The 121896-nt window shown below is 48.2% G+C and overlaps 3 protein-coding genes and 1 pseudogene across 6 annotated transcripts; 2 read left to right on the plus strand and 2 right to left on the minus strand.

The window, feature by feature from the left end:
• Window positions 1-2124: 2124 nt before the first annotated feature.
• Window positions 2125-3530, plus strand: LOC115322623 (annotated as a pseudogene).
• A 14457-nt stretch (window positions 3531-17987) lies between these two features.
• Window positions 17988-23343, plus strand: LOC8030718 (probable nuclear transport factor 2). Its single transcript, XM_042287154.1, has 5 exons — window positions 17988-18264; window positions 18582-18653; window positions 18856-18954; window positions 21908-22297; window positions 22455-23343. Exons 1-4 carry the CDS (start codon window positions 18151-18153, stop codon window positions 22019-22021), a joined length of 399 nt encoding a protein of 132 aa, XP_042143088.1. The 5' UTR covers window positions 17988-18150; the 3' UTR covers window positions 22022-22297; window positions 22455-23343.
• Window positions 23344-25949: 2606 nt separating this feature from the next.
• LOC8030720 (proteasome subunit alpha type-7) lies at window positions 25950-32594 on the minus strand. Its single transcript, XM_029970092.4, has 6 exons — window positions 32365-32594; window positions 31993-32119; window positions 31802-31926; window positions 29013-29135; window positions 26263-26439; window positions 25950-26112 (listed from the first exon to the last, which is right to left on the minus strand). The coding sequence occupies exons 1-6, from the start codon at window positions 32467-32469 to the stop codon at window positions 26023-26025; spliced, it is 747 nt and encodes a 248-aa protein (XP_029825952.1). The 5' UTR covers window positions 32470-32594; the 3' UTR covers window positions 25950-26022.
• Window positions 32595-52429: 19835 nt separating this feature from the next.
• Window positions 52430-121413, minus strand: LOC8053303 (ubiquitin-conjugating enzyme E2Q-like protein 1). 4 transcript variants are annotated; one of them, XR_006076764.1, is made up of 7 exons: window positions 121146-121413; window positions 102550-102597; window positions 66330-66737; window positions 62468-62799; window positions 55637-55864; window positions 54734-54950; window positions 52430-54233 (listed from the first exon to the last, which is right to left on the minus strand). XR_006076764.1 is itself a non-coding variant. In XM_040499589.2 (6 exons), the coding sequence occupies exons 3-6, from the start codon at window positions 66499-66501 to the stop codon at window positions 54801-54803; spliced, it is 882 nt and encodes a 293-aa protein (XP_040355523.1). In that variant the 5' UTR covers window positions 66502-66737; window positions 102550-102597; window positions 121146-121393; the 3' UTR covers window positions 52430-54800. The 4 variants fall into 4 exon arrangements, 2 of the variants coding, with proteins under 2 accessions (XP_040355523.1, XP_029825935.1); XR_003917044.4 differs by lacking the exon at window positions 102550-102597 and having other exon boundaries at window positions 121146-121388; XM_040499589.2 differs by having other exon boundaries at window positions 52430-54950; window positions 121146-121393.
• Between the last annotated feature and the right edge of the window lie 483 nt (window positions 121414-121896).

Consider the following 121896-nt stretch of genomic DNA (forward strand, 5'->3'; position numbering starts at 1 on the left):
AAGTAAAAAATCTTGGCGTCCAGAAAAGATCTTGATGTAGAGCTGTAGGTTAGAATATATCTGTATATGTTTTCATCTAGATGTTGTTTTCTATACGTCTGATCACTATTGACAAGAAGGCAATGTATAAAAAAAATGTTTTGAAATGGCTTAAAATTGTTTTAGTTGAAGAAAAAAAAAGTTCTCAAATGCACCAAGCGGCTCCGGCGAATCTTCCCCGCGACATCGACCTGTTTCATGCAAGAGGTTTTAATTTGGAATGCTATCAAGCTGCAACTTCAGTTTTCCGAGACCCCGTGCATGCCGACTGAAGGCATCGTTACCTTCACAGAGCCGTCCGAGAATGATGACTCGGCAATATCAAACCAACAAATGTAGAAAGAACACTGTCACACTGAAACCAAAACTGACTGGCCAGAACTAAAGCCCCCTGATGTGAAAATACGGTGAGAGTGCAGGCGAGCTGGTGGTAGCTAATCATGTCGTATTACACCTGAGACTGCGGTGGAAGAAATCGGAAGAACTTTCAGTAGAAGGAACAGACATAGAGAACGTCTTGAGACGTTCTCTATGTCTGTTCCTTCTACTGAAAGTTGAGACGTTCTCTATGTCTGTTCCTTCTACTGAAAGTTCTTCCGATTTCTTCCACCGCAGTCTCAGGTGCAATACGACATGATTAGCCCCCTGATGTGTTTGTCCTACAAATGGCGACAAATTCGCCAACGCGCGGATCCTCGCGATACATTTACAGCGTGGGATGGGACGCCTTTTTGGAAAGTCGTCGGGACGCAGTCACAGGACCACCTGCGTGCCCCTCGCCCTTACCTCGCCCCAGATGCCTCTTCAGAGGCAAAATCTGCAGCCTCTTTGCAAGCGTTCCTTGTCCGATTGGTGGCCGTCGCAGTTGTGTATGCGTGAAACGGCATAAGTTTGTTCGAAGCTATAATGGCTGTGTTCGACCCAAAGTGTTAATAAGGAATTCTTCACCAAGAGAGTATCGACGTAGAAACAATTCCGAGGGTGACCAGACGTCCCGTTTTGGCCGGGACAGTCCCGTTTTTGAGGTCCGCTTCTGCCGTCCCGTCTTTTTGTCCCAATAAAAAAAAAAAAAAATCATGTCCTGTTTTCGCAGACGCGAGTTGAAGCAAACCGAAACTATGCCTAATCGCAAATGGCTATACGCACGACGCTAAACTTGGTGGGTCTCGTATGAAACGAATGGTTACAAACAACATCAGTTTCCAATAAAGAAAAAAAGAAAGGTAGCGTAGCCAGCGTAGCTTAGTGGAAAGGTGTTTGCTTGATACGCAGCGGACCCAGGTTCGATCCACAAAAAGTGGTTTCTTTTTTTTTTTTTTTTTTTTTTTTGTCTAACCTTTTTTTTTTTTTTTTGTCGTGCATTTGGCGATATTTGCATTTCTTTTTCACAATTAAAACTAAATAAAGAAAAAGAACTAATGTTGTTGACGACACTTTGTTGAACTAAACGGTATGAGACTCCCTTTCCGGCGGCTTGGGTTAGCGTGGGTTGCCAGCTGGACGACGCGAAGCGGAGTGTACTGTGGGGCCAAGTGACCAGCCGCATACTGTCACTGAGAAGCGGCGTGAACGCAGCGGGGATATTTACCCAGAGAGTAAAATTTAGTGCAATATGGTGACGTTGTGAAATAACAAGTTTTTTCATTAAACATTTCCTCCCAAACTTGACCTTTAGTTAGTACAATCCCCCTCCTCCTCCCCCCTCGCTGGGATGTCCCGTTTTCTACCTTGAGGAATGTGGTCACCCTACTTAAAAAAGCACTGACACATCAAAATCTTTTTTTTTTTTTTTTTGTTTTGTTTTTGTTATCCGAAACGATTGAAAACGATGCCGGGACATTACCCTCAAAATTCGAAACTTGGGAATTCAATATTTGTAAAGTGAAAAAAAAAAAAAAAAAACAATTTCCAAATGCCCAATTTGAAGTTCGCGCGATCCGCGCCAGTGCAGTGACGTCAAATTTTGCGGTCTCCTGCGAGTCGACTTTCTTTCGGACCTCCGCTCCACGCTACGAAGCAAAGCGCCGACCTTTGCTACCGCGATCCGAAGCGAGGAGGAGTTGAGGAGCGAGATAGAAGGGCGCCGGCGCGGGAAAAAAAACGGTTAAAAAAACTCGTGACTGCAGTGCTAGTATCCAAAATAGCCTATGCGGCGAGATTCTACCGGCTCACGAAAAGCCATCTTTCCAGATTTAAAAGCATGCTCAACGGAGCAAGAAAAACCATCCTTGGGCTCCCACGCCACACTTCGGCAGAGGAAGTAAGCAAGTGTATCTTCCTCCCAGAACTCACAGACCTCATGAACCAACAGAAGGAGGCTCAACTCTCCCGTCTACAGCATACAACCGAGGGAAGAAAAATTGCTAAGTACGTGGGAATCGAGATACGAGAAGACGCCCCCATATCACCGAGCAAAGCACCGTGGGAACTCATTGACGTAACTCACGGGTGCAAACCTCTCCCAAGAAACATGGACGCTGCGCGGCAGAAGAAAAGACGAGAACACTACGCTCGCATGCACAAGAAGGAGCTGGCTAAGCTTGTTGGGGACGAAAAAAACATGATCGCCTATGTGGACGCCAGCATCTCCTCTATGGGTTGGGCAACAGCAGCCACATACATCCAAGGGAAAGCGACCTGGACAGAGACCCAAGGTAATCCTCGAGGCCACCACACGCCGGGCTTCGCCGAACGAGAGGCGGTGTTGCAAGCCATCCGAGGGGCAGTACCCCGTCTACAAGACGAACAGCAGCTAATCGTCTATACCGACTCGCAAGACACTATCGGAGAACTCAAGAAATACAGGTCCTCTTCTAGCCCCACCATTGACGCTATCTTCGCCTTCGCGATCTCGCTATACAGATCCAAGAAAATTCAAATTAATGTCAGGTGGACTCCCGGGCACGAAGGCATTTCGGGCAACGAGCTAGCCCATGAGACTGCACAGCAGGCGATGAGGAATCTCACGCAACCGTCCCTGTTGTCTCAGTCCTCTACGGCAGGCTCAACACCACAGCAACAAGACACTGAGCTTCCCCCATACGATCCAAGGGAGGAACTCAGGTTAGCCCAGAAGACACGAAAACATATTCTGGCAAGATCATGGACCCCAGAGCAACATCCTCTCCCTAGGGAAGAATTCAAGAGAAAAGAATCCGTGATCCTCCGCCGCATACGCACAGGAGGAGCAGTCACACCCCAGGTTCAGATACCAAATAGACCTGGCAAGACTTAAGAAACAACAACCCTGCGCTGTCTCTCCCGACCCCAGATGCCAGCGGTGTCAAGCCGAGGAATCCATTCCCAGACTCTGGGAATGTGAGGCCCTCTCCACCCTCAGAACAATCATCTTCAGTAAGATGGCGAATGATGAAAGACCTTCAAAACTGCAGGACTGGACGCACCCAGCGGGCGACACGTCACGCAAGACCAGGATCCTCAGATCTCTCTTCGAGTATATTTCTGAGGGAGACCTGGGAAACTCCATCTAAAACCTTTAACTTAGGAGACGATGCCAAGCCTTAAGGCCACCGCGTCATGAAAACTTAGAGTCTCCGGAGATCTTTTTTTTTTTTTCTTTAAATAAACGTATTCACCACCACCATTCCCCGACTCATCGATCATCCTCTGCTCGAGCTCCGCCAAGTTTTCCAAGCGAGGATACAAATCCATTATTAAATTGGTATTTCAAAAAGAGCATGTTTTACGATTGCCGTTATTAAATGTTATAGAAATGTTGCCTTCAAAGCTTGTAAATTTCCAGATTTTTGACGTCACCAATCAAAAGAAGCAAGGGGGTGAGCAGCGGGGGAGAAGAGCACAAAAAAAAAAAATAAAAAAGCGCGCGCGCGCGAAATTTTTTTTTTTTTTTTTTGCGTGTTTATGACTATACTTTGTTTCACCTTATGTTGTACCGCAGAGAAGGCTAGAAGCATGAGCTCATAGCGTTGGGAGCTGCTCTTAACACACGAGAGCTTGTGCCGCCGAGATGTGCCCTAGAGCAAGGAGCTCGCGCTTGTAGCCTTTCCTCCGGTACATCATAAGGTGAAACAGAGCATACAACTTGCATCGTTTTAAACAATAAAAAAATACGACCTTTGGGGTGTCAGTGCCCCTTTAAGACATCGCAAGAGGCTTAAAAACCGGTCTCGTCTCTCTCGGTCGTACTCGGTTGCAAGAGTGTGAACGGGCCTTAGGAGCTGCGCTCTAAAAAAAGCGTCAGCAGTGTCTAGGGAACGCCAACATATATCGTAAAAGGAGGCATTCCCTTTATCCCAGGGGTGGACGCAGGTATTTCTTGAGGGGGGGGGGGGGGGGGGGGGAGTTCAGGTGTTGGTCAGCGTATCATGTTTAAGGCCCCCCCCCCCCTTTCCCGTTTCCACTTCCTAAATGTGTACACATGCAGAATTCAAGAGGGGGGTCAGGAAATCCGGACCCCCCCCCCCCCCCTCTAAATCCGCCCTGCTTTATCCCTACGCCCGCCCTAAAAGAACGTGATAGTATACGCAGGAGCGATTTTATGGCCACAAGTCTGACATTGTAAATAAGGAAAATACACCAGTTGCTAAGCACTTCAACTCTGACGTATACCATGACGTCAGTGCGCATCTAAAAATTACCATCGTGGAAAGCAATTTTAAAAATGATATAACACGTAAAAATAAAGTCATATTACATATCGAAATTTAGTTCGTTGGCTCCACCTGGGCATGAACATCTCAAAGGGAAACCTCCATAGGTTGTTGTAGTCTTCTGGTTGGTTCAGGCAAACTCCGATCGCGTCGCGTAATGCCACAAAAAGAAAGAAGGGAAAAGAAAGGGAGAGAAGAAAAAAGAAAAAAAAGGTTTTTTTTTTAACGGGCCGAACTTCCTCGAACTAAACGCTTCCACCAGGGCGCTATCGGTCTGCAGGCTGCTCGACACGGCGTGTCCAGTTATGCCCGAGCCCTATTAGAGCGACAAACAAACAAACGACAGCGACAAGCCTCAAACCAGAGTTTTTCGCGATTTGATAGGCTTTTTAGAATAAAGGAGGCTGCTCAAACACGAGCATCATGCACGCGAGGGTATCTTTGGCAGACTTGCAATCACTCTGGACGTAAATCCATTTGAAGTCCGGGGGGAAGGGGGGAGGGGAGGGGGAGGGAAGGGTGGGGGCCAAACAGTTTGCAGTTGCAGCCATCTTAAAAATGGATTCTCATATAAAAAATGTAACGCAAAAAAAAAAGCCCCTTTTTTATGTAGCAGTATTGAACTTCATGGTTTCGAGTGTCGGGGATGTACTTATCATAAAAAGGTTATTTGGGAGTTTTGTTTTTGTACGACTAAAAGCCCGTTCACATATTTGCAACCGAGTACGTCATCGCAAGAGGCTTAAAAGCCGGTCTTGTCTCTCTCGGTCGTACTCTGAGCATATTTAAAAATACGCGTTGATGGTAGATAAGTATACCTGAGGACTAAATAGAACTCTCGCAATGCGAACAGTGTAGTGTTTGAAAAGCGGAGCGTCTGATGTGTCCTTGGTAGATGAGAAATTGAGCCAGCGCAGTACAGCCATACAAGGCAGGCATTGAGGCCGCCGGGTTTTGGCTGCGCGTGCGCCGAAGTGTTATCAAAGGTAGAAAGCTGGCGGCCAATACTGAGAAACCACCACATCGAGCTGCGGTGGAAGGGAGAAAAAAAAAAAAACCTCATTCAAGGGCCGTAAAAGAGCGCGCCTGTTTGCTCTAGTAGGCCCCGGGAACGGGGCTCCCGGGTCGCGGTAATTAGGGAGTTTTCGTACACTATTTTTCCACCTCCTCTACGCTCTCCTGAACGAAGGCGCCACTACTGCGCATGCGCGAGACGCTGGCTTTGCCTGCAGAGTCCCGGATCTTGTAGCGGGTTGTGGAGAACGTTGCGGGACAGCGGAAGCGATCTACAAAAACTCCGTATTACAATATGTGCAAACAATTCACACAAAAAAAAAAAAAAAAAAAAAAAAAACTGTTATGAGTGGTGGTGATTACCCTCTGAAGAGGTTCGGGGCTGGGGGCGTTCGCTTTTAGACCATGCAGTTCCGCTAAACCAAATTCGCACCAAGTCGTCGACACAACCCACTGGCGGACCATAACACAGTCTCAGGCTCTCAGCACGCCACACACAGGAATAGGGGCGTCAGAGATCGCCCAGTCACTGCCGGCTTTGGCATTTCCTTTACACGTAAGATCTCGCGCACATGATCGAGAGCTCGCTACCTACTCCCCCCTTTTATTATGTCATAGCTGACCGATATGGGCCAATAAAATAACGAATATTATGAACGTTTGTTCATAGCGGACATTGATCACGGCAGTCCATCTATTGGGAAGAAGAAAATCTGTGTTTATTCGGGAAACTCTTGACCCAGTCGTCATGAGCAACCTCCGGCTTTAAAAATCCAGCTTGTCAAATGATCCTCCCTCAACTGATCTCTTACATATATGCCAGCTTTTTTTTTTTTTTTTTTTTAAATAACGATGGATGTTTCCGGGTAAAACTAAATTTGATCAGGTGAATGCCAGCTTCAGACAGGCGGAGAGCACGCTAAAACTGATATTTATTGAACGGTGGAATAGAGCAAACACACCAAACATTACCTATCGAGAGCTAAGTTATATTTTTTACGTTCGGTTGATGATAGTGGAAACTATGCGGGATGAGGGGATAGATAAATAGCAAAGTCCAGAAAAATAAACGACCAAAATTTTACTGGTACCAAAAACAGATAGAGCCTGGATTTATTGTCAGTAGGTAGGCGTTGCCGCGTTGATCAGTGTTGTCCCCGGGAATCAATTGTAATCGGAGTTCTGTATATCAGGAGTTTGTTTTAAGGGGATCGGTATTTCGTGGTGTACTTTTCTTTTGATAAATCGTGTTTTTTTTTTTTTTTTACTTTTTGTGTGTGTGTTTGTGTCATTGTAAGTTCGTATGAACTTACAATAGTTCGTAGTTCGAGTGAATTTCTTAGCTTTTTTTCAATCTGGGGCTTCTACACTCGTACTCTCATTTTGCAGCTGTCTGCCTTTTATATTTTCTGAATTTCGAACAGAAAGACTGCTTATAAAGGAAACTAAAATATGAATGAGAGAGTACGCGCAAAATAGGTCGATGGGTCGCCTGCACTGTACCTTATTTTATTCCAAGTCTCGAGACACTGCGGACGAACTTTCCTGCCCTAAGTACTTCTTGGGCTGTAGTCGAGTTGGGCCAAGCCTGCCTCCTGGTGTTTTTTCACAGATTTTTCATTGGCACTCTAGAGTAGTTTTGCAGTTCTTATTGGTGTATATCGCAAAATGTGATCAATAAAAAAAAAAAAAAAAAGGACTTGTGGTTCTCTCGTCAGCGGCAAACCGCTGATTCCGAAACGTTTGTGCCTGGTTCACGATTTGCGAGAGCTTTGCGTCCGGGGGCATGCGTCTGTGTAATCAAGAGCCGTCATACTCTTTTAACGGTGGGCTTTTTTACACAGGCGACTGCAACTGCGACCAAAATTTTGTTTAAAAACCTATAAGTAGGTTGTAAAAATGTCGCGGTGGTTAGAATTCGTGTCTGTTAAACGGATACCGTATATAAATGCAGGGCTTATTTTTGGACATTATACTATACTTCCGTAAACTACAAAAAAAAAAACGTTTATTTTATTTTTTTTAATTTTTTTATTCGAGGATTAGGAATAAAGAAGGGGGCGACACACAGGGGTACCGAGGCCTGACTGTGTGTTGTTCCCTTTTTGTCCTCATTCTAAAATAATGAAAGTTCCCCAGCGTGCCTGTCACAAAGTAGGGGTCAAAAAAGAAAAAGAAAAAAAAAAAAGAAAGAAAGCTATTAACCGACTTTGAGGTTAAACGAAAAAATACTTTAAAAGTACTGAAGAGCTAGGTTGTACTGGTGATTAACAATCAAGTCACGCTAGGTGAGAAAAAAAAAACGCAAAGGGGCGAGGACACGAGGGATAACAAACAAACAAAAATAAATTTGATACTGGAGTAAACGCACGGCAACCCCAACACCAACAGAAACACACTCCGAGCGCGAAGTTACGGATTTCATGCGAGCGCAGAGATTAACGCACGCGAGACTCGACACCCATAAAACAAAAACCAAAAGAAAAAAAAAAAAAAAAAGAAACCAAGGAAAGCAAACGATTGAGCGCGAACGCCATTGCATAGCCTCCTCTATGGCCATTGCTACACCACACGGGATCCCCCACGCCCACCCCCCCCCCCCTCGCCCCCCCCCCCCCCTAAAACCCAACAGCGAAAGAAATTAGCACTGCTCTGAAAAGTTGAAAAGTTCCCCATTTCGCACTACAGTGCCAGAGGCTGAAACCGAACGGCCAAAGAAACGAGTCGTAACTTGCCGATAGAGTCCGAATCTCAACGCTGCCAGAAGCCCGGAGTCGTCGGCTTGAGAAGGGGGTCGTCTCGATGTTCAAACTGTTCGTCCGACGCTCGCAGAGGAGTCGTCTCCACACAACACACTCGCGCTCCCACCAGCACACGCAGAAACGAAGCAAATTCGACAGGCAAAACAGAAAGTTCAAAAGGAAAAAAAGCTATCCCAAGACTCACGTACAGCGAGAAAACACGTCGCTTGCAGCCAGCGACCCGGCCCGCTCTGGGCTCCATCTTTATTACAAAATCCTCTTATAATTTCTCTTCCACTGACAACATGCCGACCCCGGCTTTCGGGTCAGCCATCTTCCCAGAATATATATATATATATACCCGGTGTCGACCCAAGTGGCAACACCTATTACATTTTCCAACAACCAAACACAAGTGCGGATTCATTTCCCCGTACGAGTCCAGAAACAACAATTATCGCCAATACACAGAAAACGACTACTACAGACGGCCGACTAAGCAAAACAGCCGCCTCCAAGAAGCGCACCAGCCAGTGGAAACATCTCCGATTCGGGAACAAAAGAGAAAAACGAGGATAGCTCGGTGATACCCAGTATCCCGGCGGCGCCTTCACGCGCCATGTCGTATATTCGCGAGTCTGCAAACCCACCCCTCCGTCTGCGAGCTCGGCGTCACAAAACTGTGCCCAAATTTGAAACCAAATCCGTCGCCCCTCCGCCGCCAACACAACCAACCCCGCAAACGAGCAAACCCGTTGGGAACCAAGAAAGGAAAACGTCGGGAAGAAAGAAAATCATCAAAAAATAAAAAAAATGAAGAAACGCCTGAATTTGTGGCAGTGCCTTTATCTTCTCTAATTCTTATTATGAGAAAGTTCTGTCGACAACTGGGTGAAGTCATTCGTCGACGAGGAGGATAGGCTTGAGTCCCTCCTTGCTTTTCCCGCGTATGTGTTATGCTTCTTCTCCGACCTTTCGATACTACAAGGGGAGGGGGACGCCGGTGTAATTTTCAAGGGGGGGCACTTGCGCACGGTGTGCCCTAGCTTCATATAGTGACACTAGAGGGCCCCCTCGTCTAACACGGGCAGAGCCGTATTACGGCTCTGACACGGGGCAGAGCCGTATATGGGGAGAGTTTGGCCAGACTATGATCTCGCCGCCGTAACGCTCTCCTCCCAAGTGAGCCAATCAGCACGCGGCGTAGAGCGAGAGGCATGAGCGCATGCGCGTGAACTCCCGGCTGCTCCCACATGAGTGGGGAGGGCCGCCATCTTCGATCATTCTCCCGGCGGAATGCGTGGAATCGGCATCTAAATCTCGATTATTGCCTTTTATATCGCTGGCTCTGGCAAGAAAATGACATTCAGTTATTCCTCGGTGGGTTAAAAAGCTAACAAATAAAGATTTTTCGGCGTATGGCCATAAACTTTTATTCAGGCGAAAAAGAAGTCGGCCCGTAGCAGACGACGCGTAGCCTCAGCAGTGCTCTTCTCCGACCAGTCTCCGACAGCGCTGCTCAAATATGGCGGTCGTCCCCTCTCCGCTCCCTTCTTTCTCTCTCGCTCCTTCGGCGCTCTCCTCCCTTTCATTTTCTTTTCTCCTCTCCGGCGCTTTCGTCGCCACACGGCCACACCCACTGGCCAAACTCTCCCAATATACGGCTCTGACACGGGGCAGAGCCGTATATGGGGAGAGTTTGGTCAGTCTATGATCTCGCCGCCGAAACGCTCTCCTCCCGAGTGAGCCAATCAGCACGCGGCGCAAAGCGAGAGGCATGAGCGCATGCGCGTGAACTCCCGGCTGCTCCCAGCTGAGTGGGGAGGGCCGCCATCTTCGATCATTCTCCCGGCGGAATGCGTGGGATCGGCATCTAGATGTCGATTATTGCCTTTTATATCGATGGCTCTGGCAAGAAAATGACATTCTGTTATTCCTCGGTGGGTTAAAAAGCTAATAAATGAAGATTTTTCGGCGTATGGTCACAAACTTTTATTCAGGCGAAAAAGAAGTCGGCCCGTAGCAGACGACGCGTAGCCTCAGCAGTGCTCTTCTCCGACCAGTCTCCGACAGCGTTGCTCAAAAATGGCGGTTGTCTCCTCTCTGCTCCCTTCTTTCTCTCTCGCTCCTTCGGCGCTCTCCTCCCTTTCATTTACTTTTCTCCTCTCCGGCGCCTTCGTCGCCACACCCACTGGCCAAACTCTCCCAATATACGGCTCTGAAACGGGGGAGGGGGGGGGGGGGGGGAATCTGGACCCACCTGAAACTCTCCCCCCCCCCCCCCCCCCCCCCGGATTTACGCCGCTGCTTACTTCACGAGCACCGAATGACTAAACGCCTGCCAAAGGTACCAACGAGGAGAGACCTCGTGCTTTATGCTTTTTATTAACTCACAGTTTTGCCAGTGACATCTTTAGATCTGATTTGTTTATAAGACTACGTTTGGCACTGACCGGATGTGATAACAAGAATTAAAATGACACCGCACCGCCAACGTGCTGGCATTTTGAATGGAACAAGAGAGCAACTACACTGTCGTTCCCGTTCCTCAATTCACGCAGAAATTAACCAAACTCAACATGTCTCTAAAAAAAAAAAAAAAGTTAATTTGACAATTGTTGCTTGCCTGACGATTTTTATTACAACATTCTGAACAAATACTTGTATTTTAATGGTGATATTTTTTGAAGGCGAGAACCCCGAGCTTGTAGCCTTATCTTTGGCAGTTGCTGCTGCTGATCGAAGAGTTTCGCGTAGCCGAGATGCATATCCTTCAATAGGATATATTTATTCAGACTGAAGATTCTGCATTTCTGGTGATATTTATAGCAGCATTATTAGAAAATACTTGCATTTTAGTGTCGAAGCTATCCGCATTCAAAAGTAAAGCAGAATAGTATCACGCATGAGAGCACGTTTTCAGAAAACTTGGTTTTCGGCAGGAATGAATGGACAGCATGGTATACCATTATTTATGGTTCGCGCATATGTAGCCCTCGAGTGACGGGAACGGCCGGAGGCTCTTGCATCCGCGGGATACTTGCGGGCCGTGTTTGAGACGGGAACCGGCCCACTCGTCACAATCTCACTCGTCATGCAGGAAAACTGGTCACACCGGCCATGTCGTACGAGGTCCTTTCGTCACAGGAACACTCGTCAAGGAGGGCGATTCGTCACAGGTACACTGGTTGCAAGGTTGACTCCGTATCAAAGAGAATGCGTTTGACTTTGTTTTACAGAAATGGACTAGGGCCCAGTGTCCCCGTGTAACAAACGTTTCTTTGCTGTCTTTTTTTTTTTCTTAGGGAAAGGGTCCAGTAGAACGGAGCGTGGGGCTCCGTTTTACTGTGTATGTCAGGATCAGGTCTAGGAGAACTCGTCACAAGCCCGGTCGTCACAGGCCAGCTGGTCATAGGTGAACTCGTCAAGGAGGCCAACTCATCACAGGGCATCTTATTGTACGAGGAATTGTCGTCACGCCGGAATAATCGACACAAGGAACACTCGTGTCACGGCGTGGAGTTCGACTGTAGAACTACGAATTTACTTCTGTTTCTTCCTATTAACTATTTAAAGCACCGTATTGGCAGTTGTGATAAAAACATGGCGCTGAAATTAAAATAAATAAAACTAGATGCCACGACTCGGTTTAGAAAGAACAAATGACAAATGCGATTTTATTGAGCTTGCACGGACCATTACAGCATGGAACTCAAGCCCGGATAGGGGTTTAAATAGCGAGTCTATTTATTTACAATTACCCTCGGGGCCCCCAGGTGTATTACAGGGGAAAGGCGGGGTGGGGGGGAGACGGTTTTCGTAGACCGTTTTTCCACCTCCGTGCACGATAAAGAATGCTCACAGCAACGCTAAAAATATCGTCGGGGAGTGTACGGTTATCGGAGAGCTAAAAAAACGATCCACTAAAACTTCCTAATATCGATACCCACCCTCGCTGCCCTTTCAACTCATATGATTGCTGGCATGGGTAAATATAAATTTTATCCACATTTCGTTGGCCATCTGTCACGTGCCTGTGACGATTATTACGGGTGGAAGAAGAAAAGAAGCGGAAGGGAACGAGCGCGTTCCAGAGAACGGCGAGCGCGAGCAGAGAACGGCGAGCACGAGAAGAGAACGGCGGGCGCGAGAGGAGAAGCGGCAGTGAAAGCCAGGGTCGGGCCGCGACGCACGGCGACGACCAGAGCTCGGAAGGAGGACCAGCCGCTACGGACGGCGACGCCTGCTACGAGCAACTCCAGGCGGAGCACGAGACACCGGCTTCCGCATCATCACAGCAAGCGGCGACGCTCCGCAAGGCACCGGGGAAAGACTTGAACTTGAGGCAAGGACTGTAGCGGGAACGGGCTATGAGTGTATTGACGTGACTTTATCTGCCTTCAGTGTTTTGCTTTTCTTATTGCTAATTCTTTGCCTATTGTTTTGCTTCTGACACGTTCCTATCTTCCTTCTTGTAAATATACAATTTCAGTGTTTGATCCACTCATGGGTGTCGTTTCTCTCTTTTCCCGATTGACGATGACAATTTGGCGAGCCTGCCAGGATTCCATTAATCCACTAGCCTGATCTCGTTGGTCCGGAGGAGAGAGTTCGCGACCATGACTGGGTCCGGGGTTGTAGAGATTGATAAATTGATGGCGGCTGGGAGGGAACTAGGATACACTGGAGAGGAGCTGAAGGTCTGGGTTGAGAGGGAGAAAAATATTCAAAGAGAGGAAAGGCTGCAGGCACGGGAGGCGGCAAGAGAAGAGCGCGCGGCGCAAGAACGCGCATGTCAAGCGGAATGTGTCCGACTGGATAAGGAGCGGGAAGTTCTACAACTCAGAATCGCGGCCCAGGAAAGAGGAAATCGCGAAGCGCGAGGGGAAAGAGGAGAAGGCGGTTCGACTGGACCAAGTCATAGCGCCAGTCCACACAAACTGATACCGCAGTATAATGAGAGACGCGACGACCTCGACGCGTATTTGCAGAGGTTTGAGCGTACGGCCACAGGCCTCGGATGGCCACAAGACAAGTGGGCAACCACTTTAAGTCTTTGTCTCACAGGAGAAGCCCTGACGGTGGTCGGTCGCATGACCCCTGCGGATGCGATGGATTATACAAAGATGAAACTGGCGCTGCTTCAAAGATTCCGGTATACAAAAGAAGGTTATCGCGAAAGATTTCGTGAGGCGAAGCCCGGAGATGGGGAAACAAGAAAACAGTTTGCAGCCAGGTTGACGGGGTATTTCGATAGGTGGATCGAAGTGGCAGGAGTCGAGAAGACTTTCGAGGCGCTCCGGGACAGAATGCTAATGGAGCAGTTCATGACGACTTGCGCTAGTAAGTTGATGGTCTTTCTCAAAGAAAGAGTCTGCTTGACCCTAGATGATTTGGCTGAAAAAGCCGACGTCTTTCTGGAAGCACAGACTCAGCCGAGCGCTTTAAAAGCGAAGGTAGAGGGACAAGACCCGAAAACCAGTGCAAGTACAGTCCCTAAAGCACTCAGAGAGGACACACGGAGGATCCTCCGATGCTTTTTATGCAATAAGGTAGGACACAAAGCCGAGAACTGCAATGGTCGCAATCAACAATACAAACCATCGACATGTTGGCACTGCGCGGCCGGATGGGACACAAGGCCGACAAATGCACTATGAGGGCTGGCGATAAACCACAAGCTTCTTGCCTGTGGACAGCCTCCGACGAAACGGCAGGCGAACCAGATGAGGCCTACCTTACGTTAAAGAACGGCGACAAAATACCAGTGGTTAACGCAGCTGTAGGGAGGCCACCCAAGTTTCTGGTGGAGAATATGCCTGTGGTCGAAGGCCGCATTGGCGAGAGAAAAGTTACGGTGCTTCGGGACACCGGCTGCAATACAGTAGTCGTAAGAAAGAACTTAGTGCCCGTTGGGTGCTACACTGGAAACTGTAGTCCTGTATATTTACTGGACCGAACAACTTACCTGAGGCGGAAATTGTGATCAACACACCCTTTCTGGCAGGAAAAGTCGTGGCGAAGTGCATTGACGATCCCCTATACGACTTAGTGCTTGGCAACGTTCCACAAGTGAGAGATCCCAACGATCCGAACCCATATTGGGATTCCGATCAACAACGAAGTGACGAGATGAAGACACCTACTGCCAGGGAGTTGGCCACCAGCTGGACATGAGAGCCGAGGTACCAGAGAGGAAGGACCGCAAAGAGGCCTCTCCGTACGACTCGGAAAACACGGACTTGGGAGTGATAACTCCGCCTTCAAGTACCGCGGGAGTGGGAGAGTCGAGGAAGAATAAGAGCGGGAACAAATCGGAACCTCCACTGAATGTGCCACAGGTACCGATTCTCGAAACGACAGTCGAGAAGCTTTCGACAGAACAAAGGAACGATGCGTCCTTAAGGAAATGTTTCGACGAGGTCGGAAAGGTGGTAAAGAAACACAAGTGTCGTACGAAGTATGAAATGGTGATAAAGAACAACCTGCTTTTTCGGAACTGTATATTTTCCACCGGGAGGAGTATAGAGCAGCTGGCTCTCCCAGCAAGATTTCGACCAACTGTTATGGCAATGGCACACGATGGTATCATGTCAGGCCACCGAGGCATGAAGAACACGCTCGCGTTAACGGCTGAAGAGTTCTTTTGGCCGGGCATGCAGAGTGACATCAAGAGGTACGTGCGTTCCTGCGATGTATGCAAGCGCACGGTGCCAAAAGGCAGAGTAGGCAAAGCGCCTCTAGGGACAATGCCGGCCATCGAGACACCATTCAAGAGAGTGTCGATCGGCATCATCGGGCCGATCAACCCAACGGCGAGTTCGGGCAACCGAAGAGCCTGTGCGGATAAGGCGACATGCGTTGCCATTTTCCGTCCAAGAGACAGTCGAAAAGGAGATTTCGGAAATGCTCCGACTGGGCGTTATTGAACGGTGCATGTCACCGTATAGTGCGCCGGTTGTAACTGTTAAAAAGAAAGACGGTTCTAACAGGCTTTGCGTTGATTGCAGGAAGTTAAACGACGTGCTTAAGGATGACGCAGAGCCGATTCCAAGGGCGGACGTCACCTTCGCTAAGGTGGGCCGTAAGAAATTTTTCTCTAAGCTGGATCTAGCGAAGGGATACTGGCAGATCCCGATGGAGGATTTGGCCAAGGAGAAGACAGCGTTCTCGTCGAGTAGCGGACTTTACCATTTTAGTTTCATGCCTTTCGGGCTCAAGACTGCCTCTGCTACCTTCACCAGACTGATGAGAAAGTTGCTTCATGGAATTCCGGAGGCTCATCATTACATCGATGACATTCTCATCGCCTCGGATACGTGGACGCAACACATAAGAACGTTGCAGACAGTTTTTGATCGGTTGCAAGAAGCTAACATCACGGCTCGGCCGAAGAAATGCGAGATCGCATTTACAAAGACGACCTTCCTCGGTCATGAGTTGGGCGGAGGACGAGTCGCACCCCAAACGGAGATCCTTGGAAGGATACAAGACGCGCCAAGGCCGGTGACAAAACGTCAAGTGAAGTCGTTTCTCGGGCTGACCGGCTATTACCGCGATTTCGTTCCAAACTACGCGGATCTTGCTACACCACTGCTGGAGCTCACGAAGAGAGGAGAACGAAATCAAGTTGAATGGGGGTCAGCACAGGAGGAGTCGTTCGAGAGACTGAAGGACTGCTTATCGAGACCACCTATCCTGTTGGCGCCAGATCCCGACAAGGAATTCGTTTTGAGGATGGATGCATCTGATGCATGCCTGGGCGCAGTATTGCTCCAGGAAAGTGAAGGACTGCTGCATCCAGTGGGATATGCAAGCAGAACACTGGGAAAATCGGAGAAGAATTACGCCACCGTAGAGAAAGAGTGTCTGGCGATTGTTTGGGCCGTGGAGCGATTTAGGTTGTTCTTATATGGCAGAAAATTTCGCATACAAACGGATCACCGAGCTTTGGAGTTTTTGAACAAAGCGAAGCACTCCAACAGTCGCATAATGCGATGGAGTTTGTCATTGCAGGAACAGGACTTTCACATCGAATACATTAAGGGGAAAGACAATGTTGGAGCAGACTTCTTAAGTCGTCTAGAGAGCTAAGCCGTCGGGGGATATTTGTTCGTAAAGGCAGGACACAGGGTTAATGAGACCCATTAGGATTTTTTTTTTTTTCGTTTTTGTTGAATTAGGTATGGACAAGATTGTGTTGCCCAGGTGATTTGTACGGGCAATTAGGGACGCGAGAGTGTAACCACGGTTCGTTTTCGTGATTTGGGCGATACTAATTTTTGGGATGTGGAAACGGCATACGTGCGTGAGTGCTAAGGACCAAGTGTGGTGGTATTTGTGAATGTGCCGCGGTCACTACAGCAAGCCATCGAGGAGGTCGCCTTCGTGAAGAAACTTCATGTCGTGAAGTTCTCGAAGTGAGGGGGGTGTGTCACGTGCCTGTGACGATTATTACGGGTGGAAGAAGAAAAGAAGCGGAAGGGAACGAGCGCGTTCCAGAGAACGGCGAGCGCGAGCAGAGAACGGCGAGCACGAGAAGAGAACGGCGGGCGCGAGAGGAGAAGCGGCAGTGAAAGCCAGGGTCGGGCCGCGACGCACGGCGACGACCAGAGCTCGGAGGGAGGACCAGCCGCTACGGACGGCGACGCCTGCTACGAGCAACTCCAGGGGGAGCACGAGACACCGGTTTCCGCATCATCACAGCAAGCGGCGACGCTCCGCAAGGCACCGGGGAAAGACTTGTACTTGAGGCAAGGACTGTAGCGGGAACGGGCTATGAGTGTATTGACGTGACTTTATCTGCCTTCAGTGTTTTGCTTTTCTTATTGCTAATTCTTTGCCTATTGTTTTGCTTCTGACACGTTCCTATCTTCCTTCTTGTAAATATATAATTCCAGTGTTTGATCCACTCATGGGCGTCGTTTCTCTCTTTTCCCGATTGACGATGACACCATCATATCCTGTGAGTTTAGCACACAATAATTTGTGCGCGCTGTACGAAAACAGAGATCCACTAAGATGCAAGCGCCTTGGACACATTTAACTTTTCCATCGTTCCCCATTTGAGGCAGGTTTGAGCGTGATAGGCTGGCTACGCTGCTCTCAGATTCTTCAACGCTAGCGAAAACGCGATTTCACTGCATGCAGGATGGCCATCCGGTGGCCGCACTCGCGGAGTGGGTTGATGCGCTATAATTTCGGTTTTGGTTCAAAGGCGCCTTCGATTCGCTGTGGCGGCTGTGGCGTTTTGTGCGACCGACGGGAAACCCCAGCAACCCTAGCCACCCTAGCGACGGGTAGAGCCAGGTAAAGCCAACGGTAAATCGGCGAGTAGGTTGGGTTGGGTAGGGTTGGGTAGGTTTTCGAGTGGAGCAACGTGAGCCTTTGGGGCGTGAGGGTCGTGATGGTCGTGATCTTGGAACTTTGCGTGACATTTGTAATATATTTGACATGCCCAATGTGGTATTAACGTAGCTTTAAAAGTTTAAAACATATTTAGCGTATATCGGAGTAATGCTTTCTTTTTTTGTTTTCTCTAGTGCAGCAGATATTTTTAAGCATGACTGTTCCGCCAGCCATGAGGTAGCAACGTAGCAACACCAGCAACACTGTGGGGGAGCGAGTGGGCTTCTCAACCTCTGCTAAGCCTAGTGGGCAGCGGTTATTTATTTCTGAGTTCTGTGGACCACTGGTCTCAGGCCTTTAGTAGAAATAACCAAAAGATGGCAATGTCGTTAAACCCGCAGTATGATACAATTGGGAAGACGTTCATACAACAGTACTACGCCATGTTCGACGATCCGAATTTGAGACAAAACCTCCTGACGTTCTACAATGTAAGCTATTCCGTTTTGTTGTTTTTTTTTAGTCTTACGAGCTCTAATTTTAAAAATAAGTGAGTAAATACCAGTAGTAATGTTAAGCGTCTTATATGCACGGGAAGGAGTTGGTACCACCAACCTAAAATTCGTTGAGTTACGGTATTTTGTATCACGTGAACGTCGGCACGTTGTTGCGGCGATATTCCCGGTTTCACGAACAACCAACTTCTTGGCACCATTACGGAATTCCAACATTTGGTTTACGCCCGAAGCTGGCATAGTGGGCTAGTGTTCTCATATTTTGACTCTTAACTTCGCATTGTCCGTTTCAGGAAGAGAAGTCTTTGATGACGTTTGAGGGGGAGCAAATATTTGGCCGTACGAAAATCATGGAAAAAATTCAGGTAAGTCGACACGTGCGATTTGAATTAATGCACTTTTTTAGCCGCAATGTATGCTGATGTGACTGACAGTGCAAGCAAAGTACAAATGGCGGGCTTCATTTAGTGTTTTCGATCTACACAGTAAAGACGTTTTAACACCTCAACTGTCACGTGTTCTTGTGATAATACCGGTTCATTAATGTTGACAATATTTCTTTCAAAGGGTCTTCGGTTTCAGAAGATCTGCCACCACTGTACTGTCATTGACAGTCAGCCAATGTTTGATGGTGGTATCCTAATATCGGTCTTAGGCCAACTGAAGGTAAGATTTTATGATGCATTCATTGTGTGGTCAAGAGAAGTGCATTTTTCCATTCTAGACCTTTCAGTAGTAATGTGAACCTGAACCTTGTGAATGTCTGAAAAATACTAATGCATCCCCGTGTTATTTTTCTTGCAACTTCTTTGGCGTATCTGGTATACACCAATTGATAATGCAGTCTGTTCTGTTTGATGTGCTTGTATCTATGGTATGGAGGCTGTGCACGAGTGCTGGGCTTTTGAACAATGTTTCTGACCTTTAGAATGTGGTATTTACCTTCATGTCCTATCGGGTAGGAAGGGAATGCGAACAGCGGTGCACGTGGCAACTAGGAACTGATAAAACTGCCGAGTGCAGAGAGCGGCTATGAGGGTGTGCACATCAGAGTAGGCACTCACGCCTGCATTCCCCTTTCCACCCTGCAGTTTGCTTAGTTCCTAGTTGTTTCTAGTTAGTGCAGCATGTATCATAAGTCTCGCGCTATGCTGTTCGCCTTTCATTCGTACCCGATGGTACAACTGCATAGTTTAAAAGGAGCGCAAGTGTTGAGTCGAAAGGTTCGCAGTGCTGACTCGTGCCTACTTTCAAGAGCATTGTTTGCGAGTGTAGTTTGCATGCTTGCTTTTCGATACAAGCTTGTAATCTAGCGTTTCTATCGACACTACATGAACAGTAGATTGCTGGCTTAACCATGGCATTTGGTTTTATATTGTCAAGGCACCATTGCTTGTATCTCAGTTGCAAACCTTTGTTGCTTATATTGAGTGATCCCAAGCAGCTGATGGAGGACTCCCATTTGGTATACTACAATTCTCTGGTAATGCGCGGGCTGTCTGTGAAAATTGACTGTTCCCATAAGGTTGTGACTACATACAGCCCCAAGATCTATGAGGGAACAAGTGGGCACATGTCTTTTGGTACAGGTAGAGCAGTCTAATGAGCACTGTGCACAATGTCACATGTGTGGCGATGGCTCTTCAAAAACCGGGGACTCTACTAACTTAAGCAGGCGTGTTGTTGTTTTGTTCTTTTTGCGCCTGCTGCCGATAATGCGGGGTGCCTACTGTGATGAAGGTGCGCATGCGTGAAACCACTGCTCTACTGCCTGCTGCACGTGTCGAGCAGGGGAAATTTGGTAGCGTTTTAATTACAGTCTGCATTCATAAATCCAACCAGTCATAAAATTTGTCCACTAATCTTTGGTTATATGATAGCTCAGTAACTCGAGCAAGATGGTTTCTTGAATAACTATACTTTTTTTTTCTATTAAAACAAAAGACGAGTGTTTAACGGCACTAAAACGCTATCAGATTCCCATTGATCGCCCTGTGGAGCATGGCAAGGGCACAAAAGTTGTGTGTGCATTTTTATTGTGGTAGGCAGCCCGCGCTGTCTGTAGCAAGCATAGTAAATGAAGCACAAATGCAAGCCAGGAGTGCCTCCGATTTTTGAAGAGCCAGCGCTGCACACATGACATTGCACACAGCCCTCGCCAGACTGCTCTGGTATTGAAACGGGCTCGCTTCTTCCCTCTTATAAATTTTATGACTGTACAATGTTTTTGTGCTTGCATTCTTCCTTTGGTGTGCACTAGGAAGACAACACTGGCACTATTGTATCGAAAGTTTACAATCATAATTATTGTTCCCTCTGCGGTGCTAGTATATTCTCTAGAAAATGTGTAGGTTCATTGCGTTGCTCTTGCCTGTTAGAAGTGCAGACAAAAACATGAGGTAGTCAGAAGCTGGTGAGAATGTGAAAAGGAACCTCCTAGAAGCCTCGGAGTAGCAGCCTCCGTTTTTCCAAGAGGCATAGATGCCTGTTTTGCCAGCAGCCATAACTGCAATTGTGCATAACTGCGGCTCTGCACGGTTACACAGCATTCCAAACTGCAGTTAGTATAGACTGAATTTGGCCATTTCAGTTTGGGCTCGCTCATAGTTCAAGATGATGGCGATTGCAGCATCACCGCCGACTGCCAGTGCCATTTCAGAGTGCGGAGGGATACATTCAGAAAGAATCGTAGCGGCAAATATTGTGGGAAGGGGCATGTTTAGAGGTCGTATACCGCTATGTGACCTCTGCAGGACGTGAAGAAGGCTTGTGCCCTACGAGTGCTGTCATTGATTATGTTGATGGCAATGCAGCTTCCCTGTTTCTATTACTTGCATTTATTGTATACATTTCAATAATCATTTTTTTTTTATGCATTGGAGAGGCTGCATGAATGCTGTTCCTAGGTTTTTTTTTTTTTTTTTTATTAACTTAAAACAACTTTAGAGCTTGAGAAGTATCGCAAGTGCTCTTAAAAAGTGCATATGATGTTCAAAACAGTGTTCATACCATACATTCTTAAATTTTAAATTTTTCATGCATTCATGAGTATGCATGCCAGCTTGTGCTACTTGGCTCTTTTTTGGGAGCTTGTGTAATATGGCTTTACCTATATTGTTTTCTAAGCTCGCTGCATGGAGAGAATGTTCAAAGCATGGGGCGTACACCTTTTGAATGTGCTTCCTCTATACTTGTAGTTTCGAAGCTTGCACTTGCAGCTTTCGCTGGTTGGGGAGAGAGGTGAATGGAATAAATGAATGTATTCGTTGCTGTCAAAGACAACACAATCCCGGCTTCTACCTGTACTGTACATTCCCGCCTTCAGGAAAGGCATCAAGTGTGCAATGGAGGCGGTCCGTAACCTGACCGCATTCTGCGGAATGCGTTGTACACAAGCTTCATTCTGCCACCAGTGGATATTGTGTGTGTGTAGATATATATATACGTCACTCCTCTGATAACTTGGTGTAGCCCAGCTCCATTGAGCTGTGTGCATCAGAAATGCCCAACAGTCTGCATTTACTCTTCTTTCTACTAGGAGAGTATGAACATGTAAGCACCACTGGTGTGCCTTGGTTGAGTGCAGCAACGGTGATGCCCGTTTCTTTGTCCCGAACAGACTGACGACGACCCGGCACACACATTCCTCCAAGTGTTTGTGCTGAAGCCCATGGGGGAGACGTTTTATGTGGAGCACGACATCTTCCGGCTAGCCTTGCACCACACGGCGTGAAGATGGGAGCAGCAGCGGCCTGAAAGATGTTAAAAACGAAATTGCTGTTCTGCCTGTATCGTGGTTCTTAGTAGCTGCCGCAGGTTCTTTGATAACGACCCAGGAGACAACCCCACTCTGTTTGCTTTTTTAAGATGCGATTGTATGCATGGTTTGTAATAAATGTACATTTTGCTCCTTTTCACTAAACGTCCACAGAAAACACAATCCACTGCCACCAATCCACAGTTAAGGAGCTCGATGTACCGACCTCTTGTCTGCCTTGATTTGGACTAAAGGCCCGTTCACACTCTTGCAACCGAGTGCGACCGAGAGAGACCAAACCGGTTTTTAAGCCTCTTGCGATCTCTTAGGACCAGCTCCGCTCAGTGCATCCGGTCCCAAGAAGTCTTTCTCGGTCGTACTCGGTTGCAAGAGTGTGAACGCGCCTTAATGTTATACTTACTAATGCTGCAGTTGTGTAGCTTCCTAGCACAAAAATAAACAGTGTCATTATGCCCCTGAAGCCTTCACACAGGTTACAATCTGCATCAAGGTTTGGGGAAATTGACAGTTTCCTTTGTCCTTACTTGATGTTTCGACAGTGGTGGCTATACTATATCAAGGTGTTGACCTAAGATCTAGTTTCAAAATAAATATTTTGTGCAGAAAAGTTGTTACTGCACAAAATAGTTCCAGGTGCAGCTGATCCATAATTAAGGTTGGATATTTTGGTCTTAATTTTTTGTTAAATGGAGGAGGGGTATTTTTTCTATGAGCACAGGAAAATATGTATTGACTTCTGTGTATGGAAGTTTGTCATCTGAAAATATTATGGATTAATCCACTTGATGCTGGCTCTTAGTGTTGACCCTTGAAGGACTGCCTGTGTAAGATTGTTTTGGGGTTAGCTAAACGAGGAAATGCTTTATTGAGAGACTGGGCAAGAGAATTACTTGGCATTTTAACTGCATGTAAACTTTGCCAGTGTGAATGGTATGAATATCCATAGTAGTGCAGAGAGAGAGTTGCTCCTAAGTATTCATACTATGGAGCACTTTTCAAGAAGTTTCATATGCCTTCTTAGTTTTTTTTTAGGAAAAGATTGGTTTCCTATTGAAATGTGGTCCGTTCTAGGCTGTGACTGTTAGAATTGCAAGTATTGCTTTTGTTTGACTTTTTTTAGTGACAGTGCCCAGTTTTGGCACTAGTGTTCAGTCATACTGAATAGGTATGTCGCATAGTGCATGCCATATTGTGAAATTCGCGGAGACTTGGATTTTTCTGAAATTGTCTCTAACCCTTAACCTGTTTTGCATAAATTGTTGAAATATTTCTGGTCACCGAGTATTTTTAAATGCAAATGTCCGATGCATCACAAGGGCTCAATCCCTAGCTGAAGGTACCTCAGATGTGTGTGTGACATGTCTGCACAACATTGCCAATTCGCAGACTTTTTAAACTTATGCCTGTGTGTGCTCATGAACTCGCAGCTCACTTCCCACAATTTGAGAGCCATGCTGACCAGTTTAATGAATAACTGGAAAGGGTTACTAAAATGCAGTCAAACTTCATGTAAGATAGTTTGAGTGCTGCCAGTTGAAGGGTTTGTATTGACAATAGCCCTCAGAAATGATTTCAATAGGAATTGTGAAGCATTCAGGATCTGTGCTAAAGCTTGGGTTGATTTATGTAGAGCTGAAGGAGTGGACAGTGATGTTAAAATCTAGTTAATCAAAGTTCTATCCAGCCGGCGAAAGCTCTTTATACATGGGCTTGCAGCTGTAACGGAAGATTCTGCTCTATTGGTGTGGCTGGAGCATGTTGCACCACCCGGTTTTGCTTTGGTGCATCCAAGGCTGTAATTGCGGGCAACTTTCTGTGGCTATGCAGTCAAAGCTATGGGTGGACAAGCGTTTGTGCAACTTGAGTGCACTCTTCACTACTACATGCCACAGAAAGTTGTCCGCGAGTAGGGGTGCTTGCACTGCCAGGATGAACTCTAAATCAAGGCACGAGGGCCTTTGTTTTCTGCCACTGCAAGGAGAAAAATATGCGCTCATGGCTTCATTAGAATTACTAGCAAAGTATACACCACTCGACAAGCGAGGCTATTGAGTAGCTATCGAGTTAACTTTTCTAAGCTAGCTCATCTCTTTACGATGCTTTACAATTGACGCTTGAACACGTATGCTCCAGGATTGGACGAGTGCCTTGCCTCACTTGAAACTCCTACCACATGCCTCTTTTTCCCCATTCCTTCAGTCTCACCACGGGGCTGTGCCAGTTTTGCTGGACATTTCAACATACCAACACACTCTCTGTGTTCGATTTACCTGCATGAGCTGCACTCGGAGCGTGCGGTCATATTCAATTTCAAGTGCAGCCTATCTCGAAATGACCGGAGGTACACTGCCCAGCACTTTTCTGGACTGTGTTACACTTTTCTTCACTGGTGCAGGCTGGTCCAGGTAAATTGAACGAGCCTACTTTTGACAAACAAGTCCATATTTGCCCATACCAGGTGTTGGCACTGCACGTATGCAGGAACCAATCTGTGTCAAGTGATCTGTGCTTTGTGGTTAAGCATGTGATGACAGGAAGCATTCACCAGGTTCCTTTCACACCGTCAAAAGTACTGTTCATGGCAGACCATAAGCAGAGACCTACACATTGTTTACAAGCATATCTGCGTCAAGTGATACGTCTGCACGTGCGCCACGTAAAGCCCCTACATGTTTCAAAAGTAGCGCAAGGTGCGTCTATGCACGAGGCACGTGCTGCTCTTGGGAAGATCACGGCGGCACAGCGCAGCACTGAGCTAGATTTCAGACATTGTGTTCCCAGAAGTGGCGCGCGGCACGTGTCTCAGGCATTTCAACAACAATGAATAGCACCACTTTTCCCAGGATAGAGGGGCTTTAGCCCCGCAGAAACAGCAGCACTACTGCAGCTGTGCCACGTCAGAGCTACGAGTTGCTGTATAGGCATAGGCACATTTCTCTGCCTTGCATTGCTGGCATCTCATTTGCATTTTTAAAATCTCCATATGACAACTTGAAATGTAACAACTGAAGGTGAATTGTCTTCAGTACTCCAAAGCATATGTGTTCTTGTATGGCCGTGGCGACATAAGGACCCTCAGCGAGTGTATAGCCAAATGCGCCTTTCATGTTGTAAAACCTCGCCTTTGGTTCGGAAAAATACTGTAGAGTCATTGAAGCTAGATCTCCTGCCCTTGGCAGAGCATCTCCCTAGGTTAGAAATGTTTTTGGTTTAAAAATTTGATGCTTCATGGGAGAGGTTTTGCGGCAATGTGTAATATTTTGAAAGCTTGTTGTTGTCTACAGCTATGCGTGCAATAGAACTGCACGCTGTGAAGGCCAGTATCGTAAATGCAACAAATAATTTTTTTTTTTTTTTCATTAAATGCACAGTTGATATTTATTGGCTATAATGCAGTCGAATTTCGTTATACTCGAGGGGACCGAAGAATTGTTTGAATAAAGTTGCAATTGCCAGGAGTTCCCCCCCCCATAGAGACACATAAGATGGGACCTGCATGTTAGTTTGAATTATCCACAAGTATGAATTAAGAGAGTTTGAATTAACGAGATTCGACTAGTCTGCTTGTGCCGAGCTCACTGAATTGCTCACCAATGTTTTCATTCGTGGCAGACATCATCTAGGAGCTCATTCCAAGTTTGCACTGTAAAGAATAAGTTCTTAACTATGGAATTCAATGCATACCACTTACAGTCGCAGTGGTCCAACATTGTGAACTGGCTTCTGTTCTATAAACAGCAAAGTCTGCATAGCTAACATCAACACTTCAATAGACCATTGAAGAGTGGGTTTGGCGAGCACATGCTGCATTCATCCATTTCTAGTTGCACGTTTCTTGCACCCTTTCCTTTCGGAGTAGAGGAATTCCATAAGTTGTGTAAGATATATGCAAAGGACCGAAGTCATTTTATTATCGGAAGATTAAGGTTACAATTGCCACCAGTATAGGATGCAGCTCATTTCTTCTGTTTCTTCTTCTCGGCCTCATCTTCCTTCTCCTTTTCAATCTCCTCCACATACTTCTCGATTTCCCGGGTTTCTAGCATCTGGAAGAGTAGAAGAACTTGAAAGGAGCCCCTTCCCAATAGCAGTAACTGGTTGTGAGCAGCACAAGGTCTGCATAAAACCAAGGCAGCACCGATAGTCTGGCCCCAGGGTTGGACATGCAAGAGCAGTTTGCTTTTGGTGCAACTTGCCTTGAGTGGCTTTCCCCGCTCCATGATAGCCACTTCAAGGTTGTGACCCTGAATGACTTCAAGCAGGGCACGTATCGCCAGTTTTACGGCACCTTCGTCAGGCTGCATCTTGTCAACAGCATAATTTTTTTCCAGGTATTCCCGCACGGTCTTGGCACTGCGTCCCGTAGCATTTGCCTGGTTTCGGAGAGAAAGATCACGTCATTGAGTCAATTTGCAGTTTTCATCGGGGTTATGTTGGAAAATTTCTCTGATGCCACTAATGTTCCACCCTTCTTAACAGAAACGTCAGATGGAAGTTCAGTCATCAACACAGAAGTTTTGCGAAATTTCAAGCAGTTCAGCCTGCCCATTGCAGCGTGCTTGTAAAGTGCACCTTCGTGGCCACTGCTTAATGTGCATGGATGGCAGCAATAGTAGCTGGGCAATACTTTTTTTGCAAAGACTGCAGTCTGTCGCTAGCTGATGTACAAACCACTGCTGCAAAGGATCACAAGCTGCACAACTGAGATGCTGTAGTAAAAACTAAAGTAGGATCAATCACCTGGTCGTTTTTGGAAGTGCAGCATGCCATAGGTGTTTCTTGCTTGATGTGATCACATTCAGTGAGACAATGCGAAGACCAAAGAGGATATACCTCAATTAAACATTAGGGACACAAATTCATGCCAACTGTGCCAGCTTTGTGTCGTGCTGGCCCTTTCTAATCCTCGGGATTTCAAGATGATAATGTGTGCAGGTGAGTTGGTCAATGTTTATCAAATCTTGGTGGTGGCACAGCAGCAGAGGTAGATGCAACAGATATACGTTCTCCTATAGTTTGCACCGCCCACGGCCCCTCTATCTCCATCCCGCTCTTGCAGGAGCGGCATGCTGATTCTTGTGAACAAGAGCGCTCATGAGGGGGAGAAGTTCTTCCGTCTGCTGCGACGGATAGTGAGGGTGGAAACCATGAAACCCATAGATACGGTGAAAGCATTGAAAACGGCTAAGGTCAAGCTGCTGTTAGCTCTTCACAGCGTTTTGTGCTCATGTAAGTAGCCCGATTTCTCGGTCGTTTCATAGTTATTTTAACAGTGGCTGGGTTTTCGTGGGAATTAAAGGGCACGCAGTGTCTAAATATTGCAGCGGCCATGTTGCAGATTAGTCTTGAAAACCTTCGGGATGCCTGGTTGCAAAACATTTCACGGCAAGGCACCGACGAAGGGAGCCAGTTCATTCGGTGGGACGAAGTTGTCCAAATAATAGAAAGCTAATAACGATTGTAGTTGTAATTTTCAAGCATACAAATACATTATGCTCGTCTGTGCTCTGTCTTTATTGTTTATAATAACCTCTGCTTTGTGCTCACTTCAATTACAGTCTCTTGGTACGGGGAAACAGCACTGCTGCTCAGATTCATGTCTATGAATCGCAGAAAAGGGTTATTCGTTTTGAACTTGTTATGCAATCCGGTATGACAGCCACAGCCCTGTTATTTGAAACATTAGGTATTGTTCATGGAACAAGTTTTTATGATTAAATTTTACCTAGCATACAAAAAAACTGAACAATCCAGATAGTAATTTGCTTCCACTTTCTTCTTCGCAATTAAAAAGGGACTTTGTATGCCATTCTCTATCTTGATGTCTGGACGGTACCGCGCTCGAGGAAAAACTATGCTAAGATCAGATGACCTTCCCTAAGGTTTTAAGTTATTTTTTATAACTGGAGACCGAGGGGCCGTGCCGAGAATCAATATTTGAAGTGAAACAGGACCACCAAGAACATTCAGCTTTGAGTCGCGCCACCGCCACCGCCCCGCCCCGCCCCGCCCCGCCCCGCCCCGCCCCGCCCCGCCCCGCCCCGCCGTCCTCTCCCCCGCAGTCCTCAGGTAGTGGCTGTCACACTACCCCCCGAACACGGACCATAAATTCAAGCTTCCGGTTTGCACCCTCCAGAGAGATTAAAGACGTAGCAACAAGAGTGTTCCCTATGCCCCACACTTCAAATGGTGAATGCAGCCAAACTAGAGGCACTCTTGTCCCTCCACAATTTTTATAGGTGCTCGTGTGAGTGGCCTAGTTTATTTGTTGTTCTTTAGTACCATTTCAACAGTCTAGGTTTTCATGTAACTTGTGAGGTACACACTGCTTAAAAACTGTAGTAGGCCGTGCTGAAAAGTGAATGCAGCAAGAAACCTTGATCGGGAATACCACATGCTGCTGTCCAAAGAAAGCTTTGAGGTGCCTGGTTACGGAACATCTCATGGCAAGAAAGTGACAAAGGGGGCAGCAAAGATGCAGGGCTATTGTGTGCTCACTTCAGTTAAAAGACTACTATAAGTTAGAAACAAAGGCAAAAGTGCTGTGGCCAACAGCTATACCGACACAATTTCCCTCATACCCATCTTCCATGCACCCAGCGTGTGGAACACTTGGTCTTATGCTAATTAAGCCTGCGTTAACTATTGCCTTCACCAGACGGAATCGGTATGCTGCTCCTGCAGGAGCGGGAGAGGATTGAGCGACTGTGCCACTGCAGCTGGCCAGAGGAGAGAAACACAAGCAACATGCTGGGATGCCAGCAGACTGCTACTTCCATTCACCGGAATTTCTAAAACCATCTGCCAGGACTGCAAGAACGCGTAGCATTACACGGCTGCCAAGACACATTTTCTTGTCACTTTGGGGACTCTCCAATGCATGGGAGGTGTAAGGCATAGGTAAAAAGCCATAGACAAAGCAGCACAAGTGGTTTTTGACCCTTACCTTCCATTCATGGTATACACCTGATGGATCTGTCTGGAACAACCTTGGGGTTCCATCAAAGTCGAATCCTGCTATGAGGGCAGATATGCCGAAAGGCCGTCGACCATTGCTTTGCGTGTACCTCTGAAAAAAATGGTAATTGGATATAAATAGGATTTTGTGTTTTCGGAGTTTATTTTTTGCTGAAACTTTGGGGTTTGTTGGAATTAACATTTGTTATACTTGTTAGTGAGCGCGTTGGTAATGATATAAGTTTAGAAAGAGTTATATACGTAAAGACAGGGGACGGGACAACACATCTTTGTTGTGTGTCGTCCCGTCCCGTCTTTACGTATATAACTCTTTCTAAACTTATAAATTTTTGTTAGATTCCCAATTCTCTGAAATTCAGAGTATAATTGTACCGTGTCTCCAATTTTTCAAAATTCAAAAATCCCACGACAAATATTGCAAAGTGCTGCCTCAATACTTTGAAATAAGTAAACTCCTGGACATCGTCACTGGGGAGCATGGAAACTTCAGGTTCCACTCTATATTATTCTATAGGTTCATAGCTTTTACTGTTCTAAAACCACTATCCCTCCTTCCTCTAAGAAGCACAAAGAGTATGGTCCAAACAGGAAACATAAACAATGGTGAATTATCCTGAAATTGGGGTAGAAGAGAAACATCAAAACGCAGAAGAGACAGAAAATAGACAGGAAGACATCTCAAAATTATCTGTCCCTTCTACGTTTTGATGTTTCTCTTGTAACCCAGCCTCCGGTTAATTCAACATGGTTAATATATATCAGCTCGCCTGCAACCATACCATATTTTCTCTCAACAATGGCTTTAATCGTAAACCAGAGGTACCATTGACGAGCTAAACGGTAAACACCCTTTTTTTCTCAGTAGTTCCGAAATTTCAAGGGAAACTGGAGCGGCCTCTTCTCAGGACCACTGTCACTCTGCTTCTATGAAATTTGTTTGAATAACACCGTATCGTGCATTTTATTTTACTGTTGAAACTTCCAAATTCAGTTTTCCACATACCGTATTTAATCGAGTAATAGCCGCAATGATTATGAAGAACACCTGAGGGTTTGCTTTTCCGCGGAGCACGCGAATTGCCGATCACCGCAATCGACAGCATGATTCCAGCGGTTTATGGGACAGAGATAACGTCTTGGTGCGAAGATACCATCTGTGAAGATTGCATTTGTATGGAAAATCATGTTCTCAATCTAGTTATTCGCTATGTAATTTATGCGCAACGCGATGATTGGGTATATATGTTTTGCGGGAAAGCAGACGCAGTGGCCTTGTTCATAAGTAGTGCGGCTATTACTTGAGTAAATACGGTAAATACTAAATTAACAAAATTTTACCAGCAACTGTTTTTCAGATTTATCCGAAAACACGAAACGCTAGCTATAAACGACCATCCAGATTAATTCGCTAAGCAAGGCTTCTTTTTCAACACAATCATATATTCTCCTGAATAGGAAAGCATTTACCGAGTTTGTTTCAATATCGGTTTCCCACTATAGTGCCTTGAAGGGGCCCTGCAATCATATTTAAGCGTCTACCTTTTTTATTTTGGTTTCCACGTCTCTTGGGGTTCGGGCAAGCCAGCAGGCATGGAGAGAGTAACTAAATATCAGTGCGTCATATTTTAACCGGATGACGCGAAAACCTCCTCCACCTACGGGGACAACCCGCGGTACCGAAAGCGCGCAAAATGTGACGTCTTTGGTCCTGAACTTACTACTGGTCAGAGCCGCTAAAAGCTTCTTTTCAGTCGAAATACAAAATATAAGTGGCGCAAACCGTTTCAGTTATTTATAAAAGTGGTTTTTGTTCACTACTTTAGATCAGAAAAGAAACAAATGTAGTTTAGAAAGTATGGAAACAAGAAATGACCCGTCGACATACCCGCCACCAAGTGGTGGAAAAAGCGGCGCATACTAGAAAGGTGTAGTGGGATCAGGCACGAACGAGCGGCGAGCGTAGAAAGGTCCCGGATGTACGCGGCGGCGCTGCGGTAGTATGGACTGGAGAATCAGACCGGTTCCAAGCGTTCCCAAGGCCTTCGGCGAGCAGCTTTGGCTTGCGGTTTAGCCTTTTGGCGGTATGGCAGCGCGAAGTGACTCCCGTTCTGAACTGATCTTTATCCCGTGTTTGCTGTCGTTTGTGGCCAATGAAGTGTCATGCCGAATTACAGTACGATCCACCTATACAATAATGAGAAAACGCGAAAATGCAATCGTTATAACCGATTATCATTGTACCTGGACTTGTCGTTTCTAGTCTAGAAACTCTATAAACTGATCGTTATAAGTAGTATATATAAGTGGTATCGTTATAAGTGGATTGCACTGTAGTGTTTAATCGCGCAGCAAATGCAATGCAAACCGCCCTGGCTGCCCGCTTCATAGAGCCTAGCCAGAACATGCTTTCGTGGTGCCCTCTCGAGCCGTCCACACAGAGTGCGGCAGCCGTGACCGCTCGCTGAGCTCACTACCTCTCCTCTAGTTCATGGCCACTCAAGCAACCAAGGACGTCATGAAGGAGGTTATTTTTTGCTTGTTTTTGTCATTTTAATTTGCCCGTAACTTTTAAAATAAAGCGAAATTCGAGAAAAGTTTCATTAAGTTGTTCAGTCCAAATTAAAAACCAGTAAAAAATTCCTTGCAGGGCCCCTTTAATACAATTAATATAGTTTACAACAGCGGGAAAATAGTTATGAAAGACCTTCGCTAAATCAGGGAAGCATATGAACAGTTCAGCCGATGGCTGCAGCTCACCTGTTTCAGCTGAGCAATGTAACGAGTGATGTACTCCAGCGTAACGGGGTCTTCCACCGTCAGTTTGTGGCTCTGACACTCCACTCTGGCTCTGTCAATGAGTATTCTTGCATCGGCAGTAAGGCCTGAGAGAAGAAGAAATCGGCGTGAACTTGGCAAACAAAGATGTACCTAGTGATCAGAAAACTCACCGGCGAATGCCATCACTACGTGGTCATCCAAGAGACATATCTTCCGGACCGTCCGTTCCTCTTGGAGCTTGGCCACGGACTTCTTTTCCACGGCTAGGACAACAATGTTTGCTCCCTTTATGCCCACCTGAAAGAATAATCGACAGTCTTACTTTACTACAGCACCCGACTTGAGCATCAGGAAAAGACGGGCTCCGCCGGTATGAGTTGCACTTTAAGGCTTCTGAAAGGGGAAGCAGGCGCTAAGCGACCAAACAGCTACTGACACTATATGAACACTTAACAACGCAATATATCTAAAAGTTGTTGCCTGTAACTTTTAAGATACACAGACGTTATGCGGATACAGGACAAGAAAGGCGCGATACTTACTGCCGTTGATCCTTTCTTTACCGCTTCCTGAGCGTATTCAACTTGGAAAAGATGTCCATCGGGAGAAAACACAGTGATTGCCCGATCGTAACGTGCAGTGCCCATGATTTAAACTTGACTGTCTATAAAATCACGCTTGATGCCGAGAAAGAATGACAACACAATTTTAGCAGCAGGCCAGATGCAACACACGATGTCAGGCCTAGCCCATACTGTAACTTGTTTCATCTCTTATGGGGGCGCTAGTTGCAGAACAGGTGACGCTGCAATCTAGAGACTGAAGACCATTTTGCACTGCATTTTCGGTTTATGAATATCGGTAGTTGTTACACTTTGATTATAAACCAACGTTGTTATAAACGAACATTTTTGGGCTCCGAACATAGAGTTATTACAATAAACGCTAGAGGCTCAGCTGGCGCTAGTGTCTACGGGACTTCCGGTTGCAAATTGAAGCAGACAGCATGCAGCCTACATTTCGAGCCTCTTGTCTCTTCGCCGGAAAATAACATAAATACCTTTTGTCATTTCGGTTGTACCGGATAGTATGTACCTTTATTGGCATTGTGAAAGTGTAATTGCTTTAGTTACAACATTTTTCTTTGTCACTGAACGATGTTAAACTTCGCTCCATTTCAGGCCCAAACCTCTGTTTCAAGGAAGGTATGTGAAAGCGAGCAACGATTCTAAGCAAACTAACGATCGAAAGGAATGTAGCGTGTGTTCAAGGTTTGCTAGCATCTCAGTGGTGCTTATATATTGCTAATATGCCCGTCCTGTCATTGGACGAAAATGACTCAGTCGTGCATCTTTACGATCGGTTAAAGAAACATTCGAACGCAAACAATAAAGCTTTGATTGCTTTGATTAAAATTTCAGAATCAAAAGATTTTCGGTTGTTCTTCCAAACCCACTATAATTTGTATTTTTACTTGGACCACCTTAGGGTGAAATAAACGGCTGTTTAGGCGTCAAAACGCACTTTTTTGCAACTTCAGGATTGTTGTTTACTGCGACATAATTAATTGAGCGGTTTTACACATTTTTTTTTATAGATTATATACCTGCAGGGCAGCCGGTAAAAAGTTATATTAAGTTCCGGTAGCAATTATATATTTTTAATAAAAAATGTTAAATTTTTTTTTAATTTTTTAAGTTTTTTTTTTTAATATTTAATTTAAACAAAACTTTACAAGCCCAACCACATTGCAAGTCGAAAGCCGTGCAAATTTAAGAAGAAATATTGTTTGGTTTTTCACTAAAATGCTGATTTTGATCAATTATTGAGTGATGCCTAGTTTCACGCTGCTTTTAAAAGTAAAAACCGCGCTCACATCATCAAAAAAAGTTTTCGGCAAAAATATTTCAGGGCATGGCTAGAGACATTGCGGCAATGGGCCATGATTTTTTTTTTTTTTAATCGGAAGGGGTTGAGCGCAACGTCTGGGACGTTTGACATGGAATGACCCCTCTGCGGAGACGATCGCGCGCGAGGGCCGAGCCGAACTTCGTACCGCAGCGGCCGGATGCAGCCGAGGAGATCAACAGCCGGGAAAGTCAAGACGGACAGAACGAAAGCTGGAATGAAAGCGAGCGGAGTACGAGACAGTGACCCTTCTTTTTGGAACGAGTGTGTGTAGTTCAAAATAAAAGTGTCGGGTTTTGCTCAAGACGGATCGATATCTCTGAACGCCAAGAAGCAGCGGTTCCCACGGGAACAGAGGTTTGGGTCTGGAATATAGCGAAGTTGAAAATCGTTCCATGATTAAGAAAAAAATAAATAAATAAAAACGTTGCAACTAAAGCAACTACACTTCTGCAATGTTAATAAAGGTGGATACTATTCGGTACGACCCAAATGCCAAAAATTACCTAATTAATTTTTTTTTCGGCGAAGAGACAAAATGCACGCGCGTTTTCCGATAGAAATGCACAAGAGCACCGCAAAATTATACTGGTTGCTATCTGCTTCAATTTGCACCCCAAAAGTCGCATAGACACCAGCGCCAGTTGAACCTGTAGCGTACATTATATTAACTCTATAAGCATAATTTTTTTCTTTTATTCCTCAAACTCGTGGAGCAAATTCTGAATGTTTGCTAAGATAGCCTGTCGCCGAACTGTGCTCACGTATACCTTTACCTGCCTTTATGTTTGGAACTGTCTCAGTCAACCTTGCCGCGCGCTCAGTGGCGGGGGAAGAGTTCGCTGTGCGCCGAAACTACCATACGAAACTTGTGTAGAAGGGGATCAAGTCTTCAATATAAGTACTTGCCCTTGTAAGTCCTCATGAACATTAGGATCTTTTGTCCAGAAAAACAGAAATTGATAATTTTGAAAAGAAACTGTAGAGCCGTGAAAAAAAAACAAAAAAACTGCGTGTTTAAAAGTTCAATTACTACTTCATAGAACTTTATGACTGTCATCTAAAATATTCCTGGGGAACATTGTGAATTTTGTCGTTGTTTACTTGTTGGACATCCGCGAGACGGTGATGTCCAAGAAAGTTGGGAATGCGCTAAGTTTCCTGTCTTCTGGGTCGCTTCCTTTTCACCTTCCCCTCCCTTTCCCTTGCTTACTGCCCTGTCATCTTTCTTCACTCAGGCCACTACTGCAACTGTTGCCTTTGTCGCAGGTTGTTCATAAATGTGTATGCAGCCGGATGGAAAGATTTTTTATTCTTTTTGCTTTCCGTTAAATTTTATAACATCACCAGAGCGCTTTAATTCGTCCTGATACAATAGAAGCTAAACAAAAGGGAGGGACGAGGACAGTGGTGTGCAGGCTTTCAGTTCCCAACATTTATTTCGTGCCAGCGGAACCCAGCAGACCTCTTTTGGGAAGGGGAAGCGGAGAGATCCCCCAACGTATTCAGAGGGATGACGCCTTGTAGTCAAGCAACATGGAACCTTTTCTACTCAAGTTTTACATGGAATGCATGCTGCCATAAATTGTAGATCCTCGAGAACCCCGAGGCGTGCCACTAAGAGAACCCAGTTACATCCTTGATGCCAGGAAGAGACGAGACGAAAACCAGGCTAATAAAATCAAGAGGAATTGAAAGAGCAGTAACAAGAAAGCGGCCCCATAGTTTACAGTGTGAAATATCGAGACTGGGACTGTATTTCCGATGCCCTCGGTCCTCGCGAAAAAGGCGAGTACGAACCATGAGTTTATGACCTGTGGCTGGAGACAAGGCTGCGCGGGCAGGAAAAAACGCGGGGCGGTGAGTCCTTCGTTTATTTATGCGAAAGCATTCACTGTCTCATAGAGTCAACTGACGTCATCAGTTTGAAGCGCGAAAACGGTTCCTAGTTTCCGCCGCGATCCCAATAGGAGCGATTCGCCTTCGGTTCCATTGGCTGGTGCGCGTTGTTGGGGCTCCCATTGGCCGCTGCGCCATGGCCTCCGAGATCCCGAAGCGCGCGTGTGCTAGTGTATACGCAGTAGAAGACAAGGGGAGCGGACTAGCAGACGACAAAGGGAGCGGACGAGCGGCTTGCATGCTTTCGCATTCACAACTCATAAGAAATGCTTAAGTGTGCCTCGAGCTTTTTTTTTCCTCACACACTCCGGTTACCTAACAAAACGGCGCAGGGAGATGCACGCTGTATCGTAGGTTGAGGGAGTCTGAAGCCCCTGGTAAACAACAGTTCCCTGCCTTCTGGGTTAAAACCCAGCACATAGTCTTGCAGAAGGGCTGGTTGCTTGATGCTGCAACCGCATCTAGTCCTTCAATCTGAGCTTGTTGGGCCGTCCACGGTGTTTTCCGTGGTGGTTCTTTCGTCTCCGTGTTTTCCGATTTTAAGGTTCGTTGGCGGTCTCGGCGTTCGGGTACCTTATGAAGGAAGGTGTTTCCTCTTCCATGTCCGGAGCTCGTCTGTTTCTTGTCGACGGTGGATGTGGTCCAAGTTGTTGACGCTGAAGTCTTCCGTCATTCGGGCATGGCGGGAATGATTGAACCCATCGGCTTCACGATTACCGCTGGCAGACAGGCCGGACTTTCGCTGAAATTACTCACGTAGTCGAGTTGTCTGATCGAATACTCTGCCACTGCTCCCTATCTGGGTATCCCTCGATCTTCGCTCGTAGGCCATAGCGTCATGAGATCGAGGGGTGAGGCCCTTCGTCCGCCGAACATTGCTTCGGCGGGTGTTTTCTTCGTGGAAGATGAGACGTCGTATGGTGCCGGAACAAGAACCTGGCGATTCTTCACTGAACTGCTTCTTCCGTAAGCTTCAAGAAGAAAGTTTTCTCCGTTTCCCACACTACCTGATCTGCTTGCCCGTTTGTTTGGGGGATCGGCACACCAGCGCGGAGCACGTGGAGCGAAAGCTCGCGCTGCAGAACCCCAGGATTCTGGGTTCAATATCTACCCCTGTCCCTTTCGATCTGGATGAGCATCGTACTGGTGTGCCGTCGTGTAACACTACTTACTGCGTGATGCACGTTAAAAACCCCAGGCTAGCGGTTGTACTGCACTGGTTAACTTTCTCATCTACGTCTAGAAGACTTGTCGCCCGTTGAGGCCGACCAAGTTCTAGGTTGTATTGTCACGAATGACAATTGACGAGGCCAATGATAACTGAAGAAACTAAACGTTTAAGGCCACGGTCCCACTGAATGTGGCAGTTTAGGTACTTTTCGGCAGGTCATTACTCATCTCCTTTTGAATACTCTTTTGTGGGATTGATGTCATTCGAAAGGCAAGGCAATCCTCTTTCATTTGATATTATGTATGTGTTGGTTTTTACTGTTCATGCGCGTTTGTAGCGTTGCGAATATGATGGCGCGGACCCTCACTTGCTCCGCTAGTTCATGTTTTATGAACGATCCATTAAAGATAACACGATTCCAATATATCAGTTTTGTTAAGATGATGTCGGAGCAGAATGTAACGATACACTTTTTCGGTATTTGCACTACTTTGTTTTTTTCATCCCTCCAAATATTGCCCTAAAATTGTCATTTTTCAGCACAAATAAGTTTTTAATGACAAGCGCTAGGGCAATAAAATTAGCAACAGATGTAGTTCTTATAATTGGTAATATGCAGAAAAAAAATTAATGTTGTGTAAAATTTTTTTGTTTAGATATTTTATATCAAACGTAGCACTTTTTTGTGCTCCGAGTCATGGTACTTCAAATGCCTCTGAGCAAATAATTAAACTATGATAAAATATTTTATAACATTTAGAGCTACAATGGTTGCCCAAGAGGTGGACGATGGCTTTTTTTTTCATTTTCAAAGTCATAACACTCCAGGAGCCCTTCAAACTTATCTGTTTTTGACGCATATCTTTTTTGGACATCAGACAGATTTATTGGCATCTAATAACATTTATTGTTTGAAATAGATATACATTACGATGTATTAAATTTTCACAATGATCTTCCTTTGGTTTCTTAATAGGTGTAGAGCTTAGCTAATTTTAAAAACAATTAAAAACTGTTTGGGTGTTTTGTTGCGCTACCTGGCGGATGGCAGACAAACTGCTGATTTCTAGTGTTCAAAAAATTTCCGAGGGCGGCGTTGGCGTCTGTATCATCATCAATCTCCGTGTCTTTTTACCCTCACATTTAAAAAATATATTGAAAGATTTACTATCGATAACTGAATGGTTTAAGTACTGTGTCAGGCTAATAAATATAAGACAATTGCACAAGCGTAGCGTGATATAATGTGTTCATTATTCGATATGATTGAAATAAATAAACACTGAAGACGAAGAGGAAAAGAATACACCCGAGTTCAATTTATGCCTAGAGTCACTAAATGCGCTTTAAAGTATCGGCACTCTGTTCCCCAACGGGCGCCGCCATTTTGGGTCTTGGTCAGAGCAAACGCAACTGCCGATCATCATGATCCAAAAGTACGACTTCCTCAGCATTAGGTGCGGTGATAGGAAGCTGATGCAATATTGCAATGCTCTGTCGCGGGTTGTTTAAACATTTGTGAGGGACGGAAAAGCGTTTCCTGTGATTTTAGATAAAGCTTCATATAACTGGCAACCATGATCTTAAGCCACAATATGGCCAAGTCTCGTTACTCTGAACCGTAGCTAATTTACTGGCACAAGCGGAAACAATGAAGAAGAGGCAGGTGTCAAAAGGTAGTGGCTTGTGGAATCCACGGGGCTTACGTCATGGCCCCTCCAGGTATTACAAGCCTCTTAAACAAGAGCATGAATAGTGTCATTAAATAAGCTGGGCTTCAGAGTAGCGACACTTGGCCTTATTGTGGCTTAAAATCAGGGTAAATTATTTAAAGCTTTATCTGAAATCACGAGAAACGCTTTTCCGTCCTCCACTTTAAACAGTTTGCGACGAAGCAAAGCAACACTACATGAGCTTCCTAACACCGAATCTAATGCTGAGGATGTCGCATTTTTGAATCATGACGATCGGCAGTTGCGCCTGCTCTGCACAAGCACCAAAATGGCGGCGTTCACAACACTGTCGGGGAAGAGAGTGCCGATACTCTAAGCGCAGCTCATTAATTGGCTCTAGTTTCCGCGAATCTCCTTTTCCCTGACTGAAACTGAAAATAAATATGAATAATACACCATTATTATATCTTATATAGTTATAACCAAATACACATTATGAGAGGAGGAAGTGGGCAGGTAGGAGAAACGCGGGTTTTATGTGCGACCGTTCTAACCGTCTCAAAAGAGAGAACGCACGACCTTGCGCTGGTTTAAAAAAAAAGGCATCCAAAGAAAAGAGGCGGCACGTTGTGTTCTTTGTTATTATGCGTCTAATTGCAAATTGTTGTGTGTATGTTTATACAGCCGGAAGTTAGTCTGCCTTAGTGGGCGTCTGGTGTCTCAGCTGTAAATGAGCAATTTAGCCAGTGCGGTACAACCGCGAACCTGGGGTCTTTGACGTGCTCCACGCAGTAGTGATACACGACCGCACGCCGGTACGATGCTCATCCAGACCGAAACGGGCAGGGGCGGGGTGGGTTACGCAGCGCGAGCTTTCGCTCAAAGTGCTCCGAGCTGGAGTGCGCTAGACCACGCACTCTCGGCCACCGACCCCCCCCCCCCCCCCCCCCCCCCCCCCCCCCCTTTGTGCATCTAATTTATATACAGGTATAAGTATTTGAAGATCGACGATGGACGTCGATCGTTTCGAGGTAATGTTACGTAATAACATTATATAAATAATAAACTTGTTGAAGGACTGAACGACTAAATTTTTCAATTCTTGGATTGTAATATGGCGGTAGCCTATTGTACTTACTGTTGATGAAGAGCAATATGAGGTGACGAGGTAATGATTAAATTATGAGGCTCTATAAGGACGACGACATTAGTGGGTGTCGAACCACAACGTACAGTGCCAGACTTGTTTCAAGTATCGTGTACCCAAAGACCTTCTTCACCCGCAACACTATAGGGTAGAATCAATGAGGATGCTGCTTTACAACTGTATACGTGGAACAGGAAAACTGGAGAAGTGCGGCTTATTCGTTACTATGAGGGACAGATTTCTAGCAGCATTCCCTGATTGACTACTTGGAACAAATGGCCTCGTTGACGTAAAGTGTCCCCGTTCTAAAAGATTCTTGAAGCATACTTAAACCGCAAAGGAGTATGAGGCGAAAAATAAGAAAAAGGAGCCTGGTGTGAAAGGTCCAAATCACCACCATTGCTTCTACTATCAAATCCAAGGGCAGTTACACAATACACGAAGAGAGTTTTGTGATTTAGTTATATTTCCACTGAAGGGCATTGCTATCCAACGTGTTCAGAGAAATGACACCTCCTGGTCAACCAACATAGAACCTTTTCTACTCAAGTTTTACATGGAAGGCCCGACTTCCGCTGAAATTCCTCACGGAGACGAGTTGTCCGACCGAATAAACTGCCATTACTCCCGATCTGGACATCTCTCGATCATCATGAGATCGAGGGGTGTGGCACTTCGTCCGCCGAATATTGCTTCGGCGGGTTTTTTTTCCGTGTAAGATGAGACCGTCGCGTGCTGCCGGAACAAGAGCCTGGGCCCGTTAGGGCCCGTTTGCTCGAAGCGCTAATCGCGGCTAAAGTTAGCCGCAGTATACGTACGAGAAAGATTTTGAAATCACGTGACCGGCTCGGTAGGGATGCGGGGAAACATGGCGGTGCACCGGTGAGTGAGCGCCGCTCGCTTTGGAACTAATATGTCGTGGTAGCTGCAGTAGCGGGCGCGTTAGTCAGCAACAAATGGTGCAGGAGGCTTTCGCATTGCATTACCTCACTCAAACCGCAAAACATGAGCAATGACCTCGCCGCATTTTTAGATAGCCTTTCGATTCTGGCTATTCCTAAGCCTAAATGAACGCGATAATTGTCGGCATGACAACGTCTTTGGAAAGTGGATTGCCTTGACTCAATCGGCCGGGTATTGATAGCACACAAAAGTAGTCAGCGTCCCAATAAATCTTTTTCTAAATTTCCCAAGCACCGAGGTGCATGCTACGATTGTAGTTATACTTGTTGCACGTGCTGGCGTCTGCAGTAGTAGTTGTTCTAAAGCAAAATAGCCTAAAACAAATTTTGCATTGCACGCGCGTTGGTCAAAGCCTTATTATGATCGGCCAGCGCGCGCGGACCGTAGAATTACACTTCCAGCGTTTTCCTCGATGCGCGAAGCAGTTTACTTGTCGTCCGCTTCCACTGGTGTCTTGGAAGATTGAGTCTACTGAGCGTGGATTCCTGCAGAGGAAATTTTCATTGATAGGATATTGCCGCGCGCAGGGGTCACGGACTTGTAGAAAGTTCTCGTTCACTCTTGCTGCGGACATAACTATCGTTCATCCCTGCTTTTGTTGTTCTAGAAAGTGCTTGTTCATTCTCGCCCCGAGCGCGCTACGCTCAAACCTTCTCCGCCGAATCTTCGAGATACTGACTCACTCTAGATAAAAGGCCGCCCGCGACCTTGTCGAGTCAGTCTCGCCCCAGCGCTCGATTCTGCTGACACGCCGACTTCGACGCCCGCGACGCTCTGCTTTCTTCTGTTTCCTTCTTTATTTTTGGCACAAGTTCGCCACATTAAACGTTTATTTATTTCTGTTTATTTCTTGTTTATTGGTCACGACTCACCACCCGTGACATTCTGGTGGAGGTGCTGGGTACCGCATGCCCGTGCAGCGTTCCCCTCCCAGGACCCGCAGTGCAAGCCCGACTCCAAGCTCGCTGAGAAGACCACTCAGCGCGGAACCTGAAACTCGGACCAGCCGCCGCACCAAGGGAAAGGATCCGGAGTACGGTTTGCTCCTGGATAAACCCAAGCCGAAGAAGACGACGATGGACAACCAGTCGCAGGCCCCCGCCGCTCCTGCCGTCGTCTACCTACCCGTCGCTCCTCGGACACCGGCTCCGTTCCACGGCGAACTCCACGAAGACGTTGAAGATTGGATCGACCAATTCGAACGCGTCGCCCGCCACAATAGCTGGACCAACGAGCAACGGCTGCGAAACGTGTATTTCTCGCTCGAGGGGACTGCCAGAAGCTGGTACGAAAATCACGAGTCTTCATTGACATCCTGGGACATTTTCAAGAGCCAGCTGAAGGCGACATTTGTCAACCAGCACCGCCGAGAGAGAGCCGAAGACTTACTGCGTACCAGGACTCAAGGCCCCAACGAGAGCATCACCGGCTTCGTGGAGGATGTTCTCCGCCTAAGCGCCCGCGCCGATCCTCAGGCTACCGAGGAGAAGAAGCTGTACCACCTGATGAGGGGTGTGAAAAGCGAGATTTTCGGCGGTCTCATCCGGAATCCCCCAACAACAGTCGACGAGTTCATCACGGAGGCGACAAATATGGAACGGGCCTTGCTAGCCCTCGCCAGACACTACCAACGACACCCTGGCGTAACTACTCTAGCGACATCTGGATCCGACCTGGGCACCACCCTCCCCGACATCCGTGACCTTATCCGTGAAGCCGTCCGGGAGGAGTTGAAGAAGTTGCTACCTGCTGCCACAAGCCTGGATACGCCCTCAGTCGCCGAGATTGTCCGGGAAGAACTTCAGCAGGCGCTGCAGCCAGAAGTTCTCGCCAGCGCCGCTCCTGAACCACCGAAGCTGAGCTACGCCGCAGCTACCCGACGATTACCGCCCCCTGCTCACCCGTATACGGCGCCACCTCGACGTGAACCTCTAGCGCCGCAGTACTCACGACGCCATGAAGATCGGGTGTACGTCCGCCCAGAACAAGCTGCTCCACGAAAGACCGACGTGTGGAGGACGGCCGATCGACGCCCGTTGTGCTACCACTGCGGGGAGGCCGACCATATCTACCGTCGTTGTCCCTACCGGCAAATGGGCCTGCGTGGGTTCCACCCGAACGACCCACGCCCGAGGTACGGCGAACGCCCTCACGACATCGAGGAGTATACCTCCGACGTTCCCCCTCGCCAGTGTCGTCTCTCCGCCGTGAAGCCCGCTCCCCATCGCCACGACGTTCAGCCTCCCCAGCGCCACGATCCCGCCGAGAGAGCCTGTCTCCCCTGCGTCGTCGGGAAAACTGAGTGCGGCAACGCCTGGAGGTGACGTTGCCGAAAACGACGGAAGCAAACAGCCTCCAAGAACGCCGGAGCGCTCCCACTCTCTCGACGCCCCGCATTGCACCGACGCGCCTGCAACGGTGTCCAACAACCTAAACGTTGTTATCGATGGCCAAAACGCATCGGCACTCGTTGACACCGGGGCAGACTACTCAGTATTGAGTGGGAGGCTCTCTCGCCACCTTCGAAAAGTCACTACGCCGTGGGATGGACCGCAGATACGAACCGCCGGAGGACACCTCATCACGCCTGTCGGAAGGTGCACCGCTCGCGTCGAAATTCACGGCGAGACGTGTCCTGTGAAATTCGTCATTCTACAAGACTGTTCCAGAGACGTCATTCTCGGCATGGACTTTTTGTGTGAATACGGCGCCGTCATCGACCTTGGAGAAAACAGATTGACGCTGCGGACACCTGTTCCGCCTTCAGAGAAACTCCAAACTGCGTCAGCCGCCGTCCGAGTCGCTGCCGACCACGTGAATCTGCCGCCGCGATCAAGTGTTGTCGTACCTGTCGTGACCGATGCAGCTACCCGTAGCGAAGTTCTTCTGGAAGGCAACCTCCAGTTGCTCCTGGGAAGAGGAATAGGCGTCGCACGAGGAGTAGCTGAACTTCAGGATGGCCGCACTGTGGTCCTCGTGACGAACTTCCGGAATGAAACGCAACACCTCACGAAAGGTGCAGCCGTTGGCCACGTCGAGGATCTCCGAAACTCCGCCGAAATCGCCGCCATTACTGATGAATCCTCGCCACCTCAGCAAGACGGTACGTCGCCAGCGCAACTCGACATCGACCCTAAGCTTCCGGACCCAAAACGACGGCAGCTGATTAACCTCCTCGCCGAATACCGTGACTGCTTTGCGACGTCGTCGAAGGTACGCCAAACAGCCGTTGCGAAGCACCGCATCATTACCGAGGACGACGCGCGCCCTGTGCATCGATCACCGTACAGAGTCTCCGTTAAAGAAAGGGAGGTGATCCAGGAGCAAGTTCAAGAGATGCTGAACGACGACATAATCCAGCCATCAAGCAGTCCGTGGGCCTCTCCAGTCGTACTGGTTAAGAAGAAGGACGGAACGCTTCGGTTCTGCGTGGACTACCGGCAGCTGAACGCGGTGACGAAGAAAGACGTCTACCCACTCCCCCGAATCGACGACACGTTAGACCGGCTGCGCCACTCTCGATACTTCTCATCGATGGACCTGAAGAGCGGCTACTGGCAGATCGAAGTCGACGAACGGGACCGAGAGAAGACAGCTTTCGTCACGCCGGATGGGCTGTACGAGTTCAAGGTAATGCCCTTCGGACTATGTACGGCGCCAGCAACTTTCCAGCGTGTTATGGACACCGTACTGGCAGGACTGAAGTGGCAGAGCTGTCTGGTCTACCTCGATGACGTCGTGGTGTTTTCCAGCGACTTCGACGAGCACTTGCGACTCCGAGCTGTTCTTCAAGCCATACGGACCGCTGGACTCACCCTCAAGCCGTCAAAGTGTCGGTTCGCCTATGACGAACTGAAGTTTCTAGGTCACGTGGTTAGCAACGAAGGCGTGCGCCCAGACCCTGAGAAGACTCGCGCCGTCGCGTCATTTCCAGTGCCGACAGACAAAAAGGCCGTGCGAAGATTCCTTGGGCTTTGCGCCTACTATCGTCGCTTCGTTCGGGATTTCGCACGGATTTCCGCACCGCTCACAAACCTCACGAAGGACGCCGAGAGGTTCGAATGGGCCGAGGAACAGCAGCAGGCATTCGACGAGCTGAAGCGACGACTCCAGACGCCTCCGGTTCTTGGACATTTCGATCAGGATGCGGACACCGAGATTCACACTGACGCAAGTAACGCAGGACTTGGCGCGGTACTAGTTCAAGTACAAGAAGGCACCGAACGAGTCATCGCCTACGCAAGTCGGACACTGTCCAAGGCAGAGAGAAATTACTCCACGACTGAGAAAGAATGCCTTGCGGTCGTCTGGGCAATCACGAAGTTTCGTCCGTCGTACTTGTACGGAAGCCCGTTCCGCGTAGTCACGGACCACCACTCGCTCTGCTGGCTTGCGAACCTCAAGGACCCGTCAGGACGCCTCGCTCGATGGAGCCTCCGGCTACAAGAGTTCAACATGACTGTGGTTTACAAGTCAGGACACAAGCACAGCGACGCTGACTGCCTGTCCAGGGCCCCTGTCGAAACACCTTCCGGCAGCAGCGACGACGATGATGATGACGAGTGCTTTCTAGGGGCAGTGAACACCGATGACATGGCACGACGTCAACGAGACGATCCGGAGCTGCGAGCCTTAAAGGGGCACTCAAGTGAATTCTGAGATCGTCTATTTATTGTCATAACTCAATCTGCGGGCTCTAAGTATCCTAGAAATCCCAAAATCACATTCAAGGGCGGCCGATTTCCCTATTAAAAATCCAATCAAAGATCGCTGTTCTGCGCCTAGGCGCACGCCGTCAGGGGCGCTGTCGGACGGGAAGGCAGCAGGGAAGGGCGTGCGCCATCCAATCACGAATGACGGCTTCCCGGCGGATTGATCCTTCGAACCGGCGGAGTGATCTTCCGAATGTGCGCGTATTTGATGGATTCTCGTTGGGACTCATTTTGTTTACTTCGGGTCTCGCGTCGTGCGGAGATGGACCTGCCAAATCTAAAACCGTTGGAGGTGGAAATTCTTCGGCGGACGGCAGATATCAGCTCAATCTCCTACGACGCCACTCCTACGCGCGACGCCGATGCCCCGAACGCGACGGACTCGGACGACAGTTCGCGATGCTCAATGTCGACACCGGAGGAAGACGACGAAACCGACGACGCAACCCAGCGGCTTGGGAACACCAACTGGTAGGTGATGAGCTGTTTATTATGCCTCTCATATGTATAGCTGATGCTGGTCTTCTGTTTTAAGGTGCCAATGCAGTTGCTGCGTGCCGATGGAAACCGTCGCAGAGTGTGTCTGCTGCCGTGACTACCCGGCCGCCGTTCGCAAGCAGCAGGGCCGGCAGAGCTGCGTGACAAGCCACCCGGATTTCGAGGGGCTGTGCCTCGATCCGGGTGTGCTACAGCTGGCCTGTAGCACACCCGGGAGTGATGTGCGTGGGCGCATCACTCCCGCGTAACAAGGCGAGGAGAAAACGTAGTTCGCTCTTTTTCAAACAATAATAGCTGTATTACGTCACCTACAGCCAAAGATTTGACGTTGTTGTCAAAATATAATGTGCATGTGCCTAAAAAGAGCAACAATAATAACTTTAGCAATCTTTTCGCAGTTCGCTATTTCTATTGGTCGAATTCTATGGAGGTGGTGGAGACACGGGATGGACCCCGCAAGAGGATATAGTGCCTGTGTATTTCTATTGCTGTGAGTTTACTAGGGCGCCTTGCCATTTAGAACTGGTCATTTTTATTGACTGAAGCCCAACAAACAATATGCTTCCAAAAACAAGCTTCTCCAAAAAGCACTTGAGTGCCCCTTTAATCGAGCACCTGGAAGGGCGCGGCGGTACCGTACCCCGTGTTTTCTCACGAACCGTGCCGACCTTCACCATTCGACAAGGTGTACTCTACAAAGAGAACTTCGGGAACAACAACTCGCCGTGGCTGCTGGTAATACCGACCGACCTTCGAGGGGAGATCTTTCAAGCATGTCACGACGACCCGACGTCCGGACACCTTGGATACAGCCGGACACTGGCCCGTATTCGTGAAAAGTATTACTGGCCCAAGCTCCCCAAGACCGTCCACCTGTACACACGATCATGCCACGAGTGCCAGCGACGCAAGAAACCTCCGACGAGGCCGGCCGGACTCCTGCAGCCTATTTCTCCTCCAACTGCACCCTTCCAGCAGATCGGAATGGATCTACTTGGTCCTTTTCCGCCTTCGACGTCGGGGAACCGCTGGATCATCGTCGCCACAGATTATATCACGCGGTACGCCGAAACGAAAGCTCTTCCTTCGGGGACTGCTGTGGAAGTTGCCAAGTTTTTCATTGAGTCCATCGTCCTCCGGCACGGCGCTCCAGAGGTTCTGATTACAGATCGCGGATCATCGTTCATGGCACAACTGACCCAAGAAATCTTCCGACTCAGTCACACCAGCCATCGTCGTACAACTGCGTACCACCCGCAGACCAACGGGCTGACGGAGCGACTCAACAAGACAATCGCCGATATGATCTCTATGTATGTCGACGTAGAGCACAAGACGTGGGACGAGGTGCTGCCCTACGTCACGTTCGCCTACAATACGGCGGTTCAAGAGACCACTGGATTCACCCCTTTCCAGCTGGTACATGGTCGGAAGGTAACGACCATGCTGGACGCCCCATGAGCCATCTCACAACGAGAGCGACGACGCCCAGGTGGTTGCTCAACGCGCCGAAGAAGTTCGCCAGCTCGCCCGACTCCTGATTCAAAACCAGCAACGCGTCGACGCCGGCCGCTACAACCTTCGTCGCAGGGACGTCCACTTCCAGCCCGGAGATAGGGTGTGGGTATGGACGCCCATCCGTCGCCGCGGCCTCAGTGAGAAATTGCTGAAACGATACTTTGGACCCTACAAAGTGCTTCGTCGCCTCGGTGATCTTAAGTCTTAACTACGAAGTCCTCCCCGACGGAACGCGCCCATCTGCAAGACGTCAGCCGCGACCCGAGGTGGTGCACGTCGTCCGGCTGAAGCCGTATTACGAACGTAACTTTCCACTCTCGTCGACGGGTGAACTGTGAACTGCGGCTCGCGATTCTGCTGCCTTTTTGTTTTGGATTTGTTTTTGTTTGTTGTTTTTCGTTTTGTGCTGCATCGGGACGATGCACTTTTTAAAGGGGGGGATAATGCCGCGCGCAGGGGTCACGGACTTGTAGAAAGTTCTCGTTCACTCTTGCTGCGGACATAACTATCGTTCATCCCTGTTTTTGTTGTTCTAGAAAGTGCTTGTTCATTCTCGCCCCGAGCGCGCTACGCTCAAACCTTCTCCGCCGAATCTTCGAGATACTGACTCACTCTAGATAAAAGGCCGCCCGCGACCTTGTCGAGTCAGTCTCGCCCCAGCGCTCGATTCTGCTGACACGCCGACTTCGACGCCCGCGACGCTCTGCTTTCTTCTGTTTCCTTCTTTATTTTTGGCACAAGTTCGCCACATTAAACGTTTATTTATTTCTGTTTATTTCTTGTTTATTGGTCACGACTCACCACCCGTGACAATATTGACACGTCAATCAACATTTGGTTCCTTCTTGGTAAGATTTATTGCGAAAGCCCGTTACAACCGCCGAACCGCATATTTTCGCATGCATCCGTTTGCTGGGCCACGCTACTTGAGCTAGCTGAGCACAGCTGGCAGCGGCGCGACCAAGGCCACGAGGGGAACGTGATGGTGCTCGAGCATCCCACTGTGAACCAATGTTTCGGCCACCCCACGGGTGCGTGTCGCCACCTATTGGTTGAACTAACGCCTTGTTCAAGATGGCTGCCGTGGGACCGCAGCCTTAATGGGGCGAACTTGTGCCCAAAACAAAAACGGAACAAAAGAAAACAGCAGAGCGTCACGGGCGTCGATGTCGGCGAAACCGCAGGGAGCGCTGGGGCGAGACTTATCGACTTTGGCTCGCCACGCGAAGCCCCTTATGTACACGCGTGGGCTTCTGGAATGGTCGGCGTAGAAGGTTCGACGCGTAGAACATTCTAACCTTAGAATTAGCCCAACACAATTCTCGAATTTACCAGAACATCACATTAGAGACAACAAAAATGCGTACTCGCGGCCAGGAATCGAACGCTGGCTTCCTGCGTGGAAGGAGAGCGCGATAACCGTAGGCCAGGAGCGCTCTGCCTGCTCGGTGAGCTGCGCTCGCGGCAGTATAAACATACACACAACCCAATTTTTTTTGCCCGTTAGTTTCAGGATGGCATGGTGCACTAGTGTGTGTGTGCCTTTTCTTTTTTTTTTTTTGTCGTCGAAATTTGTTTATTTTGCTCGAAACAGGATTCGGCGCGTTATCAGAGAAAAGTATACTTTCGGTAGACCAAAAGTAGTGAAAAGAGAGCGTAGAACGTCAATGACGTGTTTGGACGTCGTGGCATGCATAGCCTAAACTTCCAACCACTTAGAGTACGCATCGACCATGACTCCGCAGATGCGCACAAGTTTCGCCACCCACCGACTGAACAGTGGATTGTTTTCAGTTATTGTTCATGATGGCGCTCGACTAGAGGAAGACTTCGAGTCTTTCCGCAAAGTTAGCCCAGCTGTCAACACTTGTCGAAAGCGGAAAGTGTTCGAAACGTCCACAATGTCGGTAGCGACGTGCTGTGCTTGACACTGGACGCTTACCATTCGCCGAGACGAAACTTGCTTGTTCGTCCGCCACGAGTCGTCCGATATCAGGTCATCACCGCAACTCCATCTCCCAACAAAACAGGTCGTCATTGTCCGTATGTCCATAGTTAGCAATCATGCGAACTTATAAATTCCCGAAGGCTTATCGCTTGCCGTCGCTAAACGCCGCTCGTTCATAGCGTCTTCATTGCAAATAAATGTCTTCCTATTTATTCCGATGCTTTTCATCATATTCCTCCTAAGCTGTACTTGCACCGTTATGTCTGTCGGTACTACCGAATATATTGTAACGGCGTTTGTTTTGTGGGAACTATAATGTAAACCCCTTTACAACATCCTCCGGATTCTGTGAAACACAATATTTCATGACGTCACTTTTCAGTCGTCATTATAATGGTGAGGTAAGTACCGTAAATCGCGAAGCATTTTACTAGACGTCCGCTTCCACTGGTGTCTTGGAAGATTGAGTCTACTGAGCGTGCATTCCTGCAGAATTTTTCATTAACAGGCTATTGACACGTCAATTAACAATCGATTCCTTCTTGGTAAGATTTATTGCGATAGCACGTGGCAACCGCCGAACCGCATGTCCCTATAGACCTTTCCAATGTTTACAAAAACACAGTCCATCGCGCCATCTTCACAGCCCGGCACGTGCATGTTCGTCGCTTCGGAAAGCGAGCAGTGCACGTGCCATACGCACAAACCCTCAAGATGGCACCGGCCACGCGCTCTTTCTTGGAAAGGTTTGCTGGGCCACGCTACTGAGCCAGCTGAGCACAGCTGGCAGCGGCGCGAGCAAGGCCACGATGGGAACGCGATTGTGCTCGAGCCATTTCGCCGTGTACCAATATTTCGGCCACACCACTAGAGTGCCTTCATACACACGCGCGCTTTTGCTTGAGTGGTGACATCTCGGCCATTTTTCCGCCCACTCGTTTTTTTATGCATTTTGAAGTGCGCGCTATCTGGTGTCATTTTGCTCGAGCGCGTAGCGTTGGCTAATGCACAGACGCCATTTTACCGCCCAAGTCACGCACCGAGTGCGCGAGAGCGTCACGCGCTGGCACATTCAGGGCGACAATGGATGGCTTCACCCTGAGACAGACAGACATGTAGGCACATTACACACCACGGGTGCATGTTGCCTGCGGCGTAGACTCTCCATTTTCTCGGGGGGGGGGGGGGGGGGGGGGGGGGGGGGGGAGGGGTGCTTTTCCACGCAAGCGGAAAAGCACCCCCTCCTTCCCCCGGAAGTACGGCTGGGATTCCATTTCCCATGTATTTTGTCAACAAAGGCAACGTGGGAATTATTTTGTTTGCATGCCACTGCAAGAAACTCGTTACATGGCACGCAAACAGCGTCTCGGTAAGGATCATGGCCCGGGCCCAAGGGGGGGGGGGGGGGTGCTCTTCCCCCCCCCCCTGAATCTTACCAGGGGGGGTACGAGCCCCGATGCCCTCCGTAGTCTACGCCTATGCATGTCGCCATATATTGGTTGAACTAACGCCTTGGCAAGATTGCCGCCGTGGGACCGCAGCCTTAATTCGTTATGTTTTTTTTATGTGCTTCACCTTCTTTAGCATCTATTAAAAGAAGCAAAAAGGCGGGAGAAAATATGTGCAAGAGTTTCTCGCAAGCACTGCGATTGCATTTTTGGCAGTCTTCGGTTTGTTACTTGTAAATATTCTTGAAGGTTTGAACCCTTCCATTAACAGAACTATTTTGGCCCAAAAGTTGCTCAATATCAGCTTAAATACTACTTTCATGTGGTCTATTCAGTTTTATGCAAGGAATTAGTGCAATGTTCAAGCTCTATTAAATCGTACTGTATTCATTTAGCAGTTTCAAATTCTAGTTAATTTCATATGACAAGAGTTGTATACTGTTCAATTTCCATTCAAAGTATGACCTTCATTTAGCAACTTCCAAATCCTAGTGAATTTCGTGCAGTAAGTGTACAGGTGTTCTTTTTAGAACAATTTTCATTATTTCAAGTATCCAGAGCAATTTTATTCTCATCGTTTTCTTTTACACTGTTATGTTTATTAATTTTCTAATTTATTGCAAATATTTGAGTCGTCTCGTCCATTTGCTAACCACTTTTGGATTTAAATAAAATGTTGAGAAGACAGGTTTTGTCAAATGTATAAAGCGTGTTTTACACATCTGTGCAATGGGGGCATTGACTGGATATACCTGAACATATTTTTTTAACATTTTGTCCTTGAAGTAATTACACATTCGCTATCCCAAACTGTCGAAATATAAGGAACCCCAACTTCCTCGAAACATTGAAGACAAACGAAATATTTGCAGTTTTGTCTGCCTTCTACCTTTGGCATCCCATGCTTTTTAGGCTTGCTAAACCCATTCTCTGGTTATGCCTCTTGCACTGCTCATGCTGTTTCGGGGGCCACGATTTTCAGTGTCCAGTGGTCATAATGAGTAGTGGAAGGCACGGTGCCTGGAATCCGTCTTTGACTGGTGTGTCTGGCATTCTATACTGCATAGAAAGTGGCCCCGAAGTGGTTACAAAGTATGTCGCAGGAGCTGGCATGTCATGCTGTCGTAAACCTGGTGATTGGTCCCAAGCCTTTCAGCAAAGAAGATGAAACACAGGTCTCGCTTTCGTCACAGCGTCCCAACTCCCCGCCGCTAATTCTTCCGAGGGCTGTCAAGATGATAACGACCACAACCAGAAAAGGTGTCTGCTTTCTCCAGCTCCAGCACTGTGCTACCTCCGGAACCGCGGCAGGCTACAGCATGACACAACTGACGAGAAGAGACCTGCACACCAGTCTGAGACATGTTTCAATAATGGCCTATTGGTGTATTGGTACATTCTAATCGACCAATACACCAACAAGCCTCTACACGACCAATACACCAGTAGTCCACTATTGGGCCAATACACCAAGAGGACCCTAATGGACAAATAGGACCCACCTATCGGTTCCGATGGGATTCTATTGGTCTATCTATAGGTTTACTGGACCACAATTTTATAGAGATAGAATCCTCTATTAGAACTTTTGTTAGAATGGCGTCGGTGGGATGTGAAACGAAGTATAGCTTTAATCGTGACCGGACGACAGAAACGTGATGACAGCCGCAAGACTCGATCTCGCGGCGTGGAGGCCGGTGGCCTTCGGTGACAACAGGCCTCTTAAGTAACGAATAATCTTTATTATCCGAACATTCGAGAGACACACGGACGCACATTAATGAACACCGCAAGTGCGCGGCACACGCAACTCGTCTTTTATGTATGTACAGAGCAGGGATTCATTCGATGAAAGATCATTTCGCGAAACAATCGTCTGTATTCACAAAAGGACGGCATTGGCCGCGAACGCGCAGCAAAGGGCCACGTGCTCGCCTTCCCGAACGGGGAATGCCAGGCGGGGATTCGGTCGGGAGGGGAGGAACACAGTGGCACGACAAGCTTGTCATTTCAACGGGGTGGGTGTCTCTTTCGCTTCGCTGGCGTGAGCAGTAGTGATTCGTCAACCACAGACGCGGGCGGCGCCCAAGTTCAGATGGGATAAAATTCGTTTGCCCGCACGAACTTGAGAGAGGAGTGGAGGAAAGAAACAAGAGGCATTCGCGTCGGAAAACAGCCGAGGCTCGAATACTTGGCGTTGAGCAAACGTGGATCATTCTGTACCGTCATTCTCATGTAGTATACATTACTGGACGTTACTGTAAAGATCTAGGCAGGAAAAGGTCCGTGGGATAGCTGCCTCAAACGGAGCTAACGACGGGAGCATGACACTTCTACAATGCCTCAGTAAGTTTTTATTTTTTAAAGAAGTGTTATGGGCAGGTTTAGAATCGCTGCAGAATAATTACACGTGGTACGATATGGAGAGGGAAAAGGAGCAGGACTTGGCGGCGGATTCGCAATATATCACTAACTGCGTGACCGCAAATGTGAAGAGAAATGAGTCGCGGTAAATTTTGCCGCATCCTCTTTACGGTCCCGAGTCACCGTGATATAAAAAAACTTCAAGAAAAAAAAAAAAAACGCGGGTTATGTCGGTATACTTAAAGCGAAAAATTCCGGTTACAGTTGTGAATGGAGATGAGCGAAGCATGCTGTAAGCCGCGGTTGCTTCCCCTCAAACGGTAACGTCCGTGATCAGCTCGTGACCACGAAACTCGTTCCCGAAAGTTCGACCTCCTTGTCGTCTCGCCAAAAAGAAAAAAAGAAAATATTTACACGTGTCATATTTTAGAAAGAGCCTTCGGGAGATTCAACGAACATACTCGCCATACTCACATGGCGAGTATGGCGAGCTCATAAAATGTGGAGTTGACGTGATGCATTAACCTGTATTATACTAACGCATTAAGTTCTAACAATTTTTCTTTTTCTAAATTTGTTATTAACTAGAAACTGCCGTGAAAACACGCATTACCGTTTACGAAATACCGACAAATAAAATTCAGCAGTAAAGCAACAGCCGACCACCTGGCGGTAATGTACGTGATCCCCTCTTTCGTCTTCGCGGTAATGCGTAGATCGACTTGCCGCTTGGTTCCCGCGTAAATACGTAACACAACAATCGGAATCACGTCCTTTCAGAAATATCCTCAAACCCCGCGTAGAATTCCCGAATCCTGTCTGGACATTTTAGAAGCAGACTTAACAAGAAACAATCGACACACTATCCTTCGTGAAACCGTGGAGGTTTTTTTTTTTTTTTTCTTTCCTTCCGAGACGCACATACATACAGACCCGCAAACATGAAGCCGCGTTGTCAAAGAGAAAAATAGCACCTAGAGCAAAGTCACCGCCAAGGAAGACGCAACGCGCTTGAGGGGGACACACCGCGACGATGTTGCTCGGTGAATGATGGGGCTTGAGTCGCAATGAATGAGTCATACACGATCACGTAAATGCAAGAAAAACAGAAGCAGCTTGCTGGAAATGTCCTGACTAGCACCCATTAATCCTCACTGTTCACCTGGAAAGACAAGACGAGGAGGGAACAAATTTAGAGGAGATCAGACATCGCCTCGCGTACCAAGCATGCATCACTGCACAGTCGGCCCAAATGAGAGATAGGAACACGTTATAACAGCAACACACAAGTGGCTGCGAGTTTTGGTCACGAAATGAGGAAGTAACTGCTGCTCGATGGTTCATTAAGTCTAGGCTTTAAAGTAACCCCAACTAAAGGATTCATCGAAAATTGGGAAGAAGAAAAAACCGGTTCGTTCTAGTTTTGTACTGTTCACAATACTGTAAACGGTGACTGTCTTGTTACTTAAAATCGAATCTACACAGCGAAGTGGAGAGCACATAAGGAGGTATTCCGTCGTGATGATGACGTCATAATAATGATAACAAGAACAAAACACAAACGCCCGTATAGCATTTAGAAAGGAAGTTAACAAAGAATGTTCAGAGAGCAGTGTGAAGCGTGAGGTGTCGGGGCGATGGCACGAAGAGAATCGGGCCCACCGTCGGCCAGCGTCCAGCGCAGTTCCTCGTATGGCAACCGCCCACCGGCACGCTCGTGCGGGAGAGCCTAGCCGTCGGCCAGGGGAGGCGTCACCCAGCCGTACTTGTCGTGAGTCTTGACCAGGCTCCGGAAAGAGGACTCGGCCAACTTCCGGTTGAACTGCTTCCCTGGCTTTGTGGCGATGCGAGCCTGGCCCTTAGAAAGCGACGCAGCCACCTGCGGGCAGACGACCGACAACTGTGCTGTTGCTCTCCCTGTAGATCTCCCGGCATACCTCTGGCGTTGACAAAACCACTATCGTAACTATCGATTCGTACAATAAGACGATCTGATTTCCCCCCACTCAAGTTCTATCAGGTAGTCAGGCGTTTTTGTTTCCTACAAAAAAAAAAGAAAAATGCCGGGCTACACTTACACATTAGTCAAGTCGGTTTTTGAGTGTATCTAGAAACCCCCTTGTACATCAGAGTTTGTAGAGACCAGACCCGACCCGACCCGACCCGACCCGACCCGACCCGACCCGACCCGGACCGGACCCGGACCCCCCCCCAATACAACGGGAAACTTTAAGCACTGCTTGGGCACGAACTGCGGTACGGCCACCGACGGTCAGACCCGTAACATCCGGGTTCTCTCTCGTTACCCCGTTATCGTGCTTACCGTCAGTGCCAAAATGATCTCGCATGCCTCACAGTGGTGATCCGATGCTCCTCAAAGCTCACAAGCTTTACTAAGCCGCCCAGTGGTCACCAGATGATCCGCAAATCCAGCACACATTACTGAGCTTCCCCAAGCAATCAGCTGATGATAAGGCTATCAGATATGCTTTGGACAAGTGTGGACCTCCGCTTTCATGGTCGAGTCATATCGTTCTACCGTTACAGCGGGCCGAGGATACGTACCTGGACCAGGATGGCCTCGACAGTGTAGGCGGACGCCCAGCCTCGCGGCGTCAGCAGCTCCATGCAGATGGCGCCGCCTTCCATGACGAAGCCGCGCTCAATGTGCGGTGCCAGCACGCGCACGAACGGCGGCGCGAACGGGAAGTTGTCCGGGAACGAGACGCTAAGCTGGACGCAGGACACGCCGCAGTCCTGCATGTCTCGCCACAGCGGGCTTTCCGGATCCACCTGGGCAAACGAGGGCACCACGTCAGCCACCACACGCGGCGCGATCAAAAGCGTCACTGTGGTCGGCCTTCCAACGACTGGCCAAACGACGGACACAAGGGCATTGGCAGACTGTCAACTTCGGAGGTGTTGATTTAAGAATACGATGACTCCTAGCTTCCATCAAAAATTCGACACGCACCATCGGACTTGTCGTCACAACTGATGATAAGTGTAGCCATGGATTACGACTTGTGACGTCACGGCGAGGCAAATCCTGGTCATGACGTCACGGATGGAAACCTTAAAGGCTCTGTTGTACTCCGACGTTGAGCGCAGCGGACGCGGCGTGGCGCAGAACGCGTGCCTTTCATTGGCTGACGAGCAGGGACTCGATATCTGCGACCAATCAGCATCTCTGTGCGCTGCGCTACGACGAGTCAACTACGCTCGAGGTCGGAGTATAGCAGAGCCTCAAGAGGGCGCCACCGATTCATCTTGGCGCTAATATGGGCCAGGGCCGTACACAGAAAATTTCTTTGGGGGGAGTTTTCTAGAACACGGTGGCCATCTTGAATGGCTGTTTTTTGTATTTACTTTTTTAAAAACAAGCATGTAATCGACCTATAATTAACAATAGCAAGCGACGAAATGTTTCACATGCACCATCACAGTGGGAGTGAATTGTTTCAAAGCTTACTTCCAGCTTACGACAAAATTTATTTATTGGCCCAAACTCCGCCCCAGTAAGCATGACTTGGGTGAGAGGAAACCGAGGGTAAGAGAACAAGAAAAATATATACAGCCATACTTGACCCAGCTCCCTAACCGCAGCCCCGCGCATCCTCCGCAGGGTCCGGTGTCACTCGGAACCCCTGCGACTACAGACACAGCTCGGAACGAATTTTCGTCATTTTCTTTCCATCCTTTTTTCACCGCGCGAAACACCCCATACGGACCATACCCCCGGCAGGCCCCCCAAAGCCCCTGAGGCGTCGCACGCTCGCGGTGTTCTGGGAAGTTGGACTAACGAACAGAGAACCGATACGAGCTTCCCTCAAACGTACGTGTTTATTGCTCGAGCGAACATTTCCTTTGTGTCACCTTATAATGGACTGCAGAGGGCGCTACGAGCCATCCCAGCCAATCCAGCTCCGAGTGTCACCTTACACTCTGTGGTGTGCTATGCGAAGCTCAAGATCACGTGATTCTCTCTCAGCCCTCGATTGGCGAAGACGATCTCTAGCATCCGCTATGGTCCACTGTGCGGTGGAACGGAGCGTGGTATGAAGATGGGGAAGCGAGGCGCCCGGGGATCCTCTGTCGAGGGGGATGGCACCCCGGCACTTGGATGAGAGGGGAAAACAGGAGGGCGCTATCGGAGTGGTTACGAAAAGATCGGTCGTGGGCCGGGTGCGTTGCGGTTTTCGGGGTGCGGCGAAGACGCGCTGGAATTCACGCGCCTCTGGTTAGCAGTAATAGTAAGGAGTGCTGTGTTGTATATACAGGCACACGTGCACCCCTAACAGTATCGCTGGAACTTCAGCGGGTCCCCCACTGGGTTTCCCGATCCAGTGACTTTAGCGAAATCGAGGCCACCCCGGGCCTCTTTCGAAATGCGGCCCATCGCTCCTCCCTTCCCCAGCCGACAGTGAAAGGGGGGGGGGGGGGGGGGGGGGGGCTCGAATATATATATATATATTTTTTTTTTTTTGGGGGGGGGGGGGGGGTTTGAACCCCGAAACTCTCCCCCTGGGTACGGCCCTGATATGGGCTATTCACTGGGCGCGTTAAGTCAACGCGCTCGAGCGCGCTCCAGCGGTCAGAGTGCACTCCAGTTAAACTAATCGACATTAGGGAGTTTTCGCAACCGCGTTTCCCCTTCCGCTAAGCCCTCCGCAAGGAAGAAGCCACTACTGCCCCTGCATGCGCGCCGATGGCCTTGACTGTAGAGTTCCGGGCAGGGGCGGACGCAGGTATTTCTTGAGGGGGGCGGGGGAGGGGGGGGGGGGGTCAGGTGTTGGTCAGCGTATCATATGTTTAAGACCCCCCCCCCCCCTTTCCCGTTTCCACTCCCTAAATTTTTACACATCCAGAATTCAAGAGGGGGGTCAGGACATCCGGACCGCCCCTCTGAATCCGCCCCTGGTTCCGGGTATCGTAGCGGGTTGCGGAGAGCGTAGAGCGTAGAGCGTAGCGGGACGGTGAAAACGATCTACGAAAACTCCTTAATAGCGAGTTTTAGTAGACAGTAGGGAATTGTAGTAGACCGTACCCGCAGCCCGCTAAGCACCCGGATAGCTCTCCGTAATCCGCCACAAGACCTTGAACTATGCAGACAAGGCTGCCGGCGCGCATGATCAGCTGCGGCGTTTTCTTCGGGATACCGTAGCGGAGGAGAAAAACGGTCTACTACAACTCCCTAGTGTATGCCCCTCCGCTAAGCCCCTCCGCTACCCGGAACTCTACAGCCAAGGTCATCGGCAGGCAGGCGCAGTGGCGGTTTCTTCGTAGTGGAGGGTTAGCGGAGGGGGAAACACGGTCTACTAAAACTCCCTATTGTCTCATTTCCGGTGCACGGTGGCGGAGCGCGCTCCGTCGTCGTCGAGGGGGTTTTCGAAGATCGTTTTCGCCGTCCCGCAACGCCTTCCGCAACCCGCTACCATACCCGGAACTCTACAGCCAAGGCCATGGGCGCGCAAGCGCAGTAGAGGCTTCTGCGTTGTGGAGGGCTTAGCGGAGAGGAAAGCGCGGTCTACGAAAACTCCCTAGTGCGCGAGATCGAGCTCGAACAGGTCGGCTTCCGCTAAGATGACGGCGCTTCCGCACTCGCCGCCAGTCTCGCAGTGGTCTCACGCGTCTCGCGTTCTATTCTCGCGTCTGCTTGGATACGTGGATACCTCGACGGCGATCACTTGGCAGCTCGTCCGGTCTTTCGTCAACGTGGGAAATAAAAATAAAAATACAGGTGTAGACAGGCATGCATACATATCCTTCAAATACTTGTCGAAGTTAATTCTTCACGTGCCTAACCCCAATTTCAGGAACAGGCGAGCCGATGAATTCGGCCATTCAGCTGTCATTCTTTGAGGGTTTTGGGAATTCAGAAGACATTCGGCGTACCTTTAATCGCCACACCAACAGCGTCCAGCACAAATGCAAACTCTTGCTGATGCCGCCGTCTCCGCGCACCTCTTTATCGAAGTCGTCATCGAGCAAACACTTAACGATTTTCGATTTGACGGAAGCCATGTTTAAGCGCGCGCCTTCATGCTTTGAAAGTAGCGCAAAGTGCGTCGATGCACGAGGCACGTGCAACGTGCAGCCCCTGGGAAGATCATGGCGGCACAGCGCAGCACTGGTACAGTGTACTAGAATACTTGGGTAGTGTTGAGTCCGGACAACACCACCTAGACAGAAGGCCTCCGCATGGTTTCCTCTTCTTCTATGAAACGTCATCACAGTCGGATCGCGCTCGGTCGGCTATTGGACCCGAGCCCGACCTTCGACGCGCTGATTGGCCACGAGCCGCAGCCGAACACTGACGCAGCACTCGTGCCCAATCTCTCGCCTCGATCGATCTGACTATGATGACGCCTGTGGAGGCCTTCTGTCTAGGTGGTGTTGGACCGGAGCGGCTCGGCAACGGGAGCTCGTGAGGGCGCGTGTATTGACAGTTCGTGGCGGCGCTGTAGTCGAGTTATCCGAAAAAAATCGCGCAGCCCGCCTTTTGTTTTCTTTTCTTTTTTTTTTTCACTTTGAGCGGTGCACGTGTCGGTACCACGATTTTATACACTCCGTTTCACCTTATGTTGTACCGCAGCGAAGGCTAGAAGCGCGAGCTCATAGCGTTGGCAGCTGCCCTTAATGCACGAGAGCTTGTGCCGCCGAGTTGTGCCCTAGAGCAAGGAGCTCGCGCTTGTAGCCTTTCCTGCGGTACGACACAAGGTGAAACAGAGTAGAGTTCCGTGTGTTTTTCACTTCGAGCGGTGCGCGTGTCGGGACCACGATTTCATAGTTCCGTGTGTTCGATCGTAATGATTTGAATCTTGTGTTCTGATTTTGCGGATGGTGGACGCGTAAAAGTAGCGCCGAAATGCCGTCGGCGAAACAGCGACAGAACTCTTGCTCTGCACGTGGTTGCAAAACGGGCCTCATCCGAGTGAAAGGAGTGAAAACGGCGTCTCTTTTCGGCGTTCCAAAGGACAGAGCCAAAAGAGATCTTTGGGCGAAGAATCTGCAGCGATCGGACAAGCATCTTGAAGAAACAAGCGTTGTCCGCTTCATCCTTCGAGACTGCGTCCACATCATCGGCGGAAAGGAAGTGAGGATCCCTCGTGGACAGCCAGCACTTACGCCAGACGCGGTGCCGACTCTGCTGCCAAGTGTACCCCAAGACCTGAGAGGTGACCCTCCCGCAGGACGAGAGGAAAGGAAGCGGAAGGCAACTCCACCAGAGCCCATCGTTGCAAATCATTCGGGACTCGCTCGGAAAACTGACCCGTTGTCACCAGTGATGAACAGTGAAGCTCCTGCCGTGGCCCCACAAGGCACCGATCGCGACACACTAGTCACCCTGAATATGTCAGCTCCCTACTGGGCTGTTCACAAGTTCAGCAGCTTCGACGGTGTTGCTTATTTGGAGACTTTTCTTGAGCCGAAGTCTAACAAGATCAGCATCGAGAGGGCGGTGTTCATTTGTTTCGACAACTTATCTGATGTGGTATGCCAAGTATACCTTCAGGGCCATGTATGCTCTGCACATTTTAACCATGTATGCGCTGCACATTGCAACCATGTATTTGAATGCCGTGCTGTAAACTATTACAACTTTTACCTTGCCTTTGTTACGTGCGATGTTATTTCCTGGTCTAAATGATGCGAAATAGTTGCTTGTTTTCTTCTTTGAATCTTCCAAAGCATTACTTTTTCAACCCATGTCGTCTCGGTTTTTGCACTTAAGTTCAATGTTAAAACGTGTGATAATAATTGTCACGGCTTATAAGCCGTTTCTTACAAGTGAACGTCGGGTGGTCCTCGGATGGTCGTGGCAGCCATGAAGAAATAAAAGATTCTCACCCCTTTGCGACCGTCGCTTGGGCGGTTCGTCGCATAAATGAACACAATAATGAGTGACAAGTGAAGCGAGCTGATTAAGGTCAAGAAAAAGATGAGGGGCAGAAACGAAGACAGAAGTTAACCTGGGGTATTAAAACATACTAAAACAATCTCGGACTTCAGTATGTGCCGTTTCGTTCCATTATAAACTAAAATAGAAAAAAAAAAAAAAAAAAACTGCTTCCAAATTTTAGATATCCCTTTCAAATATCTAATGTTCGGCCTGTGCGACCTAGGAAATTGGCATTTCATTTAAAATGCTTACCATCCGACAAACCGAAAGTCGCAGCTAATTCCACGCTGAAACAACTTGCCATCCGCTTCTTTAAAGTCGCAATTGTTTTTATGAAAAGGAAAGGTAATGTAGCTTGTACCGTTCAATACATTGAAGCATCATGTATCTAACGATCGTGCCGCAGCGTAATTGAAGCCGCGGTACGACCGCTGGCAGGTCGTAGCTCTATCAGAAATCCTTGGTGCACTTCACCAAAGCGGCACCAAAGATTCATATTTTCACGCGTGCAGCCGCGCATGCGCACACCTCTGGATAACGCGCCGGTGTCGACACCTGTCGCGATCAATACCACGCGCCTCAGGCGAGCCCCTCCGGTCCCAACGCTACCCAAGTATAGGAAGTATTCACTGGCGGCCATAGCTGTGTGCGCGAATGCTGAGCGAGTGCTGATGGCGAGCTTCCACAGTTCTGCTGCAACGTGCATTCCGCACCATCAAGAGTGCCGGTCTTAGCAGCCTAGTGATGTGAGCTCGTCCTGAGCATGCGCCCTAAACAGCACCCACAAATATGGCGTCCAGTGACTACTCCCTATTCTAGTACACTGTAGCACTGGGCTAGATTTCAGACGCCATGTTCTTCCCAGAAGTGGCACGCGGCACTTGTCTCGAGCATTTCCGCAACAGTGAACCGCCCCTTTTCCCAGGATAGAAGGGCTTTAGAGCTCACTAACTTAACGCACCTACTGGCGCCCAAAGCTCAGTCCGTGTTGCTGAGCGCGTGCTGACAGCGAGCTTCCACACCATTAAGACTGCGAGGCTTAGCAGCCTTAAAAGGGCCCCTAAAAAGAAAAAAGAAAAAGTTTTTTTTTAACAGTTTAATTAAGACACGCGTGTCAAAAAAAAAAAAAAAAAATTCTACGCGATAATTTTTTTTTTTTTCTAGTGCAATATTGACGGCGCGAGACGCGATTTAGTCGGCAGTCACCTCCTTTCAACTTTCAAATAAATTTCAAATAAATTTCTCGCCGTCAACATGTTTTTTTTTTTGCGTAAAATTTATGTTTGGACACGTGTGTCCCAACCAAGCTGTTAAAAAAAAAAGAACTTTTTTTCTTTGTAGGGGTTTTTTAAGTATGAACCTGTTCTGAGCATGCACTGTGAATTGCGCACTCAAATGTGGCGTCCAGTGAATAGCCCCTATACAAACAGCGTTCGTGTCGTTCGTGGGGAATGCCGAGTGCTGGACCCAAGCCTCGGGTCCGGGCCACCTGCCTGGTAGAGGCGCACGTGCCACTCGTACAGGTTGTCGTCGACCAGGTCCACGGTGAAAGAGGGCGCCTGGCCGCGGCCCTGCTGGCGCCGGATCTCGTGGAACTCGCGCATGAGCCGGCGGGCACGCACGGCCGCCTGCTGGGAGCACGGCGCCACCCGGTGCCGGGGACTGCGTGCCAGCGTCAGGGCCCGCGACGACGCACCGGCGCTCGAGGAACCCGTCGCCTTGGACGCCTTGGGTCCCGGCGTCGCCTTGGCCGTCGGCGCCTCGGCGGAGCCCGCCGTCTCGGCCGCCGCACTGCCCTGGCCTCCCTGGCCCTGAGCCGCGTGGCCTGCGGGCACGCGTCGGCGCATTCAACCGAGAGGGAAGGCTTCGTCCTATCACACATATATACACCTCAGCGGGAGCGTCCCAGACGCATGCCGACCCGATAGCCCATGAGAGTCGGAACCGAATAGCGCAGCGTCATCCCTAGCTCCAACACTGCAAAGAGTCGTCGGTCGTCCTGAAAGCTATGAATGACGCAGTTCGATTGGAACCACTATGCAGACACCCCTACTTGTGGGCATGTTCACAGCAAAGTGGCTATTGGGGACAAAATGGGGAGTTCGGACAGAGTTAAGAACCGCCTTGTATTGTCGGCGTTCTTCACTGTGTCTTGTTTCTTGGCGCTTAAATTGTAGCTGTCTGGGTTCATTTGTTAATTTATCTATTTAAAAGCGCCGCACTTCAAATGGCCTACATATATATGTATATATATATATATATATTTTTTTTTTTCAAATAAACTTTTCTTTGTGAGTGCCCTGAAAAAAATGATACCGCATTTAAAATGCCTGCTTTTGCCTGTTTTACGAGGCAGCGCAGCACTTCTGTCGTCTACGTTAGAACTGGTGATGGGCCGAACTTTCGCCGAATCGAAAATTCGGCGCCGTATCTTCGGATTCGGAAAATACGGATTTTTGCCGAACTTATCCAAAGATTCGGCAAATACACGTTCTTGCCAGACCTAAAAGTTATATATCGTTTTTCTTCTTTTTTTTTTTTTTTTTTAAAGAAGTTTCTAGGTTTTTTTTTTTTATAATGCATATTGACGCAGCTATGACTAAATGAGATGATTTTTACGAGATAATTGCATCAGTGTCATTTTTGTGTGTTTACCGGAAATTTTAAAGCGACTTTTTGCAGAAGCGGTGTGACAAAGGGGTTGGGTAGTAGCGGGCGCAGTCAGCTCAGTCACGATACGCGAGTTTCGGTTTTGAGGCCTCATCAGCGCAAGCCTGCAAGTGTGTATTGTTGAAGAAAGGCGGAAACACTTTGTTCTATATTTCCTCCGCGACTCACCGTTTCGTGCGCTCGCATGCTTCGCGTTTTTAACTTTTTTTTTTTTTTTTTTTTTTTTTTAATGCCGGTTTTTGGTGTTAGGACCCACCGGACGTTTAGGAAGATGGGAACAGTTAAGAATGTCGAGCATGATAGTTTTGTGTTTAGTTTTATGCGGATAGATGAAAACCGCGATATAACGCTAGTTAAAAGCAATATTGTTTTGTTTTGGCACAAACTACTTGTGAGCCGAAAACAGGATTGCTATAGAACGGCGAGGAGTGCTTTAAAGTACTTGTCGGTCAATGTTTCAACTACCTTGTTGCATCACTGCAAAGGTCAAGGGAATATCCCGTTATCCCGAGTGTACCGCATCATTTGTCACTTGCGCAGTGGACTGCGTCGTTTTTGCGTCAAGTTCTGGTCGATCTTCTGTTCTTCAGGCAGAAAATATTGAAGAGAACCACACTCACAAAGGCTGACAAACACACAGTTACCATGTCGCCTACTATTCCGCACCTCGCTGTAACCACTGGTAGTACTACACTGTACGATGGTAACCGCACGACGTCCATTTGCAATCCATGGCTTGTCGCGTTCTCGCGCGTGCGCAGACATTTGCCGTATCTTTGCCGAACTTTGCCGAATCTGAAGTTCGGCAAAGTCGGTCCATCACTGGTTAGAACTACTTTACAATTTCGTATAACAGCCGTCCAGACTGATTATAACGTTTAAATAATCATGTAAAAGTATTTAATATTTAAGCCTGCTTTGTATATTATTCTTTTTTGTTTGTCAAGCTTCAAATGAGCCTGGCCATCGATCATATTCATATACTAAAAAAATAGTCAAAAGAAAAACGTAATTTTGAATTTGATTCGCTTTTTTTTTATAGAATGTACGGAGGTCAACTGAGCTGATTAATGAAATAATTAATGATTAAAGGGAATATATTTAATGGGGTTATATTTTTAAACGGGTACGGAAACGAAAATTTAGCTCGCTTCTTTGTTTAGTCAGGAACTACGTTGTGTCAGCACCTTAGAAACACCAGTCTTCCGCTCGTAAACGCACGACAACAAATTGTAAAACGAACAAAACGATTTTTTCAATACCACCCGGTAATAGCGAGGCCGATGTAATTATGGCGTTGAATGCCTCCTGCACCAGCGCCACCCTACGAAAGCACAGCGCAAATATATAGGCAACTTGGGCTTGAAGGGAACAGCGAAGCTTGGCGAAGAAATCCACAGTGCTTCCGCAACGTGCATTCCAAACCACCAGGATCGCCGTTCTAGCAGACGATAAGTAGGAGCTTGACCTGAGGATGCGGGGACCTCTGCCAGGCTTCTCACTGGACGATTTTGAAGCAAGAAGAAGAGAGCCCCGGGTCACGCCATTTCGTTTCCGTACCCCTTTAATCGAAGTCCAGCCCCACTTCGCGACCGGTTTCTCCCCCCCCCCCCCCCCCCCCCCCACCCCAAGCTGATTAGACCGCTGCGCCTAAAGGTAAAATTGGCAAAAGGCGACAATTAAGGCCCCTCTGAGCCAATGAGAACGATGGAGACAATCACGTGCCAGCTCAATACATAAAGAGTACTTCCACGGTACGTTGTCACGTGTCTCGCGATCCGCTTTGCTCGCTGGTGTTGTATAGCATTCGCCAAGTTATAACTGAAACAAAGGGTAAAGGCTGAACTCTATGGAGCAAATTATGCGAAGAATAACGGACGAACGTTGCCCGACGGCACGCTCGCTTTGCGCGCGATGTAGCAGCCACTGGGCTGATGCCACGCGCAGAGCAAAAGCCGCCGGGCAAACTTCGTCGAATTTTTGCAGCACATTCGCTCCATGGAGTCCAGCCTTGCAGGTACGGGCACACAAGCGGCAAAACGCGGCGGCACGCCGCGCACGGCGTGCCGCCTTGCAGCAACACCTGCTCCGCGGAAGGAATTTTCTCCCGCGAAACGAATGGGCTCCTTGATGGGCTCCAACGCTATATTTTTTGCTGCGTGCCGCACGCCGGGAGCAAGAGGAGACCAATCAGAGGCACCGCGTTCAGTGACGTACGATGCCATGGCAACACTTTTCTCGCCGAACGAGCGTTGTTTTTGAGCCGCCAGCCGCCATGAGTCTCACTCAGGAAAGTCGCGTGATTTCTCGAGACTGTGCGTCTCTTTCCCTTGCTTTACGACAATACTCATTTTGGGTACGCCATTCCGGGCGTACCCAAAATCTTCGCATTCGACCCTTTTGCGCGCGGCGACGTCGCACGATAAGAATAACTTTCACTATCGTGAGTAGGTCGTCGTCTGGGTCAGCCATCAATGGAGAGGCCGAACGCAGCCGAGCTGAAAGCCGAAGCGAAAAGCACGGAGAATCTCACAGGCGCTGAGACTCATCCCTGAAGAAGCACATTCCCTCAATAGAAACGTCGGATGTCCTATGGAACTTCCAAGAGGCACGAAAAACGGATCTTGCGACCACCCTCAGCGTGCCCGGGGGCACGCTGAGGGTGGCGAAGCGAAGTGAGCTCACCTGCCTTCCCCGCACCCGCGCAGAGACCCAGCAGCCGGGCTCGGCTCCCGCCCTCGCCGCTCTCCTTCTTCTTTTTGGGACCGAGATCGTTGTGGCTGTTGTGGCTGTTACCGGACGTACTCAGCCGGTGCCGGTCGGTGCGGAACAGCTTTTTCAGCGCCGAAGCCGCCATCGCCTGGATGGTGTGCGTAGAGTGCTACCCGATGTGGACCTCCCGAACGCGCGGGTCTTCGAGTCGCTGGCCCACGACGCTCCGGCTACGCTGGGCTACGAGGGGGCCGGGAGGGCCGGAAGGGCCGGAAGGGCCGGAAGGGCCGGAAGGGCCGGAAGGGCCGGGACGGGGATCCGGGAGGCTGGGGAGGAAGTAGGCGGAAGTGCTCGCACGGGGAACGTCACCGAAGCATGGCCCTGTCGGAAACGTAAAGCAGAAAGATACATTTAGACGACCTGCCTGTTTCTGCCTCATCAACTAAACGGTTTTTTTTGTTTTGTTTTTATATTGCGTTTGAGTTGTGTTTTGTGCGCACTGGATTCAGGGTAATAAGCTGGGCCACTTGGTAAACAGTAGACACCATAAGAAAAACCGCCCACAAGGACCAAGACACAGAGAAGGAATACACAAGAGAGACACAACTGCTGACTCACAAGTTCTACTAATGTATTATACAACAACCAACAAAAAAAAAGAAGAGGATATTTCTTCACCCCAGCGAGCGCATTTCTGTGCCTTCGAACTTGTGCGCTATTTTTCTCATTAGGCAGACTGGATCACTCTCGGTGTGCGAGCAAATCGGCCAGCAAACATCCAGCAAATCGCCAAGAAGTCCGAGCATCTTTGAAAGCCGAACTGAGAATTGTAGCAAACTGGAGGTAAATATTATATTCGAATGCCGAGCCTTTGCAACGTAAAACATGGTGGTTGAGTGGAGGGAAACCTATCTCTGCCGCTGTTAAAGAACATGCGCGAAGGCCCCCATTGAGAAGTAATTTGCGGTTACGAGATCATTCGTCAATACGATACGATTGATATAGCATGACGAGCTTTGAACGTCTTTCAAAGGTCGTAGCCGATGCATCCATAGTTCATCCTGGAAAAAAGACAAACGACCTGTACTCGACAAGCGGAGAACAGTGCCCAACACAACGCACCTTGACGTTTTCGTGCCGATTCCTGACCATAGTTAAGAAAACCGCACATTATCCAATTCATGCGGTCGTGTCGCAACTCTTAAAAAGTCCGAGATCACCTCCTATAAACCTTAAAAAAAAAAAAAAAGTCGCCTTCTTAAGGCTACGCGCTGCCACCTTTGCCTGCTGAGCCGTGGAACGCCATCTGAGTATGCGCTGCTGCGCGTGCGTCCACAGCTCAGTGACTCGGCATTTTTCGCCCGGGTGATAAGTGATGGAAAGGTCTGTAGAACGCGGAGACAGACACGGCGACACGGCGAACAATCAATGACGAAGCTCAGAATACGTTTGAACAAAACGAAAAGAAACGTGACGAGGACAATGAACACGACGTTTCATTTCCTATAATCGTATAATCTTACACTTTGAACTCGCTGACTTTTTTTCAGAGTTCTTGCTTTGCATTTTCGACAAATTTCTCCTTGATTGTATGTTGTATACGGTAGCGGAAAGCTAGAAGGTACAAAATGCATCTGGAAGGGTCCATCCCCGCAGATGGCTCAGTGACGAGCCAATGTAACTCTCGCTTTGCGCGAATGAGACACGAGCGCAACAGAGTTGCTCAAACGTGAATTACCGCGGAGAGTCGGACGGTGCGTAGACACGTTTCACGACACGCAGGACCGAAATCGAATACATGAATCGTCGCGACTAAAGGCAAAACAACAAACGCCGCCTCGCAACGAGATATCAAATGCAAAAATACTCACGAAATCGAAATTTTTCAACCGTGCCTGGGTAACTCGAAACCCGTGTGCCGCTTAAGCCGAAAATCAATTATACGTTCCGGAAAGTCTGTTTGCATGCAAAGCACGCAAAGGGAGAATTTGATCGAAATCCGACAGCGTTACGTACCAAATCCGCGCCGTTCATTTCTCCTCGCGTTCTTTATCCTATTTTTTTATTAGGGGGGGGGGGGGGGGGGGGATCATGTTCGCACGCCTTTAGTAGAGCAGCCAACCTTTCTCAAACGATTTTTTTAGCGCATTCTAAAATTTTCGTTCTGTTTTTATTTAGAAAAATATTTTTTTTTTGCACTTAATTGCAATAAGTCGTTTCCGATTTCAGAACGCCCGACGATTTCAAAACCAAGAAGCAATTCCCAAAAGAAAAAAAAAAGAAAAGAAAAGAAAGTTCGAACAAATCATTGGTGCTCTTTCGTCACTTTATGTCGAATCCCACCGTGCAGAAGACAGTTGCAGTAAAATATTTACTAACCGTACTACCTCTCCCTCCAAATAGAAAGCTGTCCTTTGGTTTCTGCTTCGCGTTTCTGAGAAATACCGGCCATCACAGTTGCGTAAACCCGAGACGCGTGTCACGAGGGAGTTTTTGGAAGGAACAAAAATAAAGAAAGACGATATGGCCTTTCAGTAGCTCAGTACAGAGCCGTAAATGTAGAGAGTTTGGCCATTCGTTGGGAAGTATAGGAGACAAATGAGGAGGCGCCATTGGCCGAAAGCGGGCTGGGCGTGTTCCAGGGCGTCTTCAGAAATTCGAATGTGACCAAGCAGAAGCCGGAAATAATACCCTGGCGGTGGTCGCGAGAAACAAACCTGATAACTGCATTGGAGTAACTCTCAATGGCTGAAAATATGGTACACGTGATGCTTCAATCACGTTAATCCAAAATGATGGTGGAAGAGTGCGACTAGCGGAACGATCGACATAATCCTTACGCCAAGCGCCCAGGGCCGGGAATCTGCCGTACGAACGGTCACACCGTCCGCGCAAAACAGAGTTGCGCGGCGCATTCGTTTCTTACATCTTTCTGCATGATCATGATCAAAACAACACGTACACCCTATTTTCAACCACGAGGAGTTACTACACTTCGCTCTTACGCGCTTATTAAAACCATATACGAATATAGACTTTTGATCAGAACTGCTTGCCGCTACCACCGCTAGGGGATTCTTTTCGGCTTCTGGTTGGCCAAGAGAGCATGCCAAGCCCTCTTTCCGACTCTGCCGCACGCCCTGACTCTGCCCGCGCCTCCCATTGACCAAACCCTCTACATATACGGCTCTGGCTCAGTAGACCGATCTCACATGGCCAGTTTGGCTGCGCCACCGCTACCGCAATGCATCGAGATTACTTCAGTCTCGTCGCACATGCGACAACCTCAACGTGGAGTTCGACGCGTGCGGAGAACGCGACGGCACGAGTCGTCTCGTGCACTGCCGAATGTCGCCTGTGACCCAAAGTTATGGCGGCGTCACGCATGCACCGAACGCTCGGTGAGATCGCTCTGTTCACTGCTGCGTGCCGTACGTTGTTCTCCCAAGAGTTGCACGAAATCGGTGCTTCGAACATTGGCCTACCTGCCGATACATGTCAAACCAAAGAGGTCAGAGGAGTCCTCAGCGTGATGTGACGAGATTTCGCATTAGATTTCTCAGTAAAGAAAAAAAAAAACACAGCCTACACACGCTCATGCACACACGCACATGCACGTGCACACACGCGCACACACAGATACACACTTGTCGCTCGAGTATGCGAATAAAAAGGATGCAGGTAAAGAAGGTTCGAGACAGTGCGAGGCTTGAAATGAACGCCAGGGAGCGTTCCTTGATTCCTCCGACTCTCAAACATCGACTTTGCCGAGAAGCAAAACTTTCAATAAAATAAAAAAAGGGAAAAAAAGGGGGGAAGAAAAAAACCAAGCTTTTTCGATTGCTTCTCGGCAGAATTTCCTTTGGGACTCGAAACTTCTTTCTGTCGTTCACAAAATGAAGCTCTTTCCGAAAAGCCTAGAACCTGTGCTTTTTGCTAAATGTTTCGAAGACTCGAGGAAGACCCGATCTGGATTGTTTCATTTCAACCCTTTACACGTCGTTTGTTTTCGTTTCACAGCCATGGGTATAACGCGTCATGGCGGATCCATTAGAAGGTAACGATACATTCAAATCTCGAGAAGGCAGTTACGCAGAAATTACTCTTATCGACACGATAGTTCCGTCCCAATGCTTGTAAGTCTCAGCTTGACGCCTCGTTTCACTTTCACGGCGTTCACGCGAATCATAAAGCGAAGGCGACGCGTCTGCTGAATCAGGAACGTCAGGAATGCGCCACGGCACGCCCGGCCAATCCTTCCTTCGCTTGGCCCATATTGAAAACGAACCGGAGTATGACACGTTCGCGATATTACGGAACCCACCGAGAACGAAACGTCGCATCGTTCTATGTGAAGGCAATTGCTCCAGCCCGCTCGCTACCTGACCCTCCGTCTACAAAAGAAGAAAAGAAAGGGCACCTCGCAGAGGGAGAATTGTCATTCACTTGCCACTCACCACCAGCCGCCGGAGAAAGGTTCCCTGCTCGGTGATTTGATGCTGATCAAAAGAGGCACAGAAGCAGGCCTCGCTCTTAGAAAGCAGCAATGAGCTGTGGCGTTTTGACTGGCCCGGCTGTGCCGTCGCGACACTCTACACTGCCACGACTCTTTTCGTGTGTATGTGCGTATTCGTTCCTTGCGCTGATCGGTGGCGCCCGCGCTACTGGAAGCACTATAGCTTCGTGGCACGAACAGCGGGAGTTCGACCAGCACGTGGAAGCTCGTGAACTTGGTCGCGTCACCATCTCCACAATCACATCTAGAGCCACTAAATGAGCTAGGCTTAGAGTATCGGCACTCTGCTCCCAATATTGTTGTGGGCGCCGCCATCTTGGTGCTTATAACAGAGCAGCCGCATCTGTTGATCGTCATGATTCAAAAGTGCGACTTCCTCAGCATTCGGTGTTAGGAAGCTCACGTAATATTGCTTTGCTCTGTCGTGAACAGTTTAGGGATTTGTGGTGGACGGAAACGCGTTTACTGTGATTTCAGATAAAGCTTCAGGTAACTGGAAACCATGATTTTAATCCCCAAGATGGGTTAAGTGTCGTTACTCTGAAGTGTAGCTTATACCCCTGTCAGACGGGCTAGTTTAGTGTCACTACAAACGAGTGCACTTCAACCCGTCGAAACACACTCCAAGTGTGTTGGTGCCACACGGGAAAACTTAGTGTCACTCCAAAATGATGGCAATGACGATGGGTAAGTAATGGGCACGTAAAATATTGCAGGGCATACGAATTTTTTCATAAATAACTTCGTCGTCCTATTAGAAACACGTTACCACACATTGTTGCGTAAGTCACGAGCTTTAATCGAAATTTAAATCCAATTTGGTAATTTTGATCAGCCATTACAAGCCAGTGATACACGTCCGCACACCGGTACGATGCTCATCCAGATCGAAACGAGCAGGGGTAGGGATTGAACCCAGGATTCCTGGGTTCTGCAGCGCGAGCTTTCGCTCCGCGTGCTCCGAGCTAGTGTGCGCGAGCCCACTCGGCCACTCGCCACTCGCCACTCGCCACAACGAAACACCATGGAGTGTGTGGAGGACGAGCTGGAGGGCGATACCCGCGATGTTGGACAGTGGAAGCGCGTGGTTGGTGCACTTTTCTTCGTGAGAGCCCAACGCCTTTCAGATGAGAGGCAGCTGGACCTGGATGCCGACGCACAGGCAACAATTTCAAGTGACATAGATAAGCAGCGGCACGCCAATCCCTTCACCATAGCCGCTCTCATGACCGACAACCTACCCGTGATCTACCCGTGATCCGTGATCTACCCGAGAGGAACAAACTCTGGATCGAAGACACCTTGCCCCATTTGGGCGAGTTCCATTTCAAGCAAGCCTTTCGCGTCTCTTTGCCACCTTCAGATTCCTGGTGGAGTCTTGCAGGTGCCTCCTGGCCGTCGCTGGCCGTCGCCCAGGGGCCAAGGCTGGAAACTAGATTAGCCGCTTGTTTTTCTACAATGCACTACTTTCCTGCCAGCAAAAAACAAATGCGCACCTAATATTACTCCTATCAAAATAATACTAACTTTACGCAGCGTTAATTTCTTGTATTATTTTTACTCCTTGAACACTGCTATCGAGAGTACACACTTGGTCTACCCGAGCGAGCGTAGTGTGCTCCCCGAACTCACTTCATTCGAAGTGTGTTCTTCGGGCAGGTCTGGGGAGTGAGCTCAGGATCACTAGGTTCTCCAGCGCGAGCTTTCTCTCCACGTACTCCAATCTGGAGAGCGCTAGCCCACTCGGCCACCGACACCCGTTAATAAAGACACGTTAAAAAAATTAGACGTTTACAATTCTCTGTAATGCCGAATTGGAGCGCAGCTCTTGAGGAGGAGGAGGGAAGGGTACGAAGGGGAGGGTATGCAGCTGCTCCCCCTCCGTACCCTCCCATCCTCCTCTCCTGTTCCCATCCCACTTAGCGTAAAACTTTCGCTAAATTTCCCGCTAAATTAAGCTGGGAAATTTTCCCGCTGAATTTACGTGTGACGTCAGATGACACGTCACCTGAAATTTTAAGTGTAACGTCACGTGACGTCACACGTGTAAAATTTGTCCTCCAAATTTAGCAGCATTATTTTCCACCAAACTTAGCAAAAACTTTTACCGCAAAATTTAGCAAGAAAATTTTACCCACGTAACTTCACACGTGACGACACACGTGACGTCACGTGTGACGTCATTTTGAGAAACAGCCCTTAACGCAACGCGCGGTTACGCCGACGCCGCTCAACTCAGAAATGGGTTCCTAGGAGCTGTACTCTAAAACAACGTTACATTAATGAACGATTTTTACGCCAATTGGATGATTCTGATCGATCATTGCAAGCCATGATAAAGAACGAAGCATATCCAACTTTAAAGTTCCGCTTCGTTCCATGGAAGTCTACGAGGAGGCCCTGAAACTGCCCAATTCGATCATAATTATCCTGTGGTCTCCAATAGTTTCATGCTAAAACAAAAGTAGGCTCCATCATTCTCTGCTAACCAAGATAGCCGTTGAATGACTGACTTTGTCGTCGTTTTTTATCAATTCACGCTGCGCTAATGTTGGTTCAGATCAGGCTGAACTCCAAGTTCACCCCACTATTTTTTTGCTATGCCACTCTCCTACATGTCCTCTCTTTCACGAATTTATTTTACTTTTTCTTTATAAAATAAATCTTACGCCATCCTTTTGGTTTCTGTGTTGTTATGTTTGACTGTTGAAACACTCCTACTGATGCCACGCACTCGATCGAGCGAAGTGAGTTCGTCAAACTCACTCCAAGCCAAGTGTGTTCCTCAGGAAGGAGCCGTGTGGCACACTGCAGAAATGACACTAAGGGCGAAGTGCACTCGCTTGTAGTGACACTAAACTAGCCCGTCTGACAGGGGTATTATTTGGTGGCACTGGTCCCAGCCTGTGACGTCGCTTCTCTGTTCCGCGGAACATGGAACTGCAGAACGGCGGAACATGGATGTCTGAACTGCAAATAACGGGATGAAGCGAAGTTTGTCGGATATGTCTAGCGCCGAGACTTTGACGATGTTTTTCCTGCCCGCCATTGTGCAAGATTGTCAGATTCTGATAGAGAGTAGAAAAGCTGGGCCAACGCTGGGCCCGTTGCAGCTCGCAAAGGTAGCAGCCATGCGCTGCTGCACGCGGCTTGTTTCGCGAGCTCTATTAGTGGCGAGATGCTTTGGTGGTGCCCGCCTCTGGTTCCCTCTCATGACGTCATTACCCTGCGAAGAACAAGTTCGATGGTGTTTGTAATGAGCATGGTGGAAGTTTGAAATCATTGCGCTTTGAAAGCAACGCTGCCAACACCGCGAAAATTGAAGTTCTTCCATTCTTCTTATTCCCGTCGACAAATCCTTTGCTGACGTCATCCTTTGCTGACGTCAATCAGCATTCGGCCAATCGTGGAAGGCCGATCACAGCTACTCTTTCGACTGCGTACGTCGCCAACACGTGCAGTGTTTCATTTAGAGAACAGCCCCTATAGACAATTGCAAGCATGGCGCCACAAGTGGTGCCCCATGCGTGCAAGCGCGTGCAACGCGCGGGTGAACGTAGCTTTGGCAAGCTCGTAATCGCACGGGCGTACCTGCTCGAGCAGAGGCATGGCGGCGGCCAGTCGCCCAGCTTGCAATCGTCTATACTCCTTTTCATAAAAGTGCATGAGGGCGTGTGCATTGCTGTTTTTGTGTGTTATGCACGCGCACTTTCGAGCTTTGCGAGCGAGCGCTTGCTGGACTGCTATTTTTGTGAACAGTGGAAACGTGCATACCGTGTACTCCAAAAAAAAAAGAAAAGAAAAACGTTCCTGAAAGGTTCTTTGACGCCCCAAGAACTCTTTCAGCTTGTGAAGAACGGTTTCGCCTCAAGCACTACTACCCCTTGGTGCACTGGAAAGGCACTACTGGGCAATGGACGAACTCTTTTGCATAAAAAAAAAAGAGCTTAAAAGAAACCTTTTAGGGTTTTCACAAAGCACACTTTTAAGGACAGGGCGTTTGATCGATTAACCTACCGATTAATACATTAATGCTTTAATCGCGATCAATTTTTTAACCGGTTAATCGATAAAATTTTGACGAACCATAATAAAATAAAAATTAAATGCTTTCACCACGCAAACATGGATAAGCACACTTCTATGAAGGGAAGACTTCAGGAGAAATGTTAACCTAAAGTTACCTGTAAGGGCGAGGTATGTAACTCCAGACAAGTTCAGAAGGTTCCACGTGTCCACTTCAGCGGCGTGCGGGTGTCCGTTTAGCGCAGCAGAGCCTGCTGCGAACAATCAAAGGAGGCCGCTCTTGCCGGAAAATATCAACAAACCTCTTTGGCTCATGCAGCTGAAGTAATAATCTGTGAGTGTGTCTTTGAACTGTTCTCAACTACGTATCAAAGTTATGGTGACCACCTTCCTGCTAGCGAAATGCGGGACACGCCGGGGGGGAAGGGGGGGGGGGGGGGGGGGGGGGGTTAGAGGAACTTTATTAACACGGACACCACGAACCGAGGCTCTGTTAACACATTTAATATCCTGTGCTGTTTATAGACCTGCGAATTATATTGCAGCAATTAGGCTCAAATAATTTGCACTCCCAGTGATATAAGTGATGCTGCGCGACCGGTTCGTCTGCCGCAACCGCGACGAACTTCTGCAGCAACGCCTGTTTGCTGAGAAGGACCTAACGTTCTCTGGCGCATTGGAAATTGCCATCAGAGCAGAGAGCGCCTACAAAAAACAAAACAAAAAACACTAAGAACAAGGAGGAGCTCTAAATAAAAAAGACTGTGAAACCGACATCAAATAATAAAAGCAATGCGCGGCCAGAGCGCGTGTCCGCAGAGCGCGATCTGGACACACGAACCTCCGGTGGCGCAAGCCAGTGGTGCCCGAACTACAGTAGGTCGTGGCCCGAACGCTGATCCGCTCCCGGTCAATATACCTAAGTATTCCGGCGGTAGCCACCTAGGGGGCTATGTTGCGCTTTCTGGGGGGCTATGTTGCGCTTTTTGCACTCCCATGAGACTAGGGAGAGGGAAGTGACGTCAACAACGCAGCAAATGCAGATTGGATGTTGATTTTGTTTTCTTCTGTCAACATCCAATCTGCATTTGCTCTAGTCGTTGACGTCACTTCCCTCTTCCAAGTCTCCTGGGAGTGCAAAAAGCGCAACATAGCACCCCAGCACTCCCAGGAGACTTGGAAGAGGGAAGTCACGTCAACAACGCAGCAAATGCAGATTGGATGTTGATTTTGTTTTCTCTGTCAACATCCAATCTGCGTTTGCTGTATCGTTGACGTCACTTCCCTCTTCCAAGTCTCCTGGGGTGCTATGTTGCGCTTTTTGGACTCCCAGGAGACTAGGGAGAGGGAAGTGGCGTCAACGACACAGCAAGGCAGATTGAGTGTTGATTTCGTTTTCTTCTGTCAACATCCAATCTGCGTTTGCTCTAGTCGTTGACGTCACTTCCCTCTTCCAAGTCTCCTGAGAGTCCAAAAAGCGCAACATAGCACCCCTGGGAGTGCAAAAAGCGCAACATAGCCCTCCTAGTCTACGCGAATACGACACTGGCGACGAGGAACCAAGGACCAACGAAGCCTGAAACCACCGACCACAAGTCATGGCCATGCAAGGGAAGCTGGAAGCCTTCTCAGGCAAGCCATGGACATCGTAGTTCGAACATATCGCATTTTACTTCGTCGTCAATGGCATCAACGCCATAGATAAGAAGCGAGCGTTTGTTTTAACGCTGTGTGGCCCAGAGACTTACGAAGTGGTACGAGCATTAGTGGTACCCAGAGGACCCAGCGATGTTGAGTTCGATGAGCTCGTGATCATCCTTGGTGCTCACTTCAACCCTCGACCTTCAGAGCTCTATAGCCGGCTCAAGTTTCAACGGCGAGACCAATTACCGGAAGAATCAATAAGCAGCTACGTTGCGGCCCTCAAACAGCAGGCAGGCGACTGCAATTTCGGCTTCTTGCCCTCCGAAACTACGTATATTGCTTCGATAACAGCGCAGCTTCCAGCGTCGCAGTTACCAGCGTCGTCTCAAGCATCCGGCGCTGCAGCTAGCACACAGCAACAAGCGATGCCACAAGCGGACACCAAACTGCCGCTAGAAGTGATGCCGCGCGACCGGTTCGTCTGCGGCATCCGCGACGAACTTCTGCAGCAACGCCTGTTTGCTGAGAAGGATCTAACGTTCTCCAGACATTGCCATCGGAGCAGAGAGCGCCTACAAACAACAAAAAGCCACCAAGAACAAGGAGGAGCTCCAAATAAACAAGACTGGGAAAGCCGACAAGGTTCTGCTTCACAGAAAGAACGTCGGTGCTACCGATGCATGGGTCAGCATGAGCCTCAAGAGTGCCGATTCCAGAAGACTGAGTGTCAGTACTGTAAGAAGACTGGACACATCGAAAGGGCGTGTCTGACGAAGAAGCACCAAGGCAGAGCAGGACGCAAGCAAACGAATCACAACGTTGAAGCGGTCATGAAAGTCGTGAGCTAACCGACGTGTTCTTCCAGAAGTTCAATTATGAACTGAACAAGCTGTCCACGAAAAGGCATGTTCCCAAATTTCACGTTTCTCTTCAGATTGAGGGCGAGCCTCTTCAGTTCGAGGTTGATTCTGGCGCCGCTTGTTCACTGATTGGCGAAGAGACATTTCGCTCCACGTGGCCTAAGAATCCCCCGAAAATCACGAAGAATGACTTGGAACTTTACACTTGGAGCGGTGAGGTACTAAAACTTCCTGGGTCGCTTCAGATGCATGTACGTTTCAAGTCAAAAGATTATATCCTGCCGCCGCAGGTGATGAAAGGGTCCGGCTGCAACCTTTTGAGCAGAGATTGGTTCGACGCACTCCACATCAGAGTACAGGGAATCAACCTGGTGCAGGAACAAACTACGGCGCCAGAGGTGGAGGCAGTCCTTCAACAACATCCCAAGGTGTTCCAGGAGGACATCTCCGGCCAATTACCAGAGTGCACTTAGGACTTGAGGAAGGAGCAACGCCGAAGTTTTGTAAAGCTCGCCCGGTTCCCCTCGATTTCCACTCAGTTGTAACGCTCGAGCTTCAGCAGCAAGGAATCATTGAACCAGTCCAGCACGCTGAATGGGCTACGCCGCTCGTACTCGTCCGGAAAAAGAGCAAAGCTACCAGATTGTGGTGGCGATTACAGGAGCACTGTGAACGCCGCGTCAAAAAGTTATCCGCTACCTACGTCAGGAGAAGTCCTGTCAAACCCCAGAGGAGGGACCATCTTCTCCACAATGGACTTGTGTCAAGCGTACCAGCAGTTGAAGGGGACGGAGTCCACGGCAGCTGTCCTTACTATCAACACAATTAAAGGATTGTACAAAGTGACACTGCTGCCATTTGGAATTTCAGCAGCGCCAGCGATCTTCCAGAGGATGACGGAGACGACACAAGCTGGGCATCGAAGGTGTAAGCGTCTACCTTGACGACATCATTATCAGCGGAGCAACCATTGAAGAGCATAATGAACGTCTGGACCAAGTTCTGTCCAGGCTAGACAGCTCCGGTCTGAAACTCCAGAAAGAAAAATGCGAGTTCGCAGTCAGCGAGGCTATATTTCTGGGACACAGGATTGACGCCTCAGGTGTTCATACAACCGCTGACAAGGTGCAAGCGATATTAGGTGCTCCAGAGCCAACAGGAAAACAGGAACTGCAAGCAAAAAATTTGGGGGTTTTACGTGCCAAACCAACGACGGGCATCCGGCACGCCCCAGCGGAGGACTGAGGATTAATTTGGACCACCTGGGGATCTTTTGACGTGCAACCGAAAGCTCGGTTACACAGCGCCTCCTCCGCAATAAGCCTCCGTCAGATTGCGGGCACCTCGGCCGGGATTCGAACCCGCCACATGGGGATCCGTAGGCCAGCGCTCTCGCCTCGGAGCCACCGAGGCGGCGAAACTGCAAGCCTTTTTGAGGTTGCTTGCGTTGTACGATCGCTTCCTCAAGAATAGGGCTACGGTCGCAGCAGATCCCTACAGGGTTCTTGAGAAAGACAGGCCATGGCTCAGGACGGACAGACACAGGGAGTCATTTCGCGAACTTAAGGAGTTGATTAAGGACTGTACCGTTCACAAGCATTATGACGAAAATAAGCCCCTGCTGCTGTCTTGTGACGCGTCTCCGTACGGCATTGGAGCAGTACTCGCTCAAAAAGACCCCGATAGACGCGATGCTCCAATCGCTTTTGCGTCCAGGACACTAGGAGCCGCGGAGAAATAACTATTCCCAGTTGGATAAAGAAGGGTTGGCCATCGTCTAGCGCTGTATGCCATTTCCATGAGTACATCGCTGGACGACAGGTCGTCGTAATCTACACAGACCACTAACCACTTCTGGGAATACTGGGAGGCTCGAAACTCATACCACAAGTTCTATCCCCACGTATGACACGATGGTGTATACAACTCGGTGCCTACGACTATGAACTAAGGTACAGACAAGTAAAACTACATCAAAACGCAGACGCCCTGAGCCGGCTACCGCTTCCTGCTGATATCGACGAGCCCTGCATCCCAGGTGAGGTGCTGATGCTTGCATGCTCGCCGATTCCCCTACTATCTCCAGAACGCATTGCAGCACTCACTCAACAAGACGAAGCCTTAGCGATAGTTTACAAGGCTGTACATCACGGCAGCGTAAAAGGGTCAAATTTGGGGGTTTTACATGCCAAACCAACGGTGGGCATCTGGCACGCCCCAGTGGAGGACTGAGGATTAATTTCGACCACCTGGGGATCTTTTGACGTGCAACCGAAGGCTTGGTTACACAGCGTCTTCTCCGCAATAAGCCTCCGTCAGATTGCGGGCACCTCGGCCGGGATTCGAACCCGCCACATGGGGATCCGTAGGCCGACGCTCTCGCCTCGGAGCCACCGAGGTGGCTGCAGCGTAAAAGAGCTCAACGGTGATGACTGCAGGCAATACAAAAGTGTCGCCAAAGAATTATCGACGCTCAACGGCTGCTTGACCAGAGGTTCAAGAGTAGTCATCCCCAGCGCAGTCAGAGCTCAGGTACTCGATTTACTGCATGCTGGTCATCGAGGCATGGTGACAATGAAGGCGGCTGCTCGTGGCTACGTCTGGTGGCTTGGAGTAGACAAGGATATTGAGGGGAAGGCCCAAGGACATGCTGCACTTGCCAACAGCACCAACGGGCACCGCCCAAGGCACCTGTTCCGAAATGGCAACGGCCATCGAAGCCATGGGACACTCTACATGTCGACTTCGCCGGACCCGGTGAAGGAAAAATGCTATTGATAGTTGTTGATGCCTTCAGCAAATGGCTCGAAGTTCGTCAAATGAACAACGTCAACTCCGGTTCACTGATCCATGAACTCCGAAACTTGTTTGGAACGTTCGGTCCGCGCGAGATTGTCAGCGACAACGGTACATCGTTTGTATCCGCCGAGACCGAAAAAGTCTTACAGAATAACGGTATTCGTCACGTAACAAGCGCACCATACCATCTGGTGACCAACGGCCAAGCAGAAAGAATGGTGTATAAAACTAAATAGGCCTTATCTAAGGACAAGACGGGAAGCTTGTCATGCCGGCTTGCTCGATTCCTGCTTAAACAACATACCACAATCAGTCTTACGACAGGAAAGACGCCGGCTGTGCTCCTGTTCGGTCGAGAATTGTCAACAGCAATCACCCGTCTACAACTGCTGATAGAGTGGGATGAAGAAGCGACACAACCGGTCACGTCTCCTAAGAAGATTTCGGTCAATCGCAACGTATTTACTAGAAACTTCAGAGGATCACCGTTGTCGATACCAGGAACAGTAGTCAAAAGATTCGGATTCCGTTCTTGCGTTGCCAAGGCAGATGATGGCAGGTGTCTGAAACCTGCCATCTGCTGAACTAAGGTGTCTGAAACGACCGAGCGCGACTGCAACGGCTTGTGACGTTCATTCTTTCACGGGTCCCTATGGCAACGAAGTTTTAAGCCGCTTGAACCGCCATTGCTCCTGCAATCGCAAGAGGCTTAAAAACCGCTTCTTTTGGACTCGGTCGTAGTCGGTTGCAACAGTGTGAACCAGCCTCTTTTACTAGGCCGATTCCCACACTTGCGTTGAGTCCGACCGAGTGCGAGGGTTGCCATAGCAACCGTCGCATTCGGTCCGACTCAACGCAAGTGTGGGAATCGCCCCAAGACCAGTTTTTTTCTTTTTTAGAGTGCGGGAGGGATGGACGCGTCCAAGCGTCAGTAAATCGAAGGGTGAGCCGGCGGCAAGTCATCCGTGCCGTCCACAGGTAATACGGCCTCCTCTCGCATCCGGGACGCGCATCGACATGGCGACCCTCCACAGTCTCCCTGAGTACAGTGCTCTAGAGGGTGTACTGGCAACAGCGGCGCCCGCTTACAATGGGCCGCGTTAAGACGGTCAACGTAGATGCCGCGAGTGGCGCTGGGGTTCCGTGCCGGAGAATTTGTGGCCGATGGCAGATCTGCTATAAGCGAAGAAGACGACGAAGCTGAGGCGGTACGCTTCTCCCGAACGTAGCACCGTAGCACTTTTCTTTGTAGTGTAGTGGTGGGGAGTCTTCCCCGTTCCGTTGCCGCCTCGGTCATAAATGAAAGGAAAGAGACGGACACACACACTGCTTCGCGCCATGATGCAAGTCGGGCTACCCTGTCAACAAGGGCAGCCACCAGTGATCGTAAGCCGTCGCTGTTTCGTGCGCCAAAGGAGGGGTCGCGCAGATTACAGGGGGGGGGGGGGGGGGGGGGGATCTTAATCGAGAAGATAAACGCCTCGCCGAGACATCATCGCTGTGCGAACCGCGCCTTATCCTTCAAGACTATGTGCATATCGTCAATGGCGAAGAGGTTAGGATTTTATGACTATTTTGTAGTGTTTTTGTGTAGTATGTTGCTGGATATCTGTCATGTGCTTGCTGTGTATGTCGAGGAAGTGTATTACCACTTTTGAGAAGCCATAAAACAGTGAGTTGAGAATGTTTTTTTTTTTTTTTCATATTAGGGGTTGTTGAAGTTCAATTGCGTTCATATCGCATTTTATTGCTTCATGTACTCCCAAATCGAGGTTTTTTTTTTTTTCATAGACTGCCTTCCACAAAATACAATTTTTTATATGTTCGCCAGTTACAGTGGCACCTTTGCCGTTCCCAAACTGCCCAAACGCGCTCCGCCTTGCACCTTACACATTGCTGGTCCCCGCATCAGCAACGCGATGACAAAAAAAACAATACACCAGTTTATTGTTTCTCTCACCATTAAAAAAGTTAGAGATTTATTGAGATCTATTTGTCTATTTTTTTCTTGTTATATCAGTATCGCGTGGTTTCTTTCTCAGCTATTAAGCGTGCAGCCCAAGTGATAGCGTTGCTGAACGACCTGTCAGTACTGGGAAGGGGGGGAGGGTGTCTATATTAATCAAATGAACTCCATTAAAAACACGCGAATAATAAAAGTAGAGGATAGCACACACTCTAGAGGCATTAGTGCAAAGGAAAACCTACAATATTTCACATTAGCACTTGTTCTGCGTCGCGAAAAGCTCCAGTCGAACCACAGAGTACACGCCGAGCAGCGCCGACAACGAGGCTGACGGGGGCACGTTCCTGTAGCAATATCGAGGAAGGACCAGGAAGGATTAGAGTTCCTGTATACGCTCCCGTAGGGAGCCTATACAGGAACTCTAGGAAGGACGAGACGAGGCCATGTCCGCTGGGCTCTAGACATGAAGCGAGTCTGTCGCAGGCGCTTCGTTCTTCATTATTCAAGCCTCTTGCCACAGTTCCTAGGGCTCAGAACAGCAGCGCTACGGTGTCGTCTACGCGCAAAATCTTCACGCGGTGGCCGCCGCTCTTGCCACTACAACTCTCTAGAACACTGTACTGGTGCTGCGCTGTGCCGCCATGATCTTCTCAAGGGCTGCACGTTGCACGTGCCTCGTGCATCAACGCATCTTACGCTACTTTTTAAACATGGAGGCGCTTTATCTGTAAGCAGAGCCGTATATTGGGAGAGTTTGGCCAGTGGGTGTGGCGACGAAGGCGCCGGAGAGGAGAAAAGTAAACGAAAGGGAGGAGAGCGCCAAAGGAGGGAGAGAGAAGGGAAAGAGCAGAGAGGAGACGACCGCCATTTTTTAGCAACGCTGTCGGAGACTGGTCGGAGAAGAGCACTGCTGAGGTACGCGTCGTCTGCTACGGGCCGACTTCTTTTTCACCTGAATAAAAGTTTGTGGCTATACGCCAAGAAAATTTAATATATTACCTTTTTAACCCACCGAGGAGTAACAATATATCATTTTCTTGCCAGAGCCAGCTGTATAAAAGGAAATAATCGAGATTTAGATGCCGATCCCATGCATTCCGCCGGGAGAATGAACGAAAATGGCGGTCCTCCCCACTCAGAGCAGTATATGGGGAGAGTTTGGTCAGTCTATGATCTCGCCGCCGTAAAGCTCTCCTCCCGAGTGAGCCAATCAGCACGCGGCGTAGAGCGAGAGGCATGAGCGCATGCGCGTGAACTCCCGGCTCCCACCTGAGTGGGGAGGGCCGCCATCTTCGATCATTCTCCCGGCGGAATGCGTGGGATCGGCATCTAAATCTCGATTATTGCCTTTTATATCGCTGGCTCTGGCAAGAAAATGACATTCTGTTATTCCGCGGTGGGTTAAAAAGCTAATAAATGAAGATTTATCGGCGTATGGCCACAAACTTTTATTCAGGTGAAAAAGAAGTCAGCCCCTAGCAGACGACGCGTAGCCTCAGCAGTGCTTTTCTCCGATCAGTCTCCGACAGCGTTGCTAAAAAATGGCGGTCGTCTCCTTTCTGCTCCCTTCTTTCTCTCTCGCTCCTTCGGCGCTCTCCTCCCTTTCATTTACTTTTCTCCTCTCCGGCGCCTTCGTCGCCAGACCAGCCAGGGCCAGACCCACCGGCCAAACTCTCCCCACTCAGCTGGGAGCAGCCGGGAGTTCACGCGCATGCGCTCATGCCTCTCGCTCTGCGCCGCGTGCTGATTGGCTCGCTCGGGAGGAGAGCGTTAGGGCAGCGAGATCATAGACTGACCAGACTCTCCTCATATACGGCTCTGTCTGTAAGCTGTCAGCAGCGCCACGACCGCGAAGACAAGTTAATTTTTTTCTTCTTTTTAGGGTTGAAAAGGAATATAGGAAACACAAATATAAGGGGGTTGTGTTTCCATTTACGTCTGAAGAATACCTGTAATTATTTGGAGAAAATGCTCTTTCTGCCCATTTTTGTCAGCATTCCTTCTTTATCCCTGGGCTGCACGGTGGCCTTGCTTACAGCATGCTGCACTTCAATCGGCATAAATCGCCGGACCGCTCTCGCCCGTGCGATCGTCGCATCTGCCCTTCTAGCCCACCATAACCCAGGGCATTTCGCGCGTGTCAGTGAAGGACTCGAATGAATAATGGAGACATCCTGCAATTCTTAAACACGCAACCTATATTTCAGTTACTCGACGCTTTCTCCGCTCTAAGCCCCCGTCAGCTTGCCGGCACCTCGCTCGAGATTCAAACCCGCCAGCTGAGGAATAAAAAAAATAACCGGAAGACGTATGGGCCTCCTCTATTGACCCCATATGTGGGAATATTTCTTACTGAAAGCGAGAAAAACTTCCCACTCCAAAAGGCTTATTGACCGAAAGCACGGTTCCTGAACTCAGGCCCGCAACTAAACTCTCCCGTACCGGTTTCAAAGGATGAGCTCCCGAATTCGCGGTTCAAGAGAGCGCGTAGAAGAAGGCTAGCAATCGAGCATGCACCCTTGTTCGAAACGACGCGTTCGCGCTCGGTGCCGAAGAAATCCAATTATTGTTGAACCAATTCGGAAAATGGCCCGTTCGAGCCGTTCACTTACCTCGCTTGCCTCCGTTACCGCAGTGCAGAATAAGGCATAAGGCAAAGCAGCTTTGCGTGCGCGCAGTAAAACCGTACTCCTTTGTTTCCTTGGTGAAGCATGCCTGCTTTGAACCGTGTGTATCACAAGCGCTACAAAGATAACGGCGGTAGTAAAATGCCTGATTTTTCTCGCCCTTACTCACGCTATCTGTTTGTAATACTCGGCGTCAACGCCATCCTGCTACGGTTGTCAAGGCTAAAGACTGGTTCACACAGCCCCGTTTTCTTGCGTTACGTTACCAAGGCACACAGGCTGGTTCACACAGCACAGTTTTCTTAGGGCCCCTAGGCAGAGTTACGGTTGAGAGCGTTGCGCCGAGAAACGAAAGCGAGCCACCGGCACATCTGTCCTTCGTGTGGAGCGTGGAATCCCATTCAAGGAATAGCTTGGAACAAAAAAAAAAAAAGCAACAACAAAAGCAAAAAAAAAACTACAACAAAACAACAACAACAACGCTGTGGTCCACCTTCTGCGATAGAGCTTCTCACAAACTCAGTGCCATCTAGTGCCTCAAATATCAGCATCGCAGCTCAGCGCACGTGGAACGAAATTCGCTCGCACTCCAGAACCCAGGGATCCTGCAGTTCACCCCTGCCCGCTTCGATCTGGATGAGCATCGTACCGGCGTGCGGTCGTGTATCCCTACCGCGTGGTGCACGTTAAAGACCCCAGGCTAGCAATGGTACTGTACTGGACATGTTTCTCATCTGCAGGGGGTGACAATGTCGCCATGGCCTGGCACAGTGGTTCTCAGCCATTGATGTTTCGCGTGCCCCTTGTGGATCGGCAGAGATGATGGAGGACCGCGTTCGAGGTGAAGGGAACGGAAAGTATAGGTTAATTACGACAGTAATTTAATAAATATACATAACTGCTAGTGTGAAGTAGACCTCTCTTATTAACATATACACGAGAAAATTCACCCGAAAACTGGAACGTTTCTTCTCAATCTAGGAAAAGACAACTTTTATTACCGGGCTTGAATGATGAGGTTGGGCTTTGCGGACCCCTAGAATGCCTTCGCGGACCCCAAAAGGCCCACGGACCCTTATTTGAGAACCATTGGTCTGGCAGAAGTCTAAACTCCGCCTGTCTAAACAACTAACGGTTGTTTTTTGAATATTGAAGGGATTTTAATTGAATTCAGAAACGGTTATATAATAGAATTTACACGGAGCACAGTAAAGATTCGGTGACCCGTATCAACCTTGAGGTTCTTCGTTGTTTGCGTTCCGTTGAACATAATGAAATACAGCGCTCAAATAGACAGGACTGAGAGGAACACAGGACCGACAAGCGCCGACTCACGACTGAAATATATATTAAAGAAATTGCTTTGCCTTTTTGCACGCTGCTTCTACGTTTTCCTTAAATTCGCTGACTGGTTCTTTTTTTATTTTATTTTTTTTTATTTTAGGCTTTACGTTCTAAAACAGCCATGAAATCTACCCTAATAATATCTGTGCAGGTGAGTTCAACGTTGGATAAAGTACATCCAATAAGCACTTGAAGTGAAGTACAAAGTAAATTAGAGGTTATGCACTTCAAGTAGTAAGTACACCGGGCGCAATGTACTTGAAGTAAAATACTATAAATACAATGTACTTTCAAAGTAAAGTGCAAGTACTTTTGAACAAAATCTTTCATGATTCCCTTTTCTTTTCCCATACAGCGTTTTATTTTTAACTGGTATGCAATTCCCTAGAGGTAATAGGGGGTGCATCAGTTATTTTCGGAAACGGCGGCGAATATTGGCTAAAGTCAGATGGCCAAAAGAGTAGTTGTTTTACTCTCGCTGGTGTCTGACGAACTATTTAACACAATCAACTTATACAGCACTTACTTGTGTGAATATTATAGGCACACTTACTTCACTCGGAGAAATGACCGGATGACGTCTCGAAAGACGTTGCACGTTTTCACATTATGATACGCCATTTTTTTTTTTTTTTTTTTGAGGTTGGACTTAATCTTACTAAGCAAACCGAGGACACGGCGCGTTGTTCTTGGATGGGCTAAATTTTACCGAGACCAAATTTGGGGAATGAACTTTGAAGTCGGCAGTTGTACTTCCCCCTGAAAGTACAAAAAAAAAATACTTTTAAGCAAATTATAACTACACCCAGAGAGAATGCAATTCAAGTAAATTACAAGTTGTCTAAACAAACTTGAAGTAATACTTTAAGTACAATGTACAGTCTCCGGCGATATGAAAAACCCACTGGGAGCGCGTGGCCGAGGCGGTGGCTGGCGGGGGCGCTGCGAGCGCTCCGGGCAGTTCCGTTCTGCTTCGAGGGGAGGACGCTCACTCGGGGCTCAGCTAAAGCGCGGGCTTATCAGTTTGTGCTGAGCCCCGAGTGAGCGTCCTCCCCTCGAAGCAGAATGGAATTGCCCGGAGCGCTCGTAGCGCCCCCGCCAGCGACTGCCTCGGCCACGCGCTCCCAGTGGGTCTTTCATATCGCCGGAGACTGTACTTTAAATACTTCCTAACGCGAGAGTTTAACGTTCAGGAGGACATAATAGTAGGCTAATCGTCACTATAAGTCGTATAATTAACTAAAGTTTCTTCATTAACTTTTTTTTTAAATAGTGAAAATAAACATGTGGTTCCAATCAGAAGCTTGTTGAGCGTCATCGAAAACCATTAAATGAGTATTTTAGAAACATTTCTGGGCGCGTGGGAAGCGTGGTGGCCCGCTAAAGCTACCCCACGTGCAGCGGGCGCAATACTGACAGTGCGAAAACGCGGACGATCATCAGAGACAGAAAAACCTAGCGGTCGCGTTTTTTGTACCACTAGCCTTTTGTCCGTTGCAAGAGCGGAACCTCTATAGCGCACCACGGGGCTTTCCACGCGCCTCGTACCTTTCAGACTTATTTAGTGGCTTTCGATGCCGCTCAGGAATTTTTTTTTTAGTTTGAACCATATATTAATATCTTCGATAATTAAAAAAAAGTGAATTAGCATATTATAATTAATTAACCGACGTATCGTGACGGTTATCTCCAATATTATGCCATCCTAGTCCTATAACACACTTACACCAACATCATTAATGTATCCTTGGTTTTTGTTTTTTTTAATTTGCAAAAAAAGGAGGCTTCTTGCATATTTCAGCTGTGAGTCAGCGCGTGTTTGTCCTATTCCTTTGAGCGCTGTTTTTCTTCATGTTGAGCGAATCACCAACTTGCCCAACTTACCACCTTGCTGCAGTTTGCGTTCCGGCAGTGCACGAGCTAACCCTTCTTTTTTTTGTGTGTGTGTGTGAAAATAGAATACCCAATAAAAACTATACGAATGCAAAGTGCCTGTTCACTATCTAAAAAAAAATTAATAATAAAGAGGTAAAATTTAATTTGATGGCTCCAGTAAAGTCGATTTTTTTTTTTCATTTGTTTCGTGGTGATGTCATATTCGGTATTGGGAATTCTTCATTCAGTTACGACCGAGTGCCTGTTTTTGTTGTTTTGTCACTGCCAGGCACACGCGCGCTCTGCGCAACATGCGTGCGTGGTTATGTTTCGCAATAGGCCCCACGCAACGCCGTTATAAGTCTTTCGAAACGTAGACTAATGTGCAGACAACGGACAATCTGACATTGAGGCAAAAACTGACGCAAACCCAAAAATTCGAAAGAGAAAAAAAAACAAAAAAACGCGAGAGTACAAAAGCCTGTCTCCATGCACCCAAAAAAACGATAGTCATGGGTCGATAGAAACCGCTTCCAAACTAAGGAGCACCGCAATTTGTAAAACGCGACTCCATAGCGACGCACCCGTCACTTTATGGACCCGGAAAGGATGATCAGACAAAAAAGGCAGACCAGTCCACGCCGGCCGCTGTGCAATAATCGATATAGTACAATCAACCAATACGAACTTCCGTGCGGCAATGGCGACGGCAAGACAACACCCACATCGACCTCATCCAGGCACCGGGTGCGACGTGTCAGCCGTTGATGGAGCCTTTTGACGTAAACTCCTTCTAACGCCGACACCGTAAATATACTCTCCGGAAAACTCGTTCACTTTCGTTGCCAAGGGGCATCCGAAGTAGTCGAGTCAATCGAGGAAAGGTAGAACGAGCGCTCCAACCGACCTTTATGAAAGGGGGTTACGGGAAGCAAAGTTTAAAGTATACGCCGTCCGCGACCGACACCTAAAAAGCTCGGGGTCTGTGTTCTACATTCTTCGCGTCAGCTAAGCGCCACCACTCGTAAGGCCATCCGTGCCGAGAGGGCGACGCGGTATGTACGCATGAACGATCGCCAGTTTTCCCCGATTTTTTTTCTTCACGATAGCGTATTTACTATCGTGAAAGAGAGTGCTCATTTGGAGCACTTAGCAAAGCAGTAAATTTTGGTGCCCGTCAATACCCCGTCTGAGCAAACTGCGTGTAGATATGGAGTAGATGCAAGTTAAAGGGCCGCCCGCCCCTCCCCCCCCCCCCCCCCCCCCATGAAACGATTTTCCTACTTCTTCCTCCTTAGCTTTAATCCTCAACTCAAATGCGAATTGTGAAATCACGTCGTCGTGACATTCTTCGGCACCGGTGCGATGACTCCAAGCTTCCACTGTGCTTTTTATGCACACCATAGAACTTGTCATTCGCCAGTGACGATAAGTTCCGTCAGGGCACTCATTGGCCCCGAACGCGAATTCAAATATTCGTCGACGGATTTATTGTTGATGAGCGCATACGTCCGAGTGACGCAGTTCTCGTGTCCAATGCGTGAAGTTGGCTCGGCTGACGTCAGGTTGGCACCGCTGACGTCAGGTTGGCACCGCTGACGTCAGGTTGGCACCGCTGACGTCAGGTTGGCACCGCTGACGTCAGGTTGGCACCGCTGACGCGCTTTGGGAACCGCGGATGTATCATAGTGAAAAGGCGGAGAGCTTTCGAAGGAAAGAAGGTACAAAATAGTCCGTTATATTTTCAAATGTTCGTACCGAAAAGCTGGCTTTTGACTTTCTACCCTCTTTCTTTTGGCCAACTAAACGATATGCGAGTAGTAAAGTCCCAATTTAAAATCATTTATCCCAGCCCAAAATTCGTTTCATTGGCCCCTTTAAGTGTAGAAGCGGTGTTCGCGCCTACTGTGTCTCGCAGTGTACTATTATCTTAGTCACAGTTAGCGGGAACACGGGAGCGCGTGGCATCGAGTAAAATCGCAGCACTCAAACGGTCAGGCGCGCAACTGCCACTGCAGCGATGCGGATGCGCTGCTGTAGCGCAGCGGGCCGTCAAGGAGCTCCAGAAAAGAATTTTTTTTTTTTTTTCTAACAGTCTGGTTGAGACACGTGTGTCAAAAAACAGATTTTACGCGAAAAAAAATATATATATATATATTTAGAGCAATATTGACGGCGCAAGATTTGTTTTCAATTCTGCGCGCAAAGTCGACGACGTCAGAGAATGGTCAAACACCGTCTCCCCCTCAACGTGAACGCGAAGCCGACCCACCTCTCCTCCACGCGCCCGAAATGCCGAGAGAGAAAACGAGAGGAAAGAAGCTGACTACCGACTAAATCGCGTCTCGCGCCGTCAATAGAAGCGGTGTTCAATAAAAGTAGTAAATAGAAGTGGTTAAAAAATTTAGCGTTAAATTAATTTTTTTTGGCACACGTGTCCCAACAAGACTATTAAAAATTTTTTTTTTCTTTTCAGGGTTTTTTTTAGGCGCGTTCACACCGGCAAGTCGGAGGTGTCAGGCGACAAATTTTGTCGCAAAATCGACAGTCGCAAAAGCGAAAGGTTTGGAGCAGTCGCTTCAGACCGAATTTTGCGACTTGTCCCCGAGTCGCCCGACGGCTGAACCAATCAGCGGGGCCCCGGAAGTGACGTGAGGTGCACCGCGCGTTTGTTTGCATCCGGCACGCCGAACTTCTGTGGCAGAACCAGCAACCAACGTGTCCGTTCAACGCCTTGGTTCGCGTTACTGGCTGTGGATACACAGTCACGGGGGTATCTGCGGAGCGGACCCACTGCTTTAAAAACGCAGCATCCCGATTTGAACGAGCACCCGAAATAGAACTCGGCCTGGTAGCAAATCCGTGCCACTTCTCGACAGGTATGTACTGCGACGCGGATAGCTCGAGCGAGTGCACGCCGATATAGCGATTGGGCTTTTTTGTACGGTTACGAAAGAGCCAGGTCAACATAACAAGCCTTTTTTTTTTTTTTTTTTTTTTTTTTTTTCATACGGCAACGACGTTGCGTGTGTGGCTGCAAGACAACGGACATGGAAGAGCAGCGAAACGCGAACTTGAGCTGTGGCGGGGTGCACTGAAACGACGGCGGCTCCCGAGGAGCGACTCGATCGCCCGCAGTGCGAACGTCGGTATAGGGTCGCTTGTCGCACGTCGCTATTCGCTCTCGCGACAAACGACAGTCGACTGTGTGAACGCGCCTTTCGAGTGCTCCCGTATAGCACCCGATGCCACGCGCTCCCATGTTTCCGCGAAAACAGAGCGTATACAGGGCGAAGTCGCATGGCTGACGGGAAACCGGGTGAGGAGTGGCTTTGCGTTTCTGGTTTATTCTCCCTTGTGAACTCATTCTTGTCGTGCCACCGAACATGTAGTCTCGAACAGGATGAAAACGACGTAATGTCTCTTTCGGACGCCTCCAGCAAGCGCTCGTTGCCTTCCGCCGTGCTTTGACGCCTCGGGCGCGCTTCAAGCTGATGAGACGCCGAAGCGATATCGAAGGCTTAGAACTTTTAGGAAGCTCGCTGTTCAGCCGGGACAACTGAGAAAAGAAACTTCTCTGTCGTATACCTGGGGCCCGAAACTCGTCAAACACAAGGTTAAAGCCGGAAGTTCGAGGAGCGCCCCGATTGGGACGCTGGTGTAAAAATCGCAAAGTCATCGTCGTAATAGTCCAATCGGCGCGCTTCTTGAAGTTCGCCCCCAACTTTGTGTCTGACGAATTTAGAGCTCCTGATCTCGTCAGTGAGCGCCGAGAGGTTCCGGTGGCGCCCTATTGGTGGCTTCCGTCCGTGAAGTCATGACCGCGATTTGCCTCGCCGTAACATCACGAGTTACGATCCTGGTTACTTGCCAATGAGTTGCGATGACAAGTTCAATGGTGGTTAAAAAATACAACAAAAAAAACTGTGGAGCCATTGCGTTTTCAGACCAATCGTGCACATCCTATCCAACACTGTCGAAGTTGACAGACAGTGTCCTTACGCCCGAGGTTTGGCCAATCGTGGACAGCCGATTGGCTGTCCACGATTGGCTTTTGGCTGGTGCTACTTTCAGCGTTCGTGCATCTGTCGCGTGCTATCCTCGCTTTCTGAAACGACAAAGATGCGCGTGCTGGGCTGCGATTTTGTAGACACTGGAATAGTGTACAATCAAATTAATCACTCCCATTCTTCGGTTTTTTCTTTTAGAACGACCGCAACTAATGGGATATTGAAAGTAGGCCTGAAACACAATTTGTGGAAACGTCGAAAATTTTACCCGTTTATTTCTTGACACGCGTATTCGAGCAAATTACCGCGAAATTAGCTTGGAGCGTAACGACTAAAGTATGCTATACTTTGTACGGAAGTACTCAGTAACGGTAATTCATTACATCTAAGGCTGACTAACGATAATCCATTACGTTTCTCAAGTAACGGTTACGAGTCTGACAAATATGCTTCCCAAAGAGACACGCATCGACGAAAACACGCGAGGTCATTCACCAAACCAACAAAACAAAACTCCTCTCGAGGCACGAAGGCCGCCGTCTTACCGCTCGAGAAAACTGCAGCCTTCCACAGATCCTTCACTATGTGGCAACTGTTTAAAATTAAAAAAAAAAAAAAATACAGTAGGCATTTTTGCATGCGGGTAAGAAATATAAAAATTTCAACTCTCCCAAATGAAATACAATGGTGTATCCTTCAGACACTTCTCTAACGACAAATACGAAACATTGTCAAGCAAATATAAATCAGACAAAGTTGTTTTAACCACTCCACAGTATACGGAGAAGCGATCTGGCTAACTTTTTCGATAAATTACCCGACTCCAGAGCCACAAAATAAATCTTAACAAAATTAACAATTTAACAGAAAAGGAATAACCAGGATAAATAATAAAAGTCAAGATTATTTAAATCGTGATTTAACGCACGATTTCAATCATACTTTATATCGCATCGAGTAGGCTAGAATGATTTAAATCCAAACACTTTTCCCCAAAAATAATACTGAGATTATTTTCTATTTACTGGTTGCCTATCTGTGTTATCTTCCCAGTCACTCATTTCTGACTGAAGAGATTTAAATCGTGTAAGTTTGATTTAAATAAAATAAATTTGTTCCGACTTTTTTTCAGAAAAGTTATTTTGTCTTCATCTTGGGAATAACCGATAAGAAGAAAAAAAAACAAGTATAGGGGTACTTTCCATAAGTTCAATCCTTTCCAAGCTTTGAATTGCGTTACTGTACAGTTACGCGTAGTTCTTACCGTATCTTTGTTAAAACAAAAAGTCTCTTCATTCTTTGGCCAAACTACTTTAAGAAATAAGGGTTGTTATCGCTCTGCTCTTCGATTGTATGCGAGTGCTCCCGTGCTTAAATTCATGCTGTCTTTTTCGGGAGAAAAAACAAAACAAAAAACACTTCATGTAGAGTATAGACGCTGGCGTGTCCTACCCCCACGACCAAGCCTTTTGGCGGACGCGGCCTGTTTACGTGCCTTCTCTGTGTCGTATCGAACCTTTCAAAGTTACCCGGACGTTCAACTGGGAATTTGTCTCGAAGGGCTCTTCTTCCACGGGCGCCCTTTGTGAAACGTGCTGTCCCTTTAGAACGGGAACAATGCCGCCGCTTAGACAAGCGAAAGTTTCTACTTTCTTTGGGGATAATCTTTTTTTACGGAGCGTACAAAAGAAAGCACGATTTGTAATCAAGAGTCGAGCTTGTGCGGTGCACTCGACGTCCGCCGGAAGCGCTTATTAAAAATTGGAGAGCTGCGGCGCACTGCGCCTCCTCCTTTCCTGCGGAGTTTCGCGACAGCAACTCTGAAACGTTCGCCCCGGGAACAAGATAAAGAAATTCGCCGTCTTCGAGGAGCTTTCAATCCGCTTCAAGCTTTCTCTTCTAGTTTCCGGTGAGGCAAAGCTTACAGAGAAACTTATTACAGAGTAACTCATTCGCGGAATTTTTGTTTTCGTGTTTAGTCGAGAGAAAAAAAAAAAAAGGAATGGATCAGGTAATAATTTATTTCTTAGCAGACAGCGAACTTTCGCAAGAAGCACAGTGGGCCGAAATTTTGTTTCTGATCGGCAATTTAAGGTCCGTAATGTCCGAAAAGGCCAAGATATAAGTATAACCAAACTTGATAATTTTTGGCCAGAATATAGGTACCTCGCTCCTAAGTTGCCAAACAAGTGCCAGAGTTGGGCATCACTGCCTGGTCGTTCTGTTTCCGCCTGGTACATTTGGCTTGTCTGTGGCAGTGTGCCACTCGTGCGACGAACCATAGAAAGGCCAAACTTTGAAATTTCTCTGACTAATTCGAACGCCTTGGAGCAAGACCTTATCAGGCCCAAGTTTGGCACCTAGAATCGCCAAACTTGGGCCAAGCTAGATTATTCTTTGGCGTGGCTGCGTTCCCAGGGATGGAGCGATGTTTTTAGGAGCCTACCGCCATGCCGGCTCGGGACGAAACTTGTGCCCGAAACTTTAGGTCGTCAGTGCGTAGACGGAACTTCTAATTTGCAACTCATAAAACATAGACTGCACTCGTATCTCGCGTAAGTAAACAAACGGTCAACAACATGACCGAAAACTTTTTTTTCCTGAACAAAGTTTTGACAGTGCTTAAGAAGCAGAGACAACGTCGCGTTTCCAGGAGATTCCGCAACGGGTAAGACAGGAAGCACTCGCTCTTCCGCTTGCCCAACAAGACAGCATACCTTTCACAACGTCGACTGCGTAGGCGTTCTCCTCGGAAAACGCGCTGCTGCCGCGACACGGCCGTGTCCAGACTGGCCAACGGCGGCCTTTTCATTACTCCTAGTGAAGCGGTTCACGTTATAATTTTCTGAACTTTTTCTGGGATGCTCAACTTGGGCCCATTTGGAATTTCGGCGTACCAAAAAACAACAACAACAAAAAAAAAAAAAAAAAACGGCCAAGCGTACGACGCAACATGAATAAATGTAAGGTTCGTTCGTATCTGTGTTATTTTTATTCAAAAGAAAGTGAAAACATATTTATCGAAGTTCACTGTTTTAGCCGAATCAGAATACATTTTCGACGAAAGATATTGTCAGGAATGACGAGGTGACATTAGATAAAGATGAGAAGATTCCACTCCACGTAGTGGAACCCGGGTCCTCCGCGCGACAGCCAAGTACACTGACCCCTCGGCCACGCACGCGCTCGCTCGCCGACGCGTGTGGCAATATCCCGACGGTCCAGTCACTACATAAGTAAACAAAATGGAGATTACTTCTTTGTGAAGCACCGCTTTTACAAAATAATGATGGTGCCGAGTTACAAAAACTAGCATTCAGTCGTAAACAACATTGTCACTGAATGAGACACAACTATATTTCAATGAATGAACGCGTGAATCATTCCTTGACATCTTCAGGGCCCATTTTATTCCGAGCTGACCTTTTTGCTAATAGCCTATAATATTTACGGTAGACTTCCTAGCCTAGTTTCGTAGCGTTATGAAATTCACTTCGATGCATAAGCAGCTGGTCAGGAGGGACAGCGTGAGAAATAAGAATAAAAAAAGCAAAATCGACAATTATTATTTTCGGCTATAAACACGTCAGTAAAAATTTAACAAAAAATTCAATATTTGCTTTTGTCTTTTTTTTTTTTACTTTAATTGCTTTCCCCCCGGTTGTGCTGGCGCCATTTCAGGTGCAAAGTCGCACAAAGAGAAAACATAAAAGGGGGTTGGCAACAGCGGTAAATAAAGCTCCGCGCAACTCGCGTAATAGACTTGCACTTGCTCTCCCTCTCACCGACTGCCCGGACAAGGGGACGCGCCACAACGCGCTTCTCCTTCCCGTCCGTCTCAGCGCCACTAATCCAACAAGGCCAAACGAAGGCCTTCCGGCGCGCCCATGTTCCTGACAGGCTGGCTCCGCCCCACAGAGACTCTCTATGAGGGGAAGCCTAACTCGATCGAGCCACCGCTATCGCAACCTTTTCCTCGAACGAGTTCGGCGCGAGAAAGAAAAATCAAAGGCGACGGCAGATTTTGTTACATTTCTTTTTTTTTTTTATTCGATTATTACACTTCCTTTATACTTTCTCCAATATCTGCCAGTTGCGTAGGTGTACAGTTGCGTGCTTTCCGAAATATTTTCTGTAACAACTCGGCGGCAAATTAGACGAAAAGGTCAGACTTTGGGGGGTACGTCGTAGCGGTGCCTCGTGATGAGCAGGTCCGCGCGTAACAGTTCGGCGACTGTTTAGAGGCACCGCGAGCGTTTCTCGTTTCAAATATGCACTAACGATGGGTCGATAAAAAAAAAAAAAAAAAGGCAACAATGTCGCGCGCAGCTCCCGCGGCTGTTTGCTGTTTGGGAACGCTGGACGGTCGAGTTGGCGTTCGCTCGCGCCCGCCTGCCAGCTCACGTTTCTCCCGTCGCATCGGCATCGCCCGCTCATCAAACTGTCGGCGCAAACGAGGCGACGCCCCAGCATGTTACCTTCGTGGCCGCCACCCAACACCCCACACTCGCGGGAGCTTTCCGTTCGACGACGACTAACGCCATCGAAACAAACGTCGAGAGCCACTCTCGATGCACCACGAATGTTCATCCAATCGTTCTTCGTTTACGCGTTGAAGGCACAGGCCGTCCGAAGAATGTCACCTTTCGCTGTAAACAAATTAATTTAAAAATAAAAGATAAAAATGATAAAAAATAAACGAAAGGTAGGAAAAGTACACTTTACGTTCTCTTCGACTGTCGAGTTTGTTTAGCATTAGCGAGCAAGACAAAGGAGCTTCGGCATTTCTTAGTCTGAAAAACCTTGGCTGTCTCACCCGATCGTTAATGAAAGTGTTCAGGGCTCGAATTGTTTACAGCTTTCACGGACACTCAAATGAAAAAGAAAGCAATTCCGGCTGTCCTCGCTGACAAGACGCGCGACTGGAACGCGAAAGCGCCTTGTAAATAAATGCTTCGAGGTGAGTTTGCGAATGACTCCGTAGCGTTCAGACAGCGTAGGAAGGCCGGAAACAGCAACTTCCACGTCGGCAGCAAAGAATTACATTATTGACGCTCTTCTCTGTAGTTCTCTCTACGGACCCCCGGGGAGGGGGGGGAGGGGGTGGAGGGCAGTTAGGCTGTACTAAAGGGCAACCTTCTGTGACTATGCAGTCAAATGTACGGGAGTGCGCTGCTTAAGCGCCGGTTAAAGCTGGGCACGTGCACTTCTTATTTCTTCGGAAAGACTACAGAAAGTTGTACCTCGAGCATAGAAGCACCGTGTTCTTCACTTAATTTTCTACCGCCCCTAGCAACAATGGAACGCACGAGCGTAGTACGAGGGCTATATCGGCGGCTAGAAGCCTGAAATCAAGTAGCCCAAAACACTTCGCGGGGGGGCTTCCTGTCTCCAGAATCGTGCCGTGGAATGAAATGGCGCTCGCGAGGACTGAATCTTCGATACGCATGACTAGATTCCGATCTTCCGTTTGTTGAAATGGCTGTTTCCCCTCTTCGGAAGACAACCATGCTGCTCCCCAATAAAACACCAGCCAAGACGCACAAGGGCTGGCAATCTGAGCTAGATCAACGAAGTCCATGCGGCAGTGGCAGACATGCCAAGCCTCGGTTCAATTGCGTTAACCTAAAATACCGTGAGTGTGCAGGAAAGCTGGTGGTAGTCGATGATATTGCGTAAAACCCGAGACTGGTGAGGGAAAAAAAAAAAAGACACACTGAGAGTTTCACTCCTGTGTCATTTGTCTTCAACTCCAAAATGCATTTCTTTTTCTCCGACACAATCTCGGGTTTTACACAATATGCGTTAACCTGTTGGGACAGAGGTTGGAATGGATTGCCACTGTTCCCTATATTGTAGAACTGTGACAATCCATTTTGTGACTTAGCGTGCCGGAGGCAGCCGATGCGGAATTTTAATGCGAAAGCATCAACTGTCCCGTAGAGCGAAGCCGGCGGCTTGTGCAGCCGTTGTCTGTAGCAGCGAAAGACGGCACCTAAATGCCCATTGGCTGAGCGAAACGGCATTTAAAGTCCCATTGGCTGCGACGCGTCGTATCAGACGCTTCGTCACGGAAGAAGGCGAGGCCGCTCGAGGTCAAAGCGGACGCGCCTCACAAATAAAACACACAAAAAAGCACAGCAACGCAGATACATCGTCACGGGAGCCGTGGAGCCGGCGGCCGCGCCGCTCCTGCGCAGTGGGGGAGCCATGATGTCACCGCCGAAGCGCCGTCTGAAAAAGGAAGACGTTGCGCACTGCTTGTACCAAGGCGCTGCGTGTAGGAATGTTTTCGCATTCCTACACGTAAGCAATTTTAAGTGACTCTGCCGAATTTTATCCTTTCCGGCTGGAGCTCACTTCAGTCGGCTCATACTGCCGCTCGCTAGATAAAAGTTCAATTGAGAAACCACACCCAGGGCTGACGCCTAATAAAAAAGCAAAATTGAACGTTCAATGTCTAGGCTGCGTTTATTGACACCTAAACTGATCGTTCACAATTGGAGAGAACAAAGCGGAAGAAAATTAACAAAAGCGCGTTTAGCCGATAGCGACAATAACAACAAGGACGACGACGACGACGGCGGCGACGAAAACGACCGAGGCGGCATCCGTTCGTGCTCCGGTGAGGCCGAGCTTGGCCGAGCAGCCTTTATCGATCTTGGCGGCGGTTGGAGGCAGTGGCGAGGGTGAGTGACGTCAGACCCCGACGTCAGAGCGACGCGTTTTGCTCCGCGCTGCAGCGTGGCCTCGCGCGAGATTTGCGGGACCGCGGGCTTGGAGCCCTTCCTGTCGCTAGGCCCAAGCACGTGGCCGGTCAGATATAAGGGTTACTAACGCGCAGGAAAGCTCCGCGGAAAGGAGAGAGATGGGGAAGAGGATACGCCTGATGCCTGCCTCTCTCACACACACACACAAACACACACTCTCCCAGCCTTGTTTTCTTCGTGCTTCCTCCTATCGGACTTCGGAGTGGTGGGGATTAGGCTCCTGACCGTTCCAGAAGACGCTAATCCGAGACTAATTCGACGGGGATGAGCGTTCATACGCCTGGCATACCGACCGGCTCCTCAACGTCGGATTCGAGGTCGACCGTTCTTCGTTCTTTTTTTCTTCGGTGTACGTAAACCGATGGAGATGTTGACACTAACTTCCCAATGCCGGCTACTCCTTAATCAGTGTTACCGAAATAGTAATAATAATAAGAAAAAAAAACAGTGGTGTTTAATACTCGGTGTTTACAATAACCACCACGGTACTTAACAGTCAAAATGTGCTTATTCACCCACGATCCGCACGTATTCCGGCAGATGTTAGCCTGCCTTTCAATTCATAACAAAACAAAAATCGGAAGGAGCAAAGAAACAACAAAACGTAAATATTGACCACGATCAGTACTGCGTTTCATTGCGGTAGACCCTCGTCAATGCAGACAAAAACAATAAATAAGAAATTCTCCGAAATTCAGAAAAGCAGAATGCGTGTGGGAAGATTTTCATTTCAGTAACGTTTATTCACCAAACTTTTTTTTTTTTTCGGGGGGGGGGGGGGGGGGGGGGGGAAGGGGGGGGGGGTTGGCGGCAATTAAAAAAACCAACAACAATCTTGGCTTTTCTTCCTTTGTTACTTTTCGACTAAGCAATAGCGCAGGGAGCGAGAGTCTTCGTGACAGTGATTTGTCGTCGAAGCTGCATCTCTGGCGCAAGACAAGCGCTCGGAAAATGCCGTCGCCCTTGCAATCCGCGAGAATTGCATGGCAACGCACGTTTCTACCTTATGCACGACCACTCATCAGGGCGACAGCTACGACAGAAAATGGGAACACTTGTTTTTGTCCGGGGTTCAATATTCTGCACCAAAAAATAATATATGTATATATATATATATATAACGTGGCGCGCGAATAATGTTGAACGGTTGACAGGGCAATTTTAGTAATTGTTTTTCTTTTGTCTAAACGAAAATGCGCCGACAGTACGTAGTGCCTGAACCGTCCCCAAAAAGATGGCCATTTTTTTCTGGGACGTTTTTATTTCATTAGCTATTCTTACACCCCAGCCTTTTATAGTTTTGCTCTAAACACGTTCCACCGACTCTGTACTACACGCCCGCTTGTTTCGCCAAGGTTTTGTTTTTCCTTCGACGCGGCTCTTCTATTGTCAAGGGAGCGCAGAGGATTGTCTCACTCTCCATATATCGACGACTGGGCGACCACCCGGGCACTTGCGCAAGTCTGACGTCGCCACCAAGAGGAGAAAAGGGCAGACAGATTTGAAATTGAATGGGGCTTGCAACACTCGCCTAGAAGGAGAGATATATGGCCAGATTTATTTTGCTCGACTGCGATTCGTGCAGATTTCCCTGGCCGCCCTCGAACCCTTCCCCTCCCAGCATGCCTCTTTCTCGCAAACAAAAAGGATGTTCGCTGATGAAGCGAGCAACGAAGTTTCGGGAGTCTAGACACCTGACAGATGGATTGACTTTCGAATCGCTTATACGCTTACGCTTGCCTGCACATACTGCAGAATTATATATATATATATATATATATATATATATATATATATATATATATATATATATATATATATTTATATATTTATATATTTATTTAATTATTTATTTTTTTTGCATGAATTTCATTAAGCTCTATTTCTTGAGGTGAAATTATATAAAAAAGGTCCAAATAAAAAAAGAAAGGCGGCTATATCACGGCAAATTAAACGTCAATTAATCACTTTTTTTTATTTTTTCGAACTATTATCAGTAGCCGGACGGGACAAATTGCGGCTGAAAAAAGAAAAAAAAAATGTTTTCTTAGGTAGTCCGCACCCGGTGGATTGGTTGCAAATTAAACAATCTTCCTAGACAATATACCTTCAAAATGTCTGATTTCTTAGCGCAAGAAGAGGCTTGTATCGTACAGAAATCATAATTAGCATAATCAGTCACTCATAAAATCCTTGTCATAATGAACGATCTCGAAAAACAAATCAAGTCCGCACCTGTAGACAGTCCGCATCGCGTAGAATTTTAACTTTTAAATAAACGTTACTGGGCGGTCTACGGTATAGCACGCCGAAACCTGCCAGAAAGACGCATGCGGATACAACCGGCCAAATGCGCCTGTTTCCGGACGCACGATTCGCTCCCACAAATTCGACCTTTGTCCGCCCGCGGCATGTGACGACGCTCGTCGATGTCTCCCCGGCTTCGGCACTTACCGCTGGGACTCCGCCTAACGGTGTCCCTCGCGGAACAGCGTTCGACGGAGCGCGGACTCCGCACCGTAGGCGTCTCACGCAGAGACTCCGCCGCAGAAAAACGGCATCGCGAGAAATGCATCAGCGCGACGGCGTCGACGAAGCGCGAGGCCGCCGGAAACGCGAAAACAAGGCCGGGCATTTCAATAGCGATTCCGTGTTTTCACTATATTTAGACGCGGCTCGTTCGATATAGACTGGCGCTAGCTCGGGGCTCTGCCGCCGACTTGGTGATGAATCGCAGCGGGGTTGTCGGTTGCCGCCCGGGAACGGCCCGCAGACGTGTTGGGCCCGGGTAAATTGCCCCGAGAAGAATATGAATAGTACACTCTAACGACGACGCAACGTTTGTGTAGTAAGAAACACAAAAAGCATACAAAGACATCGAGCCCTTTACAAACCGTGATGGCCAGGGCAGTGTCGAAATAGGCACGGTTTGAGGTTGCTCGGGAGCTCTATCGCAGAGGCCGTTCGCACAGGCGGTGAGCGTTCTGCGGTCCCGCGTACGTCGCAGCACCGATGGCCGGATTCGCATTGGCTCCGAAATTGGACTGGAACAAACGTTCAGTTAACGAATAAAAACAAAGAACGTCAGACCTGATTAAGACCTGACGTTTGTTCGTGTCCAATTTCAGATGCAGATTTCATCTCCCATCTTTCTACCCACGCAATCTCACATTTTTCTTCCACCATCTTACATTTCTCTACCCAGACTACATTGCTACGTGGGTTTGTCTTTGTGTGTTTCTGATCAATCTCATCACGTGACGCTGTCGTGGTAATTACGCTGTTTTCCTGCACTCAGGGACAACTTTCCGTTGCGATTCAGACGGAGTGGAAAGCGAGCGTGCGAGAGCGTATACGCGCTGCACTCGGGTCGGCGAGCCTCTTCTCGACTCTGGATCCAAGCGAGCAGCCAAGCGCGCAGGCGTCAGTATATACAGTGGCTAATATCAGATCCGCTGCCGGAAGTCCTACGTCGGCCAGTCGGCTGCAGCTCTGCGCTCTGCGGCGTCCTGCTAAGGTCCGCTCCTTGGGGACGCCCTTTGGGCGACGTAACTCGCAAACATTGCGGCACAAACACCAGACGGGGAAGCACGCCGAGGAGACGCTTCCACGGGTTCCCAAGGGACCCGCGGGGCCGGAAGTCACGTCTGGACCGCTTTCGGGCGCATACGTGGTCGGGATTTGAAGAGAACAATAGAGAGTGTTTGTGATTTTTTTTAGTCTGCCCAGAATTAAAATAAACAATAAGTAACTTGCGTTAGGGTTCTTTCAGCCCTGGTGCCAGGTTGCTGGCCATCGGGGACGCTAGAAAAGAGGTGAAACGACTTAATTAGTTATCTAATTAACTAAAAAGTTCCGATTAACTTTTTAATTCTTCATTTTTGGAGGCATAATGTATACCTTAGGGCAGTGACGTTCGACCTCAATGCGGTTCAACCATGCCGTGCAATTTTGATTAAAACTACATGGCGAGAAATGCCACCCTTGTATAGCGGCGTTATGGCTGATGGCTTCGCTTGCGGAGCCGGCGAAGGGCAGAGCGATCGACGTCACTGGCGCTAGATGGGCAGGAGAGGAAAAATCCATGTGCTTTCTAGGCTAAGTGGCGCAAGCTAGAGCTTCTCGCTTTGTAGCGCCCACTACGCAGTTTTAATCAAAATTTCACCGTAAACGAGGTCGAGGGTCAGTTCTCCGAATACACTATGCCATAAAAATGTAAAAGAAGTTTAATATAAATTTCTTCGTTAATTATCTAACTAATTAACTAATTTTGCATCTTCTTCTAGTGGCCGCCATGGCCACTAAAACTTGGCTCAAAACAAAAGCACTATCGCAAATTCCCCTAAAAAAAATATTGTGAATTGACCAAGCAAGAAACGCAAGGCTGTATATATAGCTTCTCTTACGACACGCCTTTTGATATTCGTGTCGCCTGATATTATCGTCGTCCGCCCAGAACATTGGCTATCCGATCAGCTGTGCTAATTGCAAGAACAGATAGGCACTTACTCTGTTCCTGTTTTTTTTTTTTTTTTTTTTTTTTCTTATTTTGCGCATTCAAAAAATTAAAAAGAAAACTACCGATTTGAGCAAAACAATTGTCACTCTAATTTACGTTTCCTTCTTCGTGTGGCATTCTGGAATCCACGGTGCGTGTGCACAACCCTACAGCAAGCTATTCACAGAAGGCATTCTGCGGAGTCGCACCCTCGCGCCTGTGCCATCGATAGCCTCCTTGCACACACAACTTGTGTACAACACCACCACTCGTCGCATTGGCAACCGAGAAGATGCACGCACCAACCAACACCCGGTCCCACTGCCAGTACACCGTACAACAGACAATCTGCCGACGCTGTCGGAGGTTTTCCCCGCACAGCAGTCCATTGGTCACGCCTAAACTGCCCGGAGACATATCCGAAGCATATGTATGAAACAAACATGTTTCGAACATCTTGAGGCATGTCCGCGGACCATTCTGTCGTCCTGTCTGCCTGCAAACACCGTCTCTTCTCTACGATGCGTGAGCATCTACAAATCGCCTTACGATGATCCCTGGAGATCACACAGGCAAATTCCGGCAGCAATATACTATACTACCGGCATTACACCAAGCACAACTGATGTCCCCGTGATCTGTCAATCGAGCGCCTTCGATTTCGCGAGAACGGCACCCCGTTTTATTGAGAAGAACGATGATTCAATACCAAACTCCTCCAATTCCCCTTCTAATCCCAACTTCCTTGGATCCGAACGACTTCTCGGTACGGCGTGGCGACACCAAAGAACCCAAGGGGCCCAAAGGCGAAAGAATGCAGTATACCCTGGGCGGAAGTCCTAACGGATCAGACCCCATTACGGTGAAGGAGAATGGGGGTGAGGGGGTGGGGAAGGTGATGCAAAGCGATCCAATTCGTCTCAGAAAGACAGTGCCTAGAAACCGAGGGGTCGATTTCGCTCGATACGGACTCTGCGGGTTTGGGATCGATGTGCTGTCGGTGCGCGCGACTCTGGACGTCCGTTGCATATCCCGAGGCCGTTCGCGCGGCGGTCGACCCATTTGATTTGCCGCAAACTTCGTCGCCTATCCAAGCTCTCGATAGGAAAGCGGTCGCGGGTGTATGGACGCGCAGCGCCGCGCTGAAGTTCCTCGAGATGCTAATGTCTTCGAGGAACCCCTCGGAGTATGTCATGGTTTGGTGCCGCACCCTTGCGCTCGAGCCAAGCTCCACGATTCGTGCACAATCCGAAGGGAAGAAACGCGCGACTGCGAGGTTTTTAAAACAATTTCATGGCGTTGGGGGCGTTTATTGTTTAATATTCCGAGTTCCGGTAAATATCAAAGAAAAAAAAGTGAAATAGTTTCATTGACGTGTTGGGCTCTCTCATTGGCGGTAAACCAACCCCAAAAAGCTTGTTCCTTAGTCAAATATCCGGTATATCTAACCAATCTACAAATAAAATACTCGGTGTTTTTCTTCTTTTTCTGAGAGCGTTTACGAAGGGAAGACGCCAGCGGCTAGAGGGAGCCTCCGTGCTGTTTAGAGTAGAGTTCCTGTATAGGCTCCCTACGGGAGCCAGAGTTGCGCATTTGTTTTCCCCGCGCCGCCACGCCGCTATTCGCCGAGATCCATCACGTGAGGAGCAAAGCATCCGTTGGCGTGCAAGAAAGCCACCTTTACGGTCGCTCCGCCGACGTTTCTCTTGCCCCGGCGTATGTTTCCCTGCCTTCCGCCTCCTTTTCCTCCTCTCCTATTTTCGATGCTAGGCGGCGCGCGCGGCGCCGCTATTCGCCAAATTTAGTCACGTGAGGAGCAAAGCATCCAGCTCGTGCGGGAAAGCCGGCGCTACGGCCACGCGCCGAGGCTGAATGCGCAACTCTGCTACCGTAGGTAGCTATACAGGAACTCTAGTTTAGAGGTAACTTATACAGATCCGTTTCACCTTCCGACGGACCACTGCTGGTGCTCCGAGCCATCCCAGCCAATACAGCTTCGGGAACGAAACCACGCGACCAGGCGCCTCGCGCGCCGCTGCAAGGCCACGTGACACACGTCATTGGATTGGCTCCGATACCTCGTGGCGTCTGTTGCGCCCCATCGAAACGGAGTGTCCACTCTCCATCCGATGCGATATTTACGTTTTCCACTTCCCGACACTACGGAAACGAGGAAAGTGATGTACATCCGCTTGTGCCAACATCGGCTGCTTCCGGTGTCCGTACAGAGAAAGGACGTGTGAAGTACCGCGTGTGCAGCCTGGTGCAGCTGTCGACCGCAGCTTTCGGGGACAGAATCGGAGATAAGAAAGAGCGTATACTTGTGCATGTAGGTCCAGGGTTCGATAAAAGCGTCATCCGGCTATACCAATCGCGGCGCTTTATACTGCGCCGGATAGGATGAGTCGGCGATTGTCAATGCGCGAAAACGAGGAGCGCCGTGACAATGCATTTTTTGCCGCTGCCTGATTGGCTCCCGAGGATCGTCGGCTGCGCTCGGACTTGGTGTGAAGCGGAGTACACATAACAAGAGGCCCAGTGTTGGGATTTTCAGCGTCCCCCGAAGGAGGGGAACGCGGGGCACGAGCGTTGCTTGAGCGTTCGGCTAGAGGACTCGTGTTCTCGCCGACAGAACACGAGTCGCAGCCCAACGCTGAAGGCAAGACTCGTGGTCCCCGTTGGCCTTCTTTGGGCGGCGCCGGAAATTCAGCACCAAGGCTTTGTTGCTTAGGCGTTGTGTTGCTCCGACCCGGGTCGCGCGAAATACTTTCCCGGTGATTCAGGCTTGCCAAACGCGGAAAGCCGGAAAAAGTTTCACCATTGTATACTCTCAACCAACGTATATAGGTAATATATAGGAAATCTGGCACGCCCCAGCGGAGGACTGAGGATTCATTTCAACCACATCAGACAGCTCCGTTATGCGGTGAATAGACCCCTTTCGAAAGTCACGTGCCGATTATTTAGAAGGTCAGAACCACTGCACAATGACGGAACAACTGCCAGCGTGGAACGTGCAAGTCATTCCATGCGATAGCGAACGTCGGAGCGCGGTCAACGCAAGGAGTCGACGAGCCAATCAAACAGTGTCGAAAATGCACCACCACTGCGTTTTTTTTTTTTCTTTTTTTTTTCTTTTTTTTTTTTTTTTGAGGGCGAGTCTTGCTTTTTAGTTTAACCAAACGAATGAAGTGTGCAGTGTGCCGTGCCGTTGCGATCTTAGTCCGCCATTGTGCAGGGATTCCACAACTGCCAACAGAGGGCACTATTTCGATTTTCTCGAAATCTCCGTCATATTGTGGACAGCTCGAGGCTCGTCCGGGATTCGAACCCGCCACCTGGGGATCCGGGCCGGCGCTTTGTCTCGGAACCACCGAGGTGACTTTTGTGCAAGTGTATGTGTGCGTGTGTTTTAGTCCAAGAGGAGCCAGTATTTTAACGATAGGGCGCGTTAAGGGAAGCACATTCTATTCTATACATAATCACGCAACATAAGTAAGGATACAGCCGAAACACGGCCTAACCGCACCGGTGGCTCCGAGGCAAAGTGCCGGCCTACGGATCCCCAGGTGGCGGGTTCGAATCCCGGCCGAGGTGCCCGCAATCTTGCGGAGAAGGCGCCGTGAAACGTCAAAAGATCCCATGAGATCGAAATTAATCTCCTCTGGGGCGTACCAGATGCCCGTCACTGGTTTGGCGCGTGAAACCCCGAAATTTGACTCGAAATACGGCCATTATCGTTTTAATCAACATTTTAAACCTTCTAAAAAAAAGTGGCTTCCCGTCACTATACATGGGACGTCTTAATTTTTCGGACGAGCTGAAACCCCCAGCAATTTCCGTTCTGCCTAAATATAGAATAGTAAACCCGGGGCCCAATGTTGCTTTTTGCGTGTTAAATAAAAGAATACTCAGCGTGTACGTGCGTAGTACACGAGTGCGTCGTAGAGGCTACGACACAGGCTGGACACGCACGACGCTGATGGCGCCGTCACCGGGCACCGCATGCCGAAAGCATTGCGGCAATTTTATCTCGCATTAGCTAAATTAGGTCGTGGATTGTTGGGGCGAGCCTAGAAAAGGCGCATGGTTAAATAATATCAGCGGGGCTTTCTCACGTACCTTTCGAAAGCCGTTAAAGGACAAAAAAAAAAGGGGAGAAACAAGCGTTGTACGTAGCAGATATCAAATACAGTGTGTGACGCGTTTAATAAGAACTTAGGACAGTGGATCACCAACGAGTGCGAAATTGAAGCCGATTCTACGCCAGGCCGCTCTGCTCAAAGGAACAGAGGAACAGCAATAGTAACTTTATAAAACCACTGAAATGAAGAAGAAAAAAAAAGAAAAAGAGAAAGCCTACAAAAGTTTACGAAAAAAAATTACCAATATTTACGCCCTTACACGCATTTTCGGCGGGGCTAGTCTTGATCTAGGCCCCGTCATAGGTGCTTAGCTAGCTAAGCACCTAGGCGGAGCGCAGGTTCGTCTGCCTCTTGAACAGTGGTTGCGATGATGTCAGAACCCCGAGCTCTTATTGGCTGGTTGAAAAAAATATAGTGGGTAGACCTCAAGGCACCTAGCATCTATAGCATTGGGGTCTACCCACCACTATCCTTCCAATCAAAGCCAATCAGAGCTCGGCTTCGTTCTGACGTCACCACAACCCCCCGCGCAAGAAGCAGACGCTCTCCGAATTCTCGGCTCTCATTGGCGGAAAGATGATTGACGCGTTAAATGTTCGTTGTAAAATTGTTTCGCCGTGCCGTGGTTGTCTTTTGTTCGACCTTTTTTTTATGTTTGCGAAACAAACTAAGATAGGTTCATTATTTTGTTTTCAAACGATACTGAACATGGCTGCCGGCGTTTGCGGAGAGAGTTTGACACAGTATAAGTAGCTTGTTGAGCTCGCCTGTTTTTAGGAGTGTGAATCATTCCGCGTTCACCGAGGTGTTTAGCGGAAGATATCCTCAACTGATGCAGTTTGCAGCAAATAAAAGCACTGTGCGGGCGCTTGTCTGCGTCGCGGGATCGCCGTAAGCCTAGCGTCGCGGGATCGCCGTAAGCCTAGCGTCCCACGTCAACTATTTTGCTCGATCCGGCTCGATTTGTTCATTTGCGCGTTTTGATGCTGAATAGATGTGTCGGTTCCCGTAAAAGCGGCTCCGCTACTCTGAGAATCCTGCATCTGTTGTGATTGCTACCATGATTTTAGTACTAAGAGGTACCCTACACAGGTAAGAATTTATGAGCCATTTGGCTGAAAGAAATAGCGTGTTCGCCTCACGTCAGGTTTGTCGACGTAATGTTTCCATCATTTCGCTTCGGAAGGCACTTGGCTCTCAAATCTGGAGCAGTGCATCTGGCTTGCTAAAGCCAATATTTTTAGGTCGCGTTTTAATTGGTCGTCATGACGCTCAACCACCTTGCTCGCGGACGCTATGCAAGAAACAACAAAAACAAAAAAAGCTAAAATAACTTTTTTTTTTTAAAGTTCTTTCGGTTGCTTTTTACCGCACATCGATGGACAGTTATTCGACCGTGGCTTGCGCAATGAGTACGCGCTAAATATTTTTATTTCCTTAACAGTCCCGCTGCGTTTCTTGAGCTGGACACTCTGTACGTGACCGCATCTATAGCATCCTCTATTATACTTGATGAAGATTCATTTCATAGTATATTATGCCACTCTATTTCCAATTTTTGACGAGTCACTAGCTCTCGAACAACCCGGCAGACTCATTTTCTCTAGGGTTTTAGGTCAGTGTCTATAATTCAAAAGAAATCGAAAGACTCGCAGAAAATACACTTTAGTGCCCCTCGTCTACATGACCGATTTACCTAGTAGTACAAGCAAGCTTTCGAAAGCCCCAAGCCTCATAGGGATCGATTGCATGCGTTTCTTCGCTGTAGCCGTCGCAGACGTCAATTGCAGAGCCAGATAAATATACGCATCGTTTCTAATGGCTGCCAAGTTTACTCGACAGTGTGGATTGCGCCACGATCACGACCATCGTCACTGCACCCGAGTGAAACAAAAGCGCCCATCCAGCTACGTTTTTCTTCCACGATTCGAGTTCGATATCGCCACGGTTTTACGGTCCGGAAGCTTCGCCTTGGCCTGCAACCTCTATGGACAGATCTCGAGACCCGCCAGAGTCCAAGTTTACACGGCCCCGTCTCGAGGCAAACGAGCAACGACCCTTGGACCTAGACGCCCTGCAAAAACCAAAGGGCAGACGATTGGTCAGTGTCGTCGTCTGCTCTTGGGTACAAACGAATATAGAGAGCCCAAATGCAAACGCGCTTCGCGGTCACGACATTTTGGTTTGGGAAGCAACGCGGCTGGAGTCCGTTGATCGATCACGCTCGTTTTTAGAACCCTATTTCCCCAGAAGAGAGCAGTAATACGGACTAATGGTCGGCTACGGCTTATCCGACGCGCGCTCGCGGTAGCTCGCATGCAGTAGCGACGGGCGCTCCATCGCGCGCTTATCTCCGCGAAACGTTCGTATCGCTCGTCCCGCGGCTTTGAGTCAAGCGTCCAAACTTCGCGGCAGTCTGCAGCGCTGTTTCTAGAAATTCTGAATGTGCGCGAGGTGGCTAAAGTGCGAGACGCGAAGAGCTCGCAAACAAAAAACACTGCCGCGGAAGCCATATATATGCTTAAAACACCATGGAAGAACTTTGGCTATAACACATGATTCACGTTCCGGAAACTTCTGTAGCTGCGTCACGCAAATGGCAGTGTTTTTTCCGTAACATCTCGTGACCACCAACGCTTTTAGTCCGCTGCATTGTTTTAGACCATTGCCATTTTCCTTGCGCTACTCATCCTGAGGCAGTCTTGCACACCTCCATTCGTGTACTATCGTGGACACTGTTAGCTATAACACGGCAGCGGCGGCCGTCCCGTACCCCCAGCGCCCCATAGCAGGCGCTGTCCGAAACTCCGCGCATGCGCCGTGCGGCGGACTCGCTCTTCCCTTTTGCGAGCACACCCTCGCTTTACCGTCTGCTAGGCGCAGAGCAGGCGATGCTACAGTGCTGCTCGTCTGGTACCCTCGCTATAGCGAACTGGTCTCACTCATTTTCAACCGGCGATTTGTATTGGGGCAGATTGCAGAGTCATTAGGGCATAACCCCTGTTTAAGATTTTTTTTTTTTTTGCTTTGTCAGAAACAGCATTTTTACCGATATGCGTTCGCAAACCAGTATGAGCGCAGCAGGTGTGATATAGAAATCGACAGTTATACTCCATTTCACCTTAAGTCCGACCGCAGCGTACGCTTCAAAACGACAGAGCCAATCAAATAGCGGCAAAGGTGCAACGTCACGGAGTGCATCCCCGGGGGACCCAATAAAGTGCAAAAAGTGCTTTTGTCGCTGCTTGGTGGGTCATATCGTCTCGTAGCGTCCGCAGCACTTAGACCTAAAGTGAAACGAATGATAACTGCAAGTTTGTCTCATAAAAAATTTTAATCTACCGTGATGTTACATTTAGTATACGATGATTATCCTTAGCCAGCGGAGTCAGGGAATCAACCGTGGGCACCTCATACGCGGTGGTTCGCTGAACCATGTTCAGCGGAAATTGGCGAGCGCTGTGGCGTCGTCTGCTCTGTGCCTAGCAGACGACAAAGCGAGGGTGTGCTCGCAGGCGGGAAGAGCGAGTACGCCACACGGCGCATGCGCGGAGTTCTGGACGGCGCCTGCTATGGGGCGCTGGGGGTACGGGGCGGTCGCCGCTGCCGTGTTATAGCTAACAGTGTCCACGATAGTACATTCGTTTCAGCTTAATCCAGTCGCAGACGACGCTACGAGCTGATGGGACTCATCAGACAACGTCGTCCAAAGCGCACAATCATGGTGTTGTGTTCATCGTGTGTTTCTGTACGTGTTCTATCATTGCTGAACCAATCATAAACAAAAAAAAAGGACCAGTAACTTGCGCTTTTAACTTTGCTTGATTGGTCCCATTGGCTCGTAGTGTCGGCTGCGTATGGACTTAGGCTGACGTCTTTCATAAGTATACGAAACGATTTTGCAGGACGTATAGACGTGCACCTTTACTACTTCGCTCGATCGTGTCGTCTTTGGGAAAAGGGTAACAGGGGATATACGTCGAGCCTTGTGAATTATTCATCGCGTTTTATAATCGAACCATCTGCAACATCATAACAAGACAAAATTTCAACGTCGATGATCGACCTCGCGGGGGTACTAACCGTGCAAACTGATACGACGGCGTCGATAATTCGACGCGGAAGATTTATAATGATGCAGGCACGTCGTGCGCGTGAGATATATATTATATATTGCTTTTTTTATCATAACTATGTGTTGTTTTGTGAGTTTATGGCGCGAAACAAATGAGCTCCGCCGTCGCGCCAGGGCACAATAAACTTTCCTGGTTCGTTAACCAGCGGCGATCAGCTTCCATCCGAAAATACGGCGGGGGGGGGGGGGGGGGGGGGGGGGGTCGTCCGTAATTTGCGTAACGCCCTACAGATTCTCTACCGAGTCACTCCCGATGAAATTAGAGGTAGTACATCAACTCCCTTCCGGGGCACTGACGATATCGTCGAAATCAGCGCCAAGCAGAGGACCTTCACGCCTGATGAGCGGGCGCCGGATTACCACCGCGTGAAGCCGTGTTTTGGCATCTACTTATAGCAAAGCTGGACGGTCGCTATTGCTCCCCGTGTCACAACAATGATTACACATTAACGAATGAACGAGGCGCGCTCGCTTTGCCAGCGGCTCGTCACCATTCAGGCAAATGTTGCTGCGCCGCAGTGCCTGACAAAACACCCAAGACTCAGAAAGTGAAAAGTGTGAATGGATAAAAAGCGTTCTTTTTTAAGAAACTGGGGAGCTCTACACTCGCCTTCATCTCAAAAACCGTAGTAAAAAAACAAAACAAAAATTCTGGCTTCCCGCGGAGCGTTACTAATTTCCCCGTTTATTCAGAGAATTAAAATATATATGTATAGGTGCCGTTTTTGTTTTGTTTTTCTCGAAGTGAAAACAAGTTATAGTAGATTGTTCCGCTACTTCCGATAACGATACCCATACTCCGCTGACGCCTTTGCGTGCTCACTACATAGTTATCGGATATTGTTATCCGAGGTATTGAAACGATCAACGCAATACTCCCTATTAGCACGGCAGTCGAGAGAAGCCGAACGGTCTCCGGTCTTTGCTCGTAGCCACGGTGCTTGTACCCGTCCTTGGGCAGCTTCCACTCCCTTCGACGCTCCAAGGAGGACCTGACCAGCGGGGTTTGCCTTATCCTGTGTCCCGACCGAGAGGAATCCTATTGATCGGCACCCGAAAGGCTCCCCGCCGCGCCTATTACGGGCTCACGATCGCTGATCCTGTCAAAGGATTTGGCCGCGGTGAGTGGCGGTTGTAGCGGGTTCAGTGTGTGCCGTTTCGAAGGCGACTCACGAAATGACTGCGCATTAAAATATTATATATTGTTTTCTTCATATTTTTTTTATTTTTTTTTAGTAGGGCTTTACGGCGGCATCTTTCGTATAAGAAAACCGAACACCTCCGAGTCAAGTAATTCAAAGGTATTTAGTTTTTTTTTTTTTTTTTTTTTGCTTTTAGAATAAAAATGTTGACGAACACTCTTCGACGAGGTTCTAATCGAATATTTATGAGTCATTCATAGCCTCTCCAGCGCAAAAAAAATATAGGGCCTTCAAAAAAAGAAAAAGACTCGCGTTCGAATATGTAGTCAAACTGTCTTTTGACATGAGGTACAAGCAGCGCGACCCTGGCTGAAGGAAGGAAAAAAAAAGATTATGCATTTGTGATTTTTTTACCTGGAGCGCTCGTTATTGCGTAACTGCGATCCGAGTTTCTCAGCACCGCTAAAAGAAAAATCCTCTTATGGGCCGTTTTAATCTCGGCAGTTTGGGTTAAGGCTCTTGTTGGGGAATCCAGCATGAGAAACGTGGGCGGCATAAAAAAAAAATTCACCCACGCGCCGTACTAAATCCGCCGGATCCGTCGCACTTTCGTTTAAAGAACTGGTTACGTAAAGATATTTCTTACGAAATTGACGAACAGATTTACTCAACCATGCGTCTTCCATCACCTTATTAAAAATGTTTTCTCTGTTCTTGATTTCTTTTCTCGAGAGGGAGATAAGGGCCCAGAGTACCCTTGACGTGTTATACAGTCTTACGAAATGGTCACGTAGAAACAAAAATGTGGCACGATTAAGTGACGCGAGAGTTAATCGTGTGAACACGAACCATACTTGGATAGTAATTCAATTACAGCAATGGAATTACTGTAATTTAATTACTCTCTCGTCATTTGTAATGAATTACATTCGGCTAAAGAGAATTGTAATTGTAACTTAAGCACTTCCTAACAGCAATAATTGCAAAATTTCAGGCACAATTACAATTACTTTTTCCAAGAGTTTGGGGCGCCGACGAAACCTCTCTGAAAGCCTCGGCGCTCGCACAAGTGGCCCAGCGCTCGGTGACACACTCGCGCACATAGACACGCACTCACACACGGGCATAACAAAAATAGTGTCGCGTGGTTTGTTGTTTTGTTGCCTACACTACGGGCTTAGGGGCTGTCTATTTCCTTCGTTCCAATCTTCCTGTTTTCGTGTGGACGGATACGTATTGGCGTCCTCCTGTGAGTAAACTCAGCTGCGTTTAAGATGCTGTTTTCTTTTTATTGGTCCCAATTTTAGGTTTTCGTTCAAAGACGTTGACAGCTGGGCTGCGTACTTTCCCTCCTTGCTAATCCTCTTTGGAGTCTATCTCAACGGCACCACGTGGCGCCGTCTGGGGTGCGAGCAGAAAATAATAGCGTAAACATGCCAACATACTGAAAAAAAGAAAATGGAGCTTCAGCTTTCAGCCAAGGTTGGGAATTTTAATTGTCTATGAACTTTTTTTTTTTTTTGCCAGTTTTTTACGTCTTTTTTTCGGTACTGGTTGTTTCATATTTGATTCTTAGTGTTGTTTTCAAGTTTATTTCCTGTTGGTTGTACTTCGGATATTATTTGCATAAGCACTTTGGAGACTGACCTCGCACCTGTGAATATTGTCACCATTGATTCGGGAGCCTCGATTCGGTTCTTATGCATTTTTTGAGCCATTATAATTTCAACTCAATGCATATAATTTGCAATAACATCAAACATTGTATGTGAAAGTGGTCGTATTAGCGCGTGTGGATTGTAGATTTTATACTGACCCTATAAAAATATTCAAGTGTGACTATATATACTTGTCGCATTTATATTTGCCTGGTTAACAAAAGCGTGTTAACCCAATTTTACTTTAGCTATCTGGCGTCTTCGAGTATATGAACTAATTTATGATTATTTATTGAAAATATGAGAGCGTAGGACTTACATACCCCAAACTTTCAAGGTCTTTCACTATTTTAACAAAGTTCACAAAAGGAAAGTACAATACGTGACATTCGTAGAGCGATGCTTAAGCCTCCTCAAACATTAGGGCAAGGAATGAACAAATGCGTTGCATTCTAAACAACTCATTTAATGTTATATGACCCAAGTCGGGTCGCTCTCAAAAATAAGTAATTGCAAAGCAATTACATTATTTTTCCAAGCAATGTGTAACTGTAGCGAATTACTTTTCACGTAGTAATAACTGTAGTTAAATTACTTCTGGAGCAAAGTAATTGTAATTAAATTACATTTTGTAAGTAATTTACCCATTTATGACGCGAGCATACAGTACTAGATAAGTAAACGCTTAGAAAAATATTTTAAAAAGTTTTCTTTTTGTAGAGGGTTAGGTGCGGTTCACACATTTGCGCGAGTTCGACCGAGTGCGGCTTGCGTTGTTAATCCTTTTACGGGTTGCTATGGTAACGGGGTATTAAGCCGCTTACAAAGGGGCTTAAAACCCCGTTACCGTAGCAACCCGTAAAAGCAATTTAGGTCCCCGTTGCCTTAGCAACTCGTAAAATGATTGACGTCGCAAGTGTGTGAACCAGCCTTCAAGGGATGCTGAATCGAAATTTTGATTCCACAAAACACGCGGTAAAAGCGTGCAACGGGATGCTACAAACACCAAAACATCACTCATACAGCGATATCTCGAACGGATGACCGTAATGTTCAATAAAAGGAGGCGCATTTGACAGAAATGTTGACGTCATGGTTTTCCGAGAAGCAGAGGGAAGGCCTCGCGTCTTCTCCGCGTCGCCGCCTTGAGGGAGTGAAGCGAAGGATATATATATATATATATATATATATATATATATATATATATATATATATATATTGTTCTTGTTTCAGTTCAGGTTTAAGAAGAGAATAGCGTAACTCAAAAGAATTCTAAGTCAACAGATTGACATGGTGATTGTCGTTGGGAGGAAATAACCCAAAAGAACGTTTATGTAATATTTTGGCACATCGAAGTGGTCATTCCAGAGACTGTCGTAAAATGTGGTTCGTAAATTTGAAGCTTGGGTGAGTTGGTATGACATATTTGAAATTTTCAAACAGCGCAAAAGACCGAGGGACCAGATGAAGAAAGACACAAACACAGCGCTGTGGTTTTCTTCGTCTGGTCCCTCGCCCTTTGCGCTGTTAATATATATATATATATATATAGATTTATGGTTCTTGGTTTGTCTGCGAGTGAAGATCTGGTAAAATTTCTATTGCATGATTCATCGACTGCGGGCAAAGAGGAAGTTGCAGCTACTGCATAGCATATCACACGGCCTTTCTAATGCGGCAGGCCTCCCAACGCGTCTCCTGCACAAATTAGACGTCTGCAAGACGTCAAGGAGGCGTGCGGTAAAAACAACTTGCTACACTGCGCAACACTGTTAGCGCGAACAATCATTTTTCCAGTCTTCTAAAACCTAAAGATTGTCATTAAAACTATTATATGGTGGTGGAAAGCGCTCACTTAAAGGCCGACAAGCAGCCAGAAAGGAGGAAACTCAACCTCGATCCCCCATTTCTATCGGAGAAAGGGGGAGACCCCCCTCCTTTCTTCGGGGAGTAGCTCAGAAATTTGCACCCGTGGGGAGAGAAAGGTGGGAGAGGGGGTGGAGAGAAGGAAACTAGGAACCGATTTTCTGCCCGGCAGAAGACGATTCGGTGGGTCGGCCTTGAAGGCCGGTTCACACATACAACACATCGCTAAAGTCAACACTATAGGGACAGCGCTGATTTGAATCTAACTTAGTACTGATGCAGCGCTGTATCACTAATATACCGCAAAGTCGGGGTTCCATCAGCAAGGTCAGCGCTATTTTGAGCGTCGACTAATGGCGCGGAGAGAGTTGGCGGAAGCCACGCGGCTGGGCAACTTTTTCTTTTTCAATCAACGTATTTGCGGATTTTCAGAAGCCGCAAAAAAATGGGTATCATATTTCTTTTCAATTTTTAATGTTGAGTGTGTGTCTTCGATGACCCACGACTTTGAATTATATTTGTTGGTTGTGTCTAAAGCATTGAAACCGCACGTGACCACGGAGAAGAGAGTGAGCGCGACTCGAGCCGAGTCACGCTCAGGCGAAAAAAAAAAAATTTTTTTTGAGCCGCAAGTTCTGTTCTGGGTAGTTGGGCTCTCATATGTCATGTATACAAATAAAAACCTTGGCGAGCATAAATACCCTGCCTGTTTCCCTTTAAGCTGAGACTAGAAGCTTCTCATCTGTGCGACCTCGCCGGCTGCGCGTTCACACTTGTGTTAGCACGGGCAGAAGGCTCGCGCTGAAGGCGGAGAGTCTACTCTCAGCACAATTAAAGGGATTGTCCGGTCGAAACCGGAAGTACTTAAGTTCTTGCGCTCGTTACGTTGAGGGAACCTTCATATAGACAAACGTCATTTTTATTTTGATATAAGATCTCCCGTTATTATTTAAACCTTTCATGATCCTAGGTACGAAACTGCACCCCGAATTTCGCCAGTGTCAATGGCTGACATCCGTAGGTGCTGCGTGACGTCACAAAACGCAAAGGTTTGTCGGTTGGTCGGGATAACAAGCGTTGGTCGATGGATATCTTGTATTTTGTTTCAAATTATATAGTCTCCTAGGCAGTACCTTACTGAAATACGGTTCTTTTAATGCAGTTCCCAAGCACGTACAAAAAAGTCACACTTTTTAGCAGGATATTACTCGCAGACAGCCATAAGCTTCGAGCAAACGCATGCCGTTTCGCGCAAACACAACCGCGACGGACGCCGATCGAACAAGGGGCGCTTGCAAAGCAAAGGATGCAGATTTCGCCTCTGAAGCGGCACTTAGCTACACGAAGCGGCATCTGGGTACACATTTCGGCGGATCCACTGGATCGGTGATGAGGCTGCGGGTCATTCCCTCAGAGGCGACGTCCGCGGGTCGAAGGAAAACGGCGAACCGTTCCAATGCATGTCGTCACTTACCTTGTACGAGCTTGGTGAATCGTAGCTACGCTCCATTTTCACACGCGGGTCAAACAGATATCGGGCTGCACGCGTGCTAAATACAACTTCTGGTATCATTTTGAGATGGCCAAGCGCTTGATTTCGGTTTCGCTGCATAATCAAGGTCTGTTCGATTCGGCCAGGAAGTTCTGAACTATAGTAGGTTACAAGTCAAAAAGGTAGTGGCCAATGCCCCTCATAGGGAATCTTTGCATTTCGACGATGGGTTCCCGGCATCAGGATGATTTTGCGTCGGGAGTCACTGGCGGCAGCGCGCGGTCGGTATACCGGTCACCTCGAAAACGAAGGCCTGACGATAGCGTCTTGGCCAAGACAATTATCGACCGTAACTTTGGCGTCAAGTTGAAGCGAGAATCGGCAAAAAAATGCCGATTCTCGGTGTTTTTCCCAGGCCCGTTAGTGGACGTCCACAGATACCAGCGGACAAAGCATGCAGTATTATGCTCAGCTACGGGAACAGGCGAGTGCCAACGCACTAAATCCCAGACCTCTGCAATGTATCGGAGTCGTCAATATGCATCCAAGAGCAACTGAAGGCGGAGACTATCAAAAGGGCAATACCTTTCCCGTGTCTGTAGGTAAGAATATCAACACTGTGGATCCCCACATAGCGTCAAAACGAAACAATTTACGTGAGCCAATATTTCAACACTCACTACAGGGAGCCAAACCTACGCGAGCAGGTGCCTAAAACGCTTTTAGAATATCATAATCAAGCAAATTCCTACCCTCCACCGCGGGTACGTTATTATCATAAATGAGAGGAAATGCAACCTCCGTATCGGCGTTATTGTTAAACATCGCAGACACTTGAGCAAGCGCTGCGAAAAATGGCACCGCGAGCAGAGACGGACGAGGAGTTCTGCTATCGCCGTCTGCTCTTGTCGTCTGCTTCTGCACGGACGCTAAACCGAGTCCGGAGCCGGTGCAAGATTTTGAGGAACTGGGTCTGAACTCGTTCAGAACTGGGATGAATCGAACGCGCCAGTGCAGCGGTCGTGCAACTTCCGGTTCAATTGAATGCACCAGTTCCTGCACTGCCGAACTAGTTCAGCCAGTTCAGGCGAATCGAACAGACCTAAATTGACTGATCCGATTTGGGCGAGGAGTGGGTGGACGTAGTTTAATATCGTTGGCACAGCATCACACCTCAGCTTACAAGCCTTCTGTCCGCTGAGAGCTCAGCTCGTAGCTTTCTTCTGTGAGATGATTGCTGCATAAGCAGGATCTCGATCTGGACGGGAACCCAGTCCCTACGCACGACGACGATCCACTTTGCTCGTCACTGCACGTCTCGCGGAAAAGTGTGGAACGTCATGTCTTGGCTCGCATGTGCTGCCCAGTGGTTGTGGCACCCAACCGCGCAACGAAGATATCACCCAACCACGAAACAAGTCGAGCACAACAACAAAAACGAAGCACGCTGAGGCGTTCAGTCGCAGACAAACAACGAGACAAAAATGCTCGCTTTGTGTTTTGTGACGTCAGAGCTTCAGTGTTGCCAACGAAAGCAGCGTTTACGCTAGAATGCGATTGGAGCAGTATAAATTCAATTACTCACGCAGAGGGGCATATAAAATTGGGATATTGCATGTACGATGCTTCTCGAGGCAATAGCAATGATATTCGATTGTTTTCTCGATTACAAAATTTGACCGGACAATCCCTTTAAGGGTGAACGGAGTATAGTAATCAACTTTGTTAAGTGCTCACCTTGCTGATGCAGTGCTCACTTTACGCTATACTACTGATACAGCACTAGCACAGCGCTTCTTCAGTGCTAAATTATGTTGAAGTTAGCGTGGATCAGCGCTGTTTCTAGTGTTGATTTTTTCTATTATTTATAATAACTAAATAAAATTTCCACACTCTAAAGTGTTTTATGTCCTCTTTATAAACTTGGCGTGATATTTTATGTAGCTTATTTTTTGTTCTAAATGCAATGCACATGCACAAAAAAAAAATTCTTGCGGACACATGGGGCATGGAAACACACTTAAAAGAGCCTATAGTAAAATAAACTAATTCGCTCCTCTTAAACCTCCGAGTGCATCGAAGAACAAAAATAATATGTGCAAGTCCTTGTGTATTTAAAAATAATTAAACATCATAAAACAAACAACGTTTTCAAGGAGGTAAACAAAGGTTCTTACATTTTCCTTTTTTTTTTCTCTCATAAAATATACATCCTAATTAAACCTAGATAGTTGCATTCTACATATTGTATTGCAAGCCCGATTTGGTTGTCAGATGAGAATATTTAAAACAAAAATTTGTGTGCGCAAATTGCGAAGACGCCCCCAAATTACATTAAAAACGCGTTCGAATGTGCCCATAGAAGTGTAGCGGTACACTTTCGCGGCAGGAAAAATGATATTTTGTTAATAATTTGCAATGAGAAATTGAATCTATAGAAGACTGTAATGGAGAGAGAGAGAGAGAGAGAGAGACGGCTATAGGTCTACCTGTAAATGGAATGGCGACCGACGTCACAATTTGAAGAACCACGCAGAGAAAAATGGCTCAAATTTATGCTGTTCTGGTTTGCCGGGAGGTCTTCAAATGCGCATTTGACTAATTTCGCGATCATATCTGGCACTTATACTTTTTATATATAAAAAATAAAAACTCAAAAACGATAATACACCATAAAACCCAAGATCAATCTTCTTTTTTTGTGCGAAATACTGCTTTTTCGAAATAAAATTTTAAAAAATAAATCGCCAATGTTGCGTTTGCGCTAACAGTGACGTGCACCGTATCTATATGATTACAGAATACGGAGGACACAAATAACGCCAGGTTTTCAATTTGTTCTTTGACCATGTAATTTTTTATTTATTTATTTATTACATTTCTACGCAGTCGTTGGTGCCTTCCAGCCCACAAGCCCGTTATTCCGCTACTCATGAGTCATGACACATTTCAAGGGCCGGGCTACGCTATCCCACAACTTCGAAAAAGGAAGAACATCCCGAGTCATTTACTCTGTTCCAACTAGACACGCCGTCAAATTCATTTCGAAAAGTTTCGAATCACACACTGCTGCGTCATTCGTAGCCTCGCCAGTGCCAGGAGAGGCCATGACTAAGATCTAGACAGGACGTACGAACGTTTTTAAAACCGCGGTCGTCGGCACCTCGCACGCAGACACTGACCATACTGAGAGGGTGCTCGTTCTGTGTAGGGGAGTCCTCATTACCGCTCAAAGAAGAGGGGACGGACAATAGATGACGGAGGCTGGTTCGAACGATTCCACCACACCTTGCACGATTGTCAAACGCCAACTGCGGTCTTCCGTTGCCGTGTTCCAAATGACAGGTCATGCAGTGCGAATCCAGAAAACGGAGAGGGGGAAAAAATAATACAGAAAAACGCTGCTTCAAACTCACCCTCTCCAATTGGCCGCTTCCAGCGTAGCTTCGCGCGTCGCGATGACTCCGCTGATTTGAGCAGCCTGTTCTGGGTCTCTGGCCTCGAGTTCGGGACGAACCGACCGCTGAATTCCCTCGCTTCACCTCCGGGCAGCAAAGCGGCCGCGGAACCGTAGCGCGGCGCCGCACTCTGTCGAGAACCGGGCAGCACGGCAAAGCGGACGATCGCAGCCTCGACTGCGCCGTCCGCAGCGCGGCGCTGCTGCGGCGACAGCGGCGCCCCCTCGCCCTCTCTTCCTTTCCCTCGAAGCCGTCTTCATTTTGTTCTTTTCTTCTCACCCTCTCCCTCTCTCTTTCGCCCAGGGTACGATTAATCAAAGCGTTCTTCGGAGCACAGGACAGCAGAGGAGCGTCCGTCAACTGTTTTCGGTTGTCGGCACCCTTGGCGTAGCTTCCACAACATGGCGGATTGCTCGAGAACCAAGTTCCGTACTACGAAGTGCCGCGATCTAGCGACCACAAAGCGTACCGCGCTCTTTTCTCTCGCTAACTGTGTGGGGGATTTGACACGAAAACTCCGATGAGACTCGGGAGAGGCTCTGGGCTCGCACCCACGTTCTGTTCCCTGCTAATCGCCCAGTTCACCGATACCAAAACTATATATATATATATATATATATATATATATATATATATATATATATATATATATATATAATTTTTTTTCTTTTTTTGAGGGAGGTGTGGGGAAGGGGATGCGCGCTAGCTG

The sequence above is a fragment of the Ixodes scapularis genome, unplaced genomic scaffold (genome assembly GCF_016920785.2).
Source record: "Ixodes scapularis isolate PalLabHiFi unplaced genomic scaffold, ASM1692078v2 PGA_scaffold9__187_contigs__length_104089568, whole genome shotgun sequence".
Lineage (NCBI taxonomy): Eukaryota > Metazoa > Arthropoda > Arachnida > Ixodida > Ixodidae > Ixodes > Ixodes scapularis.

What these genes read in the sequence shown, in the direction of transcription:
- LOC8053303 (XM_040499589.2), bottom strand. Translation starts at nt 66,501, where the DNA reads ATGGCGGCTTCGGCGCTGAAAAAGCTGTTCCGCACCGACCGGCACCGG. An exon ending in GGCACGTGCGCCTCTACCAG is followed by an intron (nt 55,865 to 62,467) that starts GCAGGTGGCCCG and finishes TCGTTTGCCCAG; the next exon opens with GTGGATCCGGAAAGCCCGCT. An exon ending in TCGAGGCCATCCTGGTCCAG is followed by an intron (nt 54,951 to 55,636) that starts GTACGTATCCTC and finishes GTCTGCCCGCAG; the next exon opens with GTGGCTGCGTCGCTTTCTAA.
- LOC8030718 (XM_042287154.1), top strand. Translation starts at nt 18,151, where the DNA reads ATGGCAATGTCGTTAAACCCGCAGTATGATACAATTGGGAAGACGTTC. An exon ending in ACCTCCTGACGTTCTACAAT is followed by an intron (nt 18,265 to 18,581) that starts GTAAGCTATTCC and finishes TGTCCGTTTCAG; the next exon opens with GAAGAGAAGTCTTTGATGAC. An exon ending in AAATCATGGAAAAAATTCAG is followed by an intron (nt 18,654 to 18,855) that starts GTAAGTCGACAC and finishes TTTCTTTCAAAG; the next exon opens with GGTCTTCGGTTTCAGAAGAT.
- LOC8030720 (XM_029970092.4), bottom strand. Translation starts at nt 32,469, where the DNA reads ATGGGCACTGCACGTTACGATCGGGCAATCACTGTGTTTTCTCCCGAT. An exon ending in ACATTGCTCAGCTGAAACAG is followed by an intron (nt 29,136 to 31,801) that starts GTGAGCTGCAGC and finishes CATTTTTTTCAG; the next exon opens with AGGTACACGCAAAGCAATGG. An exon ending in AGCGGGGAAAGCCACTCAAG is followed by an intron (nt 26,113 to 26,262) that starts GCAAGTTGCACC and finishes CTACTCTTCCAG; the next exon opens with ATGCTAGAAACCCGGGAAAT.